Source organism: Coregonus clupeaformis, chromosome 1 (genome assembly GCF_020615455.1).
Source record: "Coregonus clupeaformis isolate EN_2021a chromosome 1, ASM2061545v1, whole genome shotgun sequence".
Classification (NCBI taxonomy): domain Eukaryota; kingdom Metazoa; phylum Chordata; class Actinopteri; order Salmoniformes; family Salmonidae; genus Coregonus; species Coregonus clupeaformis.
In genome coordinates, this window is record NC_059192.1 from 27,839,171 (window position 1) to 27,983,349 (window position 144,179).

At 43.3% G+C, this 144,179-nt stretch overlaps 4 protein-coding genes across 10 annotated transcripts; 3 read left to right on the forward strand and 1 right to left on the reverse strand.

Annotated features, from left to right (window-relative positions):
- Positions 1-19,906: 19,906 nt before the first annotated feature.
- On the forward strand, positions 19,907-42,474 carry LOC121571898 (atlastin-2). 5 transcript variants are annotated; one of them, XR_006001780.1, is made up of 15 exons: positions 19,907-20,005; positions 27,637-28,001; positions 33,723-33,866; positions 34,035-34,139; positions 34,312-34,362; positions 34,477-34,533; positions 34,648-34,740; positions 35,450-35,588; positions 35,791-35,918; positions 36,049-36,105; positions 36,226-36,297; positions 37,100-37,531; positions 40,528-40,542; positions 40,672-40,927; positions 41,203-41,292. XR_006001780.1 is itself a non-coding variant. In XM_041883714.1 (15 exons), exons 2-15 carry the CDS (start codon positions 26,558-26,560, stop codon positions 40,786-40,788), a joined length of 1,788 nt encoding a protein of 595 aa, XP_041739648.1. In that variant the 5' UTR covers positions 19,918-20,005; positions 26,476-26,557; the 3' UTR covers positions 40,789-41,196. The 5 variants fall into 5 exon arrangements, 4 of the variants coding, with proteins under 4 accessions (XP_041739620.1, XP_041739632.1, XP_041739640.1 ...); XM_041883714.1 differs by lacking the exon at positions 41,203-41,292 and adding an exon at positions 26,476-26,570 and having other exon boundaries at positions 19,918-20,005; positions 40,672-41,196; XM_041883686.1 differs by lacking the exon at positions 41,203-41,292 and having other exon boundaries at positions 40,672-41,196.
- A 2,878-nt stretch (positions 42,475-45,352) lies between these two features.
- On the forward strand, positions 45,353-46,774 carry LOC121549843 (origin recognition complex subunit 4-like). The gene is made up of 2 exons (XM_041862180.1): positions 45,353-45,359; positions 45,797-46,774. The coding sequence occupies exons 1-2, from the start codon at positions 45,353-45,355 to the stop codon at positions 46,525-46,527; spliced, it is 738 nt and encodes a 245-aa protein (XP_041718114.1). The 3' UTR covers positions 46,528-46,774.
- A 2,809-nt stretch (positions 46,775-49,583) lies between these two features.
- Positions 49,584-115,496, reverse strand: LOC121571882 (equilibrative nucleoside transporter 1). 3 transcript variants are annotated; one of them, XM_041883674.2, is made up of 14 exons: positions 115,355-115,496; positions 69,078-69,175; positions 61,392-61,472; positions 61,182-61,263; positions 60,599-60,780; positions 57,793-57,932; positions 57,075-57,209; positions 56,842-56,939; positions 55,817-55,901; positions 55,453-55,538; positions 55,229-55,337; positions 54,895-54,980; positions 50,627-50,826; positions 49,584-50,338 (listed from the first exon to the last, which is right to left on the reverse strand). In XM_041883674.2, the coding sequence occupies exons 3-14, from the start codon at positions 61,418-61,420 to the stop codon at positions 50,227-50,229; spliced, it is 1,344 nt and encodes a 447-aa protein (XP_041739608.1). In that variant the 5' UTR covers positions 61,421-61,472; positions 69,078-69,175; positions 115,355-115,496; the 3' UTR covers positions 49,584-50,226. The 3 variants fall into 3 exon arrangements, with proteins under 3 accessions (XP_041739608.1, XP_041739595.1, XP_041739603.1); XM_041883661.2 differs by lacking the exon at positions 115,355-115,496 and adding an exon at positions 70,495-70,626; XM_041883669.2 differs by lacking the exon at positions 115,355-115,496 and adding an exon at positions 69,431-69,625.
- Positions 115,497-137,902: 22,406 nt separating this feature from the next.
- LOC121583381 (F-box only protein 5) lies at positions 137,903-141,052 on the forward strand. The gene is made up of 5 exons (XM_041899563.2): positions 137,903-138,037; positions 138,967-139,622; positions 139,735-139,825; positions 140,065-140,262; positions 140,456-141,052. The coding sequence occupies exons 2-5, from the start codon at positions 138,985-138,987 to the stop codon at positions 140,711-140,713; spliced, it is 1,185 nt and encodes a 394-aa protein (XP_041755497.1). The 5' UTR covers positions 137,903-138,037; positions 138,967-138,984; the 3' UTR covers positions 140,714-141,052.
- The last annotated feature ends 3,127 nt before the right edge of the window (positions 141,053-144,179 follow it).

Below are 144,179 nucleotides of genomic sequence, written 5' to 3' on the forward strand. Positions count from 1 at the left end.
ATTTGAGTATTGGATCTGGAACAATGTCTTTTAGTTCTCTGTTAATGCCCTGCGAGGTATTTCAAAGAGCCCGTATATACGAAACATCATATTTACCATTGAAGGTTTTTGCATTAATTAAAATAACTAGTATATCTTAGAAGTCGTGTTGACCTCTTTTGTTCCTAATACCAGATTTGAATTGACACGACTTTGACAAAGTAATTTGTGTCGATTAAGAATTGGCTAGAAACACCACGAAGTGATTATTTGAGAGGTACCTATACATTTCTAACGATATATACGTATTAACTTTCTCACCCAAATGTAGACGTACGTCATGGGTGAGAAAGTAGAGAATATTTACATTTGCATTTTTGGTCATTTAGCTGACGCTCTTGTCCGGAGCAATTGGGGTTGGGTGCCTTGTTCGGGGGCACATCGGCAGATTTTTCGCCTGGTCGGTGTCACGATCGTCTTGAAGCGAAGTAGACCAAGGTGCAGCGTGTGAAACAAACATGACTTTAATTAGTTAAAGTATACAAAACAAAACACGACTCGTGAAGTCCACGGTAAACAAATACCGAACACGGAACAAAAACCCACCACACCCAAGGGAAAACATACAGTTTAAATATGGCTCCCAATCAGAGACAACCCACAACAGCTGACACTCGTTGCCTCTGATTGGGAGCCACTCTGGCCAACATAGACATAGAACAACTTAGAATACCCAACATAGAAAATGAACACATAGAATGAACACACCCTGGCTCAACATATAGAGTCCCAGAGCCAGGGTGTGACAGTCGGCTCGGGGATTGGAACCGGCGACCTCTCGGTTGCTGACACGGTGCTCTTGGTTACTGGGCTACCAGCCGGCCGATATGAGTTTAAGGTTGTGCCGTTGTTTGATTATGTGATAAGGTTATGTGATAAGGTTTAATGGGTAATCGGACCATAACTAATGTGGTTATAGAAGTAATGTAGAGAGACAGTACATAGTTTAAATGATAGGAATATAAAAATGTTATGCTTATCAACGATAGCAAGTATTTGTTTTATTAATTAGGGCCTAATCAGAGAGAACAGTTAAAGAAATTGAAAAGCGAACTGAAATGGCGATAGAGCTGTGAAAATTATTGAAGTTGAGGACAAAGGAAAATAATTTATGATTCTAGTTCCCGGGTAAAAGGGTTGTACTTGCTTGACTAGATCGAGCAGAAGTTTTAATAGTTGAATGAAAAGCATTTCTTTGACGAAGTCTAATGGTTATTACTTTATTGTATAGGTTGGATAACACCAGTGGTGTATGAAAATAATTGGTCAATTCTAAAACGATAATTTGGTTTCGTTACGTGAACAATGGGATATCGTTTTTACTATTAGGATGATGGATTGAATAAACATTGGTTATAAGTATGAAGTTATTAAACAATAGGTTTATATTTTAAAAACATCAATGCAACAGGTTGCAATGATTAAAGTAATAGTAAATTGGGAATGTACAGTAATAATAATAATATGCCATTTAGCAGACAGGCCATGAACACAGAGGACGTGGCCAGAGCGGTAGAAGGAATGACCCACCCCAAAACAGGAATAGTAAGATTTGGGCTGCCGTTAGAGGGCAATGGGTTTCAGGGGATGCCCAGAGGACACTTTTGCCATGGGCCGATCACGGAGAGTATGTTGGGAAAATAACTGAATTGTGTAATAGCCTCAGAGAGACATGCAATCCATCATGAGCAGAATAACAGACAGGACAGAGCCAGGAAAGAAAGAAAAGAGAGAGAAGCCTAACAGACGTCTATTTCCCAGCTTTGAGCGTGAGGAAGATAAGGCGTGACTAGTCCTTGAGGGAGAAAGAGTAGAACCCTTTGATCCAAATTGTGAGGTGTTTGAATTGGCTACTATTGACTTAGCACTTCAACAGGAACAATAGAAGGGGAGACAGATTTTCCTAGGGGGTTGATCAAATAATTGATAATGGATCATTTGAGATGAGATCACATGTAGCAGATTTAGGGTAATCAATTAAATAATCATTGTATACTCGAGGAATTTTTTGTGGTTTTATGGATTAGTTATGAGTAATTAGATTGATACAAACAATTATTGATGGGTTAGGACTGGGGATATCTGTATCATGTTTTGTGTGTACTACCATCTTTAGATTACTGATGGTAATTGAAGGTTAACAAAATGTATAACCAGGAGAAAGAGATTAGCTTATCTCATTGGAATGTTGCCCAGGGCGAGGGGGAGCAGTAGTGAAGTTAGGCAGTATTTAGGTCATAAAAGTGAGCTACCAAATTAAGTTGAGCCTGTCTATCTTTGATTGTTGTTTTTCAATTGGGTTTTTCAAATAAAAAACAACACACCCAGTATGATGTTTATAAAGGGTTGTTATGTTGAATTTAGGGAATTTTCAACAGTTCATAGGTGGGGTTTACTATGCTGTGGGATGGAACGGTTTGTTGGGTGATATTTGAAACATTAAAATAACAGAAGAGGGAGAGAGCTTTCCCTGAATGAAAGATACCTGTTGCTAGTCAATTGTACTAATCTTGGATTACTTTTACGGGATAGAAGTAAATTGAGATATTATCAAATGTTATCATTTACATTTCATTTTTATTAGGCTTTAATAAACAAAAAGTTGGTATTTGAAACTAAATTAATGCAATGAGCTGCAGTAATCAGAGGAAGGCACAATCTAATGCAAAACAGCTATTGCCTAGATCATTGATTTAGTAATAAGATCAGGAAGATAGTAGTAATAGGATGCTGGATATGATAATTTAAGATGGGGACTAGCTGTCCAGAAATAGATGAAGAATGATGAGCTTTTTGGGAATGATAGACTGCTGTAAAGCTTGGGTACTCCATTATGTACTGCATACTGGTAAATTAAGTGATCTTATCTATGGGAAGGCAATGGCAGCCCATGGTAAAATCATTTGGAACTCTGAGGAAGAACAATTTATGTTGTTTCTCACTTCCCAAACAGTCTTAGCTTTTCCTACATATATCAGGGATTTTACCCAAATGGTAGAGAGTAAAGAGGGATATGACATTGGTCGTGATTTAAAGTTGGTGATGTTTATTTTTTATTTTTTTGGTGGGCTATTAGATATAACTGGGTTAATCACGAACATAGAGTTTTTATTCTTTGTTGCTAGGCAGAAGACTTAGGTGACCTAGGGTCAAAGTGCTTGCTCTTACTTCAATCCATGGCTGTCTTTTGTCTCTCTTCAAACATTGTGAAGGGAGCGGTGTAGTGTATTAAGATTATGACTTTGATAAGGTTTTAAGTGGAACCTGAGAGGATGTTTATTTAGAAGAAAGGGAGCCGTTTTTAGGGTGATGCCCCATAGAAGACAGGGGATTGGACAGTAGAGGGAGCCACCCATATTTTGGGGAATATTATAAGTACTGGATGGAGACAAAGAAGAGCAGAGCAGCCATTGCAATTTGGGAAACACTGCTCTCCGGATGCTATATACATCTGTACACTTATGCTGAAATCTTGTGATATGAATAAAACGTATGATCAAAGTTCAGTATAAGCGGACTCCTTTGTTTAACAGCATCATTAGCAACATTGACTCGACACTACAAAATGGCGTCACGAACAGGATCGGTCTGCGTCTCTCCTGTGTTCCATTCATGGGCACCAAGCTGACTCTCGTTCCGAAGTCATGGCCAGATAAGGGTGAGTTTCCTCACCACTTTGGGCATTTGTTAGTTCGGAGGCTATTTGAGTGTGCGCTGGGGAGATGTACCGTGTAAAGTACTTGTGTGTGTTGGTGTGGCTGTTATTGCTGTGGACTAGGGGTCTGTCATAACTATTCAAAATTTGTTTGCACTGGTGAACGGCGCAAATAGGGGGGAGTGTCTATAGAGATATTTTGCTTGAATGGGAATTCAAGAACAATCGATTGAAGGGAATAAGGCCAAGGTATACGTATACAAATTAGGACATTGCGAATCTGGAAAGACCTCTAAACAAGGCGATCTCTAGGATGGGCCGGAAATCCTGTAACATGTTAGATGGAATGGGTGAGTCCTGGGGACTGGAGACTGTGGTATATACATTTTATTGCAAGTTACTGCTCATCTTATAGCTGACGAGGTATATGTTTGATGTGACCGCTCATAGAATATCCATAACTCGCGGCAGCATAAAGTTAGGGACAAAGGAACAGGAATTTTGGCGCAATGTAGGCTACATTGCTACATGTTACATGCCACATGTTACATACATGCTACATGCTACATGCTAACATGTGACCTTAGAGGGCCATTGAGATGGAATAAAGCCTCTTAAATTATGTTTGTGTGTGTAGAATTTAAGTTCTATGCTTTATGAGCTCTGTTAAATGTTATTTTTTGGCTATGAGGAGAAAACGGAGATACAGCGGGACTGTTAACTTTCTGTTTGGCTTGGAGAGAGAGCTGCTTGAGGGCTCCGTCCACGCTGAAATCGTATTGGTGAATGAACTGCGCATGCGTGTGATTTTATGACTTTAGAGTTACGTAGGGAGAATATGCCACTGCCTACACTGGGTGCTGGGAGACGCAGACTCAGAAGCAGACAGAGAGAGATTTGAACACGAATGGAATGTTCTAGTTGTTACATAGGCTGTTGCTTAATGATGAAGCTATTTGTTGAGATCTATTGAATTGATAAATGAGAGAGATATGTTGACGGATTAAAAAATAAAATAAAAATAATTAAATAAATAAAATAAAAAATGTTATTGAGCTATCTATAATTATTCCTGAGTTAATTCTTAGAGCGAATGTGACTGGAGGAATATTGAATGGTGGAAATAACTCAGTGAGTGCATAAACTATTAAATGCTTGTCTGTCCTTTGTTCTTTTGTCGTGTGAGAGACGATAAGAGGAACGAGATGAGAGGAGAGAGAGAAAGAGACGAAGTGCTGACGTGTACATCATGTGACAGGGTGTGACGCGACAAGAGGCTGCTGCGACAGGATCAAGTCAAAAGAGAATCAGGCTAGTGCTGTTCTGTTTACAAAGCCTTCCCCTACAGGATGTTTGATGTTATGACAATTTGACATGGACTTGGCAACAGACTGATCAATTGAAGTGATTGCATTTTGGAGTTTTTGTGCATGAGTGGGTTTGATTAGAGTTGTGTTGGGAATCGAGTACTGACATTATTCTGTAAAATTAAGATAATTGGGTGCTTATTAAATAATGGGTTTATGAGTACTGTAGTGTTGCTGGATTATAGGTGTTTTCTTTTTGGATTGCTCTGAAGTTGTCTACTTTCCTGTACTTTTCCTGATTGAAGGTGGTAAGATAGCCACTAATTGATAAATTAGTAAAATAGGAAATAGAAATAAAAAATTATTTTTGATTATTCATAAATTTATTGATTAATTTTTTATTTTTTTTATAAAAAATAAAAAACATATATATTTTTTTATTTTTGAATATTCCTTTTTTATTGATTAATTTTTATTATTTAGAAGAAAAAAAAATTAAAGGGAGGACACTATAAGCTATATATTCTAAAATAATAAAATAATTCACAATAAAGGAATATAAAACAGTTGTTACAATGGGGAAAAAGGATATCAGGACTATGAAGGTAATTACACCTGTTGATATAGTACAAAATAGTAATCCTCTAGTTAATGGTATTGCGAGGTTATCCGGCAAATGGAACAAACGTTGGCCTGACATTGAACAACCATGGCCAGTGGAAGGGACTCTTAACCCTGATGTAATCAACATAATGAAAGTGCTTCTGTCAATTTACAAGGCAGATCAAAAGAAGGGAAAAAAGGAACAACGTACAGAAAAGAGACAAAGAGAGCTGGGTGTTCTTAAGCTGTTTGAAGATGATGGACAAAAACTGATGAAAGATACCAACGATAAGAGAAACAAAGGTATAGAGAAAATGCTAAAGGAAGAGAAGGCGACAGAAAAACTAATGGCAGAAGTCAGTATACCTTTCTCACATACGGAGTTAGCAAAAAGACCCCCACCTTATGAGAAAGAAGTAGAGCTTAAGGACGTCTATCCTCAGCTTCCGGTGATCATCCAGGAGGGTGATTATTGCATCAGAGATGAAGATGAACGAATAATAGAGAGAGGACAAGCAGAAACGACCATAAAAATGAATCCAAAACTCCAGAAGTAAGAAAAAACCGAGATGTCTGGAAACTAAGAGAAGAATGAGGTTCGGAAAGATGAAGACAAAGATGAAGACTTGGAGATTAAAGGTGCTTCATATTCAAGATGATTTTATCCAACAATGACTAGCACAGAAGAAATAGAAAGAGATATAGACCGATGCGTATCATGCCTGGATAAAGCGAATTATTTAGGAGAAGTAAAATAACTGGAGGAACAACTCAAGAAGCTGAAGATACAGAAGAAGAAACTGCTGAGAAAAGAATCCCAAGAATTTGAGAAAAATATACATTGAGGCCAAGGAAAAAGGCCACTAGTAAGAAGATGATGGAAGATGATATTTCGAGGACAGAACTTAGAATATAACCTTTTGAAGAATACTGATATGTCAACAACAAGAAAGAGCAGGACCAAGAAACTCTCAGAAAACTCAATCAAATACAACTGGTGGAGAATAAGAAGGAGAAGAGAAGCTTTGGTTATGAAGAATCAGGGTGAACCAAATCAACAATCACTGCTACAGCTTCAACTGAACAAGGTCAAATGCAATTGTACCAGCCACAACAAGTGGTACAAGTTGTTTCATATCCATAGATAGTTTCTGGAGAGAAATAATTTCAGAGGAAGATACAGGAGCAAGTGAAGATCATCTGGAGGACAGGTGAACCCTTAAAGGAGCAAGGATTCTAGAGTGCCTAGAAGATCCGAAGGGGGGTGTCAGCTGATAGCACCGATTAGGGAGAAAAAATATCTAACAATTGAAGTGAAAACAAAGGACGAGGAGAGGTGAATAGTGGAAAAGCTTTTATCTGTGTTCAGCCTAAAGAGGTTACACATCTCACTATGTGAAATTAACTAATTAGGATAGGGATTCGAGGGAGTAAAACAGCTGATTACTCTTAAGGAACCAATTTGAGATCTGCTATGAAAAGAAAATTACAATACCCATACTGGTATCAGAACATATACATATTGCATTGTTGGGAAGAGATGCATTGTGTAAGTTGAACTGTACAATAAGATGTACACCAGATGGCTGTCTGGTAGAAGTGCCAAAGGAAAAGGTTTACCAATTGTTGATGATGACAGAGATGGATTCGTCTTCAGTATTCTGGATTGGAAATCTCAGTGAAGATTTTATGAAGCAGGCTAAAATATGGGAGAGATTTATTGTTGCAAATATGCCGGATGCGAGGCTTCCGGAATATCCATTCCATTGTACGCTCAAGTATTTCAAGAATGCTGCCCAACCACACTCAGAGGAATGGTTGAGTCATCAACCGAAGAATGTTCAACTTAGCTCAAGTTGCATAATTTTAGGACCACAAGGAGCAGCTATGAAGATAAACACAGATGATTATCTGAATAAAGAATTTGAGATTGAGAAGAGTGTGCCACATGTGACCTTGTTGGTTTCGGAAGACTATGACCAGAAGCAAATAGGAGAAATGATGACAGAAGCAGAGAAAGCTGTTTTCGTACCGATGAAAGAGAATTTGGCGATTTGGAGGAGTGAAGATTTTTAGGAGCCAGACCTCCTTGGAAGAATCAGTATCCATTGAAAGATGAAGCAATCCAAGGGATTGAACCAGAAATTGAAGGACTTTCAAAAGCAGGTGTTTTGAAGACAATAGAAAAATCATTAGAGTAGGAGTCAATTGTTGTTTTGGGAGAAACCATGAGGGGTTGATAGTAAGATCATAAAGGAGTAGGGTTTTTGGGAACCATATTTGTTTGAACAGATTGACTATATGATAGGAAGGTGCACAATCTGTCTGAAAATAATGTTTACAGAGGGTGACTGTTATTCTTGGTTACATTCCTACACCAAGATATTTCAAACTAGGCTAAAAGATGCTCAATCGTTTGCCAAGTCTGTGTGTAAAGAAGTCAGAAGCAGATGGGGATAACCCGATCACATATTCAAAAAATTGGTGGTAAAGGCTTTTGTGAATAAATCAGTGGAATGGGTTTTTTAAAAGTTAGGAGAAAAAGTCAGATTAAAAAGTTAAGAAAACTAGGGTTGAAGGAACTCTAGGACAGTAAGCTAAGTTTCAATGTTAGTAGGAAGAGAGAGTGACACAAGTGGTGACAGATGGAAATACAAGTCAAGAGTTCAGAGTCTTAGGGAGAATGGATGAAGTAACAACAAGGACATCAACACTTCAGCCTATTATAACAACAGTGAGAAGCAATTTAACTCTTTCAACATTGATAGTTATTAAAGCCATAAATATATCGCATTTGATCACAAGGGAGCAGATAGCTCCAGCACCAATTTTAGAGGAATTTCATAGTCTGGGAAGCCTATCATTGGAGGATAAGTCTAAGAGAGAAGTGGGGATTTTTCCATGGTATGGTGTAAAATTTGGGAAGATAATATAGATAATATTGACTATAATTTGAAGGGTTTTGCAAATGAAACGATAAGAGGGTTTAATCTTCTGTCGAAGATGTTTTGCTTTTGTACTTTGTTACTGACCTTTGAGAAGGCTATGATATTGAGATGGGTTGGAGTTGTGATGCCTGGAGACAACACTCAGATGCCGTTGTTGACTGTTACTGATCTGGATGAAGATGGACAAGTGGGACTGGATGGAGTATTGATGGATAAATATCCATTTTGATTATCTTATCATTTTTCAAATGTTTTTCAATATTAGTGTGATTTTAGTATTTTGTTATGAATCAAAGGGGGGAAATAGAATGTGATTCATTTATATATCATTTTATATATCATTTTTTATATTCTTAGTTGATATTGATGTTTTAATTTGAATGTGTTGTTTTGCAAAAGATACTGTTTGGTCTTTTCTTTTCTTCCAGAAGCATATGGGGGAATATGTAGAGATTCAAATGCTCAACCAAGGACAATATGAAAGGACAATATGAAGGGACTGGAGGAGATGGAACAAGGAAGGTGTGGAAATGTTCCAATTCCATCATCGAAGATGCATTGGAAGTCGAGACTGCTGAGGAAATGAAGTGTAGTGGACTACATTCCAGTGTCTGCAATGAAATATAGACATATTTGCATGTGTAATACATCATTTGTGTCATATTCTTAGGTATTTATTTTTGTAGAATGATATTTGATGTTATTGAATACATGTGGGGATCTTAGATGTTTTTGTTTATTTCGTGAATGCTTAGGGACATGGAGTCTAGGCAGGGATAGAGATAATCCACCGTAGGGTCCGATGGGTCGACCAGCCTGAGAGTGGACATTTTGGATAGTATTTTGTTTGCTGGGGCTTTCATGTGTATTTAATTGCATCATAGTTTCAAATGCATTGATAAAGATTTATGAATTGATCTGGAGTACTTAGGTGGTTGCCTGGGGCAGAGGGGCCGTGAGAGAATTTTACTGTCTTGATTGATGGATGGATATTTGGAAAGAAGGCTGCCAGACAGGTTTTTCGCTCTCACACTCCATAAAGATTTGTTCATATTTCATAGTAATGTATTCACACTTCATAAAGATTTGTTCATATTTCATAGTAATGTATTCACACTTCATAAAGATTTGTTCATATTTTATAGAAAGGTATTTACACTCCAGAGAAAAGTGTTTTGGGTTTATTGTTAAAGATACTCAATAAGAGAAATTGTTACTTGTCATAATCCTATTCTTTTTGTTTTCGAGACTTTTAGTTAGTCTCGAAGGGGGGAAATATGTAGTGTATTAAGATTATGACTTTGATAAGGTTTTAAGTGGAACCTGAGAGGATGTTTATTTAGAAGAAAGGGAGCCGTTTTTAGGGTGACGCCCCATAGAAGACAGGGGATTGGACAGTAGAGGGAGCCACCCATATTTTGGGGAATATTATAAGTACTGGATGGAGACAAAGAAGAGCAGAGCAGCCATTGCAATTTGGGAAACACTGCTCTCCGGATGCTATATACATCTGTACACTTATGCTGAAATCTTGTGATATGAATAAAACGTATGATCAAAGTTCAGTATAAGCGGACTCCTTTGTTTAACAGCATCATTAGCAACATTGACTCGACACTACAGCGGCACCAGGGTTAAGCAGAGTTCAGGCTAAAACCTGTCTCTCCTTTGCTATCTTCTTGATTGATTACAGCATGAAGTGGGGGTTTGTGTTAGGTTTGAAAGATTTAAATATGGACCTGTCATGTCCAACCATCAGTCTTCAGGTCAAGCCCGGGAGAGCCGGGGTAGAACAGAGTTTGAACTAAACATAAGTGTTTTTACAAGATAAGAGATTGATTGATTGGATTACTAATTGATTCTGAACTGAATGAAAGTCTAATTTAGCCGTCATAAAAGACAAAGGAAGTGGGAGGAGCAATAAAGAAGCAAGGGACAGTCTAAAAAATAAATAAGGGATGGCAATTGGATGATAAATTACCTAAGTGATTGTTTAGGTAGGTGGTAGGATTGACACATGAGCAGAACTATGTGTCAAGAGGGGGGAAGAGGCTAATGGTAGGATTAAATAATATACGAAGGAGAGGACAAAATACTTTTAAAAAAATACAGTCTAGAAAGAGAATGCAGTCAGAAATAGAAATTGAGAGCTGAACATGTGTGAAGATAGTTTATTAACCACACCCGTATGTCAGAGGTTTTGTGCCCCACAGGTGAACTAAAGGAGAAGGTGACCCACTCTATCTAACCAGGTGACTGGTGAGCATCCAGTCCCTAAAGAAGAAAAACTGGAAGCAGGCCTGTTGGGAAGGGCCCTATCAGGTTATATTAGTCACTGCCTTTGCCATTAGAATAGCTGAGAGAGCCACTTGGGTCAACGTTACCCACTGCAAAAAGGTAGGCCCACATGCCAACACCGTTGAACTCACACAGAGTTAAAGAGAAGAACTGGACCAATAGGGTCTGGGGATCACCTCTGTTAATGAAGATCTCCTACCCCGACCTATCATCACTGTAGTGTGTTCTCAGGGTGTGAGTATGGGGTAGTACCAAGCAGAAAGACTGAGGACAGGAGAGGGTTGGCGGTTTTTGGGAATATGGATAACTTGAGTTGCATCTTAGTCTCGGTAATGGTCTTGATATGTCAAGATCCACCACCAATTATGCTATGCCCTTACCATTGTTAAGAAGTAAAAGAGAAGAGAAGCGACCCGACATACTGACCGTCAAGGACGGGAGGCCTACAAAATGGGAGTCCGAGAAGGGCAGACTGTAGGATTCAAAATAAAGGTTAGGGACGTAGCCAACGGGTGGGGTACATGTCAATAAGCAAGCAACGTGGGATTATAAAATCCCATTGCATTTATGTTCAGCTCCCTCTGCGGATTGTTCCTGGGCTCAGGTGTTTAGACATACTGGGGGACGGAGAGATGAGACGGGGGGGGCTGGACGTCCAGATGGAGGATAAGAAGGTATAACGACATCCCCACGGAGATGGTAGTAACAATAGTAAAGGTCACTAAAGAGGCCAATTGAACAGGGATTGGGCTAGCAAAGTTGACTTACTCGGCCAACCCACCTAGGTTCACTTTAACTCCTGGTGAATACCAGTGTTACAGACATAGAAATGGCACCCGTAACTTGGGTGATTTTGATGGCTGTAAGGAGATAATTAATGTGACTGATTTAGATAGGGGAGGGGGGAAAAAATTATGAACCTTACCATCCCTCTGACTGATGTGTGGTGGCATATACTAACAAAGGGAGCATTCGACAGACATTACCAGAAGGATGGGTGGGTACTTGTGCCCCAGTATTGTTGGTCCAAACCTGTAAGAATTAGTCATCAAAGACCAGTGACAGGAAGAATAATCAGAAGGAGAAGAAATATAGGTCATGAAGGAAATAGCCCGATTTGGATAGATGGTATAGGCATCCCCAGGGGTGTTCCAGACGAATACAAAGCTATGAATCAAATATGGGAGGGTTTTACCACAACATTTTTCTGGTGGGTGACAATAAACAAGAATGTGGATTGGATAAATTATGTCTATTACAACCAACAACGATTTATTATCCAGACTAGAGATGCAGTAAAGGGGATCTCCGAGCAATTATCCGCCATCCCACTCATGATGTCACGATTGTTACCGGATGAAGACACGGACCAAGGCGCAGCGTGATAAGCGTACATTTTATTTGTACTTAACACAAACAAAACAACAAACCAAACGATACGTGAAGTCCTAGGTTAATCCAAAACAAACCTTACGGAACAAGATCCCACAACCTAACTGGTGCCAAAAGGCTGCCTAAGTATGGTCCCCAATCAGAGACAACGAGCTACAGCTGTCTCTGATTGGGAACCACCCTGGCCAACATAGAATCTAAACGATCTAGAACAAAACATAGAAAACTATAACCTAGAAAATCCACACCCTGGCTCAACATTTAAGAATCCCCAGAGCCAGGGCGTGACAGTACCCCCCCCCCCAAAGGCGCGGACTGTGACCGCGCCACACCAACACAACAGGGTAGGGGCCGGGTGGGCATTCCCCTTCGGAGGCGGATCCGGCTCCGGGCGTGACCACCACTCTCTCTCTACCCCCCCGTTGCGCCCCTGGTCTGGTCTGGCCCCGCTGGCCGGAGCTGGACTGGACACCGGTGGAGCGGATTGCTCTGGCTCCGGAGTGGAGCAGCTGACCGGTGCCGGACCAGGCACCGGTGGAACAGGCACGGGCCGTGCCGGACTGGACACACGCACCACTGGCTTGGTGCGGGGAGCAGGGACGGGCCGGACCGGGCTGACGACGCGCACCACTGGCTTTGTGCGGGGAGCAGGAACGGGCCGGACCGGGCTGACGACGCGCACCACTGGCTTGGTGCGGGGAGCAGGAACGGGCCGGACCGGGCTGGCGACGCGCACCACTGGCTTGGTGCGAGGAACAGGAACAGGCCAGACCGGGCTGGCGACGCGCACCACTGGCTTGGTGCGAGGGACAGGAACAGGCCGGACAAGGCTGGCGATGCGCACCACTGGCTTGGTGCGGGGAGCAGGAACAGGCCGGGCTGGACTGGGAACACGCACCATTGGCTTGGTGCGGGGAGCCGGAACAGGCCGGGCTGGACTGGGAACACGCACCACTGGCTTGGTGCGGGGAGCCGGAACGGGCCGGGCTGAACTGTGGAGGCGGACTGGAGGTCTGGAGCGGAGAGCTGACACAACCCGTCCTGGCTGAATGCCTATTTCCACACAATATGTGTGAGGCATCAGCACAGGACGTACAGGGCTGTGCACTCGTACTGGCGCTCCAGCACGTGGCACTGGCGCAGGATATACGGGACCGAGGAGGGGTACTGGAGGCCACGAGCATTGAGCCGGCACACCCCGTCCTGGCTGCATGCCCACCTTTGCACTACACGTGCGTGGTGCTAGCACAGGACGTACAGGACTGTGCCGGAACACTCGCGGCACAGTACGTGGCTCCGCATAACACGGAGCCTGCCCAGTCTCACGCTCCCTAGCCTGAGTACGGGGAGTTGGCTCTGCTCTACCTCTAGGCTCCGCCAACCACCCTTTTAGCCCCCCAATTTTTTTTTCTTGGGGCTGTCTCTCGGGCTTCCTCCTCGGCCAGTACCCTCTGCGTTGCCGCTGCTCCTCTCTGTAGCGCGCCTCCACAGTCTCCTCTCCTGCCTGGGCATTCACCTTTGCCCATGGCCCTCTGCCCGCGAATATCTCCTCCCAAGACCACCATTTGCCCACCTGGGACATCGCCATCTTCTCCTCCTGGGCACGCTGCTTGATCCTCTTATGGTGGGATCTTCTGTCACGATCGTTACCGGATGAAGACACGGACCAAGGCGCAGCGTGATAAGCGTACATTTTATTTGTACTTAACACAAACAAAACAACAAACCAAACGATACGTGAAGTCCTAGGTTAATCCAAAACATACCTTACGGAACAAGATCCCACAACCTAACTGGTGCCAACAGGCTGCCTAAGTATGGTCCCCAATCAGAGACAACGAGCTACAGCTGTCTCTGATTGGGAATCACCCTGGCCAACATAGAATCTAAACGATCTAGAACAAAACATAGAAAACTATAACCTAGAAAATCCACACCCTGGCTCAACATTTAAGAGTCCCCAGAGCCAGGGCGTGACACATGACTTAGTAAGAGGTTGGCTCTAGATCAGGCAAAAAGGGCCGGTGTCTATAGAATGATAAGCCATTGTTGCACATTTATCCCTAACAACACCACACTGGATGGGACAGTCACCAGAGCACTTGCAGAATTAACTGCACTAAGTGAAGAATGAACTGAGAACTCAGAAGTTAGTACATCGTGGATAGGGTGGTTTGATGAAATGTTTGGTAAATGGAAAATCATAGCAGCCACCATCTTAGGGGCGGTCAGTGTTTGTATGGGTATTCTTGTATTATGTGGTTGTTGTCCTGTTCCCTGTGTCCGAGGATTGGTGAGTCAGGCGTTGGTGAAATGCAGTATCTCAACAATGATGAGAGATGGACCGACTCCGGACTCTGACCAGGGGAATGTGAAAAACGATCCTCCAGGCTTGGTGGATGACGAGGATTTGGACCCTGAAAGACCGCAATTGGATGAAATGTTTATTAGTTCTGACGTAATCTCTGAGATTAATCATGCTTGTAAAATACATTTATCCTGAATGTGAAAACATTTAGTCAAAGGGGTGGATTGATAGATTAATTTGTATTTTAAGAATAATGACTAAAGGATTTCACCCCAAATACAGTATAAATGTGTGAACGGTGTTAGAGTTATAATGTAGTGGCAACCCACTAACAGAGGGGGGCGGGACTAAACATTCCAGGGTGAAGGGGACTGAGAAAACTGGTTAAAAAAAAGCCTCCTAAAGGTGGGCGGAGCAAAGTGCCTTTGTGGGTCAAGGGCTATAAAGCTGTATGTATGTTTTTTTGGTGGGAGAGCTCTCCATGATTAAAAATACAGATCATTCTTGCTGGTTGTGGACCTTGAATCATTTATGATTATAACCAGAGCCTTACAACCCCTGGTAATGATTCAAGCTTAGGTTGAATTAGAGATATAAATTCTCATGACAACACCTCCCTCTGCAACTGGATCCTGGACTTCCTGACGGGCCGCCCTCATGTGGTAAGGGTAGGTAACAACACATCTGCCATGCTAATCCTCAAAACGGGGACCCCTCAGGGGTGCGTGCTCAGTCCCCTCCTGTACTCCCTGTTCACCCATGACTGTATGGCCAGGCACGACTCCAACACCATCATTAAGTTTGCCGACGACACAACAGTGGTAGGCCTGATCACCGACATCGATGAGACAGCCTATAGGGAGGAGGTCAGAGACCTGGACGTGTGGTGCCAGGATAACAACCTCTCCCTCAACGTGATCAAGACAAAGGATATTATTGTGGACTACAGGGAAAAAAAGAGGACTGGGCACGCCCCCATTCTCATCGACAGGGCTGTAGTGGAACAGGTTGAGAGCTTCAAGTTCCTTGGTGTCCACATCAACAACAAACTATCATGGTCCAAACACACCAAGACAGTCATGAAGAGGGCACGAAAAAAGCCTATCCCCCCTCAGGAGACTGAAAAGATTTGGCATGGGTCCTCAGATCCTCAACAAGTTCTACAGCTGCACCATCGAGAGCATCCTGACTGGTTGCATCACCGTCTGGTATGGCAACTGCTCGGCCTCCGACCGCAAGGCACTACAGAGGGTAGTGCGTACGGCCCAGTACATCACTGGGGCCAAGCTTCCTGCCATCCAGGACCTCTATACCAGGCGGTGTCAGAGGAAGGCCCTAAAAATGATTAAAGACTCCAGCCACCCTAGTCATAGACTGTTCTCTCTGCTACCGCACGGCAAGCGGTACCTGAGTGCCAAGTCTAGGTCCAAAAGGCTTCTTAACAGCTTCTACCCCCAAGCCATAAGTCTCCTGAACAGCTAATCATGGCTACCTGGACTATTTGCATTTTTATTTTATTTTTATTTTTTCTCATCTATTTTTTACTTAACACTTTTTTTTATTTTCTTAAAAACTGCATTGTTGGTTAAGGGCTTGTAAGTAAGCATTTCACTGTAATGTCTACACCTGTTGTATTCGCCACATGTGGCAAATAACATTTGATTTTAATTGATTTGATTTGACATAGACATTAGCCTAATATATTATAAATTAGGTATCTAAAATTAAAGCTAATCCATTTAAACAAATAAAGTTCAATTGTCATACTTGAGTATGAAGCAAATGCTATAGCCTACATCAAATTCCTTCTATTAAGCAAACCAGTTAGAACAATTATTATTATTCAAATTTTTTAGGGGGTAGATCAGCGTTAATATTGCAGATAGATTGTAGCGTACATCAATGTAATTGTCAGCATCATTTCCAATCCCCCATATCTTTTTTGGTAAATATATACAGTGAGGGAAATAAGTATTTGATCTCCTGCTGATTTTGTACGTTTGCCCACTGACAAAGACATGATCAGTCTATAATTTTAATGGTAGGTTTATTTGAACATTGAGAGACAGAATAACAACAAATAAATCCAGAAAAACGCATGACAGAAATGTTATGAATTGATTTGCATTTTAATGAGGGAAATAAGTATTTCACCCCTCTGCAAAACATGACTTAGTACTTGGTGGCAAAACTATGTTTCTTGTAGTTGGCCACCAGGTTTGCACACATCTCAGGAGGGATTTTGTCCCACTCGTCTTTGCAGATCTTCTCCAAGTCATTAAGGTTTCGAGCCTGACGTTTGGCAACTCAAACCTTCAGCTCCCTCCACAGATTTTCTATGGGATTATGGTCTGGAGACTGGCTAGGCCACTCCAGGACCTTAATGTGCTTCTTCTTGAGCCACTCATTTGTTGCCTTGGCCGTGTGTTTTGGGTCATTGTCATGCTGGAATACCCATCCACGACCCATTTTCAATGCCCTGGCTGAGGGAAGGAGGTTCTCACCCAAGATTTGACGGTACATGGCCCCATCCATCGTCCCTTTGATGCAGTGAAGTTGTCCTGTCCCCTTAGCAGAAAAACACCCCCAAAGCATAATGTTGTTTGGGGTCATAGGCAGCATTCCTCCTCCTCCAAACACGGCGAGTTGAGTTGATGCCAAAGAGCTCGATTTTGGTCTCATCTGACCACAACACTTTCACCCAGTTCTCCTCTGAATCATTCAGATGTTCATTGGCAAACTTCAGACGGCCCTGTATATGTGCTTTCTTGAGCAGGGGGACCTTGCGGGCGCTGCAGGATTTCAGTCCTTCACGGCGTAGTGTGTTACCAATTGTTTTCTTGGTGACTATGGTCCCAGCTGCCTTGAGATCATTGACAAGATCCTCCCGTGTAGTTCTGTTCTGATTCCTCACCGTTCTCATGATCATTGCAACTCCACGAAGTGAGATCTTGCATGAAGCCCCAGGCCGAGGGAGATTAACAGGTCTTTTGTGTTTCTTCCATTTGCGAATAATCGCACCAACTGTTGTCACCTTCTCACCAAGCTGCTTGGCGATGGTCTTGTAGCCCATTCCAGCCTTGTGTAGGTCTACAATCTTGTCCCTGACATCCTTGGAGAGCTCTTTGGTCTTGGCCATGGTGGAGAGTTTGGAATCTGATTGATTGATTGCTTCTTTGGACAGGTGTCTTTTATACAGATTACAAACTGAGATTAGGAGCACTCCCTTTAAGAGTGTGCCCCTAATCTCAGCTCGTTACCTGTATAAAAGACACCTGGGAGCCAGAAACCTTTCTGATTGAGAGCGGGTCAAATACTTATTTCCCTCATTAAAATGCAAATCAATTTATAACATTTTTGACATGCGTTTTTCTGGATTTTGTTGTTGTTATTCTGTCTCTCACTGTTCAAATAAACCTACCATTAAAATTATAGACTGATCATTTCTTTGTCAGTGGGCAAACGTACAAAATCAGCAGGGGATAAAATACTTTTTTCCCTCACTGTAGGCTTCCAGCTTATACATACTATATACATTTTACGGACACAATCTATTTTACAATGGTTATCTTTTGTTTGTTATTACTCCTATCCTTCCGCTATCCTCACAATTGTATTGTTTTAATTTTATTTACGGACAGCCAGGGGCACACTCCAACACTCGCAATATTTTGTATTTGTGTTTGGAGTCCGCAAGAGGCAGTATATTGATATATTGATAGGTGCATTAGTGATGCTCGGGTTGACTCAACATGCCATGGGGCGGGCAGGTTTAGGATAATGAAATATTGTGTGGATGAAGGGAAGGGGGGTGGCGACTGGGTTGAGTAAAGAAAAAACAATACCTTAAAAAATCAATAAATGTATAATTCTTGTGCATTTTATAGGTAGCCTATCTATAGGCTACATTTAAGATTTCTTTCATTATTTGAGGCTATATGGCATTAGCTCATAAAAGCAATTTATGCTTCATCCGAAAATGTGATCAGAGGCTCCATATAGAGGGTGTGACGCAATTGCGGAGCCTGGAGGCATGCAGAGGCCAAATTGAGCTCCCTACCGCATCGCCGTGCGGCTCCCAAATGTTGTAACAATGCGGAGGGCTCTGTATAGCTCCTTAAAAACTGGGTGGTTCAAGCCCTGAATGCTGATTGGCTGAAAGCCGTGGTTTATCAGACCGTATACCACCGGTATGACAAAACATTTATTTTTACTGCTCTAATTACATTGGTAACCAGTTTATAATAGCAATAAGGCACCTCTGGGGTTTGTGGTATATGGCCAATATACCACGGTTAAGAGCTGTATCCAGGCACTCCGTGTTGCGTCGTGCATAAGAACATCCCTTAGCCGTGGTATATTGGCCATATACCACACCCCCTCGTGCATTATTGTTACAATATAGCTCTGCATTGACATGATTGGTTGGCTTTAGAAGTTGTCCCTTTTCAGTTTTAGAAAAAGTGACTGCTAAATGCTAACCCCCATTCGTATAAGCTGGTAGCATAGCTAGCATACAGAAATTGGTGGTGGTAGTCAAAGTCGTTTTTAACTGTAATGCAGTTGATTGATGACGATGGCATAAACATGTATTGGGGTAGACATCCATACAAGCTTTAAACTCTGATTTTTACCTCAACAGTGTGAAATACACATATAAACAATAGCTTAATTGCTGGGGGGCAATGGAGAGATTCGGGATGGAGATGCAGGTGGGAAAATGGTGGAGCCTTTTTACTTCATGCTATCATTGCTGAGCTCCTATTTCAAGCACCGGGAAACACTCCAACATCTTAGAAGAGGTAAGGTCTTGTCTTTTCGTTTAGCCAGTTGCTTGTAGGCTAATAAGCTGGATGGCTAAAGAGATTAGACCTGAATCATTATCAGTGGTGCGGTGCAGACCAATTTTTTGGATGCATATGACAGTTCCCCTTCTGCAGAGACCTCATCCCCCACTGCAGACATCAGATTGACCATGCATAGCTTTTAGATATTGGACCATATTGCTGTCCTGCCTGAGAATTCAAAATGTAATGAGTAGCCTACTTTTGGGTGTCAGAGAAAATGTATGGGAGTAAAGAAGTACATCTTTTCTTTAGGGATGTATTGGAGTAAAAGTAAAAGTAGGCCTAGTAAAAAATATAAATAGTAAAGTCAAGTACAGATACCCCCCAAAACTACTTAAGTAGTACTTCAAAGTATTTTTACTTAGTTACTTTACACCACTGATTGGACATCAGCCACTGATAGGGGACTATACCTTCCTTAGGACCCAGCGGATAACCATCAGGCAACGTGAACTTGATAAAGGAAAGAGGCGAAACTGGGTTCGTTGACGTCAGCTACGTGTGACTATTTTAATTTAAACAGGACAAGATGGCGGAGGTGAGGCTGAACGGGCTGAGGGAACGGAATCATTTCGGACAAAACCACAAAAGACACGTCTTTGACGAAGGTAAGGTTTTATATAAGAAGAAAATATGGATATGTGCTTGAGACTGACAGTGACAAACTGCAATTTACCTCGTTTGGCGTTGTTTCTCCTGAGTGTCCTAACCTCCAGTAGCCAAGCTATGTTTTTACTTTTACAGGGACCCAGCCAGTGAAAGGTGTATTGTATTGTGTAGCTTAGCTGGCTAGCTATACTAGCTAATTCGTCCCGGCTTGTGCAGACCAGCGGTCACTCACCTGGCCTGGTCGGTCATTTCAGACCGCGCGTGTTGCCCGTTGTTCCAGGGTTCAGCCCCAGACAGTGGGATACTTTTTTGCATTTCATACGAGAGTTGTAATTGATATTTATCTACGTTTGTAGGGACATGTGTTGGCTAAATAATGTAATGTTATCGAACCAGCTGTCACTAACAGTTCCCTTGCAGCAAGCCTTCTAGTCTAGTTCTCGAAAACCCTTCTCTCCATAGGGTTTTCAGCGATTAGTTTCGCTCACTCCTGGCTTCGTGTGAACTACAACACTAGGTTTCTGACGCTGGGTTTCAACGTTTATCATCAATCATCACTTGCAAAGCGGTTTTCAAAATATACTGCCATTATCTTTCAAATCAGCAAGAAGGATAAAAATATACAATTATTGTAGCAGATTTGCACAGATCCATACCCTGTGTGCCTCCCAGTTGATGAACTACACTTCTTCCCCAGTTATGCTTACACAAGCCCTGACATTCCGACCTGAACAACACTGACTACGTGATTATTATTTTTTACCTCGTTTTTTTTCTTGAAAGCACAATGACCATCCAAGTCCAGTAAAATAAAAAAGCAAATTATTTCAATTTATACTCATCAACTGATCTATTTTGTTATCAAAGCTCGAGTTTTGATATATAATATGATCTGAGAAGAACAATATTGTCAGGCCAGGCAGATGGCCAATATGCTGTGATAATGTATTAGGCCTGCCTACTGCACAGAACTGAACAATTTTTATAAGGTTAATGTTGACATGTTTAAAAATATATATAATTTGAACGGTAGATCTTGGCTTGCTTTTTGACTGCGAAAGTCATCTTTACTCAAAAAAGGTTGGTGACCACTTGTTCAAAGGCTTGATTTTGTCATACTCGAGGCACTGTTTGTTCAGATAGGAGAGAAAGGCCAGTGCCTCCTGCGCGCCGCAACATTGCCCACCTTGCAAACTGAGGTAACATTTTGAAACTATTTAACCATAAACATAATTGTTTAAAACCTGGATGTTTTTATTTTGAGGCATGTCTTACCGTGTTCAGAACTTAGGCATGTTAAGGGTATTCTTTTAACACTTACTCATATACTATTGACACCAGTATTTCTCATGTTTTCAACCTTCTTTCGTTGTCCAGCAGCCAAAGACACAATCCTAGTCATATGAACAACCCATGCTAGTTGTTGCATCTTTAGATCTTCCCTATTTCAAAATTTCGAAAGGTTTTATTAAATTTATTTTCATCTCATGAAACTGCTCGCATTTGCGGTGCACATTGGAGGACAGTGTTTTCCCACTAATTGCATTTTGGAACATTCACGCTTATAGCCAGCTGCCTGCCGTGTGCGCATAGCTGCGCTTGGAATATAAAGAAGTAGCCTAATAGTTTATCAACATTTTAAGATAAATGTTCTGATCTGTTGCATCAGCCTCATTGCTTTTAAAAGTTTTTTTGATATACAGTGGTTGTATTAATTTCGGCTCTATCGTCCCGCAATTGTCCCAGTCTGTTTGGAATATTTATTTCTCGCATGGAACGACAAGCTGACTAATTGAATAGGTCAACTTTTGTACTATAGGGATAGTAGATTGACAAAGGCTAGTGCTTTTGCTGTTCATTACTCATCTTGTTGGCTGACAAAGTAAATGTGGACAGTTCTTCTAACGTCTTCAATATGCACCTCAGAATTTGATAAGGATGCACACCGTTGCATCCATTTTACATTTACATTTTTAGTCATTTAGCAGACGCTCTTATCCAGAGCGACTTACAGGAGCAATTAGGGTTAAGTGCCTTGCTTAAGGGCACATCGACAGATTTTTCACCTAGTTGGCTCGGGGATTAGAACCAGCGACCTTTCAGTTACTGGCACAACGCTCTTACCCACTAAGCTACCTGCCGCCCCGACGTGTCGGTCTTTACTAGTAGCCTACTTCGGAGTTGTGATGCCTGTGTGAAGGACCCGATCACGTGACGGGCATTGGCTAATAAGAATTGAGATCTGAGAGCGCAAGATGCTGCATTTAGACAAGGGACGCAAAAACGTCATACCAGTCGCCATAACGGGACAAGAAAGCAAGAAAGACGGTGACGGCAAAAGCAAGCCAGCACGACAATTTGCGCTGCTATGGTGATTTCAGTAAACAGAGTAAGCTTAATATATGGAAAAGGTAAGTCTTTGCTCCTCTGGTTTTGCATGCCCATTCTGTATCCTTGTCAGATTCCTTGATTTGAAGCAAGGAGCAAACACCAGATGTATTTTCTCTCCCTCTCAGGTGCAACAGCTGTCATCAACTCTATTGTAACATGATAGATACAGTGCCCTCCACTATTATTGGCACCCCTGTTTAAGATGTGGTCGAGGACTTCAAAAATTCTCATTTTTTTTTTAAACAACATAGAACCCAAATGCAAAAAAAGAGAAAAATCCAACCTTTAATTTAAGTACATTACTTTGGTGGTTAAAAAAAAATCACACATTTAGAAAAAAAAAACTTGAAATCGTGTGTCCCACAATTATTGGCACCCCTAACAATTCCGCTGAAAATTTTAATTGATTTTTTTTTAAATATATTTTTCTGTAGTTGCTAAAGTTGCTCAAGGTATCTAGGAACTTTTAATTAGTAATTCATGACTTCCTGTTTCCCTGGGGTATAAATATGACGTGACACAGAGGCCTAATTCTCTTACCCATTTGTCAACATGGCAAAGACAAGAGAACACACCATTCAAGTAAGGCAGATTTGTGTCGACCTTCATAAGTCAGGCAATGGCTACAAGAAAATAGCCACTCGCCTTAACTTGCCCGTATCTACAGTCAGAGGAATCATTAAGAAGTTTAAAACAACTGGAACAGTGACAAACAAGGCTGGAAGAGGTCCCAAGTTTATCTTGCCACAACGCACAGTGAGGAGGATGGTAAGAGAAGTAAAAAAAAGTCCTAAGCTCACTGTCACAGAATTGCATCAAAGAGTGGCATCTTGGGGTCACAAAGTCTCCAAAACAACCATCAGACGCTCTCTACATGCCAACAAGCTGTTTGGGAGGCATGCAAGGAAAAAGCCTTTTCTCACTAACACTCACAAACGTAAACGTCTGGAGTTTGCTAAGCGGCACTGGGACTTCAACTGGGATCGTGTGCTTTGGTCAGATGAGACTAAGATTGAGCTTTTTGGCAACAAACACTCTAAGTGGGTCTGGCGTAAAACAAAAGATGAGTATGCCGAAAAGCACCTCATGCCCACCGTGAAGTATGGTGGAGGATCTGTGAAGCTGTGGGCCTGTTTCTCTTCCAAAGGCCCTGGGAACCTTGTTAGGGTGCATGGCATTATGAACGCTTTGAACTACCAGGACATTTTAAATAAAAACCTGATGGCCTCTGCCAGAAAGCTGAAGATGGGTCGTCATTGGGTCTTTCAGCAGGATAATGATCCAAAACATGTGGCAAAATCTACACAAAAATGGTTCAGCAGTCACAAACTCAAGGTCCTCCCATGGCCATCTCAGTCCCCAGACCTCAACCCAATCGAAAACCTGTGGGGCGAGCTAAAGAGGAGAGTGCATAAGAGAGGACCCAGGACACTGGATGATCTAGAAAGATTGTGCAAAGAAGAATGGTCAAAGATCCCTCTCTCTGTGTTCTTCAATCTTGTGAAATGTTATAGGAGGAGATTAAGTGCTGTCTTGTTGGCAAAAGGGGGTTGTACAAAGTATTAACATCAGGGGTGCCAATAATTGTGGGACACATGATTTCAAGTTTTTTTTTTCTAAATGTGTGATTTTTTTTTTTTTACACCAAAGTAATGTACTTAAATAAAAGGTTGGATTTTTCTATTTTTTTGCATTTGGGTTCTATGTTGTTTAAAAAAAAAGGAGAATTTTTGGAAGTCCTCGACCACATCTTAAACAGGGGTGCCAATATTTGTGGAGGGCACTGTATGTGTAGCCTTAGCTACATTTTCTCAGCTGTTCTAGTCTATTGGTTAGCTAACATCTTTCTCACTGAACAACAGTCACAATCTGGCACAATTATTTGTGTACCAATGTTTTTGGAATGTTGATGTGTACAAAAATCAGTCAGCAGGAAAATTGAAGATTCTGAAGATAACCCAGGTGTTGTTTTGGATGTTTCAGTAATGGGTGTCTTTTAAATCTGTTAGCCTTGTGACTTGATGCTTGTATGAGTGCAAAATACAGCTGGTTTTGTTTGTGTGGCAATAGTTAACACTCACTGGGTCTGCACTTGGTGTGCAGGGGCCTCATTTATAAACTGTGAGTACGTACAAAATATACCCCAAAATGTGCGTGCGCCAGTTTTCACGAAAAAGTTGGCATTTATAACAATTGAACTTGACGTGAGAATGTGCTCACCTCCCCGCAAACTTTAGACCATGCGTATGCACATCTGCTAGTGGTTGAAATATTGTATTGCAAGCTGGCAAGTAAGTATTTTGTGCAAATGGAGGATATGAAAAAGATTATTCATAAAAAAACTGAAAACAGATTAACAAGAATGCAGTTGAACATTTGCCCTGCTTGACTCCAGTCCAGAGAAAGTGTAGTCTTGGAGTTGGCACCAGTCCGCATGTGTCGCGAAAAAGGAGAGTGTGACTGGGGTTTTGCTTTGAATGAAATGTCCCTTTCCTCTGAAGAAAATTCCCATGTATAGACACGGCTAAGTGTATTGTTGTGGCTTCTCAATGCTTCAGATGTAGTAAATGAGTCAGGGGATAGGGAGAGCATAAATGGAGAGCTGTTTCAGATACTGAGCTGAGATGTAGACCTCCACTGCCTCCATACATGGCCTGCCAATAGACCCTGATCAGGGCTGATACAATGCAATAGGAGAGAACTGTGGGAAGATAAAGGTAATGATAAGCCTGCCAATTTTTTGATCTGTCGCTGTTTGCTCAAAGGTAGAGGGATTGGACTGTGTATTAGCCTAACCTCTAGCTTCCCTCAGCAGCACTCGCATTAAATGGTTTCTTCCCATCAGCGCTATAGGTATGTGGAACCCCCCCACTAGTCCCTTGTAGCAGAACTGTAGCTCAGCAGCCCAGTCCCTGCAGACTAGTGTCTTTTGTCTCTCTCCTATGGCTCCTATAACAGCACTGGCACTTCATTTTGCTGACTACTGCTACTTATTCCACTGCCTTGATAGACACTTGTGTAGAGGGGCCTAGCCCTTGATCATGACTCAGTTCCATTACATTACACAAGTCATTGGATGAAGGCTTCTTCTGTAGGGTGGAGTTTTGTTAAGAGCTGCGACACTCGGTCTGAACATTAACACGCATCGCTTGGTGTACGGTTTTGGAAGCATAATGACCTTATCTTTCATATCGGCGAGAAATAATAAAAAAGGTTAAATTGATACACACCTTTATAGGGTTAGAGTTCCCACACGGCCATATTTCCATGTTACAGCGCTTGTTTAGGGAAAACGGAAGGAAATCAGTGGACTACCTGTGCTAATTAGCGATCTGCTTTTCCGAACACCAGTGTGTAAACGGAAGACAGACACCACAAATGTGTGGACACTGAAATACTGTCGGCTGCAACTGTGCTAAAACTATGTACAGTGTGTATTTTGCATTTGTGAAATTATTGATGTGATATGTAAGTAGAGGGATTTATGTTTCTAGAACCTTACTGCAATTGAGAATCCATTCAGGTTTTAGCTGGTGTATTTGGCTGTTTTGTCTTCAATAGCCAATTCGCCCTTTAAACAGAATGTGTAAGGTCCTTGGACTAAGGAGTAACGTTAGGCTCCTTTAGTCCAATATTGGGCTAAGAGGGGCGTATGTTTGGGTTATCCATTTATGCTGGACTGACACGGGATGTTAAGTACCGTTGTTTATATGTGAATAAAGTTGGGAGCAGTCTGGCCACAAGTTAGATGGCCTTCTTACCTGATTCTCCTAGCGAGTCTTCTATTTCTCGTCCTGACCTGCTACTCTGCACGTGTTGCAGGTGATTATTAATCAGACTGGTGTAGATTGCATGTCTGCCCATGTGGGGAAATTCTGAGGTGTCAGGAGCTGGGGCTTTCGTCCCAACTCGTTTGTATATAAATTCAGCTTTCGTTTTTAGCCTCAGTGACACTAACTCTGACATGGATGTCTGTCTAGCTGTAGAATACATTTGTAAAACCACTGTTGGTCTATCTGGCTTATTGTTTGTTGTGATTTTAGTGTTTACTTTGACTTGTCTTCTTTTTTTTGTACAGTGTTGTTTATCTAGCGGTCTCAAACCCACAGTGAATGCAGTCTGTTGGTAGACCAGACAGTCACTAGACCAGAATCAGCAGGATGCCTCTTCAGTGTAAGCTCTGCTCCAGAGAATGCTCCGCAGAATACTGTCCTGTTCTCTCATACCTTCTGTTCGACAACCCCTCTCCTGGCATCAGCCATAGAGCCCAGTCAGCCCACTGCTGTTTGTCATCGGCAGAGAACAGACCAGCACCAAGCTCTCAAACCTGCCTTACAACAAATCCTCACTCTGAGCTTTGGCTGGGGTTGTTATTAGGTATGATGTTTGTTGTTCGATGTGTTCAAATCACACACGTCTTGTAAGACTGTCAGCTCTGAGGAAAATGTCAATGGGCAGATTGACGTTTTCCTTGGAGTCTCGCTTGGTGTTGCTGGTATGTTGTGAACCATACTTTCCAAGGGTCTCCTTGAAACAACACAACCTGTTTTTATTTGTTTGTTTTTTTGTCTAATTGCGATGGCAGTTGTAAGATGATTGTTTGCATGAGCACTAGCATTCCCAAATACTTGTCATACCAGTTTCCAGGGTGTTGGATAAGTCGTTTGTCTACTATGATAGGAGTGACATCTCTGTAGAGAAATTCCCACACATTTCTAGAAAGGGAACACCTTCCATTAGACACCCTTTCAGGGAAATATTAAAAGGCAAAACTGAAAGCTTTTTGAAATGCTTTCCTTTTGTGACGTTGAGCTCCCTAAGGTAATAGCCTGGATACATATAAAATATACTGTATAGTGTAGATGCTAAAGACATTGGCCCAAATATGACCCATATGAAGACCTAGTACATTAATCTCACAATACCCCTGGCTTTTGTCCCCCTTTCGCCAATACGTTTCCTAATACCCAAGTGTGTGTAATGCAGGCCTGTGGCAATGTACTGGCAGCATGCAACAAATACCATGGCCAGGAATTGTCATGGAATGTTCAATAATATGGACAATGTCTGAGGGTGATTGAAGTTTAGATGCTTGAATCCTCTAAGATGATGAGACTAATGACAAACCTTTTTGAAGAGGACACCGACTACACTTGTCTCTGAAACCTTTCCTTGTGATGTGTAAAGTTTAAACTGCTCTCCCTGCTCTTAACAGCATGAAACCTGTTTGTTCTGTCAGGTGTGGGTGGTGTGGAGGATGTTCCTCTGTCCCTGCCAGATTGGAGGCCTCCTCCCAGGATAGGGCCTCGGGCAGAGGCAGATAGCGAGACAGACGAGTGGGAACAGGCCCCAGAGCGGAGTCACGATAAGGAGCAGCCAATAGAGGAGCCTGTGGTGGGGTTAGAGGAGAAGGCTCGGCCCATCCAGATTGTCCTGGCCCACGAGGACGACCACAAATTTGAGCTGGACACGGAGGCCCTGGAGAAGCTCCTACTGCATGAGGATGTCAGAGATCTCAATGTGGTGGTGGTGTCTGTCGCTGGGGCCTTCCGGAAGGGCAAGTCCTTCCTGCTGGACTTCATGCTCCGATACATGCTCAACCAGGTGAGACCAGGTTCACACTTATACCTGCAGTACATACAATTCACTGTATTATATAGAATACTGATATTTACATTTTAGTCATTTAGCAGACGCTCTTATCCAGAGCGACTTACAGTTAGTGAGTGCATACATTTTTATACTGGCCCCCCGTGGGGATCGAATCCACAACCCTGGCGTTGCAAACGCCATGCTCTACCAACTGAGCTACACGGGGCCCCAGAGCTATTTCTCTGACCACGTGACCTGACCAGGAAAAAACTCTGGCCCTACTTCTAGATTAGGCTATATAAACTCAGGGCCCTAAATGTAATCGTTCATTGAGCAGATCAGGTTGAATGAAGATTTTGCTGTGCTAAAAAGGAAGAACCAACTTTGTCTGGGAGCTGTGGTTAAAAGCACATGCTGGCAGCCTCAACAATCTATTATCAAGTCATTAACATAACCCTGAGGGTAGTGTGAATTAAAAGGCGTTATGTAACGCTGCTAACCTTTTCAGGGTCAATCTCTCGGTTGTCGGTACAATACCAACATTTGTAAAGAAGTTTGGCGATCCTGAATAAACCCTTTATTAGAGTCCTGTATTCCCAGATTAATGAGCCACTTACACAAATGATTGGCTGACGCACATAATGTCCAGCTAGGGGTTTATAAAACTGCTGTAAACGGGAAGTCTGCTAATGGCTCTACATGGATATTATTTGTTATTTTTTCCTTTGGGATTAATTTAGTAGTGTGAAATTCCTTCAGGCTCTTTACTTCCCCTCCTAGACTGTGCTAGATTAATTATCGCTATCTTCAGGTCATTTCACATACACTATATATAAATTAGTGGATTTGGCTATTTCAGCCACGTGTTGCTGACAGGTGTATAAAATCGAGCACACAGCCATGCAGTCTCCATAGACATTGACAAACATTGGCAGTAGAATGGCCTTACTGAAGGTGGCACCGTCATAGGATGCCACCTTTCCAACAAGTCAGTTTGTCAAATTTCTGCCCTGCTGGAGCTGCCCCGGTCAACTGTAAGTGCTGTTATTGTGAAGTGGAAACGTCTAGGTGCAAAGTGGTAGACCACACAAGCTCATAGAAAGGGACCACCGAGTGCTGAAGTGCGTAGCGCGTAAAAATCGTCTGTCCTCGGTTGTAACACTCACTACAGAGTTCCAAACTGCCTCTGGAAGACACGTCAGCACAATAACTGTTCGTCATGAGCTTCATGAAATGGGTTTCCATGGCTGAGCAGCTGCACACAAGCCTAAAATCACCATGCGCAATGCCAAGCATCGGCTGGAGTGGCGTAAAGCTTGCCGCCATTGGACTCTGGAGCAGTGGCAACGCGTTCTCTGGAGTGATGAATCACAATTCACCATCTGGCAGTCCGACGGACTAATCTGGGTTTGGCGGATGCCAGGACAACACTACCTTCCCGACTGCATAGTGTCAACTGTAAAGTTTGGTGGAGGAGGAATAATGGTCTGGGGCTGTTTTTTCATGGTTCGGGCTAGGCCCCTTAGTTCCAGTGAAGGGATATCTTAACGCTACAGAATACAATGACATTCTAGTTTATTCTGTGCTTCCAAATTTGTGGCAACCATTTGGGGAAGGCCCTTTCCTGTTTCAGCATGACAATGCACCTGTGCACAAAGCGAGGTCCATACAGAAATGGTTTGTCGATTGGTGTGGAAGAACTTGACTGGCCTGCACAGAACCCTGACCTCAACCCCATCGAACACCTTTTGGATGAATTGGAACGCCGACTACGAGCCAGGCCTAATCGCCCAACATCAGTGCCCGACCTCACTAATGCTCTTGTGGCTGAATGGAAGCAAGTCCCCGTAGCAATGTTCCGAAATCTATTGGGAAGCCTTCCCAGAAAAGTGGAGGCTGTTATAGCAGCAAAGGGAGGACCAACTCCATATTAATGCTCATGATTTTGGAACGAGATGTTCGACAAGCAGGTGTCCACATACTTTTGGTCATGTGTGTATGTATGTCAAATGTGTATGTCAGGAAACTTGGGTAAGGGATATCTTTTTATACTCTGACAATAATAAAAATTGTAAAAAAATTCCAGCCACCCAAATCATAGACTGTTCTCTCTGCTACCGCACGGCAAGCGGTAACGGAGCGCAAAGTCTAGGTCCAAAAGGCTCCTTAACAGCTTGTACCCCCAAACCATATGACTGCTGAACAATTAATCAAATGGCCACCCAGACTATTTGCATTGACCCCCCCGTTTTTACACTGCTGCTACTCACTGTTTATTATCTGTGCATAGTCACTTTACCCCTACCTACATGTACAAATTACCTCGACTAACCTGTACCCCCGCACATTGACCCCTGTATATAGCCTCATTTTTTTTTTTTTTTTTTGATTTTTACTTTATTTAGTAATGAACTCTATTTTCTTAACTGCATTCTTGGTTAAGGCCTTGTAAGTAAGCATTTCACGGTAAGGTCTACACCTGTTGTATTCGGCGCATGTGACAAATAACGTTTGATTTGATAAAGCTGCCTCACACTCAATGTCACAGTGTAGACTGCAAGAGTCCCTGCCTTCCTTGGTCTGTTCATCTCAAGGTCTGAGACACAGAATGATCTGAGGACAGAGAAAAACGGGTCACAGTGGGGGCAGAGGAGCAGTGATTGCTTATTGTTGCTTTGAGACAACGATGCACTCAATCTCATCCAGGGTCAGGTTTTCAGGATTGCTCTGTGTCGCACTAGTTCCAGTCCAGAATAAACCGAAAGCACTGCAGAGATTGAGTATCCCCCATGTTATTCTCCAGCAGGTTATAATCTTTAGATGAATAATTTCATTTCCTCCTGGTGTCTGCACTGCACATCTGTGCTCTCTTTTTACGGCCTAGAATTTGAACACTCCATTCCAGTCACGTTTCCTGCTGGAGAGAGAAAGTCTGCTCTTTCGTGTGTGGCAATTTGACTGACTGACTGCCCTCCCCTGACTGGACTGGTTGATGTCCACAGAGGGAGGAGACCGAGAGAAAATGGAACTAAAACTTGTTATGTAAAGTGTGCTCTTGGATTCAAAAACACCGGATTCAAAAATTTGAATCTTTCAATTTAAATTATTATATAAAATTCTTGCTACCAATATAATGTTATTTATATGGGGGATACAATCTTCCCAGCTCTGCAGATTTTGCTGTGAAGAGACAGAATCATTAGATCATTTGTTTTGGTTCTGTCCATTTGTAGCTTGTTTTTGGACACGGGTCCAGGAATGGCTAAAGGATTGCAATATTTACCTGGAACTAACCTTGCAGATAGCATTACTGGGTGATCTGAAAAGTCATAGTCAATCAATCAATAATATAATACTTTTAGCAAAAATTAAAAAGTTTATTTTTAATTCACAATCTGTAGAAGTAATGAGAATAGAAAGGTTCAGAACTTTTGTAAAACATCACAGTACGGTTGAAATATATATGGCAAATAGAAATCCTATATGGATGTTAAGAGATAGATGGGAGGTATTGAATAGAGTTGAAGGATGGGACTAATAACAAATAACAACAAATAATAACAAAGATAGCTAATAATGTAAGCATACTGTGTCCATAATAAGTATATAGGTTGTATGTTGGGAGCTTTTGGGAAAGAGCACAGTTAGAAAGATATGGCATATAGAAGAAAACCGGATGGACATCATGAAAATGATCAGAGAGGTTGAGAGTAGAAGAAGTTCAGGAGCAAAAAAAATGATATATATATATATATAATAGTTATTGTAAAATTAACTGTGTCCATAAGGTGTAGATAGATTGTATCTTCTATCAATGTAATTGTCTGCATCACTTCCAATCCCCCATGTGTTTTTATTTTTATATATATACTCCCCTTTATTACTTTTCAACCCCACCATCCTTTCCCTACTTGGAGTAAATTAGTGAACAACAATGCCCAGGCCTCTACTTCCGGTCTATACTTACTATGTGCAATATTAAGCTGATCCACAAAAAAAAAAGTGTGCTCTTGTACGCACTGTAATATCCTTGTTTTAATTGCACTGTAGGATCTATTTTTAACCCTTGAGTCAATTTCTGCGGCCCCGTGGAAATAAAGTTAGCATAATACAAAAATCCCTGTAGAAATGTGTCTTTAAGCTAGAGATTTTTTTTTTGCAAAGGCGCCCACAAGCCACACGACTTGTCTGAAGGTAGCCCGGTACCAGCAAAAAAAAGAATAATATGGAAGCATATATGGAAGTAGAAATATAAATGTGTCCAAAAATAAAGGTTTCCTGATCTTTCTTATATTTATAACTAACCCAAGATGGTTCATCTGTGTTTAGTGGGAGCAAATTAAGCATAGTGGGCTGAACAAGCAAGGAGGTGGGCCAAGCACGAGCTAGCGAGATCCTATTGGCGCGTTGTAGCATGTATGTGCATATTTCCGTTAGGGAACGCCGCCTCTGAAGTGTGCACAAATTCAATATGACCTTGCACTCCTAAACAACGTAATATTTTTTTACAACTTTGGCTAAGCGTCAAGTCTATAAAACTTAGTGCACTGTATTCGTAACAGATTGTAGTTTTGGGAACAAATGTATTGAGATCTGATGTTTAATGGATGAGAATATTAGAAGAATGTCGGCCAAGTTCCATCCTCTCCCACTACCTGTGACTGGACTTCCTCTCACTACCAAACAGATGCTTCAACTTTATAGCCTGTGACATGTCTGGGTTACCCTTTCTGTCTGTGGTATATCTCTCAGATATAGGACAGACCCTTCAAAACAAACTTCCTTTAGATCATAATTTTTTTTACCATCTGTTTTTCCATGCATGAATCTGTTATTCAATGTGTTTTTATGGGCAAATGGCAGTGAGGCCAAATTCAATAATTGTATGTATTTTTTTTATACCTAACGGGGTCCTAAAATTCTAAATCAAATGTCTAAATGATCCTTGGTATGACCATCTTAAAACAATTCCATATGTTAGCTTAGTTGGGGAAACACTGGGCAGCATACTCTTGTCGTACCAAGGGACTACAGTTTTGTATAATGAGTTACTTTGTCAGTCAAATCACATTGATGTAGGCCTACTATTCCTGCAACAACCTTGCATTTACTTGCATTTTCTAGAGGGATTTGTCGGCACTTGTATTGTAAGGAATAGTAGAGTAACACGCACACTTCTAATGGCCTTGTTTTCACAATAACAGCAGCTGTTATCCTGTTGAAGGTGTTCTTCAGACTTAAGTTTTTATAATATTTTTTAACTGCCTAGACGAGGGGTGTCATTCATTCCATGGAAGGCCTAGTGTCTTTTTTCTCTTAAATGAAGACCTAGACAACCAGGTGAGGGGAGTTCTTTACTAATTAGTGACCTTAATTCATCAATCAAGTACAAGGGTTGAGCGAAAACACTCAGCCCTCCGTGAAATGAGTTTGACACGTGGCCTAGACTGAACTGAGTCTGACATGTTGCATTTGGCACAGGCTGTTCTGTAAAATTACCCTAATATCTCAGGCGGACCAGTAGTATGAATATGATACCACAGTGACCTCCAGTGGTAGTAAGTTGCAAATGCATGTAATAAATAAAATCCTCCCTTTTTACTGTAGGGCTTTTTCCACATTACCTACATGACATACACACACTTGCCTACAGGATTCAGTAACTTCTTTCTTTGAGGTTTTCTATACCTACCACTCTCTCTGTTTTCTTATTGTCCCCCTCTCCTCTCACAGCAGCAGGAACAGTCAGACTCGTGGGTGGGGGGTGATGATGAGCCACTGACAGGGTTCAGCTGGAGAGGAGGCTGTGAAAGGGAGACCACAGGGATCCAGGTCTGGAGTCAGGTGTTTGTGGTCAACAAGCCAGATGGGAGCAAGGTGAACCTTACTGACACACACAACCATTGAAATTGAGAGGAACACAGTCCTTATATGTTTGATCTTTTGTCAATCCCTGCCACTCATATTGGCTGTACTTTCTTTAAGTGGATTTCCATCATGTCTTGATCAACTAAAGGTGACTTGCAGTATCCTAACCCTCGACAGGTTGCTGTTCTGTTAGTGGACACACAGGGAGCCTTCGACAGCCAGTCCACCATAAAGGACTGTGCAACAGTTTTTGCCCTGAGCACCATGACCAGCTCTGTACAGGTGAGTCTATGGGATGGACCTGACTGTGACTGAGTTATTAGTATTCTACTGATCATGTACCCAGAAGACTGCATACATTGTGCCAGTTGAGTTCATAGTTCATTGCTGATGGAACTGGTATGTTAACTGGCTTACGTACAAAGGATATTTCATGGTATGTTTGTGTTTTCAGGTGTATAACCTGTCTCAGAATATTCAGGAGGATGATCTTCAGCATCTCCAGGTATATACATAATTCCACCCCATCTTAATGAATACGTTACACATTTGTTAGTGTTTGAAAACGATGTTAGGGCTATGATGACTAACATCCATTGTCTTTACTCCATATGTTTAGCTCTTCACCGAATACGGCCGGCTTGCTTTGGAGGAAATCTATCTAAAACCCTTTCAGGTATGTTACTGTCCTGAAAATGGATATGGTTTCTTCAATATATTCAACAGTTTTGACAAGCACATTTGTCCCCTCTGAGCACTGATTTTCTCAGTAACCCTGTTTGTGTTCCAGTCACTCATGTTCCTGATCAGAGACTGGAGCTATCCATACGAACACAACTATGGACTGGAGGGAGGGAACTGCTTTCTAGAGAAGAGACTGCAGGTAAGTCTGGAGGAGAGAATGAGGCCCGTGAAGGATCATTTAAAAATGGGCTGCTCCATATTTAAACATAGTATCTAGTCCAGTGTGGCTTTTTAGGAGAGGAATTTCCACTACAGTTTTGAACGAAATGAGTTTGAATTCAGTATCTTGGCCGAATTGTAATTAGTAATTTTGTTAAGTTTAGCTTTGAATGGAAGGAGACATGCAGTATCACTTTTAGTGGAGGATCTAGCAGTGTATATGTTATACCACTGTATGCTATGTGTTGGGTAGCATGTAACAGCTGAGCCGTCTTATTGGGTAGCATGTAACAGCTGAGCCGTCTTATTGGGTAGCATGTAACAGCTGAGCCGCCTTATTGGGTAGCATGTAACAGCTGAGCCGCCTTATTGGGTAGCATGTAACAGCTGAGCCGCCTTATTGGGTAGCATGTAACAGCTGAGCCGTCTTATTGGGTAGAATGTAACAGCTGAGCCGTCTTATTGGGTAGAATGTAACAGCTGAGCCGTCTTATTGGGTAGAATGTAACAGTTGAGCCGTCTTATTGGGTAGAATGTAACAACTGAGCCGCGTGTATGGAAGTGTTGACTTGTTTTAAGTTGTTGGGTAGCATGTTCCAATTGGTCCAGTGGCCGCTTGTGGGATAGCATTGGACAGAAGACCAGTGTCTTTCTTGGATATTATGTAACAGCTGTGTTGTTTTCTGCAGGTGAAACAGAACCAGCACGAGGAGCTGCAGACAGTGAGGAAACATATCCACTCCTGCTTCTCCAACATCGGTTGCTTCCTACTGCCCCACCCTGGCCTCAAGGTGGCCACCAATCCCATGTTTGACGGAAGATTAAAAGGTGAGGCCTCCCACTACAGAGAATGATCACTTCCACCCCCTCACCCCCCTCCATATGCCATTAACCCCACCCACCCAACATTATCTCATCCTCTGACTCCCTGACCCTTTTCTGAAAGACTGAAGTGGAGAGGAAGCTTAGTTAACCCCTGGAGGAGACATTATTGGGCTTTACTATGCTTCTGGCTGTGTTCTTTGTGTAGACATTGATGGTGACTTCAAGGAGGCGCTGGGCAATCTGGTGCCCTTACTGCTGGCTCCTGAGAACCTGGTGGAGAAGGAGATTGGAGGGGCGAAAGTCACCTGCAGAGATCTAGTGGAGTATTTTAAGGCGAGTAAGCGCTCTGCCTCTCCCATGGCGACACGAAATACTGGAAATGCCTGAAAGTGTTCTAAAAATGTATTCTCTTTACAACGGAAATAATCAATACAAAATGAATTTCTCCACATTTACTTCCCAGGCCTATATAAAGATCTATCAAGGGGAGGAGCTTCCTCATCCCAAGTCCATGTTACAGGTCTGTATTGGTTTGCTTAACATTGACGTTAATAGTTTTGAGCAAGCCCGTGGAGTCTCTTATTCCGCTCACACCCTCTTTGCGTTTGACTGTGCTCATATTTTCTTCCATGTTACCTAGGCAACGGCTGAAGCCAACAACCTTACAGCAGTTGCTGGCGCGAAAGACACTTACAGCAAAAGCATGGAAATGGTAGGTTTGTTCACCCCTAGCTTGTTATACGAACAATGTATAGTCATAGACTGTTCTCTCTGCTACCGCAAGGTACCGGAGCGCCAAGTCTAGGTCCAAAAGGCTTCTTACATTTACATTTTAGTCATTTAGCAGACGCTCTTATCCAGAGCAACTTACAGTTAGTGAGTGCATACATTTTCATACTGGCCCCCCGTGGGAATCGAACCCACAACCCTGGCGTTGCAAACGCCATGCTCTACCAACTGAGCTACACGGGACTACATAACAGCTTCTACCCCCAAGCCATAAGACCCCTGAACAGCTAATCAAATGGCTACCCCTCTTTTACGCTGCTGCAACTCTCTGTTTATGATCTATGCATAGTCACTTTAACTGTACCTACATGTACATATTACCTCGACTAACCTGTTCCCCTGCACCTTGACTCTGTACCGGTACCCCCTGTATATAGCCTCGCTACAGTTATTTTACTGCTGCTCTTTAATTATTTTTTATTTGAATTTTGTAGATAAGTAAAACATTTAACACTTATATTTCTTAACTGCATTGTTGGTTAAGGGCTTGTAAGTAAGCATTTCACTGTAAGGTCTACACCTGTCGTATTCTGCACGTGACAAATAAAATTTGATTTGATCCACACATTCCATGCAGATTGATATTGTACACTGAATAGTGTCATAATACAATCAAAATCATGTAACCCATGACGTCATCCATAGAGGTAATCTTTTTGCAATTAGTCTTTGTTAAAGTCAGTGTAATATTGTTTGGTTTCTGAACTGTGGTGTTTCGCTGCTAGGTGTGTGGAGGGGACAAGCCCTACATCGCCCCTCCAGACCTGGAACGTTGCCACGAGGAGTTCAAGGAGTGCTCAGTGCGTCAGTTCCGCTCCGTGAAGAAGATGGGCGGAGAGGACTTCTGCAAGAAATACCAGGAGCAGCTGGAGGGCGAGCTGGATGAGGCCTACTCCAACTTCCACAAGCACAACGAGGGCAAGAACATCTTCTACGCCGCACGCACGCCCGCAACGCTGTTCGTCGTCATGTTCGCCACCTACATCGTCTCAGGACTGACCGGCTTCATCGGAATGAACACTATTGCCATGCTGGCCAACCTGGTCATGGGTGTGGCCCTCATGACGCTCTGCATGTGGGCCTACGTCAAATACTCAGGGGAGTTCAGAGATGTGGGCACCATCATAGACCTGTTGGCAGAGACGCTCTGGGAACAGGTGGGTGCCGATGTCTGTGTCGATGAAGGTGTTTTCATGTTAAGGATAGAAGTATTGATAAGTCAATTAGAGTACTGTAAGTATGATTATTTAGGACGAGTGACTTTCTAGGTGATTCAAAGCCCTGTGAAGCTGAGAATTCCTCCTTGATGTCTCCCGTCTGTGACGTTGATTCCCTTCCCTCAGATTCCAGACTTCTAGTGGCCCTCTAGTTCCCCATCAGCCCTGAACTCGATCTAGCTAACAAAATGGCTACACGGACTGAGTTGACCCTTGTATTTCTATTTTTGCCCTGTCTCTATTAACACACTAAGAACTCTACACACATTGACACTCCAACACACACTCCATTTGCTCACACACGCATGTACACACATTTATACTGACACTATACACACAATCATATACGCTGCTGCTACTGTTTATCATATATCCTGATGCCTAGTCACCTTACCCCTATACATACAGTGCATTTGGAAAGTATTCAGACCCCTTGACATTTTCCACATTTTGTTACGTTAGGGCCTTATTCTAAAATTTATTAAATTGTTGTTTTTCCCCTTAATCTACACACAATACCCCATAATGTCAAAGCAAATACAGGTTTTTTAATAAACAACCCCGGAAATATCATATTTACAAAAGTATTCAGACCCTTTACTCAGTACTTTGTTGAAGCACCTTTGGCAGCGATTACAGCCTCGAGTTTCTCCTATTCTTCTCTGCAGATCCTCTTTGTCAGGTTTGATGGGGAGTGTCGCTGCACAGCTATTTTCAGGTGTCTCCAGAGATGTTTGATCGGGTTCAAGTCTGGGCTCTGGCTGGGACACTCAAGGACATTCAGAGACTTGTCCCGAAGCTACTCCTGCGTTGTCTTGGCTGAGGGTTGTTGTCCTGTTGGAAGGTGAACCTTCGCCCCCAGTCTGAGGTCCTGAGCGCTCTGAAGCAGGTTTTCATCAAGGATCTCTCTGTACTTTGCTCCGTTCATCTATCCCTCGATCCTGACTAGTCTCCCAGTCCCTGCCGCTGAAAAACATCCCCATGCTGCCACCACCATGCTTCACTGTAGGGATGGTGCCAGGTTTCCTCCAGACTTGAAGCTTGGCATTCAGGCCAAAGAGTTCAATCTTTGTTTCATCAGACCAGATAATCTTTTTTCTCATGGTCTGAGAGACCTTTTGGCAAACTCCAAGCGGGCTGTCATGTGCAATTTACTGAGTGGCTCTCTGGCCACTCTACCATAAAGGCCTGATTGGTGGAGTGCTGCAGAGATGGTTGTCCTTCTGGAAGGTTCTCCCATCTCCACAGAGGAACTCTGGAGCTCTGTCAGTGACCATCGGGTTCTTGGTCACCCCTCTGACCAAGGCCCTTCTCCCTCAATTGCTCAGTTTGACGGGCGGCCAGCTCAAAGTCTTGATGGTTCCAAACTTCTTCCATTTTAGAGTGGAGGCCACTGTGTTCTTGGACCTTCAATGTTGCAGATTGGACATGATTTGGAAAGGCACACAGCTGACAGTGCATGTCAGAGCAAAAACCAAGCCATGAGGTTGAAGGAATTGTCCGTAAAGCTCAGAGACAGGATTGTTTCAAGGCACAGATCTGGAGAAGGGTACCAAAAAATGTTTGCAGCATTGAAGGTCCCCAAGAACAGTGGCCTCCATCATTCTTAAGTGAAAGAAGTTTGGAACCACCAAGGCTCTTCCTAGAGCTGGCCGCCCAGCCAAACTGCGCAATCGGGGGAGAAGGGCCTTGGTCAGGGAGGTGACCAAGAACCCAATGGTCACTCTGACAGAGCTCTAGAGTTCCTCTGTGGAGATGGGAGAACCTTCCAGAAGGACAACCATCTCTGCAGCACTCCACCAATCAGGCCTTTATGGTAGTGGCCAGACGGAAGCCACTCCTCAGTAAAAGGCACATGACAGCCCACTTGGAGTTTGCCAAAAGGCACCTAAAGGAGACTCCGACCATGAGAAACCAAGATTGAACTCTTTGGCCTGAATGCCAAGCGTCACGTCTGGAGGAAACCAGGCACCGCTCATCACCTGGCCAATACCATCCCTACGGTGAAGCATGGTGGTGGCAGCATCATGCTGTGGGTGTGTTTTTCAGCGGCAGGTACTGGGAGACTAGTCAGGATCGAGGGATAGATGTACAGTACAGAGAGTACCTTGATGAAAAGCTGCTCCAGAGCGCTCAGGACCTCACACTGGGGTGAAGGTTCACCTTACAATAGAACAACGTCCCTAAGCACACAGCCAAGACCACGCAGGAGTGACTTCGGGACAAGTCTCTGAATGTCCTTGAGTGGCCCAGCCACAGAGATCTAATATCTCTGGAGAGACCTAAAAATAGCTGTGCAGCGTCGCTCCCCATCCAATCTGACAGCGCTTGAGAGGATGTGCAGAGAAGAATGGGAGAAACTCCCCAAATACAGGTGTGCCTAGTTTGTAGCGTCATACCCAAGAAGACTCGAGGCTGTAATCGCTGCCAAAGGTGCTTCAACAAAGTACTGAGTAAAGGGTCTGAGTACCTATGTAAAATGTGATTTCATTTTCTTATATATATGTATCTACATTTGCAAAAATGTCAATCTGTTTTTGATTTGTCATTATGGGGTATTGTGTGTAGATTGAGGGGGGAGGGGGGGGAACTATTTAATCCATTTTTGAATAAGGCTGTAACATTACAACGTGGAAAAAGTGAAGGGGTCTGAATATTTTCCGAATGCACTGTATAGCTTGTTTTTGTTCTACCCTATGTAATTTTGTGTACTATTGATTACTTAATTGTTGGGTTTAGAGCTGGCAAGGAAGGCATTTCAGTATACTTCTGCATGTGAAATTAACCCCCTCCATCAAAATTTGATTTGATCCAATTAACTGTCTTTCCTTTACCATCCAATCAGCCTTCAGCCTGCCCTTTCCTTGTCCAATCAGCTGGTGATCTGTTTTCTTCTTTAATCTGATCTTGCTCTCCCTCTCCTCTCTGCCTCACAGAAGACTCCCAGAAAGGTGAGAGGTGGAGGTTTCCCTTCCTGCCTTTGTTCCTGGTGCAGTTCAGTGTACTGTGTTTGTCATCTTTGGTTGTCTCTCTGCTGACATAGCTCTTCTCTGCTAATTCCTCACCTCCCCTGTCTCCAGGTGCTTTCCAAACTCTTCGAGTCAGCCAGGAGTCGAATCACATGGAGCTTTTTCCTACCAGCAGCAGCAATACAGAGAAAGCGACTCTCCTCAAACAACAATGACAAGACTGACTAACTAGCCTTTCTGGCTAGCTGCTTGGCTCTTTATTTCCAAATGCATCTGCATTCTGCTCTTGTCATTCCTTGTGGCCTATGGGGCTGGTCTTAATTACAGGGATGTTGTCTGCCTGGTTCACTCTACATGTAGAGCGCAGGTTGGCACTCTACCTACTCTTGATTGTAAACACAGCAGGCCCACTGAAATGTCTTAAATCATCGTGACACGTTTCAGATCTTTTTTGGAATCCATTTTTTCAGTTGCCATGATCTGAGTTTAGTTTTGACATTTTAATTATTTTTGTTTTAAAACATCAATGTTTTCGGTCTGCATGTTGGAAGCCTTTCTTTCGCTCCATTTTTCCTTATATTGTCATGTTGTTTTCTATTGATTTTGATTTAGTCATGTCCCCCTGTGCTCTCTCCTCTCCAGGTGTTGAAGCCTCTGAGTGAGCAATATATGGAGGATAACGTTAGACAGACTGTGGTCAACTCCATCAGAGCCAGTCTGACAGAACAGGCCACACAGCACACCAAGTCACACTGACCCCCCCTCCCCTCCTGCTATCCGCTCACCCATTCAGTGTGATAAGTCCTAGAGCTCTGCAAACCAAAGTATACCCACCCACCCTCCTTGTCTGCTGTACTGTCCTGTGTTACTACTGGCTCCTCTTATCGGATCGCTCCTGTTGGAAGGTGGACAATCAGCGAGTTAACAAGTGGAGTTGCCAGTCTTCTCCCGCCTTTACCAAATTGGACCCATTTATCGAATGTGCCATCTTGTAGAGGCAACCCCTACCCCCACCCAGGATTTTAAATAATGAAGGATTGTCAGTTTTGCTGGCCTGGTTTTAGTGTCTAATACTGCCATTAATTAAACGGATTGTACATGCTTGGGTTTGAAGGGAAATTCAGGGAAATGCAGCTCATACGCTGTGCCTTTGGATGCAAGCTGAACTGTCTGCCTGGTCATACATACTGTAGCCAAGCCAGTCTGTTACTCCCCCTCTTCTGATTATTGTTTGGTTTTTAACGGAGGTGGCTTTAGAAAGTATTTGAGCCTCATTGTTTTTAAGGTACTGAACTTGCTTTAGCATCTACCTACCAGTATTACCCACTGCATGGTATTAGATCTACATAGCATAGTGCTAAAATAGGCCCTAGAGCTCAAGCTACTGGTTAGCGGGGAAATATTCAGACCATTTAATTTGTCTTTCTTGAAAACCCAGAAGTACAGTGGGAGTGATCAAAGGTATTGCAACTCTAGCATGTTTTTCTCTTGTCAATACAGCACTAATGATATCAGTTATGCCAACACTTTAGTACCAATTCCATCCACAACTGTCTCGCCTAGGAACGTGCCAGTCTGTACAGTCATTTATATTTTTCAAATAGGGCATGATGTATGACAAATATTGAAAGAACTTTGTATAAATTTTTATAGTGTTGTGGTTTTTTGATTGGCCTAAAGTGTGGTTTAAGGAATGTTTTGTGATTGGTCTTACATGTAAAATTCCATGTTTACATACTAGTATAGTAGATAAAAAATAAAACTCTAGGCTAGAGCACTTCGATTCCACCTCGGACAAAGCTTTCTGGAATTTGAGTGGGTCGAGATTGTCTTTTTGCATTTTAAATCATTTCCTGTAATTTATTTTTCAATGAGTACATTGACCTTATTGATTAAAACTGATAATTGACAGTTCATGACTCCGTTGTTTATTGGAACGAAGGCAAAATCATCACAGCTTCCTTTCACAGCATTCCAGTTGACAATACAGTAAGTAGAAAGCTACTGTGGAAGTATAACGCCAAAGTGAGGTTTGCTATCGTAGAGCTTCATTTTGACCACCCCCACCCAGTTTACACTGGTTTCATTGAGATGACATAAGCCACAGTTACGGTTTGTCTTTTGGTTGGAGATGGACCCCACAATTCAATCCTCTGCTAAATCCACTGTACCTTTTAGTGCCTGGTTCTTAAACTACCTGTATGCAGTCAGTAGCCAGAGAGCATTGTCACAAGAAAAGGCCTGTGACAGAGCAGATGTTAGGTTAGTCAGTGATGCTGCTGCACAGGGAAAGGTCTGCTCTTGGACAACTATTCTGCCATTTTAACAAATACAATTGAACGCACTTGGCTCTACAATGTTATTGTCTACAAATTCAGACTGGACAATTAAAGCTTTAAAGAAGTCATTAAACACTTGGAAGTAATGTTATGGCATGGACTGTAATATTCATGTATTCACAAATGCTACAGCAATGAATGCTGGATGTGATTTGATATTGTTTAAACTTCAATACCTACTGGGGCCAAGAGAGGGAGACCAAGTCGTAGAAATATATATTTTTACGGGACTGCTTCATGTAGAGTACAGTAACTCTGGTTGACTTTCACTCCATTCACGATAAGACAGACCACATTGTGCGCTTGAAATGGGTCTGTTGCGATGCATACGCCTGTTAACCTCAAGGCTCTGACCCTTTTTTTCAATTTTCGCCAAAAATTACATACCCAAATCTAACTGCCTGTAGCTCAGGACCAGAGGCAATGATATGCATATTCTTGATACCATTTGAAAGGAAACACTGAAGTTTGTGGAAATGTGAAATTAATGTAGGAGAATAACAGATCTGGTAAAAGATAATACAAACAAATTGTTTTCTATACATTTTTTGTTCCATCTTTGAAATGCAAGAGAAAGGCCACTATACTATTGCAGTTTAGATTTTGTCCACTAGATGGCAGCAGTGTGTGCAAAGTTTCAGATTGATCCAGTGAAGCATTGCAATACTGGACTATTTTGTATCAAGTCTGCCCAAATGTGCCAAATTGCTGAATTTTCAAGTACATAACTATAGAGAACTAACAAAAATGATATGGTAATACAAAATGTAAGTTTACACACTCCCAGCAATGTCATAAATGATGGATCATTAGCTTATACACTAACTTTCACACATCTAGATGGATGGGCAGGGTGGGTGTGGAGCCAGAGACAGCAGGGGTTCAAACTGTAGAACCCAGTTCCTACATTTGAATATAAAAATGGATTTTATCAAACAAAACTATGCTACATTTTATCTCTGGGACCCTTAGGATGACAAATCAGAGCAAGATTACTGAACGTAAGTACATTATTTACCTTCAGAGGTGAATGTATCAAACCAGTTGCCGTGATAAGTTTTGTGTTGTTGTGCACTCTCCTCAAACAACAGCATAGTATTTTTTCACTGTAATAGCTACTGTAAATTGGACAGTGCAGTTAGATTAACAATAATTTAAACTTTCTGCCCATATAAGACATGTCTATGTCCTGGAAGATTTGCTGTTACAACAGTCATGCTAATCACATTAGCGCACGTTAGCTCAAAAACCTGACTGATATACTCCAGGGATATTCTACTTGTACCAATCTGGTTTGAAAAGCACTCAAAACTACACTGATTGTTGTGAAGAAGGCGTCAGGGCGCCCAAGAATGTCCAGCAAGCGCCAGGACCGTCTCCTAAAGTTGATTCAGCTGCGGGATCGAAGCACCACCAGTGCAGCGCTTGCTCAGGAATGGCAGCAGGCAGGTGTGAGTGCATCTATACGCACAGTGAGACGAAGACTTTTGGAGGATGGCCTGGTGTCAAGAAGGGCAGCAAAGAAGCCACTTCTCTCCAGGAAAAACATCAGGGACAGACTGATATTCTGCAAAAGGTACAGGGATTGGAATGCTGAGGACTGGGGTAAAGTCATTTTCTCTGATGAATCCCCTTTCTGTTGTTTGGGGCATCCGGAAAACACCTTGTCCGGAGAAGACAAGGTGAGCACTACCATCAGTCCTGTGTCATGCCAACAGTAAAGCATCCAGAGACCATTCGTGTGTTGTTGCTTCTCAGCCAAGGGAGTGGGCTCACTCACAATTTTGCCTAAGAACACAGCCATGAATAAAAAATGGTACCACACACATCCCCCGAGAGCAACTTCTCCCAACCATCCAAGAACAGTTTGGTGACAACCAATGCCTTTTCCAGCATGATGGAGCACCTTGCCATAAGGCAAAAGTGATAACTAAGTAGCTCGGGGAACAAAACATTGACATTTTGGGTCCATGGCCAGGAAATTCCCCAGACCTTAATCCCATTGAGAACTTGGTCAGGATGTGGCCCAGAAGTTAATTGACAGCATGCCAGGGCGGATTGCAGAGGTCTTGAAAAAGAAGGGTCAACACTGCAAATATTGACTCTGCATAAACTAAATATAATTGTCAATAAAAGCCTTTGACACTTATGGAATGCTTGTAATTATATTTCAGTATACCATAGTAACATCTGACAAATATATCTCATAAAACACTGAAGCAGCGAACTTTGTGAAGACCAATACTTGTGTCATTCTCAACTTTTGACCACGACTGTACAATGTAGAAAATAGTAAAAATAAAGAAATACCCTAGAATGAGTAGGTGTGTCCAAACTTGTATTATTTATATATAGATATAAATAATAAATTGTGCCCATCTCAGTGAACTAATCCATTGCGGAGACTAAAAGCCAATTTACGCTTGATCCGAAAATGTGGTCGAAGGCTCCATATGGAGGGTGTGACGCAATTCCGGAGCCTGCAGAAGCCAAATCAAGCGGCGTACCGCATCACCATGCGCCTCCCAAATGTTGTAACAATGGAGAGGGCTCTGTATAGCTCCGCATTGACATGATTGGTTGACGGTAGGTGGGGGCGGTACATCCTGTAGAAAACACAAACTCACTTCCTTGACAACAGAGCTGCACTGCTCCACGTAGCGCAAGTATGAATGTCCTGACTTCTGCTGAGGCCGTATCACCATAAATGTTACATGACCAATGCAGACATATGATTGACCAGGTGCACAATGCACTTCTCTCCAGAATGCGCTCTCTCCCGCCAATTTGTTTCATAACTTCATTGTGTGAATTGTTTGCATTTGATTGTTAGTGTATATCAATTCCCCGTTACATATATCACCAGTAGTACATTTACCGTTAATTCCTATAATTTCTAGTCTACAATGTTTGTTACTTTGGTTATGGTAATTTCTGTTTATGCATTCAATATGATTATTCCAGTCTTCCTACTATCATTGTCAGAGTGGACACTGTTTGCAGAGTGCACAACCTATGCTACACTTGTGAGAAACAAGTTTTGGTTTATTTCATTACATTTGAGGAGTGGAACGACGGCATCAAGATGCTATGTGAAGACCAACCAGTGGTGGATGTCTTACAAAGACATTATCACTCCAGAAAAGACTTCCGCTCCTTGCACTTGTTGCTGATGCTGTCTCTGAGCCGTGTGAGCGCATCTAAACCTGCCATCAAGCCCACTGATCTCTTGGAGGCCAGCAGAGTCTGTATGGTGCACTCTAAAGCAAACATACTTCATGGTCTGTCCATTCTTGAACTGTGCCTGATAATTGCCATGAAACACTTGAATGACATCTATGACGGAGAGCCGTTTAACTTCCAGATGGTTCACAATGAGTTCAAGAAATTCCTCCAGAGGAAATCCCATTCTATCCATAACTTTGACAAGCCAGTCGTCATAAAGGCGTTTGAGCACCTGCAGCAGTTGGAGCTGATTAAGTCTATGGACGGATCCACAGCTAAGATCCAGAAGGAGTACCAGCTGATGAAACTCATGTTGGACCACAGCCAGATCATGGAGGTCCTGCATAAATACCCACAATGCCCCACAGATGTCAAACAGTGGGCCTTGTCTACCTTTGGTTAAAGGTACATATTCTTCTATATTGGGTCCAGAGGGGCAGTTTTGGATAACCAATGAAAGATATGGGACCGTGGCCTGGACCCTGTCGTCATGGACAGACAATGAATGACCTGACCAAAATGTTTCTGCCATGTGTACATTCCTTGTGTGTAAATATAAATATTTGGCTGTACTTATTAAAGTCATGCAAAAACAAAATCATCAGTATTATTTAAATAAAAAAATGTATGCACTCGCAAGTCGCTCTGGATAAGTGCATCTGCTAAATGACTAAAATGTACTGTAAATTTACGAGTTTTATCAATTTAGTCATTGTCTTTTGTATGGAGCACACCTGTCAATGTTGAGTAAGGACGTGCACACATAGAAGCAGGCCTATAGGCTACCTGGCATGCCCGCAAATGTAGGCATATAAAATGTGCCCATTTGGGGATCTGATAGTATTTCTGATTGGCTTAACGCACCACCACTAATGACATGAAGAGCTTCTCAAAGTAATGTTTTCTTCACCTCAAAGAGCAAGCAAACAAAGTCGGTTTTTACATCCATTGAAATGACAATAGTTCCTCAATGTATTTGAAAAATCTTTCCAGCTCTCTCCTTTCGATAACCACTCAGTGTGAAAGGGAAAAATGTCATGCTCTGATGCAGTGGAAACGTCATAAAATAGGCCTACCTGATTACTTCTTATCAGTGCTCGACTTGAAATAGGTTCCAGTACTAATTTTGGCTGCTTTACTGTTTATATTTAGGTGCAGGAGCTCCACAATACTGTTGAGCTAATATTCTATAAGAGGAATAGGAGCTCAAGCAGTAGAAAATTTGAGGGCCGATACACAGCTCCAGTGAGCTCCTGCCCAAGTCAAGCACTGCTTCATAGCCCTTGCGTAAATAGCCTACATCTGTGTCTGTCCCGAGCTCACTGGCGCAACAAACTCGGAGAACCCAGAATATTCTAAACAATGTTGCAAGTTCGCTAGCGCATGCTTCGGGCCGGACCAAAGTTAATACAATGTTTCATGATTTTGAGATATGAAGACGTTATTATAAATGAAATGAAACTGTTTCACGAAAATGTGCATATGAATACCATAACTGGCACACAGATCGGTAGAAATGGTAAGATACTTTGGCATTCCACATGAGAAAAGTTGCTGACTACTCGTGTAGCCTATTACCGGCAACTTCAGGAGAGTAATAGCAGAATCTGCGAAAGCCAGCAGGAGCGGGACGAGAATAGTTGGGTTAGGTTTTCTGGTTATCTAGATCTCTGGCGCCCTCTCTGGCGCCCTTATTTCATCAAACCGAAAGCTTAAAGCAGGACAGCCCTAGAGGACAGCCCTAGAACAAACAAGTGTAAAGTACAAAAGTAAAAACACTAAAGTATCTTTTTGGGTATCTGTACTTTACATTTTATATTTGATAACTTTTACTTTACTACATTCCTAAAGGAAAATGTACTTTTTGCTCCATACATTTTCCCTGACACCCAAAAGTCCTTGTTACATTTTGAATGTTTAGCAGGACAGGAAAATGGTCCAATTCACGCACTTACCAAGAACATCCCTGGTCGTCCCTATTGCCTCTGATCTGGCAGACTCACTAAACACAAATGCTTCCTTTGTAAATTATGTCCGAATGTTGGAGTGTGCCCCTGGCTATCTGTAAACTCAAGTAGTAGTTTACTGGGTGACTTTCACTTGAGTAATTTTCTATTAAGGTTTCTTTACTTTTACTCAAGTATGACAATTGGGTACTTTTTCCACCACTGTGAACAAAAATATAAACGCAACATGTAAAGTGTGTTGGTCCCATGTTCCATGAGCTGAAATAAAAGATCCCAGAAAGTTTCCATATGCACAAAAAGCTTATTTCTCTCAAATGTTGCGCACAAATTTGTTTACATCTCTGTTAGTGTGCATTTCTCCATTGCCAAGATAATCCATCCACCTGACAGGTGTGGCATATCAAGAAGCTGATTAAACAACACAATGCCAGATGTCTCAAGTTGAGGGAGAGTGCAATTGGCAGGAATGTCCACCAGAGCTGTTGCCAGAGAGTTTAATGTTAATTTCTCTACCATAAGCCGCCTCCAATGTTGATTTAGAGAATTTGGCAGTACATCCATCCGGCCTCACAATCTCAGGCCAAGGACCTCCACATCAGTCTTCTTCACCTGCGGGATCATCTTAGACCAGCCATCCGGACAGTTGATCAAACTGTGGGTTTGCACAAACTGTAGAAACCGTCTCAGGGAAGCTTATCTGAGTGCTCGTCGTCCTCACCAGGGTATTGACCTGACTGCAGTTCTGTGTCACAACCGACTTCAGTGGGCAAATGCTCACCTTCAATGGCCACTGGCACACTGGAGAAGTGTACTCTTCACAGATTAATCCCAGTTTTAACTGTACCGGGCAGCTGGCGGTTTGCTTATGTCAACGTTATAAACAGAGTGCCCCATGGTGGCACTGGGATTATGGTATGGGTAGGCATAAGCTACAGACAACAAACACAATTGCATTTTATCGATGATAATTTGAATACACAGAGATACCGTGACGAGATCCTGAGGCCCATTGTCGTGACATTCATCCGCCGCCATCACCTCATGTTTCTGCACGATAATGCACGGCCCCATGTTGAAAGGATCTGTACACAATTCCTGGAAGCTGAAAATGTCCCAGTTCGTCCATGGCCTGCATACTCACCAGACATGTCACCCATTGAGCATGTTTGGAATGCTCTGGATTAACGAGTACGGCAGCATGTTCCAGTCCCCACCAATATCCAGCAACTTCGCACAGCCATTGAAGAGTTGGACAACATTTCACAGGCCACAATCAACAGCCCGATCAACTCTATGCGAATGAGATATCTACATATCTGTATTCCCAGTCATGTGAAATCCATAGATTAGGGCCTAATGAATTTATTTCAATTGACTGATTTCCTTATATGACCTAACTCAGTAAAATCTTTGAAATTGTTGTGTTGATATTTTTGTTCAGTGTAGTTCTGATACAAAATGATTATGATAAACCCAAAAAAATTGCACAAACTGACAGAGCAAATGATCGGTTTACAAACTCTCCTCCCCTCACCGTTCACTAGCACAACATGTAATTAATAGCTGCATATTTGTTGTCGATGTGCTTAAAATACTATACTACAAAATACCTTTACATGTCAGGGCAAAGCTATACCATAATGAGCATTTACACACGGACGTAGGCTGGTAAAACAACTCCATTGAGATTTTAAACCTATTCTAAACTATAGAGGGCCCATACAACTCAATGATAACACACTAAGACATTAGAAGCCAGAAAGTTTCACAATCATTTCGCAATCCATATAAATACATCACTTACCGCTCATAGCGGCATTTTGGCCTATGAGCTGAAATACTCCCTTGAGTGGAGAGAGCGCTTCTCCTGTCTTCCACCATGTTCCCTGCAGGATGAGACATGATGTTGGCAACTAGAGCACGAGATGAGAGTAGTTACATAGGCAGCTGAACTAGATTAACTTTGCATTCTTTCTAAATGGAGAGTATTATCATTCAGCGGGAGGATGGGAAACACAGACAGACTCAAGCTCTGAGGCTGGCTGCGTCCGAGTGTTGTAGTTCAACTCCTCCATGGCGGGTAGGGGAGCAGACAGTGTTCCGAGGGGTGGGGTGGTGTTGTAGGGACTCCAGGTCTAGATAATGATTCTGAAGACGAAGGACAGGGCGGCTCCCAGAGCCAAACCCAGAGACAGGAAGAATGCCATGATGGTGCCGGCCGTCTCCGCTTCGTGTTGTGCCACTTTCCTGTATGGAAATAGGAGGGACAAAACACATGACTAAGAGAAGAAAACAGGACTGTATACAAATGATGAACCAGTGCAATGTCTTTTTTGTCATGAGTTGACTGTGCTAGTACAGTGTTTCTCAACCTATGTTACAGGAACCTGCAAGCTATGGTTCCTTTCTATGGAGTACCGCTTGAGAACTGACTACAATTAGTCAGCTTTCTCGCTGAGGAACCAGTCAGCAGTGCCGGTCCCTGGTACAGAGTGTTGAGAACTCTGCTGTAGTCGTCACGGGTGATGGTCTTACCTTGGTCCAAAGCACATGCAGAGGCTGGCCAGGTATCCATTGCTGAAGGAGAAGAGGATAATGAAGACTATGTACCAGGCGTCGTGGGCAAACAGCACGGGCAGGTTGTTCCTGGGCTGGACGTTACACAGCATAAAGAGAGGCACGAAGACCATACGGAGACCCACCATGACGGGCAGGATGACGCTGTCCTTACCGGGCTGACAGGACAAAAGAAGAAGACATCTCAGTAGGAAACACATCCACTCCACCCTTATACTGTACACCCTGTTTAAAACAGAGCACTTGTGAATTTGAACCCTGATCACAATCACCTCTCTATACACTGGATTTTGTCAACAAGAAAGTTGCTGGTCAGGGGTGTTGAAATGTCAGGTTGCTGATGGTTATACACACTTCCTGTGTAGCTTCAGTAACATAAACTGAGTGGGAGACAGTAGTGCAAGGTTATGTAGCCTGAGACCGTGCCATACCCTGGATAAGACTGGGTCTGAAACCCACACACATTCCAATGAACAGCTTAGACAAGGAGCCTGTGAACTCAGGGAATTCAGCAATGGCCTCCAAATTAAACCTTGAGTAACACAATTCAGAGCAGGCAAGAGATATAAACAACTCAACTCGCACTATAAACACAATTAGTTACATAATATGGGGCCTACTATATGCTTCAGCGAAGAGCTAGGCTAATAAAACACAGCACTGTAAAAAGGGATAGCGAAACATTTTCTCCGTGAAATAATTGAACTATTCCACCCGTGCCAAGCTTAATGGCATTGGATTTGATTATTTCAATTGGATTGGATGGCAGTGGGGCCTGGAGAAGAGAACAAGAGAGCATTGAGTGGTGTGGCTGACTTGGGTTCAGGGCAGGTTTTCAGATGGGCTGGAGATTAGACTAATGAGGTACACACTGCTGGCTAAAGGAGGTTCTAGGGTCAGCAATTATAGGGAACCATGTGTTAATCAAGGCTATATCTCAATCTAATGGTTTAGCCTATACTGTACAAGGACATGAATGTCAGCCAAAATATGTTAAATCAGGGTATATACAGTGGCTTGCGAAAGTATTCACCCCCCTTGGCATTTTTCCTATTTTGTTGCCTAACAACCTGGAATTAAAATAGATTTTTTGGGGGTTTGTATAATTTCATTTACACAACATGCCTACCACTTTGAAGATGCAAAATATTTTTTTTTGTGAAACAAACAAGAAATTACACCCAAAAAAAACAGAAAACTTGAGCGTGCATAACTATTCACCCCCCCCAAAGTCAATACTTTGTTGAGCCACCTTTTGCAGCAATTACAGCTGCATGTCTCTATAAGCTTGGCACATCTTCTTCAAGGCAAAACTGCTCCAGCTCCTTCAAGTTGGATGGGTTCCGCTGGTGTACAGCAATCTTTAAGTCATTCCACAGATTCTCAAATGGATTGAGCTCTGGGCTTTGACTAGGCCATTCCAAGACATTTAAATGTTTCCCCTTAAATCACTCAAGTGTTGCTTTAGCAGTATGCTTAAGGTGATTATCCTGCTGGAAGGTGAACCTCCGTCCCAGTCTCAAATCTCTGGAAGACAAACAGGATTCCCTCAAGAATTTCCCTGTATTTAGCGCCATCCACCATTCCTTCAATTCTGACCAGTTTCCCTGCCGATTAAAAACATCCCCACATGCCCTCCTTGCATGGTCCGTGAGTTTTGGTGGGCGGCCCTCTCTTGGCAGGTTTGTTGTGGTGCGATATTCTTTCAATTTTTTAATAATGGATTTAAAATGGTGCTCCGTGGGATGTTCAAAGTTTCAGATATTTTTTTTTATAAACCAACCCTAATCTGTACTTCTCCACAACTTTGTCCCTGACCTGTTTGGAGAGCTCCTTAGTCTTCATGGTGCCGCTTGCTTGGTGGTGCCCCTTGCTTAGTGGTGTTGCAGACTCTGGGGCCTTTCAGAACAGGTGTATATATACACAGATCATGTGAAAGATCACGTGACACTTAAATAAAGTCCACCTGTGTGCAATCAAACTAATTATGTGACTTCTGAAGATAATTGGTTGCACCAGATCTTATTTAGGGGCTTCATTGCAAAGGGGGTGAATACATATGCACGCACCACCTTTCCGATATTTATTTATTTGCATTTTCTGAAACACTTCACCAATTTTGACTATTTTGTGTATGTCCATTACATGAAACCCAAATAAAAATCCATTTAAATTACAGGTTATAATGCAACAAAATAGGAAAAATGCCAAGGGGGATGAATACTTTTGCAAGGCACTGTAAAGTTAGCCAACTTAATTGGGGAGGACGGGACTGTGGTAATGGCTGGAGCAGAATTGTATCAAATATGTCAAACACATGGTTTTATGCCATTCCATGCGCTCCGTTCCAGCCATTATTATGAGCCGTCCTCCCCTCAGCAGCCTCCACTGGTCAGAATACAAACACTCAATCAGAACTTCAGGAGTTAACCTCTATCAAACTGAATGTAAGGTAACAGTGCTCTATGTGCACTCAGCCTATCATTCCATTCTAAAGTAATCATAGGAGTCATGATGCGGAGGTAGAATTAAATAGAACACCATCTAGATCTCTATGGAGAAACCTCTCAGCCAGTGAATTACAGACTCCAGAGCTGGGAGCGGTTACAGCCCCAGTCATGAGATCTATTTACAACAGGAAGCTACTCCAAATCAATAGGGGGTCTTTAATGTCACCACTCCTCACCCACCCCTCAAACCCAACTTCCTTCAGCAGTCACTCTTCATCCTAAAAACACAAGGGCTTTTTCCAATACAAACCACTGGCCTACACATCAAGTGTTCTGTACCAGATTTTTCACAGAATTCTGAACGATTTATAATAATAATAATTCATTTAATTTGTAAAGCGCTTCTCTTCTCACACCCAAGATGCAAATATAAGTTATTGGGTCCAGAGTTGTGGATACCTTGTTAGGAGTGAACCAGGATTTTGTAGTCGGTGTGTGACCATATGGAGAGCCAGTGGAGTTTGAACAGCACTGGAGTGATGTGCTCGCGGAGGGAGGTGTGGGTGAGGACACGTGCACCACAGTTCTGGAAATACTGTAGCCTGTTTAAGCACTTGGCAGATGCGCCAACAAACAGGGCGTTACAATAGTCCAGACGGGATTAAATAAAGGTGTGGATGAGTCGCTCAGCTGCAGGATGTGATCGCATAGGTCATAACCTGCCAATGTTCAGTAGATGGAAAAATGTGACTTTGTTCACTCTTGATATGGGCCTCAAAAGAGAGCTGACTGTCAACTATCACACCCAGGTGGCAAACCTCACTGGAGGGGAGGACCTTGACACCATCAATATTGAGTCTGTAGCTGATGTTTATGATGGTGTGAGTGCCAATCAGGACAATCTCTTTTTGCAGTTTAACTGCAGGAAACAACTGCATCCACGCTTCGATTTCCTGCAGGCAGCTGACCAGGAGTGTTGTGGCATTGGCAATGTCAGTGCTTGTGGAGACAGAGCTGAGTGTCGTCAACATAAAAGTGAAAGCCCTGTCTGTTTCCTCAAGATGTTTCCCAGTGGCAGCATGCAGATACAAAACAACTGTGTCTGACCTACTAGGACCGATGGCTACAAACTGGTAGCGATCAGTGAGATAGGACCTGAACCAGTCCAGGACAGTGTCTGACAGGCCCCAAGAGCTTCTCCATGCGGTCCAGCAGAATAGCATTGTTGACCATGTCGAATGCTGCACTGAGGTCCAGCATTCATGAGGTCATTGATGACCCTTACCAGGGCAGTCTCGTTGCTGTGTCTAGCTCTGTAAATCCGACTGGAAGGGTGTCTCGGCATGATTTCACTCGTACTCCCCAACAAGTTTTCCAACTATAATTCCATTCTATTCACTTTGATGGTGTGTGGAGGAGGGGTTTACAACCCCTATAACGTCATGTAATCACCAGGCAGTAATCTGGATCAGATTAACACATTTGAGAAGGTAAGGTATTTTTAAACAAATGTGTTATGTCATTGTATGTGATACTGTTGTCATGGGAGTCGTTAGCCTATCCTTCTCCTCTCCCCTTTTAGATTGATGAGACGCCAAGACATTCTGATCTAAGGTCCAGTGAACTGTCAAAGAAGTTGGCCAAGGGGAACAATTGGTCAGGCCAGGGGGAACCACTTCAAGGGAGCACAGATGTTAAGTAGGAATCTACACCAATAAACCCTTGTCTGTTTGAGCCAGTGTCAGTGGAACTAGTGCTCAGGGCCTCAAGACTCACCCACATACTCACGGCCGTCAGACTCCTTCCTGCCCAGTCCATCACGTTGAAGAGCAGGAAACACGACACAGGGATGAAGTATGTATCTGTGGAGACAGAGGGACAACAACAGTATGGTGAATAACAAGACTATAGTCCAGACTTAAAATCAATACTGAAACCTATTAGAGCAAAATCGCAAGGGCATCGTCCTTGCCAGTTTTTAATACAGAGGATGAATGCTATAAGCCTGTATGCTGGTCTCCCTCTTCACATGCCATTTATACAGCAAAACACTGATAAATAAAGACTTGTGTAATCATTTACAACATAAACGTTCCCTCAGCACACTCACCCCAGGCACCTCCATCGGCCACGGTGGATCTGACATCAACTGTGACTGCAGGAAACGTTCCGATGGTGATGGTGAACACGAAGCACACAGAGAGGGCCATTACCCAGATCTACAAACACAGGACAAAATAAGTACAACATAAGTGGGGGGTTTTAGGCCCAACCACCAATTCCCTCACTTGGAAGGACCACTTTGTTGATATGGTCTTTGTGCAGGTGCCTTACCTGTTTAAAGATGGCAAACACAGATATGGTGGGCTTGTCTTCCCCCTCTGTCAGACTGACCACCGGCCTCTTCTCTGCTGGGCTGTCTGTCACACAACACAAAAGTCTGTATGATTCCTCACATCCTCTTTTGTTGTTAGCTTTACAGATAGAGATGCAAGAGAAGCAACTTTAAAGAAGAACACAGAATGAAATCAAGGAACAAACATATAAACAAGCAAATTATAGTTCTACTATAACCCAGTAAGCCCTGGGCTGAGTCATACAGTACACTACTACACACAAAAGGAGAAACTCATTTCTCAATGGCGTTGGGTTTTATAAGCAGCGTCTTTTTACACGACATTCCATCTGCTGACTGTACCTTTTTTCAATAGGTTCATCTTGTTCTCCTCATCTCCGCCGGCTGGCCTGGATCCATTACTTTCCAGGTGGTACTGGAAAAATTCCTGCGAGGTCAGGAGAGACAATTCAGCACATTTGCCAACCTACATTATTTATTTACCCTTATTATACCAGGTAAAATGACTGAGAACATATTCTCTTTTACAGCAACAACCTGGGGAAGAGTTATAGGGTGAGGAGAGGGGATGAATGAGCCAATTGGAAGCTAGGTGGCCATGATGGGATGAGTGCCAGATTGGGAATTTAACCAGGACGCCGGGGTTAACACCCCTACATATTATTATCAGGTTACTGCATCGGTCTATATAGCTGCATGCGAGGACACATTATGGATACAGGCCAGGGGGCTATACAGTGCTACACCCTGCTAACGGCTTCCCTCAGATAACCTTGTTGAGCCAATGACGACTTCACTGACAAAGTGAACCAGCATTTTGAGGTCAGAGCATCCCATTAGGAAGACCAGATCAGCAGGGGGTCAATGTTATGTGTAGATTAGAGCAGTGATTCTCAACTGGTGGGTCGCAACCCAAATGGTTATGAATGGGTTGCAAGTGTTTTTGTTTATTTATTTATTTATTTTTATGGGGGGGGGGAAAAATAGTCTGAACTTAAACAACTGAAACCAGGTAGAAAGTGTGTAGCAATTATAATGAACCTATAATAATTAACCTATATTTCGTCAATCACAGTATTTTAAATATAGAGTTATTAGCAGCGCTATTTAGCGGATTTGGTAGATTTTGTGGTCTCAAACCAGTGAGCTTCACATTCTTCATTAAGAACATGGGCAAAATTGAATGATTGACAATGAAAAAGGTGGGACTGTAGTTCCCTTGTCATATAATTGGTAAATTTACTAGCATTAACCATAGTTTTCCAGATTGGAAAATATTGGATCGAGACAGACAACCTGGTTCAATTTGGGTCCCGAGGCAAAACCAGTTGAGAGCCACTGGATTAGTGTGTTAGTTGAGGTTTTACCATACTGGGCAGAGCGAGGTAGGACAGGATGGCCAGGAAGATGACCACGCATGCGGTGATGAAGTAGCCAAAGGCACTGTCCTGCAGGGACGAGCCACCTAAACACACACAGAACACAAGGTCATGAACTGGAAGTGCTTACTGTTCTCATCCTGGGATAGAAGTTATGGACCTGGTGCGAGTGGGAGTGTTATGGACAGTGCTGAGAGCAGTGGTGTGTGTGTCAGACATACTGGCCAGGGCACAGATCATGGAGAAGGCAGCGAAGGTCCCGGCAAGACCCTGTCCACTCATGATGGGTGCAGTGTAGGAGGCCGGCAGCATCCCAGCCAGGCCAAACAGACTGCCCTGCAGTACTGCCCCAAACGCTGGGTAGAGACAGAGGGGAGAAAATTAAGTCAACGTAGAGAGAGAATGAGTGATTGTAGGTGTTGGATATAGGAGGGAGTAATACATCTGAAGCCAAGAGAGGGAGAGAACTTTATCTATGCAACATAAGAAGGGGGGGGGGGGCAGAGAGATTGGAAGAAAAAGTAATGATATACTCAAAGAGGAAGATCGAAAGAGGTAGGGTTGGCACATCACAGAGACAAAGCAAAAACAAATGAGAACATCACAGGGGTTGTTTTACATAATAAAACATTATTTAATTCACCCCCTTCCTAGTATACACAGTCTTTACAGGGAGAGTGTGCATATCAACATCAAAGCATTCCAATTGGGTCACCCTGTCCTCCCCTCTGGCGGAACCTAGACCGTCTGAGAAGCTGCTCCTCATCAGGCATCAGAATCAAACCAACAGGAGAGCAAAAGGGGGGTTAGCATATCCTTGCTGTTCTACGTCCCATTTTAAACAAGCCAACTCCGTAGCAGATGGTGTGAGTGGTGAATGAGTTGAAGTGTGTGAGCTTGGTGTGTTAGGTATGAGGTAGGTTGGGTGGGTCCACTTACAATTGATGCAGATGATTTTGATCATGGTGAGAGAGAAGAAGGGGAGAGGGTCCATGTCCAGTTTGACCAGCACCGCCGTCAACAGAAACACCACCAGGATCACAGACAGGCAGCCGGCGATACGCCAATTCTGAGGGATCCTGGGGGAGAGGTGAGGGGAAGAAAGGAGGATAAAAACAGATGAGACATTCCTAGGACTGTTTAGACAGAATTGGGGGTCACCGATGGATGACTACGGCTGGGAATTGCCAGGGACCACACAATCAGATATTATCACGATACTTTGGTGCCGATACGATATGTATTGCGATTCTCGCAATTCTATACTGCGATTTTATTGTGATTCAAACCTATTGCTCACCATTTGTCTGCTGTAGAGGGAGAAGAGCGCCATGAGAAAATGAGTTTTGATCAGTCATGGAAATAAGTGCTGAAAACAAATTGGCTCCTTATTTATAAAGAAGATGGAGAACAAGCTATGAAGGAAAAATACTAGAATGTTGGTGCAGGTAGAGCAAACTAGCGCAAAATGAATATCCTGATATGTAACTATTTGTAAGTCGCTCTGGATAAGAGCGTCTGCTAAATGACGTAAATGTAAATGTAACTGTATCCATTTTTTCCTCACTACCCCTCGCTGGATCTCTCTATAGCCAACTATAATTAAAGTCAACATACCAATGCCCTATGGAAACAACTGATGGGGCTCTTCAGGGGTAAAATGAGAGGGTGGGGTGAGGATTACAGGATCAAAATGGGGATTAGGTGGTGGGCGTGGTCAATGTTGCTGACCAACATTTTTAGAGGCCCTTCTGTTGGCCGCAGTGACAAAATGTTGCAGTTTAAAAGCACAGAGGTTAGGGTTGGGCGATGTCAACCTTTGTCCTATCGTGATTAAGTAACCATAACACATTGTGATATATAAACACACAGTGGTATCGCCCCCTATTGGCCAACCCCCCACCCCCAAACATTAAACAAAAATGTATAATAAAAAACAAGACAGCTAAAAAGGACCGCTACCACAAGCTTGTTGTAGCTGTGGCATGAAAGTAGTGTGGTGTGCGTGCCGATGCGCAAGAAAGCGTCGCTGGCTGTGAGCCGTGTGATGGGTTGTAAACCAGCTGCAGAGCACACAACTCTGCTGTCTCCAGTACTGGATAATTATTCAATGATTCACATTTTTGCCCAATCTTCCTCTTTTCAGACCTAGGCTTCTATACGTTGCATGTAGGTTCTATACATTGCTAATAATAGGCTATGGAAATAGGCCTACTGACAACATCATTTCTTTCATAAGCTTTGCTCAGCTGTAAGTTCTCTTGACTTCTCATTTGACTTTCCCATCTTGATATTGTTTGCTCAATTTGTGATATTGTTTGATAATATTTGTCATTCAAAATAAAGCTGTGATTGAGAATCGCCTATAGACTGACTTTCACAATTGCTCCCATTTGAAAACTGCAACTTTAGGACATTAAACACTATTAGAATAGCCTATTTGGGAAATACTCTTCATAACTTCAACTTGTCTTAATGCTTTTGATAGGCTATTTTAAATTGGTATGATTTGTCTTTTGGTCATTTGGTTCGCAACAGCAAGGAGGATGGATGCATGCATCATTTATTTGAGACTAAGCCTTGCTCAACTGTAAGGTTTGTTCAAACTACTCGTTAGATTTTTCTATATTGCTATTATTAGTTCTATTTTGCTCATTATTATATTAGGCCTATCATGTTTTTTCATTGTTTCATCATAAAGTATCTTGGTGTGAGGATGCGGGAAAAAGCCAGCATGCATAAAAACTGTAGTCATATTCATATCAAAATTAGGCTTTTAAAATAATTAGACACTGCAGTGTCCACTATAGAAAATGTAATGGGCTTCGACTATATGGCCCAGATCATCTTACATTGAGAGAAAAAAGCAAAAGTATTTCTGACTGGACATTTTGAGCTGCTTTGGAGGAATTCTTAGCTCAGTTAGCTCTCTTGCATTCTGTAAATTGTTTCTAACATATTTATTGAAATTGGTTATGCAGGCTAAAGCAAAGGAATAGGCCAATTGGCATGGCCCTGCTGTGTACTGCCAGGTCAGCTCTTTACTGCGTGGTACCAGTCAAGTTGAAATAGGCTATACATCATCTGTCACATCACAATGTCGTCATCATCGAGGATGGCTGTCAATCATCTTCGATATCCGATACTTTCGTAATATCGCCCACCCTACATGGGGTTGAGAAGAAATGTGGACTTTCAAAAGCCAACTTCCTGCTATTCTACACATGCCAACTTTCTGCTATTCTACACATTTTGCCATGGCTTATGCCATCTGAGTGAATCAAACATAACAATCGACCAAAATACTCCTGAATGGATAATTTTAGGACTGTTTTATTCTCCCTGACTGTCTAGCTTTTATTTGGTTGATTGATAGTTCTCAAAGATGATATTATTAAAAAATATATATATTATCTTTTCTACATACTATATCTGGTTTTAGTGATTTTAAGTTTACACTGAAAATGTTTTTCATCCTGGAAAGACTTTTCCATGCAGAAAAAAACCTTGATTAGCAGAGATACGTTAGGTTTACATGAGAGGCACCGTTCAGGGTTAGAGCTATGGTAGTTTAGGGGAAAATGAGGGATAAGGGGACATGTGAATAGGCAGGGATTGAGGATAAGAGTGGGGTATCAATTCAAGGTGCTTTTAAGAGGAATGAGGTGTGGTTTGAAGTGAGTCCTGGGTTTCCTAGAGGTTACAGTAGACAGTAGGTTATAGTAACCATTAGTTCTAACTATACCTCTGGTGGATGAAGGAGTTGAGGCAGGTAAAGATGAGCAGGGGCACCATGGCACACAGGGTCATCACGTTGTTGAACTTGGACTCCAGGACGTTCCTCGCGTCTCCCTCCACCACCGTGGCGTTGGCCGTCAGATTGGCTGAGCCCTCGACGGCCGGGTCCTTCAGTCGGCTGGTGAAGTACTAAAGAGAAGCAACATGGTAAAGGAGAGAGAGACTTGGGGGTTAGCTCTTGACCAAAACTAATGAGAGTCAATGTTTTCATAATGCTAGCCTGCTGCCCAGGGCCAGTGCAGGGATTAGGGATATATTGCCAAAAGTTTGAACTCCCCCTGGGATGAACCAGGGGCTTCTAGCGGTTTACAAAAGTGGCCTCAATGAAATATCCTCCCTCGAGGCAGCTCCAGAAGCCCTTTGATTAGAGTAGGTGTATCATTTAAGACCAGTTGTATTACCAGTTTAAAGACTTAGGAAATCAGTATGTGCCTTAACAGCATATTGTTCTACTAGACTACAGCTCCAAGTCTGATTTCTCATGGTTATCATAACCAAGCAGCTGTAGCAGAATGCAGAAGAACAGTTACCATGGTTGCAGTCATGAAGAAATTCCATGGCAGGAGGGTTCCCAAGCCAAGGATGAAAAATATTATCCACACCGCATTATACCTGACAAAAACACATTCACACACCAGTAATGTTAGTATATGTATACTAATTGTATCCATAAAATACATATCCACCTAGCATTGAATGATTCCAGGCAGAAGCAAAAAGTTCTAAGTCAATGCACTCACTTGTCCCGTGGAGCGTTGATGGCCGTCATTTTCCTGAAGTACTGCAGGAACCAGCTCTTTAGTCAAAATGTGGCACGGGTTCTGAAAACAGAAATGTTCATAAATTAGCTTAGTCTTTTTAGAGGCACCTTCATAAAGCAACAATATTCAAGCAAAACATGAGAAAGTTCAGGAAAATGAATTTGACATGCAGTTCTTTTCCTGATGATCTATAATTTTAATTGAATCAAATTAACATAAAATGCAACATTGTGATATTTTCTTAACTTTTCCACATCGTATCTCCAATAATTGATTCACCACCAGCCAGTTACAATCCAATTTCCTGTCTAACTATTGTAGTTTGCCTAAGGGATACTAAGGGAAAACCTACAGCTTCAGCAGGTACTTGATCTCAAATATCTGTTTATGGTTAGGCTACTTTTTTCTTTTTTCTGACCAAATAGACAGAAGCGCATGTCAGCAATATGACATCTCAGACAAACAACATAAATTCCTAACTACTACATTTGTAACTGAAAGATACAAACCAAGTTCTTGCTTACCAGGAAAATGTAGTCTTAATTTAAGATAAGCAGCATGTCTACCAGTGGTTATAACGGCTGCCATTACACCAAACCACAAAGTAGCCTATGCAGTTTCAGCATTTCATAATATGACACAAAAAGCCAGAAGACAACCTTCAAAACCTTATCAAGTACGATACTGTGTCATCTCAACAAACCAAAACATTGCAGCCAAATATGCACATAATTCAAATGTATCATACAAGCCAGCCACAGATTAGTGTACTATAATCAGCACTATTTTCTTCTGAGAAACATTTATTTTGAATTACACTTAGTTAGACAAGTGCAGGGTTAGCCGAAATTTAAGATTTGATTTACTGAAAGGAGGGACTGGTTGCTGAACAGAATTTCATTTTATACATGGAAGGAAGCCTTGGTTAAGAGGTGGTCTCCAAATAACATCCAAACGTCCTTCCTAATCCCAATATTCTTACTGGCCCCACCCATCCTCACTCCTCCCATAGCAACTCTTCTACCGCTCTCTGATAAGACATCTACACACAGATACTTCTGTGACGTCTTTGAGTCCCTCTAAATCAAAAAGCCCAAGTTCACTGTACACAGATGGCTGTGCAGAACTCCAAGCATCCCAAAAGCCCAAACAGGTTTAGGCTATCTCACAATGCGTCTCATAAGCATTGCCATAAGTTCTGGATGCCATTAAGGAACAGACTAAGCCTCTTTAAATGAAAATGTGCCTAATAGATACTGGAGTTGTGAGGAGGGAATGGTCATGGGAATGCACTGTGCCATTGGTTAAGAGTATTGAATGCAGCTCATTGTGCGTGTTCTACCCTGGACAATACTTCAGAATGTTTCACTGGGATCACCGTGGGAACCCACAATCCACTAATAGGATGGACTGTGTGTGTACTGTAAGCTATACAGTACCAGTCAAAGGTTTGGACACACCTTCTCATTCAAGGGTTTTTCTTAATTTTTCAAAACTATTAAATAACATATGGAATCATGTAGTATGAAAAAAAAAATGTATGCACTCAGTAACTGTAAGTCGCTCTGGATAAGAGCGTCTGCTAAATGACTAAAATGTTTTAAAAATGTAGTAACCAAACTATATTTTAGATTCTTCAAAGTAGCCACCCTTTGTCTTGATGACAGTTTTGCACAATCTTGGCATTCTCTCAACCAGCTTCATGAGGCAGTCACCTGGAATGCTTTTCCAACAGTCTTGAAGGAGTTCCCACATATGCTGAGCACTGGTTGGCTGCTTTTCCTTCACTCTGCGGTCCAACTCATCCCAAACCATCTCAATTGGGTTGAGGTCGGGTGATTGTGAAGGCCAGGTCATCTGATGCAGCACTCCATCACTCTCCTTATTGGTCAAATAGCCCTTACACAGCCTGGAGGTGTGTTTTGGGTCATTGTCCTGTTGAAAAACAAACGATAGTCCAACTATGCGCAAACCAGATGGGACGGCGTATCGCTGCAGAATGCTGTGTTAGCCATGCTGGTTAAGTTTGCCTTGAATTCTAAATAAATCACAGACAGTGTCACCAGCAAAGCACCCCCACACCTCCTCCTCCATGCTTCACGGTGGGAACCACACATGCGGAGATCATCCGTTCACCCACACAGCGTCTCACAAAGACAACATTTGGACTCATCAGACCAAAGGACAGATTTCCACCGGTCTAATGTCCATTGCTCGTGTTTCTTGCCCCAAGCAAGTATCTTCTTATTGGTGTCCTTTAGTATTGGTTTCTTTGCAGCAATTCGACCATGAAGGCCTGATTCACACAGTCTCCTCTGAACAGTTGATGTTGAGATGTGTCTGCAATTTATGAGGCTGATAACTAATGAACTTATCCTCTGCAGCAGAGGTAACTCTGGGTCTTCCATTCCTGTGACGGTCCTAATGAGAGTCAGTTTCATCACAGTGCTTGATGGTTTTTGCGATTGTACTTGAAGAAACTTTCAAAGTTCTTGAAATTTTCCGGATTGACTGACCTTCATGTCCTAAAGTACTGGTGGACTGTCGTTTCGCTTTGCTTATTTGAGCTGTTCTTGCCATAATATGGACTTGTCTTTTACCAAAGATAATCTAAAATATATTTTGATTTGTTTAACACCTTTGGTTACTACATGATTCCATGTGTTATTTCATAGTTTTGATGTCTTCACTATTATTCTATAATGCAGAAAGTAGTAAAAATAAAGAAAAACCCTGGAATGAGTAGGTGTCCAAACATTTGACTGGTACTGTACATGTGAGCATACTTATTGTTAGGGACCATTGTAGAGGTTGACAAACATAGTAATGGCTCTGCTGTGTTTAATTATGACGCTACCAAGTGGATTCTTATCATGTGCTTGGTTCTCAGAGATTGTTGTCTCCAAGGTTATTATGTGAACAGCACAGCGGTGCACCCTAGATTTTTCCATTATTTTGCTTAACCGCCTAGTCAAAATCTAACTAGCATAATAAAAACATCCATCTGTTTAAGCTAGAGATGTTTTTTTTTTGCATGGGCTGAGTCTCAACCCACCGCATCCGCTGATGTCAGCCATCCGCTTCTGCTGTGAAAGTTGGCAGAGCTACAGCGGTGTTTGTCAGACCATGAGATCCCGAAAATCAGTCTCCCCACGAATATGTCTGGCCTACAAAACGACACTATTTTTGATCAAACGCAACATGCAATAATTGCAAAGATTTTACTGAGTTACAGTTAAAATCAAATGTAATCAATTTTAATGAATTAGGCCCTAATCTATGGATTTCACATGACTGGGAATTCAAATACCTTGCAAAAAAAGGTAGGGGCGTGGATCAGAAAAACAGTCAGTATCTGGTGTGACCACCATTTGCCTCATGCAGCGCGACACATCTACTTCGCATAGAGTTGATCAGGCTGTTGATGGTTGCCTGTGGAATGTTGTCCCTCTCCTCTTCAATGGCTGTGCGAAGTTGCTGGATATTGGCGGGACCTGGAACACGCCGTCATACACGTCAGTCCAGAGCATCTCAAACATGCTCAATGGGTGACATGTCTGGTGAGTATGCAGGCCATGGACGAACTGGGACATTTTCAGCTTCCAGGAATTGTTTACAGATCCTTGCGACATGGGGCTGTGCATTATCATGCTGAAACATGAGGTGATGGCAGCGGATTAATGGCACGACAATGGGCCTCAGGATCTCGTCACAGTATCTCTGTGCATTCAAATTGCCATCAATAAAATTAAATTGTGTTCATTGTCCGTAGCTTATGCCTACCCATAACATAACCCCACCGCCACCATAGGGCACTCTGTTCACAACATTGACATCAGAAAACCACACAACACCATACACCCCGTCTGCCATATACCCGGTACAGTTGAAACTGGGATTAATCCGTAAAGAGCACACTTCTCCACTGAAGTCGGTTACGACGCCAAACTGCAACCAGGTTAAGACCTTGGTGAGGACGACGAGCACGCAGATGAGCATCCCTGAGACGGTTTCTGCAGAAATTATTCTGTTTTGCAAACCAACATTAGGAAGGTGTTCCTAATGTTTGGTATACTCCGTGTATATGGAAGTAGTTTAGTGCCTAAAAGAAAAAAGGGGTTAAATGTGTAAAAAATATTTTTTATAATTTCCTGATCTTTCTTATATCGCAAAAAAAAAAAGAACCTTCCTTTTGATATTTTTTGACTGTGTTTCCATGTATGAATCTATTATTCAATGTGTTTCTATAGGCTAATAGCAGTACAGCCAAATTCAATGTTTCATCAAATAATTTTGTTATATATTTTTTGGGACACCTAAAGGGGTCCTAAAATTCAAAATCAAATAGCTAAATGCACAGAGACAAATTAAAATCAGGAATGTTGGAATTAGGCCAATCCCAATATTTAAGTGGACTTCTAATACTCAAAAGTGAACCCAGACAGACCAACAGTGGATTTAACGAGCTAGGCCTAATTATTTCTCAATAGCGTGTTTCATTGCAAAACTTGATCAGTGGAAGGACTGACTAATATGAGCCGCAAGGAACAAGTTAGTAGCCGCGGAAGGAATGGTGACTGATTGGGTTAGGTTATCTGTAGCACTGATTAGGAGCCCAGCTGCAACATTATAAACTGTCATTATTAAAGTAGCCCCATAGCATTTACTAAGTATTTATAGCTGTAGCTACCATTCTACTACATTTTTATAGGCATTGGTAAACAAAACTACAGCGGCTAAACTTTGTACAGTTCTGCAATTGTTGCATTTGACTCTTCAGCATCCTAGATAAATATTGTCCCCTTTGTCTCTGGACTTGAATGGCCTTTGAGGACAGGTCGGTCCACACTGAAATGCGGATAGGATTTCACTCTCTTGGCCCCTGCTAATCGTTGAAATCCAGCACAATCTAATAAGACCAAACTTTATTACAGCCAATTGAGACTGTGTGTCACATGGTTGAAGCAGGAATCCGATTGGAGGTACCCAGCTCCTGTTCATTCTGTCTCACTCGGTTGAACAAGTCATCAAACAGTGCCAGCTGGCTGGCGTGCCCCTTTGGACCGAAGCCTGTCCCCGTTCCTGATCAACTCTGAGCCACAACACAAAACTCCACTTTGTCCTGAGCCAACGACACTTCATTGGTGCCACTCAAAAGAAGAACTGACGCTAAGTATCACTATTGCAGTAACCTCGTCCCCAGGCTCTAATTGCTGGCACATAGAGCCTGGTAACTGTACAACAAAGTGGGACTTGAAAGGGGTGTGGTTAAAATCGAGGTGGGAGAGGGAGCGAGCATACTACAAAAACCAATATTCAAAATAAATGTTCTATCACATTGACCATATTATTTTTGGGAAGCCCAATTGATTCTGAGTTCAGGCATTTAAAGTTTATATGTGAACATGATTTCTAAGATGCGTACTTTGATTTTTCGTACTCACTTCCTTGTCTTACCACAATGTAGGGGGGAGGTTCTAAGGGTTATGCTAGATGGTGATGGACTGAGATATCAGCCAATTAAAACCAGAGGTTGTTTTGTCCGCTCCTGCCATAGACTTCCAGTCAAGTTCCGTTCTGACGCGCTGTGAAACCAGACGGTTCGACAGAGAGCCAGCTGGTGGCCAACATGACCATTTCCCAGAAGTTTATTTACAGTACCAGTCAAAAGTTTGGACACACCTACTCATTCAAGGGTTTTTCTTTATTTTTACTATTTTCTACATTGTAGAATAATAGTGAAGACATCACAACTATGAAATAACACATATGGAATCATGTAGTAACCAAAAACGTGTTAAACAAATCAAAATATATTTTATATTTGAGATTCTTCAAAGTAGCCACCCTTTGCCTTGATGACAGCTTTGCACACTCTTGGCATTCTCTCAACCAGCTTCATGAGGTAGTCACCTGGAATGCATTTCAATTAACAGGTGTGCCTTATTAAAAGTTAATTTGTGGAATTTCTTTCCTTCTTAATGCGTTTGAGCCAATCAGTTGTGTTGTGACAAGGTAGGGGTGGTATACAGAAGATAGTCCTATTTGGTAAAAGACCAAGTCCATATTATGGCAAGAACAGCGCAAATAAGCAAAGAGAAATGACAGTCCATCATTACTTTAAGACATGAAGGTCAGTCAATCCAGAACATTTCAAGAACTTTGAACGTTTCTTTAAGTGCAGTCGCAAAAACCATCAAGCGCTATGAAACTGGCTCTCTTGAGGACCACCACAGGAAAGGAAGACCCAGAGTAAACTCTGCTGCAGAGGATAAGTTCATTAGTTACCAGCACTTTTTTGGTTATTACATGATTCCATGTGTCATTTCATAGTTTTGATGTCTTCACTATTATTCTACAATGTAGAAAATCTTACAAATAAAGAAAAACACTTGAATGAGTAGGTGTCCAAACTTTTGACTGGTACTGTAGTTGTACTCTTATCACTGTGTGTAACTCTAGCAAGATGCACACATAGCAGAGCAAGAGAGCACTAACGTGGTGTACGCAATTTTCGGGGACCACTTTTAGCTCGTGAGCGCTACTTTCAGAACTACTGCCTAAAAAGTATACAAAAATACCGGAGAATCTCTAAGGGAGAAATCAATACTACTCCTAAGAGAAATTGTCCTATCCAAAATTACCAACACACACACCCTCTGCACGCATGTACTTCAATCCTTTACAATCATGTTTAACAGCCAAGGGCTCACTCTCAGAGTTATCATTCAAAATCTATTTCCTTCTCCCTTTCCAGGGATCTGGTTGCTGAATCTGACACAGGGTGGATCACCATGTCAAAAACAATGTAGGCTCTAGGAATAGCCTGAGGGCTGGGTGTGAGGGTTGGTTTATCACAGCCACGGCTGGGCCTGTAATAGGAGGCTGGTACGTACGGTACTGTGGTGTGTCTGTGGGTTGCTCAGGCAGCCAACAAACAGCCAGTCACCCTGGCAGGCAGCACCTCCAAACATCCCACCATAGAGCCAGTTTATTATGACAGTTGGCTAGGAGTGGTGTGAACATTAAAATCCTATTGATGGCGAGTTCTCAGTAAACTCCCCCTTTCTCTCCTGCTTCAAATGGTGTACTTTAGAAATAAAAGCCTGGGCGAAATACATATTCAGTCCATCAGTTCCACATGGCTGAAATTGCATTAGCTCTGCACAGCAGGCCTAGGTAACACAGTTTGAAGTGTTAGATGCTTTGACAGACAAAGGCATGGAGAAGAACACAAGTCTTTGGCCTTTTGCTGAGAGAACAGAGAAAATGTTATGAGAAAGCCAGTTAGAAAAAGGGAATACAGGAAGTTGGTGTGTATAGTGCAGTAATGCAGTTAAATTCAGCTTTGTGCAGATAATTCAGAGGCATGTGATAGTATCAGTGTTCTTTCCAGCCTGGACTATGGACACACAAGCCATTAGTGTACTGAAGCTCTTCAACTCCAACTTTCCTTTTATAAGCATTTAGGACTGATAGGAAACCTGATGGTATTATTTTTATACCAGGAGTATACTCAACCTTTAACAGCTCATAACCATGCAAAAATACATTATTTATGTGCGATCCCTTTTGATAAATGTATCCTTTGTATATTACCTAAACTGACAACACATTAATAAACCTACTAGTTTATTATACACATCAAGGGTTGGTGGCAGTTACCTCTGAAGAGTGGAAGGCAGGTGAACAGTGCACTGTGGTGCCAAACCAAAGCAGATGTCCTTTCCTTTGGCCACAGACGGGAGAACTGAAAAGAAAAGCTGCTCACAGAAAGGGAATAGCGGGTCACCAATGGCATTGTTATCAATTACCTTCCTTTTGCCACCAACTATTTCCTGCCCCTAAAATATACCAATTCAACAATGCTACTCCAACTCTCTGAAGATGGACATTAGCAACTATGCATTTAGCTAAATGTTTAAATAACAATTAACTGTGTGGCATGTTTTTTTCTGTGAAGCCATTTCACACAGGAGTGAAACGCTGTTGTTGTCTGTTCTAGCTAGCTAGCTCACTCAGTTAGCTGCAGTTCATCAGCTGTTCATTGGCAGTTCCTGCTACAACAAAGAAGTCATTCTCGTGCTCCACAGCAAGGACGACCCAGAAATAGCACTGACATGTGAACGACAGCACGCACAACGACAAGCGAGGTAACACTGGGCTAACCATGCTTCTATAGTTAGCCATGCTATAGAACAGGGTTTCCCAAACTCGGTGCTGGGGGCACGTTTTGGTTTTTGCTTAGCACTACACAGCCGACTCAAACAATCAAAGCTTGATGAGTTGGTTATTTGAATCAACTGTAGTGTTATGGCAAAAACCAAAACGTGCACCCAGGTCGGACCCCATGATGACAGAGTTTGGGAAACCCTGCTATAGAAGACTAGGCTATGGTCTAGTCTGGGAATCATTGAAAGTAATGTTCGTCATGCTAGATACACAAATATATCAAACGACATGCAGACAAGTTTCAGCATTGGCTAGTTAGCTAACCAGTCGGAAATGAATGGACAGCGCGAGCAATACGCAACTAGGCTTTACTCGGAAAGAAGAAAAATGTTAATGCAACATTCACACGTTGGCAACTAGTCCTCACAACAATTGTAAACAACGCAAATCAATAACTGGACAGCTAGCTTGCTGACGTTAGCTAACAGATGGGTCGGGTGTTTAGCCAGAAACGCGACCCAACAGTCCCCATTGCCTTGTTCTTGTCGCACTAACGTTACATACCGAGCTTCAAAGTTGGCGCTAAATTTAATTCCAAGTCAGGACAACAAAGAGTTTCCTCCAACAAACCATAAGCGTTTGTCAGCACCAAGGCGCAGAAAAAGTATGGAAAAACCAAACAAAATTACACTGTAGGAGATAGTTTTAGTTAATTGCCATCACTCAAAGAAATCACTCGTAAACAAAATGTGCAATCATAAATTGTAGCCTAATCTGGACGCGACTGTAATAGTTAACTTACTGCAATATTTGACTCATTTGTAAACTATTCTACAATTCAGCTATGAATGTACAAGTAGTTTTCAACAAAAAGTAAAACAGTTCAATGCTATTTCTACTGGAACAGTACCCTTAGCGCGAGAAGAAGAGTCCCGGTAGTCTGTCCTCAACCCTGTCCAAATTGTGGATGTAGTGAGGAGCCGCACATGCATTTCCCCCGTGACATGCAGCAGTACTACTGATTGATTGCAGTGGTTCCCAACCTTTTTTTTAAGGAACTCAGTCAGGTTTTCCTCTCGTCATGTCAGTCATTGCAGACCTTAGAGTGCTATTTATAACTTGTCAGAAATGTCCAGATCAACTAGCCCATGTCAGCTAACGTTTTTTTAGCTAGGTTTTTTTAGCCCATTGATTTAGTTGTAATGTTTGAGTCACTCAAATATCACATGAACACACAAGACATGGCAAAATGTGTAGAATTGCAGGAAATTTGCTTTAAAACTGCAAAATATTATCTAAATAGCGACAGACTTTTCAAACTTAAAAGGAATAAAGAAGACTTCTAAAATGCCATCACTGAGAGGTTCACCCTGAAAGACAGATGAATGGGAGGCAGGTAGCCTAGCGGTTAAGAACGGCCAGTAACCAAAAGGTTGCCGGTTCAAATCCCCGAGTCTGTTAGGTGAAAAATCTGTCTGTGCAGTTGAGCAAAGCACTTAACCCTAATTGCTCCCGTAAGTCGCTCTGGATAAGAGTGTCTGCTAAATGACTAAAATGTAAAGCAATGGACTTCATTTACTAGTTAGCCTCAACCTCATATTCATTATCTCCAGCCCAATACCAGTGTCTACATATGTGAAAACTGGTGTTTCTATGATCTGTGGTTAAAAAGAAGAAAGGTCCTAAAAAAAATGCTTCTCTTTGATATCACAGGGTAGGATTAAAAGTAAGAAAAACAGTGATTTTCTAAATCTGCAGAGATTCTTGCCGGAGGGAGGGTATTTTCTTGCTACCCACATCACCGTGAATTTTCATAAAGTTGTAACTTTTAATGATGTCATCGGGTAGAACTTTCTAACTTTGTATTTCTCTCTACAAAATCTAGAAATGCTTAATTTTCACATATGTAGATGTAACCGGTGAGAAATGGCTAGCTAGTTAGGGGTGCGCGCTAGTAGCATTTCAATCGGTGACGTCACTCGCTCTGAGACCTTGAAGTAGTTGTTTCCCTTGCTCTGCAAGAGCCGCGGCTTTTGTGGAGCGACGGGTAACGGTGCTTCGAGGGTGACTGTTGTCGATGTGTGCAGAGGGTCCCTGGTTCAAGCCCAGGTAGGGGCGAGGAGAGGGACGGAAGCAACACTTTTACATTGATGCTGTTGACCCGGATCACTGGTTGCTGCGGAAAAGGAGGAGGTCAAAAGGGGGGTGAGTGTAACCGGTGTGAAATGGCTAGCTAGTTAGCGGTGCGCGCTAGTGTCGTAGTAAATATATTTGTCGTAGTGAATATGGAATGTGATATGTTGAGTAAGATGTTGTGCTAAGATCTATTAAGGTCAGGAGCTTGTTTTGTATAAATTCTGTTCCTATCCAAGAACAATGGACAAAGGGTCCTATCTTGTCACCAGGTGGCCAAGGACAACACCCACGCCATAGGTCTCTCAGTTGTTCCATCTCACGAGTTTCCCTTGAGACACACAGACATCATCACTGTTGACACACACACACACACACACACACATCATCACTGTTAACACACACACACACACACACACACACAAAATCCCCTCTTTTAGGCTGAACATTTGAAGACAGAGAACTCTACTCAGAGCCAATGCAACAGTGACACTAGCCTGGAGGGGACCTCGCCCAACTCATCAGGACCAATCAGAAGATCAGAACTACTAGATTCAACCTACATCATTTATTGCATAAAATGTCTGCACACAATGTTTCGGGGCTCTCTTCAGATAGCTCCCTACGAGTTTGACGAACGAGTCCGTGCACGCTTTTTCAGATATCTTTACCTCTGAATAAACTGCCTTTATTATACAATATCCACCCTGTCCAAAGTCTCTACTTGGTCTCAGTTCTCCAGTAAACTTGTGATATCAACACTAGTAGCATTTCAATTGGTGACGTCACTCGCTCTGAGACCTTGAAGTTGTTGTTCCCTTTGCTCTGCAAGGGCCGCGGCTTTTGTGGAGCGATGGGTAACGGTGCTTCGAGGGTGACTGTTGTCGATGTGTGCAGAGGGTCCCTGGTTCAAGCCCAGGTAGGGACGGAAGCAATACTTTTACATAGACACTGGTATTGTACTGTAGATAATGACAATTAGGTTGAAAGTGGTAAAGTTGCCCTTTAAGGTAGGCCTAAATGCATTATACATTTTTTGCGGGTTAGGCTACTGTTGAATGAACATGAGAAGAATTGTGCTGTTGTCCATTCAGCACCACGTAGTTAACCTGTAGGCTATTATATGAGCGGCCCCCGAAGTATGTGTAAAATGAGTAAGCTGAAGTAAGCTGTTCTAATTGAAATCAGCCTCCATCACATTGGGGAGATGCCGAGGTCAGTGAAACCCTTGGTGAGGACCAAAGCCCCTGCAGGTTTATTCACTATGTCCACATCTATGTTTATGCTAGAGAGCGAGCAAAAGTACTTTTATGTGGTTAAACAAACAGACTTGTTATCATTCCCCTTTATCCAAATAAGAAAGGCACAATCACAAATGGCGTATGCGAAACCATCTGCTTCGATGGAGTCCTCGCCAAAAACCGGAGAGCATTGAACTGCCATTGGACAAGCTTGACTGAGCATGCACAGGATCTACACTTAACTAAATCACTCCATTTTGTGTCTTGATAGTGGATGATGTTTAATCATTGGCCATTATCCAGCAATCAAACGAGTTGAACAAGGAATGAATGATGAGAGACCTCCCATTGGGTCAGTTTACACAGAACTACATGGAGTGCCGAGTATAGGGCCCCCATACTCAACTGGCGGACCACGGTCCAGATCCGGACCCAAAAGGGGTCAATGTGGACCACGAGTCCCGACTACACATTTGTTTTGGGGGGGGAGGGATCTCGGTCAGACTTCAATCCCTGGTATTATATAAACACACATAGGACATGTGAACATTTGTACAATTGCAGAAAATTAGCTTTAAAACAGCAATACAAATAATCCGCCCCATGGCAAAATGTGTAGGAAATTCACTTTAACACTGCATAAATGTCTCTCTGCCAACAAGAAGGGTGTGAACAGTTTGAGGTCACATGGGTTGCGAGGTGGGGATTTGTTACTATGCAGATAAATAACAATATCCATCCGGACCTTTGCCACCTAGGAAATGTGTGTGACCGGACCTTCTCAAATAGTACTTGAGTACCCCTGGTGTAGGGTATGTCCAATAACATTACCTCATTACATTACTAACAATTCTTTTTAAATGTTGTTTGCTCCAGTTGCTCCAAGTATCGCGTAGATTTGGGTTGAAGCGTATCACTATGTTGGGTTTGTGTGTTTGTTTGTGTGTGTCACAGGATCTACATTTCATGTCTGATTGATTTGATTGGCAGCAATACATACATCTGTGTCAGTGGATCACGAGACCAGAAAATCAAGTGACATACAGTTCATTCAGACCCCTTAAGTTTTTCAACATTTTGTTACGTTACGGCCTTATTCTAAAATGGATTAAATTGTTTTTTTTCATCAATTTACACACAATATCCGATAATGACAAAGCCAAAACATGTTTTTATACATTTTAGCCCTTTTCTTTGGACAACACTATAAAGCATTACTCTGAGTGTTGTTTTCCAAATGCTCTTTAGATTGTCTGCTGTGGTTGTTAAATTGTTATGTTTGAATGGAATTGGCTGAAGCGTTGTTTATGTTCGGTTTTGACAGTATACATCTGGACATGCTGAGTGGGAGACTGTTGTTTGCTCTTATGTTCCAACTGCATTCACCCACACACTGTCTAGTCTAAAATAAGGCTGCTGGGGTTTGGACAGAGACCATCAGAGAAGTTTTAGTCTAGCAACTTCCCCTCAAAACACACCCCAGATCCCAAACCCACGAAGGAGCTGGGCTGGCTGATGGATAGTCCAAAGCCAGTCCTCTAAATGGTACGTCGTCACCCAACACCATATTACACTTTAAAGAAGTAGACCTGATTACATTTCACAAAACAAATATGTTTTTATCATATCATAATTGTCTCTGTCTCTCCAACCTCGGCCACATATTTTTTTTATTTCCTCCTGGAGCGAAAACTCACTCGGCACACAGAGCAGAACAGCTCTGACAGTTTTTTTCCAGGGCCGTAGTATGGGAAAGAGGGGCAGGGTTAGACCTGTGATGGTTGTCTACATTTGTACTGCTTGTCCTGCCACTCCCTTTCCATTTATTCCACTACTAGACCAGTCAACAAACTGTATTCTGGTTAGTAACCCCAGCTTATTCAATCATGACGTGTCAAGATGTCTGTTTACTAACATTTGTTTGAATTCTGGCTGATGTCATCTACCCATTTTAGTAACGACAGACAATAATATGCAAATACGAACGTAAACATTAATGTCTATTCTATAACTTCCTGTTGAGTTAGTGGCACAAAAAGAAAGAAAAAACACATTCACAAAAAGGGGTGGAAGTGGTGTTTCTGACCACATACTGAGATTGTTTTTGTTAAATGTATGAAAATGTATGCACTCACTACTGTAAGTCGCTCTGGATAAGTGACTAAAATGTAAATATCAAAATGTAAATTGAAGACTGAGAACAGAAACAAATTCAAGGGGAAAGCATTTTTAACTCTTTGTTGAGAGCTCTGAACCCCATGCAGGATTAGGGGTTTTGCGGGGAACAAAACACAGAGTACGTATACATGCACACAATAATGCGATTATTGTGGATAGTCAGATTAATATAATAGTTTGATTAAAACGTTTACATACTTTGCAAGAAGAACGATTTCCCTAATAATCCTGTTTACATCCTGACATCTAAAATCAGGCTACCTAATGGCACTCTGATAAATGCAGAAAATCGCCAATCAAAATAAACGTTTTACACCATGTTATTTTTGGGAAGCATATTTGATTCTGAGTTCGAACATACAAAGTTTGTATGTGAAAACTACTTCTAAGATACATACATTTACTTCACTCACGCTAAAGAGGGAGGCTCACTCGGCTGGTGCTAGCACATGCGCAGATTAAATACACAGCTAGAACGCTGATTAAGGTCTTTACAGTGCCTTCGGAAAGTATTCAGACCCCTTGACTTTTTCCACATTTTGTTACGTTACAGCCTTATTCTAAAATTGATTAAATAAATAAAAATCCTCAGCAATCTACACACAATACCCCATAATGACAAAGTGAAAACAGGTTTCTAGACATTTTTGCAAATGTAAAAAAAAAAAAAAAACATACCTTATTTACATAGGTATTCAGACCTTTTGCTATGAGACTTGAAATTGAGCTCAGGTGCATCCTGTTTCCATTGATCATCCTTGATGTTTCTACAACTTGATTGGAGTCCACCTGTGGTAAATTCAATTGATTGGACATGATTTGGAAAGGCACACACCTGTATATATAAAGGTCCCACAGTTGACAGTGCATGTCAGAGTAAAAACCAAGCCACGAGGTTAAAGGAATTGTCCGTAAAGCTCCGAGACAGGATTGTGTTGAGGCACAGATCTGGGGAAGGGTACCAAAACATTTCTGCAGCATTGAAGGTCCCTAAGAACACAGCGGCCTCCATCATTCTTAAATGGAAGAAGTTTGGAACCACAAAGACTATTCCTAGAGCTGGCCGCCCGGCCAAACTGAGCAATCGGGGGAGAAGGGCCTTGGTCAGGGAGGTGACCAAGAACCCGATGGTCACTCTGACAGAGCTCCAGAGTTCCTCTGTGGAGATGGGAGAACCTTCCAGAAGGACAAGCATCTCTGCAGCACTCCACCAATCAGGTCTTTATGGAAGAGTGGCCAGACGGAAGCCACTCCTCAGTAAAAGGCACATGACAGCCTGCTTGGAGTTTGCCAAAAGGCACCTAAAGACTCTCAGACCATGAGAAACAAGATTCTCTGGTCTGATGAAACTAAGATTGAACTCTTTGGCCTGAATGCCAAGTGTCACGTCTGTGGGAAACCTGGCACCATCCCTACGGTGAAGCATGGTGGTGGCAGCATCATGCTGTGGGGATGTTTTTCAGCGGCAGGGCCTGGGAGACTAGTCAGGATCATGGCAAAGATGAACGGAGCAAAGAACAGAGAGATCCTTGATGAAAACCTGCTCCAGAGTGCTCAGGACCTCAGACTGAGGCGAAGGTTCACCTTCCAACAGGACAACGACCCTAAGCACACAGCCAAGACAACGCAGGAGTGGCTTCGGGACAAGTCTCTGAATGTCCTTGAGTGGCCCAGCCAGAGCCCGGACTTGAACCCCATCGAACATCTCTGGAGAGACCTGAAAATAGCTGTGCAGCGACGCTCCCCATCCAACCTGACAGAGCTTGAGAGGATCTGCAGAGAAGAATGGGAGAAATTCCCCAAATACAGGTGTGCCAAGCTTGAAGTGTAATTCCCAAGAAGACTTGAGGCTGTAATCGCTGCCAAACGTTAATAAATGTGCAAAAATGTATAAAAACACGTTTTTGCTTTGTCATTATAGGGTATTGTGTGTAGATTGATGGGGGGGGGGACAATTGAATCAATTTTAGAATAAGGCTGTAATATAACAAAGTGTGGAAAAAGTAAAGGGGTCTGAATACTTTCCGAATGCAATTTTCCTAATAATTCGAAAGATTTCTCAGAAAACCATGTGTTTTAATCGCCTTATGCTTACTTCGATTTTGACCTTACGCCGATTATTGCATAATCTGCCTACTGCCATAATCAGTTTAATATCAAATTATTACTGTGCATGTAAACATACTCAGTGTCATCAACACTGTGATTAACCTATGAACTGCTAAAGAAGTATAAACAAAGACAACACTAGGCGACCTGGTCTCAGAGCATTTTGTATTATTCTGTACGGGTATCCGAGACACTCCATTGAGTATGATATGTTACGAATGACAATTCTTATTATATGTAATGAATGATCTAAACGTACAATATGGTACTAATTTGCTAAACATACTATATGTTACGACTTTGCAAAATGTATGATATGTCACAAATTCTAGCTAGGTGGCTAACTTTAGCTAGCTGGCTAACGTTAGCTAGGCTAGGGTTTAGGGTTAAGTTTAGGTGTTAGGTTAAATGGTTAGGGTTAGGCGGAAGGGTTAGGGTTAGGGGAAGGGTTAGCTAACATGCTAAGTTGTTGCAAAGTAGCTAAAAAGTAGTAAGTAGCTGAAAAGTTGCTAATTAGCTAAAATGCTAAAGTTGTCCGTGAACAGATTTGAACTCGCAACCTTTGGGTTGCTAGACATTCGCGTTATACGCACACCCATCCACCCCGACCAACCACCCTACTTTAGTTTTTGCCTTAAGTAACAATATGTCTTATATAAACATACCAAACATAACATATAGTACTAATTTGAGTGTCACGGATTTAAATTTACTATGTTACATCTAATCTATGAGACCAGGCTGCTAGGGGGTCTCAGTTGGGCAAATCCCCCTGATCTTTATCATAGCATTCTTCCAAATCTGCTACCAATGTAAAATGTTTAATATGCTATAATTCAGTCAATATCTGATGGATTATTACAATTCTAAAAGTGTGAAGTGTCTTCATCCATTGTCCAACTATTGCATTGATTAGAATTGTTTTGAAAACCTTTTAACAATTTCGATGACCGTTGCTACATTAGTAGATCCACAGGTCCACAGGTATGAGGGCTGTGGCTGCTACACATTAGTAGACTACTGTAGATCTTCCCATTATGTATATGACCATCATTCATTCAATCAAGGCTCTTATCAAGGAAATTATTGAAAGTGACAGAACATCGGATCTAAAACATATTAATTTGCAGACCTGATTCATTTGACCAAGATTCGTATGTTTTCTGTTTCATTTTTTAAGTAAGCTATGACAACAGCTGTACAAAATCCCAGATGATCTGTGTTGTGTAACTTCATATTCTGTTTTGCTTATGGGGATCAGTGGGGGGGGGGTTGATTCATGCCTGAAGGCAGTGGTGTAGTGGAGGGTATACGCAGGTATACGCCGTAACACACTTAATTTTCCATGGGCATTGCATATACTCACTTCTTAATCCCCACTGATACGTACCAAAGTAGTGTAATGGAGTTACAGTGAGGGAAAAAGTATTTGATCCGCTGCTGATTTTGTACGTTTTCCCTCTGACAAAGACATGATCAGTCTATCATTTTAATGGTTTATTTGAACAGTGAGAGACAGAATAACAACAACAAAATCCAGAAAAACGCATGTCAAAACTGTTATAAATTGATTTGCATTTTAATGAGGGAAATAAGTATTTGACCCCTCTGTAAAACATGACCTAGTACTTGGTGGCAAAACCCTTGTTGGCAATCACAGAGGTCAGACGTTTCTTGTAGTTGGCCACCAGGTTTGCACACATCTCAGGAGGGATTTTGTTCCACTCCTCTTTGCAGATCTTCTCCAAGTCATTAAGGTTTCGAGGCTGACGTTTGGCAAATCGAACCTTCAGCTCCCTCCACAGATTTTCTATGGGATTAAGGTCTGGAGACTGGCTAGGCCACTCCAGGACCTTAATGTGCTTCTTCTTGAGCCACTCCTTTGTTGCCTTGGCCGTGTGTTTTGGGTCATTGTCATGCTGGAATACCCATCCACGACCCATTTTCAATGCCCTGGCTGAGGGAAGGAGGTTCTCACCCATGATTTGACGGTACATGGCCCCGTCCATCGTCCCTTTGATGCAGTGAAGTTGTCCTGTCCCCTTAGCAGAAAAACACCCCCAAAGCATAATGTTTCCACCTCCATGTTTGACGGTGGGGATGGTGTTCTTGGGGTCATAGGCAGCATTCCTCCTCCTCCAAACACGGCGAGTTGAGTTGATGCCAAAGAGCTCGATTTTGGTCTCATCGGACCACAACACTTTCACACAGTTCACCTCTGAATCATTCAGATGTTCATTGGCAAACTTCAGACGGGCCTGTATATGTGCTTTCTTGAGCAGCGGGACCTTGCGGGCGCTGCAGGATTTCAGTCCTTCACGGCGTAGTGTGTTACCAATTGTTTTCTTGGTGACTATGGTCCCAGATGAGATCATTGACAAGATCCTCCCGTGTAGTTCTAGGCTGATTCCTCACCGTTCTCATGATCATTGCAACTCCACGAGGTGAGATCTTGCATGGAGCCCCAGGCCGAGGGAGATTGACAGTTATTTTGTGTTTCTTCCATTTGCGAATAATCGCACCAACTGTTGTCATCTTCTCACCAAGCTGCTTGGCGATGGTCTTGTAGCCCATTCCAGCCTTGTGTAGGTCTACAATCTTGTCCCTGACATCCTTGGAGAGCTCTTTGGTCTTGGCCATGGTGGAGAGTTTGGAATTTGATTGATTGATTGCTTCTGTGGACAGGTGTCTTTTATACAGGTAACAAGCTGAGATTAGGAGCACTCCCTTTAAGAGTGTGCTACTAATCTCAGCTCGTTACCTGTATAAAAGACACCTGGGAGCCAGAAATCTTTCTGATTGAGAGGGGGTCAAATACGTATTTCCCTAATTAAAATGCAAATCAATTTATAACATTTTTGACATGCGTTTGTCTGGATTTTTGTTTAGTTATTCTGTCTGTCTCTGGTCAAATAAACCTACCATTAAAATTATAGACTGATCATTTATTTGTCAGTGGGCAAACTTACAAAATCAGCAGGGGATCAAATACTTTTTTCCCTCACTGTATAGTAAGAAACACTTATTTGAAGGGTTTGAATGACCTCTGCACTCTGTCCTGACTTTCTAGTGTGGTTTGATTGTCCTCACTGGAAAGCCGAGAGACATTGGATGATGAATTTAAGGTAATTTGTAATACTGATTTTAAGGTCATTTGTAATACTGATTTTAAGGTCATTTGTAATACTGATAATTATGAAGTTTATAGTTCATAGCCATATTTGTGATTCGGACCACGGGAAGAAGGAGAGGGCGATGCCTTTCATTTAAGGGTAGGTTGTCTTAAGTCTATTTTCTTATGACCGTATGGATACAACTTTTCTGTTTATGGAGTTATTATGGATTTGTTATTTTAAATTGGTTTTTATTTCACCAGTAGTGTTGTTTCTTTCACATTACTCACATTGTGAGTCACGTGTCAAAATGGGGGAATTACCAGTCCTCTTAGGTTTTTGGAATGAAGTTTACACACCTTGAGTGATATGTAGGAGTGTATCGGGTGATATATGAAGGAGTGTATTGTTGTGTTTGTTCTGTTTTGTTTCGATACAAATCTCACCAGATTGGGTGTGCTGGATTGTTGGGATTTCTCCCGATGGGTTAGAGGTGTAACTTCCTGATCCTGTGACTCTGCGGTGAAGCCGACAGTGTGATAAGGTGAGTATATTAGAAATTGGTATTAAGAATAATTGGTAAAAGTAATAATTTTTCATATAGTCAATGCTTGTCTGGATTTCCTGAATCAGAAATGAACTCAACTAAACTGTTGTTCTGATCTGTCCTCTCTCGAGGTTACTACAGATGGTGTCTTGATGCATAGCAGGGATAATTCGGCCGAGAACGGTGTGAACCTCAAAACCCCCTCTAACCGGCTGAAGAAGAGCGACAAAGGCGTTCAATGCGGCCCTGTCCGCACCACTTCTACCGAGAGACCTGAGTCTGAGCCAGAAACCTGTATACAGCATCCATCGAAGCTATCAACTGCTTTTTCTCTCATGCCTTTTCTCTCAGGAGTGTGACAGGAGTCCGCGATGAGTGAGCATGGAGAGAGATCCGTTCCAAAACTTCTCTCATGTTGCTGTTATACTGGTTGGCAAATGGATGAGACATAATGGGTGGTAAAGGTGGTGGCTGCCCAGGTGAGACATTGAAATTGGGACATTATCATGGGCCATCCATTTTGAACTATAAAGCTGTCTGAAGAAGAAAATGGGGGAGACGCCAGAAGATTGAGTGCCGGGGAAGGAAGGGGTTGGTCAACTGTGCCCGTAATTTATTTGGACTTGTCTAAAATTGTTTATTTTAGGGTATCAGGTTGATTGAGGAGGTCTGTATATACACTGCTACATTTATAGTAATTTAGATTAAGAATGCATTGAGATACTGATCTGGAAATATAATCGTGATGAGGAAGTTAATACTAGAATTATAGGATAATTATACTGTATGTTAATATAAATGTACATTCTGCCAGTGTTGATGTGTGCTAAGTTGAGGGTTTTAACTTTGAGTGATAGGACCAATGTGAATCACTAAGAATTGTCATTCTAAATTTGGATTTGATAATTCATTGGGTTTTGATTATGATTTGTAAACTGACTGATTGATTTGAGTAATTGTTTGGCATTGTTCCTATTTTGTTGCATTACAACCTGGAATTAAAATGGATTTTTTGGTTTTTTTTAATCATTTGATTTACACAACATGCCCACCACTTTGAAGATGCAAAATATTTGCGCCAGACATAGCGTTTTCCTTGATTGGCAAAAAGCTCAATTTTTGTCTGATCTGACCAGAGTACCTTCTTCCATATGTTTGGGGAGTCTCCCACATGTCTTTTGGCGTACACCAAACATGTTTGCTTATTTTTATCTTTAAGCAATGGCTTTTTTCTGGCCACTCTTCCGTAAAGCCCAGCTCTGTGGAGTGTACGGCTTAAAGTGGTCCTATGGACAGATACTCTAATCTCCGCTGTGGAGCTTTGCAGCTCCTTCAGGGTTATCTTTGGTCTCTTTGTTGCCTCTGATTAATGCCCTCCTTGCCTGGTCCGTGAGTTTTGGTGGGCAGCCCTCTCTTGGCAGGTTTGTTGTGGTGCCATATTCTTTCCATTTTTTAATAATGGATTTAATGGTGCTCCGTGGGATGTTCAAAGTTTCTGATATTTTTTTATAACCCAACCCTGATCTGTACTTCTCCACAACTTTGTCCCTGACCTGTTTGGAGAGCTCCTAGGTCTTCATGGTGCCGCTTGCTTGGTGGTGCCCCTTGCTTAGTGGTGTTGCAGACTCTGGGGCCTTTCAGAACAGGTGTGTGTGTATATAGTGAGATCATGTGACAGATCATATGACACTTAAATTGCACACAGCTGGACTTTATTTAACTAATTATGTGACTTCTGAAGGTAATTGGTTGCACCAGATCTTATTTAGGGGCTTCATAGCAAAGGGGGTGAATATATATGCACGCACCACTTTTCCGTTATTTATTTTTTAGAATTTTTTGAAACAAGTAATTTTTTTTATTTCACTTCATCAATTTGGACTATTTTGTGTATGTCCATTACATGAAATCCAAATGAAAATCCATTTAAATTACAGGTTGTAATGCAACAAAATAGGAAAAACGCCAAGGGGGTTGAATACTTTTGCAAGGCACTGTATAAGGGATTGATTGTTTTGATTGTTGTTATACTAATTGTGACATGGGTAAAGGAGTTGTGTGAACTAAAGATGTTGACACTATTCTCAGCATGCCCTGGTGAATGGAGAGGGTGATCTCTGATCCTGAGAGTGAAACCGATCCTAATCTATTTGACCTATGTCCATTACCAAATTACATTTTTGATGATAATGTTAATACTCAGGAACTATGCTTGTCCTCGGTCATGTTCATTAGGCACCAAACTGAAGAAATATTACTTAAACTGGGAATCACTACCTGGATTTGTCCAACAAGAAATGCTAATTTTAGTTTCTACAGATGCTGTTATGGGGATGGAAATAGTTATTTCCACTATGCTGACCAATGGGAGTGTGCTCAGTATCAACATAATTATTTTGTTTCGTACTGATTACATGTACTCCGACTTAGATTGCTGAGAATTTCTTAACGATATTTTAATGTTTATATCATTTCCAATGAAGGATATTTTATGTTAAGGTAAAAAAGTCAATGACCCAACAGATGGTAATTTACAATGGTAATATACTAGTGCAAGGACGTTTTTTCCCTATATGTTTGAGTTAGATTTTTTTTAATATGTTTTATTTTTATTCATGTTTTTTTAAAAGTTGTAATTATCTTTTAAGTTAAGACTAAGTCTTAAAATGGGGGAATGTCGTAGAATTACAACATTATGTTAATCACATTACTTTTATATTATAATGTATTCCTATATCTTTTGAGTCAACATAATAGGGTTTTTAGAACTCTCCTGTGTCTGTTTGGAACTGAGATGAGCCTCTGAGATTTAAAACGCTGACAGTTGATTTGCGATGACTTGGTGATGACAACATTCCATTCCATGATTAGTGTCTGTATGCCTGTCTGTCGGTGCTAGGGAGACCCAATCTCTTTATCCTATATGGAAGATGAACACTGGACTTAATCATTTGAGGGAATGACCTGGCTCCATGTAAATCTTGATGTCTGTTGCATGAGAGCACAATGTACCTTTTGACCCATTCCACACATCTGCTGTTTGTCATGTATTCAGAAGGATGTGTCTTTACTATAAAGGCCTGAGGTTCAGTTCTGCTCTTCTGAGTTCTCAGTGATCACCTCTAGGGTGGTTACCGACCAACTCCATTACTGCAGTAATTAATAAAGTTCAATTGTTTTGAGGAAATCTAAAGGTCTCTTCTTTGATTAGAATAATTACCACGACACTTCTCAGGGATGATCAATGGAAACAGGATGCACCTGAGCTCAATTCCGAGTCTCATAGCAAAGGGTCTGAATACTTATGCAAATAAGGTATTTCTGTTTTGAATTTTTTATACATTTGCAAACTCCAACTCGTGTGCTCCAGAAACACTGCTAACCAAACAGTGCTAGGTGCCTGCACACTTGAATTAAAGGGTAACTACACTCAAAAGTGGTCTCCTGATGTGGTTTAAGCATTGTTATGGACTTAGAACATACAATTCTGTTGTTTTTCTGATTAAAAAAGTGTGACTTTGAGAGTGAAAACCTGAAAGAAAGGAGAACAAATCTGAAACCTGAGAATTTTAAACATTTATCTGTTTCAATGGTAGGCCTACTATTAGCCTACTTGCACAGTACAGCTTCGGTTGGCCTGACTGTGAAAGACCAATATGGGATTTATCATTTTAGGTCATTCAGAGTGTATATCACTGTTTCTCATAGAACTTGTCACACAGGGCGCCTTTCCTTCGTCGGGTGGGGCCTTGGAAATTATTGGGGAAAATTGGAGTATACCCAGTTCTCCAGGCACCACTACACCACTGCCTGAAGGCATGTTGATATCTGTGAGTGTGCTCTCTTTGTAGTGTTAATTTCGTCAACAAAAACAGTGATTAAAATAGTCGTCAAACACCTATTTTTCAGTGGCAATTGACGAGACTGACTAAATAGACCCAGGAAAAACTATGACTGAGCAACAATTATTTTTCATTTCAGTTGAACGAGACAAGACACATTTATCTCTGTGACTAAAATCTGACTACTAAGTGGGCTGGACAATAGTTTTTGGAGAGATTGAGAGCTTTTCAGTGATAAGCACAAATAATATTAGCAGCACAGATGCGCAGCGCAGTGGGAAGTACGCGCCACACCCGGCACACACAGCCTACATCAACTGGTGAGCAGCAGACTATGAGTGTGGACAGACAGACTCCGCTCCGGCTCCGCCTCCGATTATACACATCACGCAGGGGACTCTCTTGCTTCCCCATTGCTAACCAGTCACCACCAGCCTTCTAGGTAGCTACCCTTTACCTGGTTAAGAAACAGAAGCTGCTTTACAAAATTAAAAACAATTGCAGCATTGACTACATCACTGGGCGAAACAGTCATTAGCACCTGTTCAAAGTCATTAGCCCCCGTTCTAATTTTGGACACCAATGTGGCTGTGGGACGTTTATAACAATGGAGATGACACGCCCAAGTGATGGAGGTGCAACCCATACTACTTTGCAGCACCATCTGGTGATTGTGCTGCTACTCTCTCTCTCTGCGCTAGTGTGTGTGTGTGTGTGTGTGTGTGTGTGTGTGTTTGTTTTGTATGTAATGTGCAATATCTGTGTAGGCTGAATTAATTTTTATATACACTACCGGTCAAAATATTTAGAACACTCATTCAAGGGTTTTTCTTTATTTTTACTATTTTCTACACTGTAGAATAATAGTGAAGACATCAACACTTTGAAATAACACATATAGAATCATGTAGTAACCAAAAAAGTATTAAACAAATATATTTTTTATTTGAGATTCTTCAAATAGCCACCCTTTGCCTTGATGACAGCTTTGCACACTTTTGGCATTCTCTCAACCAGCTTCATGAGGTAGTCACCTGGAATGCATTTCAATTAACAGGTGTGCCTTCTTAAAAGTTTATTTCCTTCTTAATGTGTTTGAGCCAATCAATTGTGTGTGGGGGGGAGGTATACAGAAGATAGTCCTATCTGGTAAAAGACCAAGTCCATATTATGGCAAGAACAGCTCAAATAAGCAAAGAGAAACAACAGTCCATCATTACTTTAAGACATGAAGGTCAGTCAATACGGAAAATCACAAGAACTTTGAATGTTTCTTCAAGTGCAGTCGCAAAAACCATCAAGCGCTATGATGAAACTGGCTCTCATGAGGACCACCACAGGAAAGGAAGACCCAGAGTTACCTCTGCTGCAGAGGATAAGTTCATAAGAGTTACCAGGCTCAGAAATTGCAGCCCAAATAAATGCTTCACAGAGTTCAAGTAACAGACACATCTCAACATCAATTGTTCAGAGGAGACTGTGTGAATCTGGCCTTCATGGTCGAATTGCTGCATAGAAACCACTGCTAAAGGACACCAATAAGAAGAAGAGACTTGCTTGGGCCAAGAAACATGAGCAATGGACATTAGACCGGTGGAAATGTGTCCTTTGGTCTGGAGTCCAAATTGTATATTTTTGGTTCCAACCACTGTGTCTTTGTGAGACGCGGTGTGTGTAAACAGATTATCTCTGCATGTATATTTGGTTTGGGCTTACATTTACATTTTAGTCATTTAGCAGACGCTCTTATCCAGAGCGACTTACAGTTAGTGAGTGCATACATTTTCATACTGGCCCCCCGTGGCTTAGTGGGACTATCATTTGTTTTTCAACAGGACAATGACCCAACACACCTCCAGGCTGTGTAAGGGCTCTTATACAAAGAAGGAGAATGATGGAGTGCTGCATCAGATGACCTGGCCTCCACAATCCCCCGACCTCAACCAAATTGAGATGGTTTGGGATGAGTCGGACCACAGAGCCAACAAGTGATCAGCATATGTGGGAACTCCTTCAAGACTGTTGGAAAAGCATTCCAGGTGAAGATGGTTGAGAGAATGCCAAGAGTGTGCAAAGCTGTCATCAAGGCAAAGGGTGGCTATTTGAAGAATCTCAAATCTAAAATATATTTGGATTTGTTTAACACTTTTTTGGTTACTACATGATTCCATATGTGTTATGTCATAGTTTTGATGTCTTCACTATTATTATACAATGTAGAAAATAGTAAAAATAAAGAAAAACCCTTGAATGAGTAGGTGTTCTAAAACTTTTGACCGGTAGTGTAGGTTTGTCATATTTCTGCTGTTTGGAAAATAATAGGATGCTATGCAGAAACATATGTTGGTAGGACAAGGCTATGTATTTTTGTGGACATGGAAGTCAGTGATTGTTTACTATAGGTTAATGAGGCAATACAAATGTGATGTGACTAAAATGTGACTAAAATGAAAGGGCATTTAGTTGACTAAAATGGCCCAATGTTTTCGTCATTTTGACAACTAGACTAAATCATTACTTAAATGACTAAAATGTGACTTAATTATATTTTTTTGTAAAAAGAGTGCCAAAATTAACACGGTCTCTACGTGACATACACTACCGTTCAAAAGTTTGTGGTCACTTAGAAATGTCCTTGTTTTCAAAAGAAAAGCATTGTTTTTGTCCATTAAAATAAAATCGATTAGAAATACAGTGTAGACATTGTTAATGTTGTAAATGGCTATTGTAGTTTGAAACGGCTGATTTTTTATGGAATATCTACATAGGCGTACAGAGGCCCATTATCAGCAACCATCAGTCCTGTGTTCCAATGGCACGTTGTGTTCGCTAATCCAAGTTTATTATTTTAAAAGGCTAATTGATCATTAGAAAACCCTTTTGCAATTTATGTTAGCACAGCTGAAAACTGTTGTGCTGATTAAAGCAGCAATAAAACTGGCCTTCTTGAGACTAGTTGAGTATCTGGAGCATCAGCAATTGTGGGTTCGATTACAGGCTCAAAATGGCCAGAAACGAAGAACTTTCTTCTGAAACTCTTCAGTCTATTCTTGTTCTGAGAAATGAAGGCTATTCCATGCGAGAAATTGCCAAGAAACTGAAGAACTCGTACAACGCTGTGTACTACTCCCTTCACAGAACAGCGCAAACTGGCTCTAACCAGAATAGAAAGAGGAGTGGGAGGCCCCGGTGCACAACTGAGCAAGAGGACAAATACATTAGAGTGTCTAGTTTGAGAAACAGACGCTTCCCAGGTCCTCAACTGGCAGCTTCATTAAATAGTACCCGCAAAACACCAGTCTCAACGTCAACAGTGAAGAGGCGACTCCGGGATGCTGACCTTCTAGTCAGAGTTGCAAAGAAAAAGCCATATCTCAGACTGGCCAATAAAAATAAAAGATGGGCAGTCTGAGATATAGACTGACGAGTGCAGTTAATTAAATCATATAGGAGAAAAAAATCCACATATCCTCTTCCTGTAGCTGTTGAATGGAATCTAGAAGACTGCCTCCGTGTTCTAATTGAGTTGCAGAAACTTTTCCAAACCGAATCTGGGTGAGCAACCAAGTACATGAACCCAGAGGAATCTGTGACCTAAAGTGTGAGTTAAAATAATGAAATAGACCAATAGCAGTTTTAAAACGTGATCCAGCCTTTGTGATCCACAAGGCTCACACTGCATTGTTAGCCATATTAAGGCTGATAAAGCGGATATCATGACAGGATGTTCTCAGTCTCTCTTTTAGTCTGAAGGTCAATAGAAACACCACAATACAACTACAACTCACCCACTCTTGTAGGGATCCTGAATTCTGAAGGCAAGGATAAAGCCATCTTACAGCCTGTCATACAAACTATCTCCACATGTCAAGAGAGCAGATATGCCTCAATAAAAAAAACACTGTAAAACACCTGTCATGGTATTTCACATGCCTTGACACCACTCAGGGAAAAGGCCATAGAGTCAGTTAACCTTGCGTTTGTAAATCAATGTGAGATGAAACAGGTCATTTCTGACCCCAAATCAGTAATGATAAATAAGCATACATTCGAACATTTTCACTCATTTATAGTTAAATTTGATGTTTAAAAATATATACATTTTTCTGTGATACTCAGAGGCTGAGAAATTGGCGATTGAGCTAACTGACATACCAGTACAACCTAAGATAGCCGCCGATATGGGCGATATAGACGAAACGGGCGGCGGTGGAGTGTTAATTTTGGCACTCTTTTTTAGATTTAGTCTAGTCTTAATTATATTCTAGTCAAAATGACTAAGTCTTAGTCACATTTTGTCATTTGAATAATGATTTAGTCTAGTTATTGTCAAAATTACGAAAACATTTGGCCATTTTAGTCTACTAAATGCCCTTTCACTTTAGTCACATTTTAGTCACATCAAATTTGTATTACCTCATTAACCTATAGTAAACATAAATCACTGACTTCCATGTGCACAAACATACATAGCCTACCTGTCACACCCTGGCTCTGGGACTCATTATGTTGAGCCAGGGTGTGTTCATTTCATTGTGTGTATTTCTATGTTGGTGTTCATTCTAGTTTGTTGTATTCTATGTTTGCCTGAGTGACTCCCAATCAGAGGCAACGAGTGTCAGCTGTTGGCTGGTTGTCTCTGATTGGGAGCCATATTTAAACTGTATGTTTTCCCTTTGTGGTTGTGGGTTTTTGTTCCGTGTTCGGTCATTGATACCGTGGACGTCACGAGTCGTGTTTTGTTTTGTATTTTGACGCTTTAACTAATTAAAGTCATGTTTGTTCATCACGCTGCGCCTTGGTCTACTCCTTACCTCGACCTTGACAGAAAAACCCACCATGCAACGACCAAGCAGCGTGTCCAGGGGCAGCTCTTGGGCTGGACATGGGAGGAAGCGCCGGGAGAAGAGACGGTGGAGGCGCGCCGTAGAGAGGAGCTACGGCGTGATCAGGGTCGTCGTCGGACGGTCGTGAGGCAACCCCAGAAAATTTTTTAGGGGGGCACACGGCATGGACGACGGGGCTGACGGAGGAGAAAAGGGGGCGGATCCAGAAGGCCACCAGGCCAGGGGTTCACCGCCCTGTACGTCCTGTGCGGATGCCTCACACAGAGTGTGTGAGGGTAGGCATTCAGCCAGGACGGGTGGTGGCCGCTCTTCACTCCAGGCCTCCTATCCGTCTGCACAGCCCGGTTCGGCCTGTCCCTGCTCCACGCACCAAGCCTACGGTGTGCGTCGCCAGCCCAGTCCGGCCTGTCCCTGCTCCACGCACTAAACCTACGGTGTGCGTCGCCAGCCCAGTCCGGCCTGTCCCTGCTCCACGCACCAAGCCTACGGTGTGCGTCGACAGCCCAGCCCGGCCTGTCCCTGCTCCACGCACCAAGCCTACGGTGTGCGTCGACAGCCCAGCCCGGCCTGTCCCTGCTCCACGCACCAAGCCTACGGTGTGCGTCGACAGCCCAGCCCGGCCTGTCCCTGCTCCACGCACCAAGCCTACGGTGTGCGTCGACAGCCCAGCCCGGCCTGTCCCTGCTCCACGCACCAAGCCTACGGTGTGCGTCGACAGCCCAGCCCGGCCTGTCCCTGCTCCACGCACCAAGCCTACGGTGTGCGTCGACAGCCCAGCCCGGCCTGTCCCTGCTCCACGCACCAAGCCTACGGTGTGCGTCGACAGCCCAGCCCGGCCTGTCCCTGCTCCACGCACTAAACCTACGGTGCGCGTCGCCAGCCCGGTCCGGCCTGTTCCTGCCACCCGCACCAAGTCTACGGTGCGCGTCGCCAGCCCGACCCGGCCTGTTCCTGCCACTCGCACCAAACCTACGGTGCGCGTCGCCAGCCCGGTCCGGCCTGTTCCTGCCACCCGCACCAAGTCTACGGTGCGCGTCGCCAGCCCGACCCGGCCTGTTCCTGCCACTCGCACCAAACCTACGGTGCGCGTCGCCAGCCCGGTCCGGCCTGTTCCTGCCACTCGCACTAAGCCAGGGGTGCGAGAAGTCAGCCTGGTAAGGCCCGTCCCTCTTCCACGCACCAAGCCAGGGGTGCGAGTCGTCAGCCTGGTAAGGCCCGTCCCTCTTCCACGCACCAAGCCAGGGGTGCGAGTCGTCAGCCTGGTAAGGCCCGTTCCTCCTCCACGCACAAAGCCAGGGGTGCGCGTCGTCAGCCTGGTAAGGCCCGTCCCTCCTCCACGCACCAAGCCAGGGGTGCGAGTCGTCAGCCTGGTAAGGCCCGTTCCTCCTCCACGCACCAAGCCAGGGGTGCGAGTCGACAGCCTGGTAAGGATCGCTCCTGTTAAGTCCATACCTCCACAGCCGGCGGGGCCAGACTGGACCAGGGGCACTATGGGGGGTGTATTGGAGGGTGGTGGTCAAGGCCGGAGCCAGAACCGCCGCCGAGGAGGTATGCCCGCCCAGCCCTCCCCTGGTTTGTTTAGTTGAGGCGCGGTCGCAGTCCGCGCCTTTAGGGGGGGGTACTGTCACACCCTGGCTCTGGGACTCTATATGTTGAGCCAGGGTGTGTTCATTCTATGTGTTCTGTTTCTATGTTGGGTGTTCTAGGTTGTGTTTTTCTATGTTTGCCTGTGTGACTCCCAATCAGAGGCAACGAGTGTCAGCTGTAGGCTGGTTGTCTCTGATTGGGAGCCATATTTAAACTGTATGTTTTTCCCTTTGGGTTTGTGGGTTTTTTGTTCCGTGTTCGGTCATTGATACCGTGGACGTCACGAGTCGTGTTTTGTTTTGTATTTTGACGCTTTAACTAATTAAAGTCATGTTTGTTCATCACGCTGCGCCTTGGTCTACTCCTTACCTCGACCTTGACACTACCAACATATTTTTCTGCATTACATCCTATTCTCTTCAAATATATATATACAGTGGGGAAAACAAGTATTTGATACACTGCCAATTTTGCAGGTTTTCCTACTTACAAAGCATGTAGAGGTCTGTAATTTTTATCATAGGAACACTTCAACTGTGAGAGTCGGAATCTAAAACAAAAATCCAGAAAATCACATTGTATGTATTTTAAGTAATGAATTTGCATTTTATTGCATGACGTAAGTATTTGATACATCAGAAAATCAGAACTTAATATTTGGTACAGAAACCTTTGTTTGCAATTACAGAGATCATACGTTTCCTGTAGGTCTTGACCAGGTTTGCACACACTGCAGCAGGGATTTTGGCCCACTCCTCCATACAGACCTTCTCCAGATCCTTCAGGTTTTGGGTCTGTCGCTGGGCAATACGGACTTTCAGCTCCCTCCAAAGATTTTCTATTGGGTTCAGGTCTGGAGACTGGCTAGGCCACTCCAGGACCTTGAGATGCTTCTTACGGAGCCACTCCTTAGTTGCCCTGGCTGTGTGTTTCGGGTCGTTGTCATGCTGGAAGACCCAGCCACGACCCATCTTCAATGCTCTTACTGAGGGAAGGAGGTTGTTGGCCAAGATCTCACGATACATGGCCCCATCCATCCTCCCCTCAATACGGTGCAGTCGTCCTGTCCCCTTTGCAGAAAAGCATCCCCTAAGAATGATGTTTCCACCTCCATGCTTCACGGTTGGGATGGTGTTCTTGGGGTTGTACTCATTCTTCTTCTTCCTCCAAACACGGCGAGTGGAGTTTAGACCAAAAAGCTATATTTTTGTCTCATCAGACCACATTACCTTCTCCCATTCCTCCTCTGGATCATCCAGATGGTCATTGGCAAACTTCAGACGGGCCTGGACATGCGCTGGCTTGAGCAGGGGGACCTTGCGTGCGCTGCAGGATTTTAATCCATGACGGCATAGTGTGTTACTAATGGTTTTCTTTGAGACTGTGGTCCCAGCTCTCTTCAGGTCATTGACCAGGTCCTGCCGTGTAGTTCTGGGCTGATCCCTCACCTTCCTCATGATCATTGATGCCCCACGAGGTGAGATCTTGCATGGAGCCCCAGACCGAAGGTGATTGACCGTCATCTTGAACTTCTTCCATTTTCTAATAATTGCGCCAACAGTTGTTGCCTTCTCACCAAGCTGCTTGCCTATTGTCCTGTAGCCCATCCCAGCCTTGTGCAGGTCTACAATTTTATCCCTGATGTCCTTACACAGCTCTCTGGTCTTGGCCATTGTGGAGAGGTTGGAGTCTGTTTGATTGAGTGTGTGGACAGGTGTCTTTTCTACAGGTAACGAGTTCAAACAGGTGCAGTTAATACAGGTAATGAGTGGAGAACAGGAGTGCTTCTTAAAGAAAAACGAACAGGTCTGTGAGAGCCGGAATTCTTACTGGTTGATAGGTGATCAAATACTTATGTCATGCAATAAAATGCAAATTAATTACTTAAAAATGATACAATGTGATTTTCTGGATTGTTGTTTTAGATTCCGTCTCTCACAGTTGAAGTGTACCTATGATAAAAATTACAGACCTCTACGTGCTTTGTAAGTAAGAAAAGCTGCAAAATTGGCAGTGTATCAAATACTTGTTCTCACCACTGTAAGAATATACTGTATAAGAATTATCTGGCCATGTAAATTCCTAATTCAGCCTACATACACATAGAGAGAGAGAGAGAGAGAGAGAGAGAGAGAGAGAGAGAAGCAGTACAATCACCAGATGGTTGCCATTGTTATTGTCACGATCGTCTTGGAAAGGAGCAGACCAAAGCGCAGCGTGTTGCACGAACATGATGCTTTATTTAATTAAAGCGAAACAACAAAACAAATAACGATTTGTGAAGTCCACAGTGACAATGACTGACTAGGAACAAAAACCCACAAACACAAGGTGAAAACAGACAGTTCAAATATGGCTCCCAATCAGAGACAACGAGCCAACAGCTGACACTCGTTACCTCTGATTGGGAGTCACTCAAACAAAGAAATACAACAACCTAGAACAACCCAACCAAGAAACAGAACACAAAGAAACGAACACACCCTGGCTCAACATACAGAGTCCCGGAGCCAGAGCGTGACAGTTATCAACATTCCACAACCACATTGGTGTCCAAAAGTAGAACAGAGGCTAATGACTGTTTCGTCCAGTGATGTAGTCGAGTCATTAAACTTCAAGTCCGAATTGAGTCCCCATGCTCAAGTTCTGGTCCAAGTGCTCAAGTGTGAGTCACTGGGTCCACATTAACTCTAAATAAAATGATTTAGCCAGATATAGACTGCCTTCAGAAAGCATTCACACCCCTTGACTTTTTCACATTAATGTTGTGTTGCAGCCTGAATTTAAAATGTATTATATTTAGATTTTTTGTCACTGGCCTACACACAATACCCCATAATGTCCAAGTGGAATTATGTTTATAGAAATGTTTTCACATTAATTAAAAATTAAACGCTGAAATGTCTTGAGTCAATAAGTATTCAACCCCTTTGTTATGGCAAGCCTAAATAAGTTCAGCAGTAAACGTGTGCTTAACAAGTCACATACTAAGTTGCATGGACTCACTCTTTGTGCAATAACATTACTTTTTAATGACTGCCTCATCTCTATTCCCCACATACAATTATCTGTAAGGTCCCTCAGTTGAGCAGTGAATTTCAAACACAGATTCAACCACAAAGTCCAGGGAGGTTTTCCAATGGGTAGCAAAGAAGGGCAACTATTGGTAGATGGATGAAAAAATAAAACAAGCAGACATTGAATATCCGTTTTGAGCATGGTGAAATTATTATTACACTTTGGATGGTGTATCAGTACACCCAGTCACTACAAAGATACAGGCGTCTTTCCTAACTGTGTTGCCGGAGAGGAAGTAAAGCTCTCAGGGATTTCACCATGAGGCCAATGGTGATTTTACAACAGTTACAGAGTTTACTAACCTAAATGACAAAGTGAAAAGAAGAAAGCCTGTACAGAATAGAAATTGTCCAAAACATGCATCCTGTTTGCAATAAGGCGCTAAAGTAAAACTGCAAAAAATGTGGCAAAGAAATTAACTTTATGTCCTGAATACAAAGCGTTATGTTTGTGGCAAATCCAACACAACACATCACTGAGTACCACTATTCATATTTTCAAGCATGGTGGTGGCTGCATCATGTATGGGTATGCTTGTAGGCAAGAACTAGGGAGTTTTTTAAAATAAAAATAAGCGTAATAGAGCTAACTAGGCACATGCAAAATCCTAGAGGAAAACCTGGTTCAGTCTGCTTTCCAACAGACACCAGGAGACAAATTCACCTTTCAGCAGGACAATAACCTAAAACACAAGGCCAAATATACACTGGAGTTGCTTACCAAGACGACATTGAATGTTCCTGAGTGGCCTAGTTACAATTTTCACTTAAATTGGCTTGAAAATCTATGGCAAGACTTGAAAATGGCTGTCTAGCAATGATCAACAACCACCTTGACAGAGCTTGAAGAATTGTAAAAATAATAATTTGCTAATATTGTACAATCCAGGTGTGCAAAGCTCTTAGAGACTTATGTATTTCATTTTCAAGAAATTTCTAAACATTTCTAAAAACTTGTTTTTACTTTGTCATTATGTAGGAGGGTGAGATATATATATATATATATATATATATATATATATATATATATATTTTTTTTTTATTTATCCATTCTGAATTCAGGCTGTAACACAACAAAATGTGGAAAAGTCAAGGGGTATGAATACTTTCTCAAGGCACTGTAGTGTAGTGGCAAGAGGAACTTAGTCAATAAATCCCTTTTCCTTTCTTTCTGTGCCACCAAATGTTTGCATATAGGCTACTGGTAATGTTACCAGGCCCACGTTCTGTTGCAAAACGTTGCAGATAGAAATTGTATGAATACAGCCAACGTTATTCCTTATTCAACATGTCAGAGAGGCATGTTTGTTCTACATAGCATATTTCTATCTGAATGTTCCAAAACGTTGCATCCTGCTGAACGCGCCCCAAGGTTGTTAGCTATAGCTAGCTAATGAGGTAAAATGACTGAACAAGATGTAGCCTAAACAAATGGTCCGGTCTGCAAGTAGCCTAGTTTTAGAACACTTTATCAAATCAAATCAAATGTATTGGTCACATACATATGGTTAGCAGATGTTATTGCGAGTGTAGCGAAATGCTTGTGCTTCTAGTTCCGACAGTGCAGTAATATCTAACAAGTAATATCTAACAGTTCCACAACAAATATCTAATACACACAAATCTAAGTAAAGGAATGGAATAAGAATATATAAATATATGGATGAGCAATGTCATTGTCAGAGCGGCATAGGCTAAGATGCAATAGATAGTATAGAATACAGTATATACATATGAGATGGGTAATGCATGATATGTAAACATTATTACAATAGTATAGAATGAATGTAAAATATGGCCGCAAAGACTGCTCCCCGCAGACAAAACTGATGTAGGCTGTGTGTGGCGTGTCCTTACCACTGCTGAACAGAACTGCGTTGCGCATCTGTGATGCTAATATTAATTGTGCTTATCACTGAAAAGCTCTCAGTCTCTCCAAAAACTCTTGTCCAGCCCATTTAGTAGTCAGATTTTAGTCACAGAGATAATCTCGTTTAAGTCAACTGAAATGAAAAATAATTTTTGTTTAGTTATAATTTCTTCTGGGTTTATGTACAGTGAGGGAAAAAAGTATTTGATCCCCTGCTGATTTTGTAAGTTTGCCCACTGACAAAGAAATGATCAGTCTATCATTTTAATGGTAGGTTTATTTGAACAGTATGAGACAGAATAACAACAAAAAAATCCATAAAAACGCATGTCAAAAATGTTATAAATTGATTTTCATTTTAATGGGGAAATAAGTATTTGACCCCCTCTCAATCAGAAAGATTTCTGGCTCCCAGAAGATTAGGAGCACATTAGGAGCACACTCTTAAAGGGAGTGCTCCTAATCTCAGCTTGTTACCTGTATAAAAGACACCTGTCCACAGAAGCAATCAATCAATCAGATTCCAAACTCTCCACCATGGCCAAGACCAAAGAGCTCTCCAAGGATGTCAGGGAAAAGATTGTAGACCTACACAAGGCTGGAATGGGCTACAAGACCATCGCCAAGCAGCTTGGTGAGAAGGTGACAACAGTTGGTGCGATTATTCGCAAAAGGAAGAAACACAAAATAACTGTCAATCTTCCTCGGCCTGGGGCTCCATGCAAGATCTCACCTCATGGAGTTGCAATGATCATGAGAATAGTGAGGAATCAGCCCAGAACTACACGGGAGGATCTTGTCAATGATTCCAAGGCAGCTGGGACCATAGTCACCAAGAAAACAATTGGTAACACACTACGCCGTGAAGGACTGAAATCCTGCAGCGCCCGCAAGGTCCCCCTGCTCAAGAAAGCACATATATAGGCCCGTCTGAAGTTTGCCAATGAACATCTGAATGATTCAGAGGAGAACTGGGTGAAAGTGTTGTGGTCAGATGAGACCAAAATCGAGCTCTTTGGCATCAACTCAACTCGCCGTGTTTGGAGGAGGAGGAATGCTGCCTATGACCCCAAGAACACCATCTCCACCGTCAAACATGGAGGTGGAAACATTATGCTTTGGGGGTGTTTTTCTGCTAAGGGGACAACTTCACCGCATCAAAGGGACGATGAACGGGGCCATGTACCGTCAAATCTTGGGTGAGAACCTCCTTCCCTCAGCCAGGGCACTGAAAATGGGTCGTGGATGGGTATTCCAGCATGACAATGACCCAAAACACACGGCCAAGGCAACAAATGAGTGGCTCAAGAAGAAGCACATTAAGGTCCTGGAGTGGCCTAGCCAGTCTCCAGACCTTAATCCCATAGAAAATCTGTGGAGGGAGCTGAAGGTTCGAGATGCGAAACGTCAGCCTCGAAACCTTAATGACTTGGAGAAGATCTGCAAAGAGGAGTAGGACAAAATCCCTCCTGAGATGTGTGCAAACCTGGTGGCCAACTACAAGAAACGTCTGACCTCTGTGATTGCCAACAAGGGTTTTGCCACCAAGTACTATGTCATGTTTTGCTGAGGGGTCAAATACTTATTTCCCTCATTAAAATGCTAATCAATTTATAACATTTTTTACATGCGTTTTTCTGGATTTTGTTGTTGTTATTCTGTCTCTCACTGTTCAAATAAACCTACCATTAAAATTATAGACTGATCATGTCTTTGTCAGTGGGCAAACGTACAAAATCAGCAGGGGATCAAATACTTTTTTCCCTCACTGTAGTCAGTTATAGTCTCGTCAAATGCCATTGAAAAATAGGTGTTGGACAAATATTTTTGTCACAGTTTTTGTAGACATGAACTCTGCGCAGGTGCCATCAGACTTTTATCTCTAACATTGGAACCCTATGGGTTATGAACTCAGTTCCAATTGCATCTGAAAGATGAGAATATGGTATAGAGACATTGAATGGAATCTAAATATGTATTTACATTTTTGTGTTATTTTTTAGTTATAGTGGCTGCCACTCCTAGGGCTGTAGCAGTCACAACATTTTGTCAGCCGGTGATTGTCAAGCAAATAACTCTCGGTCTCACGGTAATTGACCGTAATTAACATAAACACATTTAGCATTTCCTGGCTTCCACACATAGCCTACAAGCCACTGATGCAGACCTTTGGAACATCTACATTTAAAAAAGTCTAATAAATCCATGTAATATAGCCTACACCTTCACAATAAATCCATTATTTATTTTAGACAGATCTAAAGAAGCATGATATGAAGAAAATATAGTCTATTTCAGAAGAACAGAATAGCATAGTCTGAGTTGTCCTTATGTTAGGTCCGATCTGGCTATGCCAAATGGCTGTGGGCTACACTAGTTCATTTAGCAGACAAGATTTGCTTAGAATTCCGTGGCATTATTTTATATAATTTTATAGTATGAAGAATACAATTGAACAAAGCTGAATAAAATAGAAATAATATTTTCTCCAAACACATTGATTACTACATGATTCCATATGTGTTATTTCATAGTTTTGATGTCTTCACTATTATTCTACAATGTAGAAAATAGTAAAAATAAAGAAAAACCCTGGAATGAGTAGGTGTGTCCAAACATTTGACAGGTACTGTATATTTTGCTGAAGGGAGGGCCATCCATTTTCATTTCAGAGAAAAAGACACACTGATTTGGCATTGGAGAAATATGATAAGATGAACACATAGCCTGTAATTTCGGTAATTTGTGGGGTATTAAAAAATATTCTGCTAATATGTCAAAGAATGTATGTTTATAAAAGGCTATTTTTTCTCGTATCTGCAAATATGATGATAGATTCATGCAGTGCTTTTACTATAAAGGAGATGTTTCCACCCCTACTCGTGTCCATGGTGGTCTGTGAAACCACAACCTTCTGGCCCGCAGCCCTGTGCGCTATCAAATGTCCTGCGTTGCCATGTAATGCTTACAGGATGAAGAACAGTTTCTAAAATGGCATATCTAAAGCTCGGGTCTCTCCAAGAAGTGAGTGTAAACGATAGGCATGTTCTCTGCTATTCACTTTATGTTAGACATTTTTATTTTGGGTATAGGGGAGGGTCACTTGGTTTTTTTCAAGTGTTCAGGGAAGGTTTAGGTAAAATACACTACCAGTCAAAAAGTTTGGACACGCCTATTCATTCAAGGAAGACATCAAAACAATGAAATAACACATATAACACATTGATTACTACATGATTCCATATGTGTTATTTCATAGTTGTGATGTCTTCACTATTATTCTACAATGTAGAAAATAGTAAAAATAAAGAAAAACCCTGGAATGAGTAGGTGTGTCCAAACGTTTGACAGGTACTGTATATTTTGCTGAAGGGAGGGCCATCCATTTTCATTTCAGAGAAAAATAGAAACATTTTGGCAATGTAACATAATGTCACTCAAACACACATGGTATCAATACAGAAAGCATCTGTTGAGTTTATATGACCATGCCAAGAATTTATTGCACAAACTCAAAACTTCTACATTCACTTGTTTTCCTGAAACTGGCTGAAACAACAAGGGTGGGGTCCAAATTAAGCAAGCAAAACATTGTGCTCAGCAGAGGAAAATAACTACACCACCCAAATGGAAACATAATATTCACGCAGAAGTTACATTTTCATGTGTTCTCATACATGTGTAACGATCCCGGCTGTCTGAGTCGGGTCCTGTCTGGTGACTAGTGTTCCTGTTCGTAATCTCCAGTTTCCCGAGGGTTCGGGAACGCTCCGGGGAGCGCTCTTGTTTCCGCACCTGCATCCCATCAGCAATCTGCACACCTGGTCCTGATCATCACCCTTCTTAGGCTCTGGCCCAACATCCAGTTCCTGCCGGATCGTTAGCCATGAACAGTATGTTTGTCAGCGTATCAGTCTCTGAGCCATTAGTGTTAGTTTTGTTGTTTTGCACCTTTTTGACTTGCTGTGTACTGACCTCCGTTTTGTTCTGTCTGCAGTCTCTCACCCGGAACCTTCACCCAACCTCTGCCTGATGGTCGGCGGCTGCCGAGCCAGTACCGGACCAACCACTGCACCCTCAACAACCCATCCACGCCACCCGCTCTGTTCCCTGGATTATTCAGCCTCACTCGGAATCTATTAATAAACACTCACCTTTGTCTCAACGTACCTTGTCCTGGTCTGCTTCTGGGTTCTGGCTTAGTTAACCGTGACAGAACGATCCGGCCAGTAATGAACCCAGCGGACCTGGACTCTGTTCGCCATGCTATTACCCAGCAGGAGAAGATGTTGGGCCATCATAGCACGGTACTACAGGAGATCGCGTTGTCAGTTCGGAACCTTTCTACCGGTCTGACGGAGGTCCAGAACCAACGCAAGTGTCCGGTGGAGGATCCACTACCGGTTTCACCCATCTCGCCTGCCGCTTCTGAAGCTGTGTCCATCCGTGAGCCCAAGGTTCCGACGCCGGATAAGTATGAGGGGGAGCTGGGAAGATGCCGTTCCTTCCTTATGCAGTGTGGACTAGTGTTCGATCTACAGCCCTACTCTTATGCCACAGACAAGGCTAGGATAGCCTTTGTGATTGAGTTGCTGCGTGGTCGAGCGCTGGAGTGGGCTTCAGCCGTTTGGGAACGACAGGATCCCTGCATGGCTTCATACCAGGGGTTCACGGCCGAGATGAGGAAGCTCTTCGACCATTCCGTCCGAGGAGGGACGCAGCTAGGCGCCTGTTTTCGCTCGCCAAGGAACTCGCAGCGTGGCCGACTTCGTGATCGAGTTCAAGACGTTGGCTGTGGAGAGTGGGTGGAACGAGGAGTCTCTGCAAGCGGCCTTTTACCAGGGTCTGTCGGAGCAGCTCAAGGATGAGTTGATCTCCTATCCGGAGCCTAGTGACCTGGACAGCTTGGTAGCTTTGTCTATTCGGGTGGATAATCGAGTCCGAGAGCGAAGGAGGGAGAAGCAATGGGGTCCGTCCAATCGATCAGCTTCTCAGTTCCCAGTCGGGTCGGGTGGTGGACCAGAACACGTCGATCATTCTCCACCACAATGGATTAGTGGAGAGGTCCTCTCTCCCGATTCTGAACCCATGCAAGTGGGGCGGCACGGGTTAACCAAGGAGGAGCGTCAACATAGACGTAAGACCAACTGCTGCCTCTACTGTGGTAGCTCGGGACATTACATCTCCACTTGTTCCCGGCGGTCGTCAAACTGCCCGGCTCGCTAAAGTTGGGAGGACTTTTAGCGAGCCAGTTTCAACCTCTCAGTACCTCTGTCAGACCCCGTTTCCCGGCTACCCTTGTGAACAGGAATCAGAGCTTAGCGCTTAACGCTTTTATCGATTCAGGTGCCGATGGAAGCTTTCTTGATGCCGAGTTGGTGGAACAGCTGGGGCTTTCAAGGAGCAATTGCCCGGAAGCCATTAGGCGACCACTCTGAACGGCAGTAGTCTGGCACGTATCACGATGAGGACTGAACCGGTTAAGATGCGGTTGTCGGGAATCATTCTGAGATGATTTCATTCTTCATTCTGCCGTCTTCCCATGTTCCTCTGGTCCTTGGATACCCCTGGCTGAAGGAACACAATCCCACGTTCGATTGGGTGACGGGCAAGGTAACGAGTTGGAGCCTTGATTGTCATGCTAACTGTCTCAAGACTGCCTGCCCCCATTCGGTTCCCAGTCAGGTGATTGAGGCTAAACCCCTAGATTTGTCCCTGGTTCCCGAGACATATCACGATTTGGGGAAGTTTTCAGTAAGCAGAAGGCTCTGTCACTCCCTCCCCACCGACCATATGATTGTGCCATCAACCTGGTCCCTGGAGCTGTCTACCCCAAGGGAAGGTTATACAGTATCTCCCGACCTGAACGTGAGGCGTTGGAGACCTACATCAAAGGAGTCCCTAGCTGCTGGTCTCGTTCGTCCCTCGTCATCACCCCCTGGGGGCAGGATTCTTCTTTGTGGGTAAGAAGGATGGCTCTCTTCGACCGTGTATTGATTATCGGGGGTTGAATGACATCACGGTCAAGAACAAGTATCCCCTGCCCTTGATGAGTTCTGCCTTCGACTCCTTACAGGGTGCTACGGTGTTCACCAAGCTAGACCTACGCAATGCGTATCACCTGGTCCGGATCAGAGAGGGGGACGAGTGGTTGACGGGTTTCAATACACCCGATGGGTCACTTCGAGTATCAGGTGATGCCGTTTGGACTGACCAATGCTCCAGCGGTATTCCAGAGTATGGTGAACGGCGTCCTGAGAGATATGATCGGTCTCTTTGTGTTTGTTTACCTGGATGACATTCTGATCTTCTCGAAGGAACCTTCCGACCACGTCCAGCATGTCCGGCAGGTTCTGCAGCGATTGTTGGAGAATCGCCTGTTCGTGAAGGCCGAGAAGTGCGAGTTTCACGCCCACACGACATCCTTTCTCGGGTACATCATCTCCAGGGGAGAGATTAGGATGGACCAGAGAAGGTTAGAGCGGTTCTGGAATGGGCCCAGCCCGGTACGAGATTGCAGCTCCAGAGATTTTTGGGGTTTGCGAATTTCTACCGCAGATTCATCCGGGATTACAGCCGTGTGGCCGCTCCGTTAACTGCCTTGACTTCCAGTATCAGGACCTTCAAGTGGAATCCGGAGGCGGATCGAGCGTTTCTGGATTTGAAGAGGCGATTCACCAACGCACCGATTCTCTCTCAACCGGACACGGCCCGTCAGTTCGTCGTTGAAGTGGATCGCTCTGATGTGGGAGTTGGCGCCATCCTGTCGCAGCGATGCTCCACGGACAGTAAACTCCATCCCTGCGCCTACTACTCTCGTCGCCTTTCGCCTGCGGAGAGGAATTACGATGTGGGTAACCGGGAGCTTCTCGCGGTGAAACTTGCCTTGGAGGAGTGGCGCCACTGGTTGGAGGCGGAGCAACCGTTTATTGTCTGGACGGACCACAAGAATCTTGCTTACGTGCAATCGGCTAAACGTCTCAACTCCCGGTCAGGCCAGGTGGGCGTTGTTTTTCGGACGATTCAAGTTTGCCCTGACGTTCCGACCTGGATCTAAGAACGGCAAGGCGGACGCCTTGTCCCGGATGTTCTCCAAGACGGAGGAGAGTGGGTCCAAGACCGAGACAATCCTCCCCGGAACTGCGTCGTGGGAGCAGTTATGTGGAAGATTGAGGAGGAGGTGCTGGCGGCCCTTCGGACTCAGCCCGGTCCCGGTAACGGTCCACCCGGTCGGTTGTTTGTGCCTGAGTCGGTTCGTCCTGCTGTCCTCAAATGGTCCCACGCCAGCAAGATGGCTTGTCACCCTGGCGTGGCTCGGACAATGGCGTTTCTTCGCAGACGTTTTTGGTGGCCTGCCATGGCCGAGATACTCGGGGGTTTTGTTGCTGCCTGTCCAGTGTGTGCGCAGAATAAGAGTACCAATCGGCCCAGCTCTGGACTACTTCACCCCCTTCCTATTCCCCGGCGCACCATGGTCGCATCTGGCCCTGGACTTCGTCACGGGGTTGCCCGCTTCTGAGGGGAACACGGTCGTTCTGACTATCGTGGACAGATTCAGCAAGTTCGCCCACTTTGTGCCAATTGCCAAGCTTCCTCTGCCTCGGAGACGTCCGAGATCCTGGTTAGGGGAGGTTTTCAGGGTCCACGGTTTGCCCAGTGATATCGTTTCCGACCGTGGCCCTCAGTTTACCTCTGCTGTCTGGAAGTCCTTCTGTTTGGCCATTGGAGCTACTGTCAGTCTCACATCTGGTTTTCACCCCCCAATCCAATGGTCAGGCGGAGAGAGCCAACCAGAAGATGGAATCAACGCTACGCTGTCTGGTCTCTTCCAACCCCACCTCCTGGGTCTCTCAGTTGCCTTGGGTTGAGTATGCCCACAATACTCTTCCTACATCTGCCACTGGGATGTCTCCCTTCCAGTGCCTGTATGGCTACCAACCTCCCCTGTTTCCTTCTCAGGAGAAGGAGCTCTCAGTGCCTTCTGTTCAGGCCCATATTCGTCGTTGCCACCGGACCTGGCATCGGGCCAGAAAGGCGCTCCTTAGAGTTCGGACCGGTATCAGCTCCAGGCGAATCGTCGCCGGATCCCCGCTCCCACCTATACCATCGGAGATAGGGTTTGGTTGGCCACACGGGATCTTCCGTTACGGACTGAGTCTAGGAAGTTGTTACCGAAGTTCATTGGTCCGTTTGTGGTGGAGAAGGTGATCAATCCAGTGGCAGTTCGACTCAAACTACCGAGGACGCTCAGAGTCCATCCCACCTTTCATGTCTCCTGCCTCAAGCCTGTCTTCCTCAGTCCTCTGTTGCCTCCTCCGCCTCCTCCTCCTCCTCCTCGGATGATCGGAGGTGGTCCTGCCTACACGGTGCGTCGCATCATGGATTCCAGACGGCGGGGCGGGGTTTCCAGTATCTCGTGGACTGGGAGGGGTATGGCCCTGAAGAGAGGAGTTGGATTCCGCGGCGACAGGTCCTAGATGCGGACCTCATCAGTGACTTCTACCGCCTCCATCCTGGCGCTCGGGAGTCCGCCCGGTGGCGTTCGTCGGAGGGGGTACTGTAACGATCCCGGCTGTCTGAGTCGGGTCCTGTCTGGTGACTAGTGTTCCTGTTCGTAATCTCCAGTTTCCCGAGGGTTCGGGAACGCTCCGGGGAGCGCTCTTGTTTCCGCACCTGCATCCCATCAGCAATCTGCACACCTGGTCCTGATCATCACCCTTCTTAGGCTCTGGCCCAACATCCAGTTCCTGCCGGATCGTTAGCCATGAACAGTATGTTTGTCAGCGTATCAGTCTCTGAGCCATTAGTGTTAGTTTTGTTGTTTTGCACCTTTTGACTTGCTGTGTACTGACCTCCGTTTTGTTCTGTCTGCAGTCTCTCACCCGGAACCTTCACCCAACCTCTGCCTGATGGTCGGCGGCTGCCGAGCCAGTACCGGACCAACCACTGCACCCTCAACAACCCATCCACGCCACCCGCTCTGTTCCCTGGATTATTCAGCCTCACTCGGAATCTATTAATAAACACTCACCTTTGTCTCAACGTACCTTGTCCTGGTCTGCTTCTGGGTTCTGGCTTAGTTAACCGTGACAACATGGTACATTACACCCCTTTTTGTTGAATTGAGGTGGCGACTTAGTCAATTATTTCACCACCCTGAGACGCTCAAGGATTCGACTGGAGCTTACAGTGCATTCGGAAAGTATTCAGACCCCTTGACTTTTTCCACATTTTGTTACATTACAGTCTTATTCTAAAATGGATTAAAAATAAAAAATAAAAAATAATCAATCTACACACAATACCCCATAATGACTAAGCGAAAACAGGTTTTTAGACATTTTAGCAAATTTATATCAAATAAAAAAAACATAAAAACCTTATTTACATACAGTACCAGTCAAAAGTTTGGACACACCTACTCATTCAAGGGTTTTTCTTTATTTTTACTATTTTCTACATTGTAGAATAATAGTGGAGACATCAAAACTATGAAATAACACATATGGAATCATGTAGTAACCAAAAAGTGTTAAACAAATCAAAATATATTTTATATTTGAGATTCTTCAAATAGCCACCCTTTGTCTTGATGACAGCTTTGCACACTCTTGGCATTCTCTCAACCAGCTTCACCGGGAATGCTTTTCCAAAAGTCTTGAAGGAGTTCCCACATATGGTTAGCAGTTGTTGGCTGCTTTTCCTTCACTCTGCCGTCCGACTCATCCCAAACCATCTCAATTGGGTTGAGGTCCGGGGATTGTGGAGGCCAGGTCATCTGATGCAGCACTCCATCACTCTCCTTCTTGGTAAAATAGCCCTTACACAGCCTAGAGGTGTGTTGGGTCATTGTCCTGTTGAAAAACAAATGATAGTCCCACTAAGCACAAACCAGATGGGATGGCGTATTGCTGCAGAATGGTGTGGTAGCCATGCTGGTTAAGTGTGCCTTGAATTCTAAATAAATCACAGACAGTGTCACCAGCAAAGCACCCCCACACCATAACACCTCCTCCTCCATGCTTTACGGGGGAACTACACATGCGGAGATCATCCGTTCACCCACACCGCGTCTCACAAAGACACAGCGGTTGGAACCAAAAATCTCCAATTTGGACTCCAGACCAAAGGACACATTTCCACCAGTCTAATGTCCATTGCTCGTGTTTCTTGGCCCAAGCAGATCTCTTCTTCTTATTGGTGTCCTTTAGTAGTGGTTTCTTTGCAGCAATTATACCATGAAGGCCTGATTCACGCAGTCTCCTCTGAACAGTTGATGTTGATATGTGCCTGTTACTTGAACTCTGTAAAGCATTTATTTGGGCTGCAATTTCTGAGGCTGGTAACTCTAATGAATTTATAATCTGCAGCAGAGGTAACTCTGGGTCTTCCATTCCTGTGGTGGTCCTCATGAAAGCCAGTTTCATCATAGCGATTGATGGTTTTTGCCACTGCACTTGAAGAAACGTTTAAAGTTCTTGAAATGTTCCGTATTGACTGACCTTCATGTCTTAAAGTAATGATGGACTGTCGTTTCTCTTTGCTTATTTGAACTGTTCTTACCATAATATGGACTTGGTCTTTTGCCAAATGGGGCTGTCTTCGGTATACCCCCCTACCTTGTCACAACACAACTGATTGGCTCAAATGCATTAAGAAGGAAAGAAATTCTACAAATTAACTTTTAAGAAGGCACACCTGTTAATTGAAATGCATTCCAGATGACTACCTCATGAAGCTGGTTGAGAGAATGCCAAGAGTGTGCAAAGCTGTCATCAAGGCAAAGGGTGGCTATTTGAATAATCTCAAATATAAAATATATTTTGATTTGGTTAACACTTTTTTGGTTACTACATGGTTCCATATGTGTTATTTCATAGTTTTGATGTCCAAACTTTTGACTGGTAGTGTAAGTTTTCAGACCCTTTGCTATGAGAATCGAAATTGAGCTCAGGTGCATCCTGTTTCCATTGATCATCCTTGAGATATTTCTATAACTTGATTGGAGTCCACCTGTGGTAAATTCAATTGATTGGACATGATTTGGAAAGACACACACCTGTCTATATAAGGTCCCACAGTTGACAATGCATATCAGAGCACAAACCAAGCCATGAGGTCGAAGGACACAGGGTTGTGTCGAGGCACAGATCTGGGGAAGGGTACCAAAACATTTCTGCAGCATTGAAGGTCCCCAAGAACACAGTTGCTTCCATTTAAGAATGGAAGCAACTGTGTTCTTGGGAACCACCAAGACTCTTCCTAGAGCTGGCCGCCAGGCCAAACTGAGCAATCAGGGGAGAAGGGCCTTGGTCGGGGAGGTGACCAAGAACCCAATGGTCACTCTGACAGAGCTCCAGAGTTCCTCTGTGAAGATGGGAGAAGCTTCCAGAAGGACAACCACCTCTGCAGCACTCCACCAATCAGGCCTTTATGGTAGAGTGGCCAGACGGAAGCAACTCCTCAGTAAAAGGCACATGACAGCCCGCTTGGAGTTTGCTAAAAGGCACCTAAAGAACGCTCAGGCCTGAATGCCAAGCGTCACGTCTGGTGAAACCTGGCACCATCCCTACGGTGAAGCACGGTGGTGGCAGCATCATGCTATGGGGATATTTTTTAGCGGCAGGGACTGGGAGAATAGTCAGGGTCAAGGGAAAGATGAACGGAGCAAAGTACAGAGAGATCCTTGATGAAATCCTGCTCCAGAGCGCTTAGGACCTCAGACTGGGGCAAAGGTTCACCTTCCAACAGGACAACGATCCTAAGCACACAGCCAAGACAACGCAAGAGTGGCTTTGGGACAAGTTTCTGAATGTCCTTGAGTGGCCCAGCCAGAGCCCGGACTTGAACCCGATCGAACATCTCTGGAGAGACCTGAAAATAGCTGTGCAGCGACGCTCCCCATACAACCTGACAGAGCTTATGCAGAGAAGAATGCAGGCCAAATACAGGTGTGCCAAGCTTGTAGCGTCATACCAAAGAAGACTCAAGGCTGTAATTGCTGCCATGGGGTATTGTGTGTAGATTGATGAGGGGAAAAAAACAATTTAATCAATTTTAGAATAAGGCTGTAACGTAACAAAATGTGGAAAAAGTCAAGGGGTCTGAATACTTTCCAAATGCACTGTATTTCCTGTCTTTGCTCTCCATCCACTATTTGAGTAAGAGGGTCTGCAGTACCAGGTGGGACAGGGGGTCAAAAAAATGCCATTACTCAGAAATTTTGAAAGAATATTGTCTCTCAACCTTGAATATCTTAGCTGTCCACCGCAGCATACGTAAGAGGATAGTGAGTTTTAACCACCCTTAGGCAAACACTCAAATACCTCAGCAGACCCTCCCTGGCAGTGTGGCTGTGATGAAGGGATGATTTTGTGAAGCAGTCAGAAGTTGGCAGCTTGCTCAGCAGGGTAGTCCCTTAGCTGACTACTGCACAGCTAGACCATGGAATGTGCCCTCCATAACAAGCTGATATCAAAGGCCCCCGGCCGGCGAGAGGTCAAGACTGTAATTCAAACCTGAAAATATCAGACTTAATTCAAAAACACGACACCCCTGCCCTCGTCTGTGTGCTTATTCAACCAATCGTTTTTCCCCAGAGAGACCAAAGAAAATCCAATCATTTGTTTCAGTCAATTTTAGCTCTTTTCGTTTTCAAGGAATATGACACATAACTGCAATTGGTTAGAATACTGCAATTTGCAATATCTAAATATCACAAACTCTAGCCTACAAAGACAATAAATAGCAGATAGTAATAATCTACATACCTTAAAACCAGGCTGAGCCTGTGCTGTCTGTGTATTTTCTATCTGAAAAACAACCCCAAGCTGATTCTTGGAGTGCTCCCCCCAAAAAACTCTGATAGCTCCACACAGCGATGAGCCAAAATTAGTGCATTTGCTGCCAAACTGCAGCATCTTATATCTTGTTGGCTGGTCTGTTTGGAAGTTACGCCCTCTATATAAAGAGCTCTTGGCTCAAAGCAGTCAAATCAGAGCTGGTGAGTTATTGTTTGTTTGGGAGCTGTGGGGGTTTGGGATGGACTCTGGGGGTGAGAGCAGGCACAATGTCGACTGTTATGAGCCTTGCCATTAGTCTGCTGCTGTGCTGCACATAAAAAGGGGTTAGTTAGTAGGACTCTAGCTTAATGTGCCCTGATGCTGATGTGCCATGAGTTCCAGGGATGTCTGTTGGCTTCTTGGGAACTCCTTATACCTGCAGAGTTTCAAACCCAAAACATGTGATCTTTCCCAGCAATAAGTATTCTGTCTATGGCAGGGATTTTGGCAGTGTGGCTCAGACATTATAGGCCCTGTAATAGCCCCTTGGCCACAATTATTTAATTGAGTAAAAACCACCTGAGGTTGCAAAACAATATGGTTAAATGTATATGTAATGTGTGTTATGACACTGTATAATGTAATATCAAATGGTAATGCTATGATGTTAGAATTACAACTGAGTTATGATTAAGTAATAACAAGGTTATTATATTATTACACATGACATGTCTGAAAAATTACCTTCCCATTGGTACAGAGCTAGCAACCTTAAAACCTCTTAGATGTAAAGTCCCCTGTTTAGGGGACCTGTGTGGTCCTGGTACCGGTTCCGACCAACATTTTTGCTTATAAATCAACCTGTGGACACCGTAGATCAAAATGGCTTGCATTGAGTGATAGCCCTGGTTCCCATGGACACAGTTGTACAGTATATTTCTGGAGCATGTGTCACGTCAGATGTGAAATCTGGAAACCACTTGAAGCTGGGATGTATTTTACAGTTATAATTTTTTTTTTTACATTTTTGTCATTTAGCAGACGCTCTTATCCAGAGCGACTTACAGTTAGTGAATAATTTATTTTAATTTTTTATACTGGCCCCCCGTGGGAATCGAACCCACAACCCTGGCGTTGCAAACGCCATGCTCTATCAACTGAGCTACATCCCTGCCGGCCATTCCCTCCCCTACCCTGGACGACGCTGGGCCAATTGTGCGCCGCCCTTGAGTCTCCCAGTCGCGGCCGGCTGCGACAGAGCCTGGATTCGAACCAGGATCTCTAGTGGCACAGTTAGCACTGCGATGCAGTGCCTTAGACCACTGCGCCACTCAGGAGACATATAAGGAAGGTGAAATATTATAATTAGTGGTTTTATAATTTGATCAAACTATATTTAGAAATTATATAAGTCATTTCAAGCCTTATTCATACAGTTCTGTTGAATAGGAAAGTATTCAGACCCCTTGTCCTTTTCCATATTTTGTTACGTTACAGCCTTATTTTAAAATTGATTAAATCATTTTTTTCCCTCATCAATCATCCTCATCAATCTTCACATAATGACAAAGCAAAAATACGTTTTTATGAATTTTTGCAAATGTATTACAAATAAAAAAATTAAATATCACAGTTACATAAGTATTCAGACCCTTTACTCAGTACTTTGTTGAAGCACCTTTGGCAGCAATTAGAGCATCGAGTCTTCTTGGATATGACGCTACAAGCTTGGCACACCTGTATTTGGGGAGTTTCTCCCATTCTTCTCTGCAGATCCTCTCAAGCTCTGGCAGGTTGGATGGGGAGCGTTGCTGCACAGCTATTTTCAGGTCTCTCCAGAGATGTTCGATCAGGTTCACATCCAGGCTCTGGCTGGGCCACTCAAGTACATTCAGAGACTTGTCCCGAAGCCACTCCTGCGTTGTCTTGGCTGTGTGCTTAGGGTTGTTGTCCTGTTGGAAGGTGAACCTGTGGCCACTGTGTTCTTGGCGACCTTCAATGCTGCAAACATTTTGGGGTACCCTTCCCCAGATCTGTGCCTAGACACAATCCTGTCTCAGAGCTCTACGGAGAATTCCTTCGACCTCATGGCTTGGTTTTTGCCCTGACATGCACTGTCAACTGTGGGACCTTATATAAACAGGTGTGTGCCATTCCAAATAATGTGCAATCAATTGAATTTACCACAGGTGGACTCCAATCAAGTTGTAGAAACATCTCAAGGATGATCAACGGAAACAGGATGCACCTGAACTCAATTTCGAGTCTCATAGCAAAGGGTCTGAATACTTATGTAAATAAGGTATCTGATTTATATTTTGAATACATTTGCAAAAATTTATAAAAAACTGTTTTCGCTTTGTCATTATGGGGTATTGTGTGTAGATTGCTGAGGACTTTTATTTATTTAATCAATTTTAGAATAAGACTGTAACATAACAAAATGTGGAAAAAGTCAAGGGGTCTGTAATGAGTCTCAACTGAGACTGCTCTTCTCTGTGTCACGGAGTCTCTCCGCACTGCTAAAGCTAACTCTCTCTCCTCTGCTCTTATCCTTCTAGACCTATCCGCTGCCTTTGATACTGTGAACCATCAGATCCTCCTCTCCACCCTCTCTGAGTTGGGCATCTCCGGCGCTGCTCACTCTTGGATTGCGTCCTACCTGACAGGTCACTCCTACCAGGTGGCGTGGCGAGAATCTGTCTCCGCACCACGTGCTCTCACCACTAGTGTCCCCCAGGGCTCAGTTCTAGGCCCTCTCCTATTCTCTCTATACACCAAGTCACTTGGCTCTGTCATATCCTCACATGGTCTATCCTATCATTGCTACGCAGACAACACACAATTAATTTTCTCCTTTCCCCCTTCTGATAACCAGGTGGCGAATCGCATCTCTGCATGTCTGGCAGACATATCAGTGTGGATGTCGGATCACCACCTCAAGCTGAACCTCGGCAAGACGGAGCTGCTCTTCCTCCCGGGGAAGAACTGCCCGCTCCATGATCTCGCCATCACGGTTGACAACTCCATTGTGTCCTCCTCCCAGAGTGCAAAGAGCCTTGGCGTGACCCTGGACAACACCCTGTCGTTCTCCGCTAACATCAAAGCGGTGACCCGATCCTGCAGGTTCATGCTCTACAACATTCGCAGAGTACGACCCTACCTTATCGAGAAAGCGGCACAGGTCCTAATCCAGGCACTTGTCATCTCCCGTCTGGATTACTGCAACTCGCTGTTGGCTGGGCTCCCTGCCTGTGCTATTAAACCCCTACAACTTATCCAGAACGCCGCAGCCCGTCTGGTGTTCGACCTTCCCAAGTTCTCTCATGTCACCCCGCTCCTCCGCACACTCCACTGTCGACCAGTTGAGGCTCGCATCTACTACAAGACCATGGTGCTTGCCTACGGAGCTGTGAGGGGAACGGCACCTCCTTACCTTCAGGCTCTGATCAGACCCTACACCCAAACGAGGGCACATCCACCTCTGGCCTGCTAGCTCCCCTACCTCTACAGAAGCACAGTTCCCGCTCAGCCCAGTCAAAGCTATTTGCTGCTCTGGCACCCCAATGGTGGAACAAGCTCCCCTACGACGCCAGGACAGCGGAGTCACTGATCACCTTCCGGAGACACTTGAAACCTTACCTCTTTAAAGAATACCTGGAATAGTATAAAGTAATCGTTCTACCCCCCACCCCCCCATAAAAAAAAGAATAAAAAAAGTGGTTGTCCCACTTGCTATCATAAGTTGAATGCACCAATTTGTATGTCGCTCTGGATAAGAGCGTCTGCTAAATGATGTACAGTGGGGGAAAAAGTATTTAGTCAGCCACCAATTGTGCAAGTTCTCCCACTTAAAAAGATGAGAGAGGCCTGTAATTTTCATCATAGGTACACGTCAACTTTGACAGACAAATTGAGAAAAAAAATCCAGAAAATCACATTGTAGGATTTTTAATGAATTTATTTGCAAATTATGGTGGAAAATAAGTATTTGGTCACCTACAAACAAGCAAGATTTCTGGCTCTCACAGACCTGTAACTTCTTCTTTAAGAGGCTCCTCTGTCCTCCACTCGTTACCTGTATTAATGGCACCTGTTTGAACTTGTTATCAGTATAAAAGACACCTGTCCACAACCTCAAACAGTCACACTCCAAACTCCACTATGGCCAAGACCAAAGAGCTGTCAAAGGACACCAGAAACAAAATTGTAGACCTGCACCAGGCTGGGAAGACTGAATCTGCAATAGGTAAGCAGCTTGGTTTGAAGAAATCAACTGTGGGAGCAATTATTAGGAAATGGAAGACATACAAGACCACTGATAATCTCCCTCGATCTGGGGCTCCACGCAAGATCTCACCCCGTGGGGTCAAAATGATCACAAGAACAGTGAGCAAAAATCCCAGAACCACACGGGGGGACCTAGTGAATGACCTGCATAGAGCTGGGACCAAAGTAACAAAGCCTACCATCAGTAACACACTACGCCGCCAGGGACTCAAATCCTGCAGTGCCATACGTGTCACCCTGCTTAAGCCAGTACATGTCCGGGCCCGTCTGAAGTTTGCTAGAGTGCATTTGGATGATCCAGAAGAGGATTGGGAGAATGTCATATGGTCAGATGAAACCAAAATAGAACTTTTTGGTAAAAACTCAACTCGTCGTGTTTGGAGGACAAAGAATGCTGAGTTGCATCCAAAGAACACCATACCTACTGTGAAGCATGGGGGTGGAAACATCATGCTTTGGGGCTGTTTTTCTGCAAAGGGACCAGGACGACTGATCCGTGTAAAGGAAAGAATTAATGGGGCCATGTATCGTGAGATTTTGAGTGAAAACCTCCTTCCATCAGCAAGGGCATTGAAGATGAAACGTGGCTGGGTCTTTCAGCATGACAATGATCCCAAACACACCGCCCGGGCAACGAAGGAGTGGCTTCGTAAGAAGCATTTCAAGGTCCTGGAGTGGCCTAGCCAGTCTCCAGATCTCAACCCCATAGAAAATCTTTGGAGGGAGTTGAAAGTCTGTGTTGCCCAGCGACAACCCCAAAACATCACTGCTCTAGAGGAGATCTGCATGGAGGAATGGGCCAAAATACCAGCAACAGTGTGTGAAAACCTTTGACCTGTGTCATTGCCAACAAAGGGTATATAACAAAAGTATATAACAAAGTATTGAGAAACTTTTGTTATTGACCAAATACTTATTTTCCATCATAATTTGCAAATAAATTCATTCAAAATCCTACAATGTGATTTTCTGGAGAGAAAAAATCTCATTTTGTCTGTCATTGTTGACGTGTACCTATGATGAAAATTACAGGCCTCTCTCATCTTTTTAAGTGGGAGAACTTGCACAATTGGTGGCTGACTAAATACTTTTTTACCCCACTGTAAATGTAAATGTCTGAATACTTTCCGAAGGCACTGTACGTCATAAAATATTTCATATTTCCATATTTTTGTCATATTTGTACTGTGTACTTGAGCTTGTGTCATCAAAAGTGACTACACCTCAGCAATTTATAACTAGTTTTGGAGTATGCAGCATTACTAGCTATTCTTTATGGTCCTCTCATAATAAATAATTACTTTCAGGGATTACGTAGATTACATTTTAGATTACGTATAGTTACATTAAATTAAAGGCAGTGAGGTCCTTCATGTTATTTAGGATGTTGCAGGGGAACATTTTTAAATGGCAGCGTCCTAATCCTCAGGACTGCTGATATAGCACACAGCTGAGAATGCTATCTCACTACAGATTACTTTGAGCAAATGCTAATCAGAGAGAAGCACATTATAAAAGAGGGAGAGGTTTGAGTCAATAGGAAGTGTTTACAGTCATGCTCATGGAGATCCTATTAAATTACTATTTTGTGAACTCTCTCGTGCTCCCCCTGTAGAGACCCCCCCCACACACACACACACACACACACAGTATGGGAATGTGTCATTGGGTTGTGTAGCCTACTGTACTCAGCCTCTGTGCAAAGTTTTGTTTATAAGAATACAATATCCTACAGCTAACTAAACATTATGCCTGTCTCTCTCTCTCTCTCTCTCTCTCTCTCTCTCTCTCTCTCTCACACTCACACACAAAATGTGAAATCATAAATTATAGGCTTACTAATGCTTACTAAGGTAACGGTGCATGCTCATGTCATTTCGAGGTAGAGTGCAGTGCGTTGTTGTGACCATTAGACCTTCAGCTATAAACATTTGCTATTTGTGATCTAGGTTACTCTGTGGAGATTGCATGCACTGTGTTTGGTAAATTCGTTTGTTAAAATATTTTCATCCCCAAAACGGTGCATCCAAATTATTACAAATTTCGCTGACAAACGCTTGGCTACATCATTCGGATTCTACTTCCTCTCCCCAATAAGAGCTTTTGGCATGTGCAGTTTCAGAGGTCGTTATATGAGTAAAACGATTTACTTACATGAAATGTGGTGGGATGCTGTCACATTCAAACGCGCTCAATTTTCGCCACATAAAGTTGGTGGGTGTTATTCTTTTGAACCAACAGATTCGTTAAAGTTGTCGACTCGAGTCATTTGTCCAAAAAAACTTGCAAACTGGGACTGCATTCATTCCTAAATCGTTATGGTGGTGGTGGCGCGGGCACATGCAAATCAGCAGGGGACCCGGCTGCTCCAAATTCCACCAGAAGCAGGGATTTTTACAAATCCAGGATTTAATCATTTAGCCTACCTACTATAAGAATTTGCATCATAACATGTACTGAAGTTTACTTGGCTTATAATGGAACGTTTATGATGGAACATTAGCCTACACAGATGTGGTATTGAACACTATCCATTCTGATGGTAAGCATCCTATGGGGAAAAACAAAGCCAGAGCACACTCAATGTTTGAAGGAAACATCCCTGTGGACACTGGCGAAGTTACCATTAGGCAGAATATGCAATTGCCTTAGGCCTCTCATCATCACTGGGCGTCATGAGCTGGGCATAATAAAATATAAAAATCAACACTTTTTTGTTTGTTTTACTAATTTCCCCGCTTGTGGCCCCCCATGCTCCGCTCAAGGCATAATAAAATAAAAAATCACAATCAAAATCCGTCTGTTTAATATGGATATATCTTTTTTACATGGGCTCTGTCTCAGTCCACTGCATCCGCCTTCAGCATAGCTACAGCGGTGTTTCAGACCAGGAAAACATCGGTTTGGGCTACACACTAACATGACCCCTTTATGGAACAATGACACACGATTATGTTCTCTGTTTTGCTCTAAGACCCCCCACAAGTATCACGGGACTCGTAACCTGGTACCAGGCCGTAAAATGAATAGAAGTGAATATGGCATTTCCATGTGAAAGGTATATGGGTAATTCCACGGTATAAATATATACACTGAACAAAAATATAAGCACAACATGTAAAGTGTTGGTCCAATGTTTCATGAGCTGAAATAAAAGATCCCAGAAATGTTCGATATGCACAAAAAGCTTATTTCTCTAAAATTCTTTGCACAAATTTGTTTATATCCCTGTTAGTGAGCATTTCTCCTTTGCCAAGATAATCCGTCCACCTGACAGGTGTGGCATATCAAGAAGCTGATTAAACAGCATGATCATTACACAGGTGCAACTTGTGCTGGGGACAATAAAAAGCCCCTCTAAAATGTGCAGTTTTGTCACACAACACAATGCCATGTCTCAAGTTTTGAGGGAGCTTGCAATTGGCATGCTGACTGCAGGAATGTCCATCAGAGCTGTTGCCAGAGAACTGAATGTTAATTTCTTTACCAACGTTGTTTAAGAGAATTTGGCAGTACATCCAACCGGCCTCACAACCGCAGACCACGTGTAACCACGCCAGCACAGGCCCTCCACATCCAGCTTTTTCACCTGAGACCAGCCACCCAGAAAACTGATGAAACTGTAGGTTTGCACAACGGAAGACTTTCTGCACAAACTGTCAGAAACCATCTCAGGGAAGCTCATCTGCGTGCTCGTCATCATCACCAGGGTCTTGACCTGACTGCAGTTCGGCATCGCAACCGACTTCAGTGGGCAAATGCTCACCTTCGATGGCCACTGGCATTCTGGAAAAGTGTGCTCTTCACGGATGAAAGCAAGTTTCAGCTGTACCAGGTAGTGTGGGCGAGCGGTTTTCTAATGTCAACGTTGTGAACAGAGTGCCCCATGGTGGCGGTGAGGTTATGGTATGGGCAGGCATTAGCTACAGACAACGAACACAGTTGCATTTTATCGATGGCAATTTGAATGCACAGCGATACCGTGACATTCCTCCGCCTCCATCACCTCATGTTTCAGCATGATAATGCATAGCCCTATATCAGAAGGATCTTTACACAATTCCTGGAAGCTGAAAATGTCCCAGTTCTTCCATGGCCTTCATACTCACCAGACATGTCACCCATTGAGCTTGTTTGGGATGCTCTGGATTGACGTGTACGACAGCGTGTTCCAGTTCCTGCCAATATCCAGCAACTTCGCACAGCCATTGAAGAGGACTGGGACAACATTCCACAGGCCACAATCAACAGCCTGATCAAATCTATGTGAAGAAGATGTGTCGCGCTGCATGAGGCAAATGGTGGTCACACCAGATACTGACTGGTTTTCTGATCCACGCCCCTAACTTTTTGTTAAGGTATCTGTGACCAACAGATGCATATCTATATTCCCAGTGATGTGAAATCCATAGATTAGGGCCTAAATAATTTATTTGAATTGACTGATTTCTTTTATCCAAAGCGACTTAAAGTCATGCGTGCATACATTTTTGTGTATGGATGGTCCCGTGGATTGAACCCACTACCTTGGCGTTACAAGCGCCGTGCTCTACCAGCTGAGCTACAGAGGACCAGAAGCGTCCCCTCAATACGGTGCAGTCGTCCTGTCCCCTTTGCAGAAAAGCATCCCCAAAGAATGATGTTTCCACCTTCATGCTTCACGGTTGGGATGGTGTTCTTGGGGTTGTACTCATCCTTCTTCTTCCTCCAAACACGGCGAGTGGAGTTTAGACCAAAAAGCTCTATTTTTGTCTCATCAGACCACATGACCTTCTCCCATTCCCCCTCTGGATCATCCAGATGGTCATTGGCAAACTTCAGACGGGCCTGGACATGCGCTGGCTTGAGCAGGGGGACCTTGCGTGCGCTGCAGGATTTTAATCCATGACGGCGTAGTGTGTTACTAATGGTTTTCTTTGAGACTGTTGTCCCAGCTCTCTTCAGGTCATTGACCAGGTCCTGCCATGTAGTTCTGGGCTGATCCCTCACCTTCCTCATGATCATTGATGCCCCACGAGGTGAGATCTTGCATGGAGCCCAGACCGAGGATGATTGACCGTCATCTTGAACTTCTTCCATTTTCTAATAATTGCGCCAACAGTTGTTGCCTTCTCACCAAGCTGCTTGCCTATTGTCCTGTAGCCCATCCCAGCCTTGTGCAGGTCTACAATTTTATCCCTGATGTCCTTACACAGCTCTCTGGTCTTGGCCATTGTGGAGAGGTTGGAGTCTGTTTGATTGAGTGTGTGGACAGGTGTCTTTTATACAGGTAACGAGTTCAAACAGGTGCAGTTAATACAGGTAATGAGTGGAGAACAGGAGGGCTTCTTAAAGAAAAACTAACAGGTCTGTGAGAGCCGGAATTCTTACTGGTTGGTAGGTGATCAAATACTTATGTCATGCAATAAAATGCAAAATAAATACTTAAAAATCATACAAAGATTAGATTCCATCTCTCACAGTTGAAGTGTACCTATGATAAAAATTACAGACCTCTACATGCTTTGTAAGTAGGAAAACCTGCAAAATCGTCAGTGTATCAAATACTTATTCTCCCCACTGTATAAGTGAAATAATCTGTCTGTAAACAATTGTTGGAAAAATTACTTGTGTAATGCACAAAGTAGATGTCCTAACCGACTTGCCAAAACTATAGTTTGTTAAAAAGAAATTTGTGGAGTGGTTGAAAAGCTAGTTTTAATGACTCCAACCTAAGTGTATGTAAACTTCCGACTTCAACTGTATTTCTGACTATTTTTCAGAGAAGAAGTTTACTACTGACTTTCAGCATACATATAGAGAAGGGCATTCAATGATTCAATGATGACTGATAATTTGTTAAAATAAATGGATAGTTAGATTTCAGTGCAGCCTTTGATGTTATTTATCATAAATTGAATTGTTTTGATAATACTCACTTGCTATGTCTTTACATCACTTGCCATCACATGGTTGGAGAGTTATTTATCCAATAAATCCCAGAAAGTGTTCTTCATTGGAAGCTTCTCTAACATCAGATATGTACAATGCGGTGTCCCTTAGGGCAGTTGCCTTGGGCCGTTACTCTTATCTATTTTTACAAAAGATTTGCCACTGATCTTACACGAGGCTAGAATCCCAACATTTTTTGGTACCCAACCCCAGATCTGTTCCTCAACACAATCCTGTCTCAGAGCTCTACGGACAATTCCATCGACCACATGGCTTGGTTTTTGCTCTGACATGCACTGTCAACTGTGAGACCTTATATAGACAGGTGTGTGCCTTTCCAAATCATGTCCAATCAATTTAATTTACCACAGGTGGACTCCAACCAAATTGTAGGAACATCTCAAGGATGATCAATGGAAACAGGATTCATCTGGCTCAATTTCGAGTCTCATAGCAAAGGGTCTGAATACTTATGTAAATAAGGTATTTCTGTTTTTTATTTTTAATACATGTGCAAAAATGTCTAAAAACCTGTTTTTGCTTTGTCGTTATGGGGTATTGTGTGTAGATTGATGAGGACATTTTTTAGAATAAGGCTGTAATGTAACAAAATATGGAAAAAGGGAACAGGTCTGTATACTTTTCGAATGCACTGTATATTTTTGGATACTTACAGGGGTCCTAAAATTCCAAATCAAATAGCTAAATGATCCTTGATATGACCATCTTAAAACAATTCTATATGTTAGCTTAGTAGAAACCCAGCCCCGGGCCCATAGACTTTAGGGCATGGGTATTCAACTCTTACCCTACTAGGTCCGGAGCCTGCTGGTTTTCTGTTCTAACTGATAATTAATTGTACACACCTGGTGTCTCAGGTCTAAATCAGTCCCTGATTAGAGGGGAACAATGAAAAAAAGCAGTGGAACTGGCTTCGAGATCCAGAGTTGAGTTTGAGGGCTCTAGGGGGATACGATACACATTTCTTTAGTTAAAAAGACAGGTGCTGCTGATAATACTGCCATTGTTGTCAAGGCAGAGGACATGTATGTGTAGCCCAGCGTTTCCCAAACTCGGTCCTCGGGACCCCAAGGGGTGCACGTTTTGGTTTTTGGCCTAGCAGTACACAGCTGATTCAAATTATCAGAACTTGACGATTAGTTGATTATTTGAATCAGCTGTGTCCTGCCATGGCAAAAACCAAAATGTGCACCCCTTGGGGTCCCGATGACCAAGTTTGGGAAACCCTGGTGTAGCCCATGTATCTGATGTTGTCTGGCCAAAAATAGTATGGCATGTCATACTATTTCTGTCCAGACAGCATCAGATACATGGGCTACATATACGAAGACAGAGGGGCGCTGTTTCGCTCGCTCGGATGCTTTCTCCGGTGAGATAGTTTCAGCCACTTGTGAATTGAAGGAAAGTTGGCGGGTGCACAGTGCACTGCTCAGATGCTGGAATTATTTTAGATGAACGTGTGGAGGTAACCTACTTTTTGAAGTGATTTTTTTGACAATCATATGAAAACATCATGACTGATTGTGTTCATGGCACATTAAAAGGTAATACATTTGTACATTTTTTAACCCCTTAAAAAATGTAGGAGGGAGGAGCTCAGACCGGCCCCTGCCTGGGGCCTCCAAATCACTAAGTCCGCCCCTGCCTGTGGATGCAATGTAACAAGTTGTTATTGTCTCTAGGGAAAATGTAGTCATTCCCTGCAGAGATAAAGTGAGGGAGTCAACTCTGGGTCACAAGCATGTTATCTATTTGATGTAGCATAATGCACTATGTCTCAATGTTTCAATTTGCCTCCATGTTCATTTCACTCTCCATTACTGACATGACTCAGCACCTCCCAAATAGGAAGCCACAAAACGCACTGACACTGGGGGAGACTCACAAAGGTCTGCTATAAAGATCCACTTGAGGGGCTATTTTGGTGGGCCTTATTCATTTCCCTCTCCTATACAACTGTGCTAGTCCACCAAGAATAACAAAGCAACTGCAACAGCATCAGATGTTGTCCTGCTTTTAATAGCCAACCCTAACAGTAGTGATATCTAGGGTAGCAGGTGTGACCTCCTCTAATGATATTGTTCATGCATTATAAATTCATGCAGGCTCATGCAGTCAATCAAGGGCAAGGAATGCCAGAGGAGATAATGAGTTTTGTCTTGCTACTGAGCTGATGTGGAAATACCACATTAACTTCTCCATCAAGGCAACATTAGTTGTTTTGTTTGAGTAGGCCTATGTGGACTGACGTTTTTGAACTACCTTATACTACTATACATTATGACAACAATATACAAGCACTTGTGAAATCCTCTTTAAATAAATGTTTTATTATGGATTGCAAGTAAATCCAATTTCTTTGATAACATTATGGTTTTGAAAAAAGTTGTAACATTTTGTTTTCATTCACATAAGAATTGGATGATGAGTCAATTGAGTCCGGAATACATACAGTGAGGGAAAAAAGTATTTGATCCCCTGCTGATTTTGTACGTTTGCCCACTGACAAAGAAATGATCAGTCTATCATTTTAATGGTAGGTTTATTTGAACAGTGAGAGACAGAATAACAACAAAAAAATCCAGAAAAACGCATGTCAAAAATGTTATAAATTGATTTGCATTTTAATGAGGGAAATAAGTATTTGACCCCCTCTCAATCAGAAAGATTTCTGGCTCCCAGGTGTCTTTTATACAGATAATGAGCTGAGATTAGGAGCACACTCTTAAAAGGAGTGCTCCTAATCTCAGCTTGTTACCTGTATAAAAGACACCTGTCCACAGAAGCAATCAATCAATCAGATTCCAAACTCTCCACCATGGCCAAGACCAAAGAGCTCTCCAAGGATGTCAGGGACAAGATTGTAGACTGTCATGTACGTTGAAGGACGGGTCAGACCAAGGCGCAGCGTGAAATGCATCCATGTTTATTAAACCGTATAAACATACAAAAACAACAAAAGTCAACGAACCGTGACGTCGGAAGGCTATACACACACAAACCAAACTCACCGAACACAAACAAGATCCCACAACACAGGCAGGAAAACTGTCTGCCTAAGTATGATCCCCAATCAGAGACAACGAGCGACAGCTGCCTCTGATTGGGAATCACACCCGGCCAAACATAGACATACAAAACCTAGATCTAAACATAGATCTACCATCACATCGAACTAAACATGCACACCCTGACCAAACCAACTAGAGTTATATAGGTCAGGGCGTGATAGTACCCTCCCCCCAAAGGTGCGGACTCCGGCCGCACAAACCTGACTTAACAGGGGAAGGTCCGGGTGGGTATTCCGCCTCGGAGGCGGATCCGGCTCCGGGCATGACGACCTCATTCTCTCAGCCTCCCCGTTGTGCCCCTGGTCTGATCTGGACCTCGGCGCGCAGCTTCCCCTCACCTTCCTCCCACGATGCACCAAGCCCTGTCTGAACCCTGGTGTGGGAGACCCCGAACCTGAAGAGGGGCTGACGTCTGGGTCTGGACTGGAGCCGCTGACCGGAGCGGACTGCTCTGGCTCCGGAGTGGAGCTGCTGACCGGAGCTGGACTAGGCACCGGTGGAGCGGACTGCTCTGGCTCCGGAGTGGAGCTGCTGACCAGAGCTGGACTGGGCACCGGCGGAGCGGACTGCTCTGGCTCCGGAGTGGAGCTGCTGACCGGAGCTGGACTAGGCACCGGTGGAGCGGACTACTCTGGCTCCGGAGTGGAACCGTTGACAGGAGCTGAACTAGGCACCGGTGGAGTGGACTGCTCTGGCTCCGGTGGAGCGGACTAATCTGGCTCCGGAGTCGAGCGGGCACGGTCCGTGCCGGACTGGAAACACGCACCACTGGTCTGGTGCGAGGAGCAAGCACGGGCCGGACTGGGAACACGCACCACTGGTCTGGTGCGAGGAGCAGGAACGAGCCGAGCCGGACTGGGAACATGCACCCCTGGTCTGGTGCGAGGAGCAGGAACGGGCCGGGCCGGACTGGCGACACGCACCACTGGCTTGGTGCGGGGAGCAGGCACGGGCCCGTACCGGACTGGGAACACGCACCACAGCCTTGGTGCAAGGAGCAGAAACGGGCCGGGCCGGACTGGGAACACGCACCCCTGGTCTGGTGCGAGGAGTAGGAACGGGCCGGGCCGGAGTGGCGACACGCACCACTGGCTTGGTGCGGGGAGCAGGCACGGGCCGTACCGGACTGGGAACACGCACCACTGGTCTGGTGCGAGGAGCAGGCACGGTCAGGGCCGGACTGGAGACACGCACCACAGGTCTGGGGCGAGGAGCAGGAATGGCCGTGCCGGACTGGATACACGCACCAATGGAGCGGACTACTCTGGTTCCGGAGAGGAGCCGCTGACCGGAGCTGAACTGGGCACCGGTGGAGCGGATTGCTCTGGCTGCGTAGTGGAGACGCTGACCGGTGCTGGACCAGGCACCGGTGGAGCGGGCACGGTCCGTGCCGGACTGGAAACACGCACCACTGGTCTGGTGCGAGGAGCAGGCACGGTCCGGACTGGGAACACGCACCACTGGTCTGGTGCGAGGAGCAGGAATGAGCCGGGCCGGACTGGGAACACGCACCCCTGGTCTGGTGCGAGGAGCAGGAACGGACCGGGCCGGACTGGCGACACGCACCACTGGCTTGGTGCGGGGAGCAGGCACGGGCCGTACCGGACTGGGAACACGCACCACAGGCTTGGTGCGAGGAGCAGAAACGGGCCGGGCCGGACTGGGAACACGCACCCTGGTCTGGTGCGAGGAGTAGGAACGGGCCGGGCCGGACTGGCGACACGCACCACTGGCTTGGTGCGGGGAGCAGGCACGGGCCGTACCGGACTGGGAACACGCACCACAAGCTAGGTGCGAGGAGCAGGAACGAGCCAGACTGGCGACACGCACCACTGGCTTGGTGCGGGGAGCAGGCACGGGCCGTACCGGACTGGGAACACGCACCACTGGTCTGGTGCGAGGAGCAGGCACGGTCAGGGCCGGACTGGAGACACGCACCACAGGTCTGGGGCGAGGAGAAGGAACGGCCGTGCCGGACTAGATACACGCACCAGTGGAGCGGACTGATCTGGCTCCGGAGTGGAGACGCTGACCGGAGCAGGACTGGACCCCGGTGGAGCGGAATACTCTGACTCCGGAATGGAGCCGCTGACCGGAGCAGGACTGAACCCCGGTGGAGCGGACTGCTCTGGCTCCGGAGTGGAGCAACCGACCGGAGCTGGATCGGGCACCGGTGGAGCGGATTGCTCTGTCTCCGGAGTGGAGCCGCTGACCGGAGCTGGACTAGGCACCGGTGGAGCGGATTGCTCTGTCTCCGGAGTGCAGCCGCTGACCGGAGCTGGACTTGGCACCGGTGGAGCGGACTGCTCTGGCTCCGGAGTGGAGCAAACCTCCGGACCCACATCCATCCCCATCTCTGGAGCAGGACTAAACGCCGTGCCCAGCCTGGGCACCGATGCAGAGGAAAATTCCAGGCCTGTAATAGGACTGGTTGCCGGCCCCAGACTGGGCACCGACACGTTTAGGAGCTCCCTGCAGGGGACCGTCGCTGGAGGTCGGGTGAGTTGTGTGGTTGGAGGAGGTGTAGAAACGCCACCTCTCTCCCATCGCTCCAATGTACTCACCATGCGCACCATTGCGCTGCCGAGCGCCTGGATCCTGCTCGTCTGCCGTTGGATACGTTCCTCCCAAGATTCGGACGGACCGACTGTACCTGCTGACTTCATTTTAGGTGTGTGTTTCTGTCCTGGAACTGGCTGTGCCGGACTGGGAACACGCACCACTGGCTTGGTGCGGGGAGCAGGCACTAGCCGTGCCGGACTGGGAACACGCGCCACTGGCTTGGTGCGAGGAGCAGGCACGGACCGTGCCGGACTGGGAACTGCCGTCGAATATGTAGGACCGTTCCAGTCCTTCTCTCTCCGCGCCCAATCCTCCTCCAGTGAGGACTCCTCCGGGAGCCCCCACGAGTTAGGGAACAGAAACTCATTGTCGTCGTCATCCTCCCCAGTGTAAAACTGTTCCCATTCCTGTTCCCATGGTCGTAGGGACTCCAACTGGAACCCCACCGGGTGCAGTGGTCGGGGCTCCTCTCTCTCGATCCGCAGGTCTTGGAGGACCTCTAAAATAGCGTCCTCCTCCTCTCTCGTCAGCCCATTCCCGGCCTCCTGCTGCCTCGTCGTCCACCCCGTGAGTCCCCCCTCAACATTTTCTTGGGGCTGCTTCTTGGGCTTCCTCCTCGGCCGGCGCCTTCTGTGTTGCCGTTGCTCCTCTCTAACCCGGGCCTCCACTGTCTCCTCCCAAGGACGGTGATCCATCCCCACCTGTGTCCAGGGTGTCTGCTCCTAGGCACGCTGCTTGGTCCATTTGTGGTGGGATCTTCTGTCACGTACGTTGAAGGACGGGTCAGACCAAGGCGCAGCGTGAAATGCATCCATGTTTATTAAACTGTATAAACATACAAAAACAACAAAAGTCAACGAACCGTGACGTCGGAAGGCTATACAAACACAAGCCAAACTCACCGAACACAAACAAGATCCCACAACACAGGCAGGAAAACTGGCTGCCTAAGTATGATCCCCAATCAGAGACAACGAGCGACAGCTGCCTCTGATTGGGAATCACACCCGGCCAAACATAGACATACAAATCTAGATCTAAACATAGATCTACCATCACATCGAACTAAACATGCACACCCTGACCAAACTAACTAGAGTTATATAGGTCAGGGCGTGACATAGACCTACACACGGCTGGAATGGGCTACAAGACCATTGCCAAGCAGCTTGGTGAGAAGGTGACAACAGTTGGTGCGATTATTCGCAAATGGAAGAAACACAAAATAACTGTCAATCTCCCTCGGCCTGGGGCTCCATGCAAGATCTCACCTTGTGGAGCTGCAATGATCACGAGAACGGTGAGAAATCAGCCCAGAACTACACGGGAGGATCTTGTCAATGATCTCAAGGCAGCTGGGACCATAGTCAACAAGAAAACAATTGGTAACACTACGCCGTGAAGGACTGAAATCCTGCAGCGCCCGCAAGGTCCCCCTGCTCAAGAAAGCACATATACATGCCCGTCTGAAGTTTGCTAATGAACATCTGAATGATTCAGAGGAGAACTGGGTGAAAGTGTTGTGGTCAGATGAGACCACAATGGAGCTCATTGGCATCAACTCAACTCGCCGTGTTTGGAGGAGGAGGAATGCTGCCTATGACCCCAAGAACACCATCCCCACCGTCAAACATGGAGGTGGAAACATTATGCTTTGGGGGTGTTTTTCTGCTAAGGGGACAGGACAACTTCACCACATCAAAGGGACAATGGACGGGGCCATGTACCGTCAAATCTTGGGTGAGAACCTCCTTCCCTCAGCCAGGGCATTGAAAATGGGTCGTGGATGGGTATTCCAGCATGACAATAACCCAAAACACACGGCCAAGGCAACAAAGGATTGGCTCAAGAAGAAGCACATTAAGGTCCTGGAGTGGCCTAGCCAGTCTCCAGACCTTAATCCCATAGAGAATCTGTGGAGGGAGCTGAAGGTTCGAGTTGCCAAACGTCAGGCTCGAAACCTTAATGACTTGGAGAAGATCTGCAAAGAGGAATGGGAAAAAATCCCTCCTGAGATGTGTGCAAACCTGGTGGCCAACTACAATAAATGTCTGACCTCTGTGATTGCCAACAAGGGTTTTGCCACCAAGTACTAAGTCATGTTTTGCAGAGGGGTGAAATACTTATTTCCCTCATTAAAATGCAAACCAATTTATAACATTTTTGACATGTGTTTTTCTGGATTTTTTTGTTGTTATTCTGTCTCTCACTGTTCAAATAAACCTACCATTAAAAGTATAGACTGATCATGTCTTTGTCAGTGGGCAAACGTACAAAATCAGCAGGGGATCAAATACTTTTTTTCCCTCACTGTATGAGGAACTTGGTAATTTCTCCTTGTCAGTCAGACATTCCTCCTTTTCAGAACTTCCTTCTCAGAACTCAGAGCATCATCCTTCCTCCTCAGAACACCCCTCCCTAGTCATATCTCAACCCTGCATTAGTCAAGCGTCACCCTTCCTCCTCAACCCTCACCCTATTGGTGAGATTGACTGATGCACGGGTGAGAGAGGTGAGGCGAATGGGTGATACCTGACCAATGCAGGGGTGAGGGTTGAGGAGGAGGGGTGACACTTGACTAGTGCAGGTTTGACACTTGACTAGGTGAGGGGTGACGTCTGACTGAGAGGAATGACAACATTTCTAATATGTATTCTATAATCCAGACCTCATGTCATCTACCTCATTCAACAAATCATTATCTTGTGTATGGGAAGTTTGGGAAGTTGGGAAGTTTCAATTAAATACTTTTTTGAAACAATACTTCTGTGTCCTGTTTCCAGATAAGTTTTTCAGCTGTCTGCTTCCTCTGTCTCCCTTTCTCCCCTCTGGCTGAAAATACCACAACATGGGTGTGAACATGGGTGTGACATGACCGCCCAAACGGCCAGATGGTTTTCGGTTCTGGTTGTGTAGGCGCCAAACTCCCCTCTGACAGCCCCCTAAATCCTTGTAATCTATGGTGACATTACAGTCGCTGGCCCGACCCATATAAAGAAAATCCTTAAAATTCCTTGAATAATTAGCACGTAATTTAACTTTGTAGGAGATTAACCTTTTTTCTGAAACATGTGTGGCGGCCTGCCCAGGAAGCCTGATTATTTAATCCACAGGAATACCCTAGTCTTGTATGAAGACTTTTAGCAACATGGGGGGCAAATGGTGAAAGATGATTTGAAACCGGTGTGTCTGATCTGTCTTGTGATAACATTGTCTTCCATTGTTGAACCAAGTTAATTTCCAGGTCTACATAGGTGGTCAATTGTGTCTTTGGGATGGTTTTTGTAGCTAGTTGTTTCACTATTTTGGCAGGGGCACCGAGGCTAAGCCCTATAGTTGGAACTTTGGGCTTGTATTCTTTGAAGTGGGTTTGATTTCCGGGACCACCCATACATAAAATGTATGCACGCATGACTAAGTCGCTTTGGATAAAAGCGTCTGCTAAATGGCATATGTTATTATTATATTATGATGGTGCACACAGACGTAAGCATGCACACACGTTACATTATGACCAGAAATGTAATAGGCTATCAACAACTGAACGTCATACATACAGTGCCTTCGGAAAGTATTCAGACCCATTGACTTTTTCCACATTTTGTTATGTACAGCCTTATTCTAAAATTGATGAAATTGTTTTTTTCCCTCATCAATGTTTATTTTGTAAAAATTTTTTAACCTTTATTTAACTAGGCAAGTCAGTTAAGAACAAATTCTTATTTACAATGACGGCCTACACCGGCCAAACCCGGACGACACTGGGCCAATTGTGCGCCACCCTATGGGACTCCCAATCACTGCCGGTTGTGATACAGCCTGGAATCGAACCAGGGGGTCTGTAGTGACGCATTAAGCACTGAGATGCAGTGCCTTAGACCGCTGCGCCACTCGGGAGCAAATGTACACACAATACCCCATAATGACAAAGCAAAAATAGGTTTTTAGAAATGTTTGCAAATGTTTTACAAATAAAAAACGGAAATATCACATTTACATAAGAATTCAGACCCTTTACTCAGTACTTTGTTGAAGCACCTTTGGCAGCGATTACAGCCTTGAGTCTTCTTGGGTATGATGCTACAAGCTTAGCACACCTGTATTTGGGGAGTTTCTCCCATTCTTCTCTGCACATCCTCTCAAGCTCTGTCCGGTTGGATGGGGAGCGTTGCTGCACAGCTATTTTCAGGTCTCTCCAGAGATGTTCAATCGGGTTCAAGTCCGGGCTCTGGCTGGGCCACTCAAGGACATTCAGAGACTTGTCCCGAAGCCAATCCTGCATTGTCTTGGAAGGTGAACCTTTGCCCCAGTCTGAGGTCCTGAGCGCTCTGGAGCAGGTTTTCATCAAGGATCTCTCTGTACTTTGCTCCGTTCATATTTGCCTTGATCCTGACTAGTCTCCCAGTCCCTGCCGCTGAAAAACATCCCCACAGCATGATGCTGCCACCACCATGGTGCCAGCTTACCTCAAAATGTGACGCTTGGCATTCAGGCCAAAGAGTTCAATCTTGGTTTCATCAGACCAGAGAATCTTGTTTCTCATGGTCTGAGAGTCTTTAGGTGCCTTTTGGCAAACTCCAAGCGGGCAGTCATGTGACTTTTACTGAGGAGTGGCTTCCGTCTGGCCACTCTACCATAAAGGGCTGATTGGTGGAGTGCTGCAGAGATGGTTGTCCTGCTGGAGGTTTCTCCCATCTCCACAGAGAAACTCTAGAGCTCTGTCAGAGTGACCATCGGGTTCTTGGTCACCTCCCTGACCAAGGCCCTTCTCCTTCGATTGCTCAGTTTGGCCGGACGGCCTCCTCTAGGAAGAGCCTTGGCGGTTCCAAACTTCTTCCATTTAAGAATGATGGAGGCCACTGTGTCATTGGGGACCTTCAATGCTGCAGACATTTTTTGGTACACTTCCCTAGATCTGTTCCTCGACACAATCCTGTCTCGGAGCTCTACTGACAATTCCTTCGACCTAATGGCTTGGTTTTTGCTCTGACATGCACTGTCAACTGTGGGACCTTATATAGACAGGTGTGTGCCTTTTCAAATCATGTCCAATCAATTGAATGTACCACAGGTGGACTCCAATCAAGTTGTAGAAACATCTCAAGGATGATCAATAGAAACAGGATGCACCTGAGCTCAAAGGGTCTGAATACTTATGTAAATAAGGTATTTCTGTTTATTATATTTAATACATTTGCTAAAATTCCTAAAAAACTGTTTTCTCTTTGTCATTATGGGGTATTGTATATAGATTGTTTTTGATTTTTTAAACTTTAATCCATTTTAGAATAAGGCTGTAAAGTAAACAAAATGTGGACAAAGTCAAAGGGTCTGAATACTTTCCGAAGGCACTGTATGCTGTATGAAACTGTTACTAGTAACACATTACTCAATCTGTAAGTAGGCGTATTCAATTAATTGCAAAGTTAGATGGATGTTTCCTCCCATCTGCTGGTCAAACATGGGATAGGTCCCAGGTTTATTTTCATAAACCAGGGGTGTCAAACTCATTCCATGGAGGGCCGAGTGTGCTGGTTGTTGATTTCACCTTTCAATTTGTGTCCAATTAAGACCTATACAACCAGTTGAGGGGAGTACCTAACTAATCAGTGACCATAATTCATTAATTAGGTACAAGGGAGTGAAAACCCACAGACACTCTGCCCTCCATGGAATGAGTTTGACACATAAACAGTTAACACAACAGTCAAAGTGGTCAGTAAAACAGTCCTGTGCAGCGACACATTCATGTTTTGATATTTGAATGCTTTGGTGTCTGGATAAGAGCGTCTGCTAAATGACTAAAAATGTAAAAAATGTAAAATGTTTTATACACATTAAGTTTTTTAACACAATGCAATACTGTACTACAACTGATAAATGTTTATGTTTTGGCTAAATGTATTTGTTTACTTATGGTAATCTATGTTTGTATTTCAATACTTACGGTAGTTGAGAATGTAAATAGACTGCAACTATGCATGTGCGTGCGAAAAGCAACATGTCAGCGCCCTTGAGCAGCAAAAAATAATAATAATAAATAAACGCTCTGCTTTTGGTGATGGTTAGCTAGCTAGCTAGGATAAGTGAAAATCCAGAAAACAATGTGAATGCAAAATAGTCGTTATGGTCGATACAACTGCAGCTACAACCTATCCAAAAAGCTTCAGAATGTCGTGCCACTTCAATTAGCTGTCATTGTGTAGCGTTAACGTACTTGTGTTCCCCCATGTACTTTTTGTATTGATTTGTTTTTAATAAAATACAAAAATCTATATATACATTGAGGGAAAAAAGTATTTGATCCCCTGCTGATTTTGTACATTTGCCCACTGACAAAGAAATGATCAGTCTATCATTTTAATGGTAGGTTTATTTGAACAGTGAGAGACAGAATAACAACAACAAAAATCCAGAAAAACGCATGTCAAAAATGTTATAAATTGATTTGCATTTTAATGAGGGAAATAAGTATTTGACCCCCTCTCAATCAGAAAGATTTCTGGCTCCCAGGTGTCTTTTATACAGGTAACAAACTGAGATTAGGAGCACACTCTTAAAGGGAGTGCTCCTAATCTCAGCTTGCTACCTGTATAAAAGACACCTCTCCACAGAAGCAATCAATCAATCAGATTCCAAACTCTCCACCATGGCCAAGACCAAAGAGCTCTCCAAGGATGTCAGGGACAAGATTGTAGACCTACACAAGGCTGGAATGGGCTACAAGACCATCGCCAAGCAGCTTGGTGAGAAGGTGACAACAGTTGGTGCGATTATTCACAAATGGAAGAAACACAAAAGACCTGTCAATCTCCCTCGGCCTGGGGCTCCATGCAAGATCTCACCTGGTGGAGTTGCAATGATCATGAGAACGGTGAGGAATCAGCCCAGAACTACACAGGAGGATCTTGTCAATGATCTCAAGGCAGCTGGGGCCATAGTCACCAAGAAAACAATTGGTAACACACTACGCCGTGAAGGACAGGGCCATGTACCGTCAAATCTAGGGTGAGAACCTCCTTCCCTCAGCCAGGGCATTGCAAATGGGTCGTTGATGGGTATTCCATTATGACAATGACCCAAAACACACGGTCAAGGCAACAAAAGAGTGGCTCAAGAAGAAGCACATTAAGGTCCTGGAGTGGCCTAGCCAGTCTCCAGACCTTAATCCCATAGAAAATCTGTGGAGGGAGCTAAAAGGTTAGAGTTGCCAAACGTCAGCCTCGAAACCATAATGACTTGGAGAAGATCTGCAAAGAGGATGTCTTTGTCAGTGGGCAAATGTACAAAATCAGCAGGGGATCAAATACTTTTTTCCCTCACTGTATATATATATATATATATAAAAAATATATATTTTTTAAATCTAGCGTTAACGTTAGTTAGCTAGATAAAATGCAAAACAAATCAACAAATGATAGCAATATTTTTCCATTGTTGAATTGAGCCTTTCATGCAAACAGTATCGTTTAGTGTGGCTTTTACACAAGCTGTCAAAATGCACTTAGGAAATGTGTATGGCCGGTCCTTGATGTCCTCTTACCAGAGGTGGTCAACTGTCATGTTTCAAAGAGATTACCGAGCAGTTCTATGTGGTAGATGTTGAAATCCGTCCCCAAAGCTTTGCCCAAATAGTAGAGTTATGCATGCAACTCAGCCATTGATGATTACGAAGTTACTGTTTGTGGACGACATCTTTGCCAGAAGATCACTACAGGACTACATGAAGAAGATGTAGACAGAGTACTGTGATAGTCTGACAGTTGTCAACATGACAGATAGACAGCAGGATGGTGAAGAGGAATTGAGAGTGAAGAGAACAACACTTTCTGTACTAGCCCCAGTGATCCAGTACATCAGAGAGCTTCAGACAAAACAGCTGAATCTGAAACATTACTGAAAGGTGAGGCCACACCTAATGTGTGATATTCTATCAACAGATGCAGCAGGACATTGGGCATCTCATGGCCATTAGGTCTCAGCAGCTTGAGAGTTTGCTGATGTCATAAACTACCCATCTTGTACGGTGCATTCGGAAAGTATTCAGACCCCTCCCTTTTCCACATTTTGTTACATTACAGCCTTGTTCTAAAATGGATTAAATGAATAAATGTCCTCATTAATTTTCACACAAAAACCCATAATGACAAAGCGAAAACAGGTTTAGAGAAATGTTTGCAACTTTTTAAAAATAAAATCAATTAAAACGTATTTACATAAGCATTCAGACCCTTTGCTATGAGACTCGAAATTGAGCTCAGGTGCATCCTGTTTCCATTGACCATCCTTGAGATGTTTCTACAACTTGATTGGAGTCCACCTGTTGTAAATTCAATTGATTGGACATTATTTGGAAAGGCATACACCTGTCTATATAAGGTCCCACAGTTAAAAGTGCATGTCAGAGCAAAAACCAAGCCATGAGGTCAAAGGAATTGTCCATAGAGCTCTGAGACAGGATTGTGTCGAGGCACAGATCTGGGGAAGGGTACCAACCAATGTCTTCAGCATTGAAGGTCCCCAAGAACACAGTGGCCTCCATCATTCTTAAATGGAAGAAGATTGGAACCACCAAGACTCTTCCTAGAGCTGGCAGCCCGGCCAAACTGTGCAATCGGGGGAGAAGGACCTTGGTCAGGGAGGTGACCAAGAACTCGATGGTCACTCTGACAGACCTCCAGAGTTCCTCTGTGGAGATGGGAGAAACTTCCAGCAGGACAATCTTCTCTGCAGCACTCCACCAATCAGGCCTTTATGGTAGAGTGGCCAGACGGAAGCCACTCCTCAGTAAAAAGCACATGACAGCTCGCTTGGAGTTTGCCAAAAGGCACAAAAGGACTTTCAGACCATGAGAAACAAGATTATCTGGTCTGATGAAACCAATATTGAACTCTTTGGTCTGAATTTTTTATTTAATTTTTTATTTAACCTTTATTTAACCAGGTAAGCCAGTTGAGAACAAGTTCTCATTTACAACTGCGACCTGGCCAAGATAAAGCAAAGCAGTGCGATAAAAACAACACAGAGTTACATATGGGGTAAAAAACATAAAGTCAAAAATACAACAGAAAATATATATACAGTGTGTGCAAATGTAGCAAGTTATGGAGGTAAGGCAATAAATAGGCTATAGTGCAAAATAATTACAATAGTATTAACACTGGAATGCTAGATGTGCAAGAGATTATGTGCAAATAGAGATACTGGGGTGCAAAATAGCAAAATAAATAACAATATAGGGATGAGGTAGTTGGGTGGGCTAATTTCAGATGGGCTGTGTACAGGTGCAGTGATCGGTAAGGTGCTCTGACAACTGATGCTTAAAGTTAGTGAGGGAGATAAGAGTCTCCAGCTTCAGAGATTTTTGCAATTCTTTCCAGTCATTGGCAGCAGAGAACTGGAAGGAATGGCGGCCAAAGGAGGTGTTGGCTTTGGGAATGACCAGTGAGATATACCTGCTGGAGCGCAGACTACGGGTGGGTGCTGCTATGGTGCCAAGTGTCACGTCTGGAGGAAACCTCGCACCATCCTTACGGTGAAGCATGGTGGTGGCAACATCATGCTGTGGGGATGTTTTTCAGCGGCAGGCACTGGGAGACTAGTCAGGATCGAGGGAAAGATGAACGGAGCGAAGTACAGTGAGATCCTTGATGAAAACCTGCTCCAGAGCGCTCAGGACCTCAGACTGGGGCGAAGGTTCACCTACTAACAGGACAACGACCCTAAGCACACGGCCAAGACAACGCAGGAGTGGCATGGGAACAATTCTCTGAATGTCCTTGAGTTGCCCAGCCAGAGGCCGGACTTGAACCCGATCTAACATCTCTGGAGAAACCTGAAAATAGCTGTGCAGCGACGCTCCCCATCCAACCTGACAGAGATTGAGTAGATCTGCAGAGAAGAATGGGAGAAACTCCCCAAATACAGTTGTGCCAAGCTTGTAGCATCATACCCAAGAAGACTCGAGGCTGTAATTGCTGCCAAAGGTGCTTCAACAAAGTACTGAGTAAAGGGTCTGAATATTTATGCAAATGTGATATTTCAGTTTTTTTGTTTTAATACATTTGCAAAAATGTCTAAAAACCTGCTTTTGCTTTGTCATTATGGGTTATTGTGTGTAGATTGATGAGGGGAAAAAACAATTTCATCAATTTTAGAATAACGCTTTAACGTAACAAAATGTGGAAAAAGTAAAGGGGTCTGAATACTTTCCGAATGCACTGTATCTGTCAGTAACCCGTTTCCATCCACAATTTTTAATGCGAGTAAAGTCATACCGTATATTTAAAAAAAATCACGACACTTGTGATGGAAACAGGACGTTTCTATACAATTTTATAAATGCCGACAGATAATTTGTTAGTTCGACATGGTGGGATCTTTGTGTGTCTGTAAAATGTATAATGCGAGAAATGGAGGTGGAAATGCCTTAATGCGCAAATATTGATATAATAACCATAATATTGAAGTAAACTTGGAGTCACGCCAAGATATGGTGTGTAGTCCTCTCACTACGACTCGGGAAACTGATAAGTTGCGTCAATTCAAATCTGGTATTGGAACAAAAGAGGTCAATACACGTCTTCTAAAATAGACTAGTATTTTAATTAATGCAAAACACTTCAATGGTAAATATGATGTTCGTATATACGGGTCCACTGAAATACCACGCAGGGCAGACAGAGAACTGGTCCATTGTTATGAGTTCTTCTTTAAATACTCTGACAGAGATAGTTCCCGCTCCCTGCTGGCCTATCAGAGTAGAGGCTGGTCCCAGCCCCTTGGCGCTTCACTGTTGCCAGGCATCAGTTGTTTTGCAACTTGTCCAGAGAGTCAGCACTTTTGCAGTACACATGTCCTTGAGCGTTCTAACAAAGAGGCAGTGTGTATGTGGTGAATCACAAGTCTTATCTCCCCCTACTCCCTAACAGTTCCTCACATGAATCACAGCTTGTTAGGTTAAACAATTTATATCAGTACAGTACAAACCTTTTATGTTTAATCATTAATGCTTTCTTATTAAGCTAACAGCACATCTAAAATATAAGAGAATAATTTCCCACAAAACCATGCAGTTTATTACAATGAATGAATGAATTAAATGAATAAATGAAATTTTAATTTTGTGTCAAATTTCCAATTGGAAACCCATCCCTTATGGGATTAATTGACACAAACAAATATTACAATAATTCACTGTGGTAATTCAATGATAATTCTTCTTCCAGTGTTCTCTGCATTGCGCATCGCATAAAGAGTTGTAAAAAATTATGGTAAAAATCAATACATAATAGTAAATAAGGTTATCCAAACAATAATTATATCCCTAGAGCAGTAAAATAATATACATACAGTACATACATACATATACATGTTTCAAGCAGACCACTATAGTCCCCGTGCCCAAGAATGCCAAGGTAACCTGTCTAAATGACTATCGCCCTTAGCACTCAGATCTGTAGCCATGAAATGCTTTGAAAGGCTGCTAGCTCACATCAACACCATCATCACAGACACCCTGGACCCACTCCAATTCGCATACAGCCCCAACAGATCCACAGATGACACAATCTCTATTGCACGCCACACTGCCCTTTCCCACTTGGACAAAAGGAACACCTACGTGAGAATCCTGTTCATTGACTACAGCTCAGTGTTCAACACCATAGTGCCCTCCAAGCTCATCACTAAGCTAAGGACCTTGGGACTGAAGTTACCACCCTCTGCAACTGGATCCTGGACGTCCTGACGGGATGCCCCCAGGTGGTGAGGTTAGTCAACAACACATCTGCCATGCTGACCCTCAACACGTGAGCCCCTCAGGGGTGCATGCTTAGTCCCTGTCTGTACTCCCTGTTCACCCACGACTGCGTGGCCAAGCACGACTCCAACACCATCATTAAGTTTGCTGACGACAGGATGACAACCTCTCCCTCAACGTCAGCAAGACAAAGGAGCTGATTGTGGACTAAAGGAAACAGAGGGCTGAGCACGTCTCCATTTACATCGACGGGGCTGAAGTGGAGAGGGTCGAGAGCTTCAAGTTCCTCGATGTCCACATCATGCCATAAAACTGCTAAGTATTTAGTAAAATAGTCAACCAAATAGCTACCCGGACTATCTGCATTGACCCTTTTTGCACTAACTTTTTTGACTCATCACATATGCTGCTGCTCACGTTTACTATCTATCACTTTATTCCTAGTTATATCTAGTTATATCTACCTCAATTACCTCATACCCCTGCACATCGACTCGGTACTGGTACCCCTTGTATATAGCCAAGTTATCGTTACTCATTGTGTATCTATTATTACTTTTATTATTACGCGTTTTACTTTTCTCTTTTCTTTCTCTCTGTATTGTTGGGAAGGGCCGTAAGCATTTCACTGTTAGTCCACACCTGTTGTTTACTAAGCATGTGAAGAATAACATTTGATTAGATTTGAAATAACTTATGAATAAATATAAATATCAAGGGTATTATTCTGGTGACATGATGATTGATGCTTGACTGCTCTTATCCATAAGACTAGCCTACCCGCACTGTATCTGCAAGCTGTTGGCTAGAGCGCACTTACCAAGACCAGAGTAGGCACATTTGCTATTTAAGGCAACAGTTTTTGTAGTTGAAAATGCGATGTGAACACATTTAACTTTAGATTTTTATTGGGTACATAAAAATGTATGCGAAAAAGTAGATTTTGTGTGCACTATGTCATCAGGCACTGATTTTTATCCACAACAAATCCATTTGGTGTGAAAATAGGCATATTTTTTCTTCATGTGGATTTTGGATATTTTTCACCAATTGGATGGAAACCTAGCTAGTGACTGCCAAGTGTCAACCACTTTTATCATGATGTGCTGACAGTCATTTTCTTTGAACATATTTCAACAACAAAAAAGAAAAGCATTGCACCAATATTTTTAACGAATCAGCTCTACCTCGCTGTATTTCTACTGTATTTGCAAAGAGAGGTAACTGGTTGTTACCTCTCTTCTGTGGAGCTCATGCGATTTACGCTCTGACGTTTGACGTCAGCATGCGCTTTTCTGTTCTACCATTGGTTCCCCGGTTTAAAGGTAACTTCCCTCATTGGTTTGTGACATTTTGGATACGGATTTCAAATGTGTAGGGAACTGGCGCTTTTTCCATCTTTTCCTCATTCAAATATCAAGAAAGTTGCCGAACCCAGGCTAGCTAGCTAATGTCGGTAGTAGACCAGAAATAGGTGAAGTTACCTTAAAGGTATGCAATATTTTTCTTACCTAAAGCAGCAAGCGTGTTATTATATTGTTAGCTAGGCTAATAGCTATGTTTAATTTGATTCAGGCTAGTTACGCAAAACTTTTGACGTTAATTTGACAAAGCTGCATCCCTTCTAGCCATGATGACCCTAGTTTGTTGCAACGTTAGCTAGCTAACGCTACTCGCTTGCCATCTTGTCAACCTAGCTAGTTAGCTACTTGACTAACTAGCGGTAGCTAGCCATACCTAGCCTAGTTATGTCACTGTAGTTAGCTGACGTTAGCTAGTTTAATATTTATCTAACGTTAGGTAACTGTGTAGTTAACTTACGTAGTTATACATCTTGCAATAGTTGGCTAGTTACATGTATAGTTTTGACGTTATAGTTATTGGATATTGTATTTTTAAGTTTAAATCCACTTAGCTGCTCAACATGAGACTAGTTAGCATTACCAATGCCATGGGCTGTCCTATGAATATAGGGAACGTTAGCTAGCTAACGTGATGGTGGAAACGACTAAAATTATAACTTTTGAAATCATTTAGTACGTCATATGGTACTTTAAATGCTTATTTTGTACTAACTTACTATGCATGTAATGTTAGTTAGGTATTGTGATATCAATGACCTTTATGCCAAATTAGTTGGCCTCCTGGCTAACTAGCAATGCTACAATGTAAATTTGGGGGGAACAAGGAAGGTGCACTATGGGATTGCAACTAGTTAACTACTTTTTGATCAACCAAAATAACATACACTTAGTTAACGTTAATAATGTTACGTTTTAGAATGTAGCTAACTCGAGTAACTGAGTGGGGCAATCCACTGTGTTTTGAAGCACAATTTATGTACTGTAGCTAGCCAGTTTGGCGCGTTTTGATTGTGAGATGGAACTGGCTAATGCAGTGTATCTTCTCTTCCGGCTCAGGGCTACAGTTTGAAGTCAATGAAAATGAAGTGTCTGTCCAACTACGAGGAACCCCGCTTTCCATGTGGCATGGAGAAACATGTCACATACAAGGAGTCAGGCCTCAAAACCTCACCACTCATGGGATGCGTCCAAGTAGTAGTCAAACAACTCTCTCCAGGTGTCACCTCTGCCAATGTTTGCCTCAAGGATGATGTGAAAGGTGTTCACAATAAGGAGAACAACCATCATGACAGGACCCTTGACGAGGTGAACCTAGGCTGTGAAGCATTCGAGGACAGCGGTTACCTGTCTTTACAGAACAGCCAGATAGAGGACTTTTATAACGTAAAGGAACAAGGGGAGTCACTAGGACAGGATATATTCTCCCCATGTACTCCAGTTGCTGATTATCACAAGGCTAAGCATACTGCCTCTCAACTCCCCATACTGAAGTTTCAACATGCCATATGCCAAGAACTCACCAATAGCTTCAAGAGGACCCAGAGCTATGACTGGACTGTCATTAGCCGGCTAGCAGAGGACTCCGGCCTTGAAAGGGTTATTGGTGGGAATATGGGCCTTGAATGTATGGATGTTTTAAAAGCACTGCTGGAGAGGGACATGAAGCACATCCTAACCAGGATCCTGCGTCTGCTTGATGTTGACTTGATAAGGTAAACATTTGACCTTTACTGATCTTATGACAATTGTAGAGGTTTTTCAACATGAAAATAGTTTTGTACTCTTATCATATATTCATGGTGGTTTTTCTCGTTTTCGTCACAGCTGTAGAAAAGTGAGCAAGACCTGGAGAAAAATAATCTGCCAAGACAAGTCTGCACTCCGTAAATGCTACCAGGCTGAACAGAGACTCCGGGTAAGCGCTAACATTTTAAATGGGTTTCCTTTAGTCATGTATATCAGGTATCAGTGGTTTTAATTCACATTGATGGTTTAGTTTTTTAAGCTTACAGAGGCTCCCAACTTTGCTGATATGTTCTTTATTTGCATTTATTTAGAGGCCCTTTGCAGTACTTCAATCTTAATTGCCTAACCATAGGGTAATCCACTGCATGAGTATTGTATGCTAAATAGCAATGTCCTTTTTTGTTATAGGACTCAAGAACCCCTGTAGGACTGGAGAATGTGGGCTCTTTGACGCGAGACGTGACCCTGTCCAGGGTTGTAATGTCCTGCATGCAGAGAGTAGCTTCAACCCCTATCCAGAAGTCTACCAAGAGGATGCTCTCCCAGAGAGAATGCACACAGGCGCCGTACTGCTGCCAGCAATCTCGCTTCAGAGAATACCAAGAGGTGAGGGTTCCTCTATTCACTTTGCATGTGAAGGTTCAGAGGACATGATGGTGCTCAGTGTGTGTGTACTTATTGGGTTGGTCACCTTCCAATCAGTTCCAAAAAAGTCATTGACATTATGTTCATGTTACCAATGATACATATTGTGAGTTAAACTCTGTAGCCTTATACATTGTTTGGTTGTGTTCTCTAGGCTGCCAGTTTGCTGAAGCAGCACGAGTCGCTGAAGCCCTGTAAGCGCTGCGGCTCTCCAGCCAAGCACAACGCAGACGCAATGAGGGCCACCTGTACCCGCTTCAGTTGTGCCTTTGACTTCTGCACCCAGTGCCAGGGCCCCTTCCATGGCTCCTCAGCCTGCCGCACGCGGCTGACCTGGCGGTCTTGCAGCTCCAGAGCCACCCCCATCCTCATTGGCAGTGCTCGCAGCAAGCGGAACATCAGGCGCCTGTGAGATCAACACAGCCTGCGATAAAGACCCAATCGCTCACCTTTTTTAAAACTAACAGAAGTTCTAAGGAATATTTGTTTTATTCATAGGCCTTTTAGCCCACTGCCTCCTCGCCACAGACCAAAGGGATCTCGGCTATTGGAATACTCTGCTTTAGAATACTACTGTATTCTGGGGCTATCAAGTGATGCCAGTTCTCCGGCATATGTCGTCAGAAAGTGACAATCGTACTGGAAGCCCAAAACAAGAACGTCCCACTGAATGCAGGGGAATTTTTCCTAGACTTTTATTTTTCTTAATGAAATGTCCTTGTCCTCTTCATATATTTGTAAGTCTTTTAAATGTGAGATATGTAAATATTTATATTGTTTAAATAAATGTATCTTTTGGGATTTTCAAGAAAACTGGTATATATATATTTTTTTTTCTCCAGTTTATTTTTCAAAGCAAAATACAACCAGAAACCACACGACATGCACAAACTTGCTTTCAGAACTTATCAAGCAGAGCATGTTAAAATGCCAATAAGGTCTGAAAGTTACATCATACTTTCAGGGTCAGTTCCCACATTTTTTCAAGGGGCTTGACAATTATATCTTATAATTCATGAAAATGCATCCATTTAAGATATATATTATGTATACAATATATTTGTGGATTAGTTTACTCTAATCTATTCAAGACTATTCAAAAAGCCTACAAAAGTTCATAAACTACAAAGCTACTTCCTGGAAAATGATGTCACTTTCATAGCATATTGTTTGCCACTTGCTTCGAAAGCTGTAACAACTGGTGAAAGTAAGCCATTCATCCATTAGATGGTGCCATAATGCAGCTCTAAAAACATGTCTCACTATCTGGAAAGATTAAATGTTAAGGAATTGAGAAGACAACATAGTAGCTCAGTTGGTAGAGCATGGCGTTTGCAACGCTAGGGTTGTGGGTCCGTTTCCCACGGGGGACCAGTATGAAAAAAAAAAAAGTATGCACTCACTAACTGTAAGTCGCTCTGGATAAGAGCGTCTGCTAAAATGACTAAAATGTAAATATAGCTGAAAACAGCCAAGATTTACACGTCCTTAATGGTGATTAATGGTTTAATATGATTCACGGTTATACTACCGGTATTCTCCAATAATTAAATTACATTCAATGTGTAGGCTTATCTGAAAAGTATGGTCTTCTACAGCTGGATGATGATGATGCAGTTCTGTAAAGGAGTAGCTTGAGTGGAGATGGCGTTGATGGTACAGCCAGGGAGGGAGAAACAGTCCGACAGGCAGGCACAGAGCTCTTCATCAGGCACCTCAGTCTCTGAAGTTCACAGCTAGTTCTCTGTAGGTAGGTTGGAACAGATCCACCACCGAAAAGTGTAGCACCCACCTACCTATTATGGGCTTTCAATTCATAATTGAGGTATGTAACATATGTTCAATTAAAATGTCTGGGTAATACAGTTTCTCCCCAGTCTGACTGAAATTGATTTCATAGGCCCTATCTGCCGCCTGAAATAATCTGTGGTGCTTGCTCTATTCTAAAGCAACAATTATATAATTTTTGCACCATTTGGTAACTTTTGTCTGCCGGACATATTTAGAATTATTCATATCCACACTCAATCACAAAATATTATTAGGAAATGAGAAAAATAATGCATCATGGAGAGAGGTTGTTTTCTGGGTACATTTTAGAGGAGGCTCAAATTTGGGCCTACTCGTAAATGGTAAGCCTGCATATCATCTTTCAATAGTGATTAGTGATGCCAATCTACATATCATCTTTCAATAGTGATTAGTGATGCCGAATTCAATACGTTACCACATGAAACATGCTCTCTGCATTAAAAGCAGTTTGCTGTCATTTAAAAGGGTTGCCATTGTTTTTCTCCTGCAGACCCAATACATCAGTGTTTTTTCCAATTAGCCTCCCTCTGTGTGCGTCTGCCCCGTCCATCAGTTTCTGGCCACAGTTGTGTCAGCTCCCTCTGCACCTCTATCCTGGGGCTATGCTCTTTAGTTGCCTGCTACACAACATGTCAATGTGCAGTTGACTGTTCTGTCACTATCCCTAAGTGTCCTGCCAGCCATGGTGACAAGTAGCCATTTTTGTGATTTCCCCCTCCTGCTCTGGGCAACGCCCTCAGTGGTGGAACTAAATGTAGCACTCCTACCTCTCAACCGGCCCCTGTTTATTTCCTCCACTAATTGATTGGAGTGTATGGGCAAAGGATAAAAAATAATTCATATATGTAGAGTATACAAATAAGATAAGATGCCCAAGGTTACCACTGTATCTGTTTGCTATGAGTCAAACATGGCTGTTGATTGGGATTATCTGTCAAATTGGATTATGTTTACTCTTTCTCACATACACAGATGCATTCTTATTCTAGATAGGTTCTTTCTTACATTCACAGAAGCATTCTTATTCTAGATAGTTTCTTAAAGTGAGTAAGGCCATGCAAATTGAATTAAATGTTTAACGGATGCCCCAAATGCCTTCTCCATCTTTCCGGAGACTGCATTTGACTGTGCGTATGTATCAGATGGCCTTTTTGCTCTCAGTACACCAGATAATTAATCTCTTAGCTGCCCTTTCCAGGACAGAGCACCACATGGGTCATTCATTACTCTGATTTATTGAACTCCAGCAACACTGGGACACTTCTCCAAATGAAAGCTCATAATTGAAGCAATTAGACTTTCACACAATCAGGTGTTTACCTATCATTTACCTACCCTGTTAACGTCAACAGTGAAATTGTGTATGAGTCATACAAGGCATACTACAGTAACTTATTTTCATTGATCTGATTCTGACAATTCTCTGATATTAGCCTTTTTTTTGCCATGACAAAACAGACAAGTTCCATGATTGTGTTTGTCAAAATCTGCAGCGAGTGCCTTCTGTACCAGCAATACTTTCCCTGTTCCCACAAAGATGGAGAGGTAGATACACTATATACAGTATACAAAAGTATGTGGACACCCCTTCAAATTAGTTGATTCGGCTATTTCAGCCACACCTGTTGCTGGCAGGTGTATAAAATCGGGTGCTGTTATTGTGAAGTGGAACCGTCTAGGAGCAACAACGGCTCAACCGCGAAGTGGTAGGCCACACAAGTTCACAAAACGGGACCGCCAAGTGCTGAAGTGCGTAGTGCGTAAAAATCGTCTGTCCTCAGTTGCAACACTCACCGCTGAGTTCCAAACGGTCTCTGGAAGCAACGTCAGCACAATAACTGTTCGTTGGGAGCTTCATGAAATGGGTTTCCATGGCCGAGCAGTCGCACCTAAGCCTAAGATCACCATGCGCAATGCCAAGCGTCAGCTGGAGTTGTGTAAAGCTCGCCGCCATTGGACTCTGGAGCAGTGGAAACGCGTTTTCTGGAGTGATTAATCATGCTTCACCATCTGGCAGTCGGACAAATCTGGGTTTGGCGGATGCCAGGAGAACGCTACCTGCCCCA

Excerpts from the sequence above, each read along its gene's own strand:
- LOC121571882 (XM_041883674.2), bottom strand. The coding sequence starts at position 61,420 with ATGACGGCCATCAACGCTCCACGGGACAA. Across the intron at positions 54,981-55,228 it reads GGCCGATGGAGGTGCCTGGG|ATACATACTTCATCCCTGTG; the intron begins GTGAGTGTGCTG and ends CTGTCTCCACAG. Across the intron at positions 50,339-50,626 it reads TGCATGTGCTTTGGACCAAG|GAAAGTGGCACAACACGAAG; the intron begins GTAAGACCATCA and ends ATTTCCATACAG.
- LOC121571898 (XM_041883686.1), top strand. The coding sequence starts at position 19,927 with ATGGCGGAGGTGAGGCTGAACGGGCTGAGGGAACGGAATCATTTCGGA. Across the intron at positions 33,867-34,034 it reads ACAAGCCAGATGGGAGCAAG|GTTGCTGTTCTGTTAGTGGA; the intron begins GTGAACCTTACT and ends AACCCTCGACAG. Across the intron at positions 35,589-35,790 it reads GTTTGACGGAAGATTAAAAG|ACATTGATGGTGACTTCAAG; the intron begins GTGAGGCCTCCC and ends TTCTTTGTGTAG.
- LOC121583381 (XM_041899563.2), top strand. The coding sequence starts at position 138,985 with ATGAAAATGAAGTGTCTGTCCAACTACGAGGAACCCCGCTTTCCATGT. Across the intron at positions 139,826-140,064 it reads AGGCTGAACAGAGACTCCGG|GACTCAAGAACCCCTGTAGG; the intron begins GTAAGCGCTAAC and ends TTTTTGTTATAG. Across the intron at positions 140,263-140,455 it reads GCTTCAGAGAATACCAAGAG|GCTGCCAGTTTGCTGAAGCA; the intron begins GTGAGGGTTCCT and ends TGTGTTCTCTAG.